The sequence below is a fragment of the Harpia harpyja genome, chromosome 20 (genome assembly GCF_026419915.1).
Source record: "Harpia harpyja isolate bHarHar1 chromosome 20, bHarHar1 primary haplotype, whole genome shotgun sequence".
NCBI lineage: Eukaryota > Metazoa > Chordata > Aves > Accipitriformes > Accipitridae > Harpia > Harpia harpyja.
Window position 1 is genome coordinate 7,401,034 of NC_068959.1, and position 128,745 is coordinate 7,529,778.

Below are 128,745 nucleotides of genomic sequence, written 5' to 3' on the forward strand. Positions count from 1 at the left end.
AAGGACAGAGAAAAGAAAGCCTCTTATCTGACTGCCAGCAGCACTGAAAGGGCCCTCTATATTACCTTGTGGTTTATAATTTCCAAAGTACTTCTGTCCAAAATTACCGGAGGACAGGATGGCTGTAGGAAACATGGAAATAACAACAGCATGGACACAGCTTGCTGTTGCTTATACAGGAATGGACCAGCATGCGCAAGGCAATTAGAGCATGGGTTTTCAGTGGGCACGTGAGCACCAGATGGGCAAATACCCTGTAAACTCTTAACATGGCTGTACCTGGCCAAAGTCTTTTTCTGCTGTGGATTTATGCATGTATGGGCTGCGTAAACAGAGCGTAGAGGCAAAGTGGCAGCAGGTGGTGGTGTTACACAGAAGAGTTGACCTTTCTGAGTGTGCTTTTAGTCTCAGGGAGACATGTGGACCTGTGTGAGGCTCAGGAGACAGTAAACTGAAGGTGGGGGAAAGTCTGTTCTCTGCCAGGGCCTTTGATGAGAGCTAATTCTGAAGGCAGGGTTAATTCCAAGGGAAAGAACATAGATGTTTGGGTGGTTTCAGGATCAAGGGATTGCCTTCAAAGCTGGTTGGGCATCTTGTGCTAACCTAGGGTAGGTGGTGTAAATAAAATAAGTGACCTGAAAATACACCAGGTCTTCACATCTCTGCTTTCTCTTCTGCTAGGCAGCCGGCATGCAGAGAGGGTCAGGCATCTGCTGTTGGTTGGCAGGTGAACAGTACTGATGTGAGCATTTGACACCAACGATAGAGAAGACAATGCCGAAGTTGTGCATGTACAGAAATGAGTGGTTTTAGGTACATAGAATAAATACGTGAGCACGCACATATGTCAAAACATATTTGTAAGGTGCTAAAGCAGACGTTTATGCAGAATGTATTTGTGTGGAAATACATCTTGAGTTCGTAAACACCAGTTTATGCTCTTCTCCATGTATGTGCACAGATGCCTTTCATGGCATAGTATGAACATGACTAAGGGGGAGTACTCCTGCTAATCAAGATGAGAAAAGATATGGAAGCACATAAAAGAGGGAGATTACACATTCTTGTAAAGCCTTCAAAGATGAATTCATGCACTGGTATACAAATATGTAGGGTAGGGGGGAAGAGATGCACCCAAACACATCAACAGGGAATTATACCTATGGAGAGATGAGCAGTCCCTCTGTCTTTTTGGATGTACGTTTAATACCTTTGTGATGATAATTAAAGCCCCGTTTGGGTGTTACGTCTTGCGATTTACTGTGGTCTTATAAATCTTTCAGCAATTTGAAATCTGCAGTGAACAAAGGTATTGCAAAGGTTTGGAATAGAAACAAAGAGAAGGAGCTACACTGCATTCGGCAGAGAGTACCCCAGGCTCTCCGGAAAGAGTGGCTGATAGGCAGGGAGAGTAGGAGGTTCCACAGGGCTTTCCAGCCCAGGAGACAAAAAGCTGCTGTGTGTGGACCCCAATTCCTCCCACCGAAGGGAGGCACCCATCTCAAGTACCTCGTCCCTCTGGCTGGCTCTTACAGTCATGGAAGGGGATCTTGGGCAGGCTGATCTCTCTCCGAAGGGGCAGACCTCTTCCAGTGGCTCCACGCCTTCCTGAAGATCTTGAAGATGGGAGGTATGAACGTGGGCTGGGAAAGCCACCTGTGAGGTAGACAGTGTAGTCGGAAGCTGTGGGTGGAGGTGGGCAGAGAGTGCAGCTGAGAGCAGACAGAAGGGGGGTGGAGGTGGTTTTGGGGGTGGAACTGGGAAGGGAAATGGAGCTGGTGAGGGATATGCTTGCGAGTGTCAGAAATGGAGCAAAAATAATTAGGTGAGACGTGTGAAATGGGTGGCTGTGGCAAGAGGCACTGGAATGGAGAATTAAAACAATGAATGTGGGACACAGTCTGGAAGGAAGAGCCAGAGGTCTGGAGGACTGGATGGAGACACAGAGAGAAGGGGAAAAAAGAGGCCACAAGGATTCAGAGAACAAAGATGAGGTCTCTCTAGGAGGATGAGCAACTGTGAGAGGCAGGTGGGCCAGGGCCAGGAATGCTCTGCTCCACTGCGGAGCATCCCTGCTGCAGAGGGTGCACACGGGTGGCTGATCGGGGAGGGACCTTGAGGAGCGATCTCTTCCCAACCAGACTGAGCCTCTGACCTGCTGGCAGTGAAAGCATTGCAATGGGTGTCTGCGGACATGCACAAACCACATCTCTTCTCTACCCTTTCCGTGACCCTGGCAGGGTGCTCTCACACATCGCTTCCAGGAGGTCAGCAGGCTGTGTCAGCAAGCAAAAAGTGGAGGGCTCAGTCTAAAGTAGAGCTGTGGCTGCAGTGTGATGGAGGCTAAGTGACCATTGTAAGACCTGGATGGTTCCTAAGTTTCAAAGACAAGACTTAAAGCTCCTTTTCGAAAAACACAGCTGGGAGGCAGACAGGCATGGGCTTGGGGGCAGGACGGGACTCCAGTGAGAAATTAAAGCAGTACGTGGTGAGCCAGGCAGATCAGTCATTGCATTGCTGCCCCCCTCCCAAAGGGCTGAGAAGGGACATCTTGAGGACAGTTAGCCTCACAAGAGACATGGCACCCCAACATGGTGCTGTTGATGTGCTACCACCTGAGCAGGCAACAGGAAAGTCTTATTGATAGTCCCACAGCTAAGGAAAGAAGGGGTGACTGGGACAATACCTGGGGTGCACCCGGCTCTGCGGATGATGGCCAGGCTGCCCTGCCACCACAAGGGCAGGGAAATGGGGAAGGAACAGCGTGGGGATGGGACTGTTGCAAAGATACATGATCTGCCTCCAGCCCAGCAGCCTCTACCACATCATACATGCCAATCCAGCCCTTGTCAGTCAGACCGCTTGCTTGTGCCGCCCTCTGAGGTTTGTTTTGCCACTCCAACACTGAACTGGTTTTCTTCTACTCTTTGGCCAGCTTGCCTGATGTCCCGTTGGTGTTTGGTGGTACAGTGGCTCTGATAGTAGTCACAGCGGTGACAGCAGTCCCGACTACTCCTGCCAAGAAAGCAGAGCTGAAGAATGTGGAGGTGGAGGTGTTGGTGGGACTGCGGGGTGGAGGGGCACCACAGACCGTCTGCAGAGAGCATGGGGTTGTCTGTGCAGTTGACAGCGAACACCATGATTTGCCTGGTGGAGATGGTGATTTCTGGCTTCCTTTCGAGGATGAGATCATTCATTGGATTCCCACCAAGAAATCAGCGCTCCCTCCCGCAAACGGTTCAACCCTGCTGAGGGCATCTGTGCTGATTATCGCTGTAGATGGGTCTCCAAGAACGCCAAGGGGCTGATGCTTCAGACAATCTAAGCCTGGCCACTTGTGGGTGGATAAGAAAGTAAATAAAAGGATTAAGAACTTGGTCAATCAATGCCTCCCTGTGCTGGAATCACTCTTGTCTTCATCAGAGTCAGGAGGAATGGCAGGCACTGGAAAGGAGCAACATGAGCAAAACTGGAAATGAGTAAAAGCCAGTGGGAGGTTTTGAATTTTTTTTTTTTTTTTTTTGCAAATGATCACCTATGTGATCATCATTTCACCACTTCCAAAGCAGCACGTGGCTTAATTCTGAGTTCTGCAAGGAAGAAAACATTTTGTTGCCAGGCTACTTCTGATCCCCTAAATAATCGACAAGAAATCCACCCATTTCTTCTGAGGCAACTCAGGATCAAACTAAAAGCACTTAGATAAGAGCTCTGAACCCCGCAGCTAATCCTGTTCTGGGGTGCCTGCATACAAATTGACTTAGGTGGGCAGCTGAGACCCTTCAATTTGTGCTCGTGTTTTTCACCCTTGCTCCTCTGCAGGTCTCTAGGGAGAGGTCACAGGCAGGCTCTCACTGGTAGGAGAAAGCCCCAAGAGATCAGTGTCTGCTCCTTCCCAGCACCGGTGGCTGAGAGGGGAAGGAGAGACTGATGGGGCCAGGAGAATGAAAGCTGATATTAGTCTGTGGGTGAGCAATGAGCTTGCCAAAGAGGTGGGGAGGAGAGCCTCCTGTTTAGCTCTGGGGGAAGGTTGACTTCACTCCAGGGAGACGGGGGTAGAGCTGGGGTGGCTACTGGCTGTGGCACGTCTCTGGTGATTTAGATCTGGAGATACGGGAGAGGTTGCTCTGGCTCCTGGAAACCCGGGCAGAGAGAGGCAGAAAATCCCTTCCAGCATTTCCTGGGAAGCCCTGTGGGCTTTGGAGAAGACAGGCTGGGAAACGGGCAGGAGAGATGGGTGTCCAACCCCACCGAGCCTGGGGCACTCAGAGAAGCTCTCCGGCCCTGTGCAGGGAGCGGTCTGGGGGCAGCTGCCTCCCCGAGCCCCGTGCAGCCGGCGCAGCGGGATGGAAGGGCGACAGGCAGAGGGTGTGCAGCAATGGGCATGGGTTTTGGTCGGCAGCAGGGTTTGAACAGATGACTCCCATACAGAGGCACCCGCAGGGTTGTAGCTCGGGTTAACAAGCTCAGCTCCTGTTCTCTGTGGGGCTGGTGGGGAGGTTCCCCGGGGGCTGCCGTGGGGCTGGCGTGGAGCCGGGAAGAGTCACGACCGCCTGGAGTCAGCTTTGCTCTGGTGTAACCGTAACTGGGATGGAAGGAGCTGTGCGAGGATGAGCTGAGGCCAGGGAAAAAGAAGAGAGGGAGCAGAACAAGGAAAGAGAAGAGGAAACTTATCAGTTAACCCTAGAAACCCTGTTTGTGTGTGCGCATGTGTGTTAAGCATGGGTCTGCCATGCGGTCTTCATTCTGTCTGCATGGAAGGGGAAGATCTTTGCTCTCCCACCTGGAAGGAAAGAGGAGACATTTACAAAGAAACAACTGCAGGGTTGCCAAGCCAGGTTCATTCACTCTTTTTGCAGATCCTTTTGCACCCTTGTAGAAGGCACCTTTTCAGCAGGGATCTTGCCTCATCCCCACCTCGTTCCCTCTGCCCCTGTGCCTGCCAGGCAGAGCCGATCCCTTGCTGGCTCCTCCCTGGTCTGCACAGAAGCCTCCCCAGACGGGGCCGGATTGGGAAGCCAGGCCTCTCCCAGCTTTGGCAGCCCAAGGCTGGCCTTTCCCCAGCAATTCAACCATTCCTCCTCTCCCGAACGGAACGTGCCCCGACACCTTTGCCTTGAACCGAATTGCATTCAAGAGCCTGGGTTTGCCCACACATGTTAAAGGTAGGGCTGGAGGCGAAAAGCAGGGAAAGCCAGCCACAGCTCCAGCGTGAAGGAAAAGGGGAGCCATCAGCAGAGCCCAGAGCTCGGCGCTTGCACCCAGCGATGAGTGTGGAAGGGGGGCTGGCTGCTGGCGCAGCTGGAGCAGCAATGCGTACCCCGGCTTCCCATCACAGCTCTTTTCCAGAAGCGTTCCTCCTCATCTAATGTTCGGCTTTTTGAGTCAGGATTGAGCATCCTCGGGGAGATAAACCATCCAGAGGAGGAGGGCTTGATCTGCCAGGGGTTCATTGCCACAGCGTTGCAGCTGCGTGGTGGTGATGGGGGTCTGGAGGCAGGGGTGGAGGGAGCGGGAGAAGGGATGGGCATAGCGGCGTGGGAGCGATGGGCCGAGCCCAGCAGCGCCGGGGGCTGCGGAGGCTGCTTGGCACTCGCCGGTGTGCTCCTCCCCAGAGGGCTTGCCCGTGTGGGCAGCAGCACGGGCAGGGGTTTGCAGGTGTGAGCTGTATGTGGAGCACTTTCATCCTTGCCAGTTTTTAGGTAGAAGCAGCCAAGGAGCGGAGTATGGTCTTCTCCTCCTCTTCTCTTTTGCTCTTTGTATACGGAGGGGGAATATTATCTTCCTGCTCCTTCCAGTCTGTGCAGTGTGCCAGGATCTCTGGGGGAAGTGAGCTTCCATGGCCGGGGGTTGAAGTTTGCCAGCACTGGCTTGAGAACATCTGTATGCGCAGGCCCTGTGTTATGGTTAACGTGCAAGGGATATGGGCATCTGCCTCTGAGGATGAGCAAACCAGAGCCCTCCAGATTTCCCCCTGATTATTGCAGCATGTTTCTTCCTGCCACAGGTAGTTCATCAGATGCCAGCTGCCAGGCTCAGGAGAAGGATGCAAACAAGGCATGTTAAGTAAAATACTCCAGCATCCAACCTGGATGAGCAAGCTGTAAAGGAAAAGGAAATTACTCCTGTGGAGCGGGATAAAGGCTCACCAAACAGACTGCATGTGGGCAGTGCTCAGAATAGGGATAGGCTCTTTGAAGGGCATGAAAATCTGCACCAGCGCTAAAACCTGGAGCTGGCTTCCAAGTGGTGGGGCAATCATCTGATGGTAGATAAGGCAAGGATTTCATTAGGGACACCGTGACCGAGAGGAAACAACAGGAATCCTACAGGATGAATCCTCCTGCTCAAGCCCAAGCAGACAGGGCATGATTGCAGATGTGGTTAGTGCAGAAGAGCAGCAGGACTGGGTCAGACCAAAGGTCTGTCTTGACTCATCTCTGAACCCAACAGCAGATGCTTCAGGAAGAGGGAGCATAGCAAACATGTGGCGATACTTGCCCTAGATATTAAGCCAGCTTCCAGCCAGTGTCCAGCTCAGGCACTTCTGAGCCAAAGCAGCTCTTCTGGGGATGTTAGTGTTGGGGAGAAAGAGCTTTCAGTTTCCAGGAGACCCCTCATTTCATGGGAGGGAAATGCACCATGTGGCTGGTCAGCACTGGATACTCATTCTAGGAGTCCTGTGTTGTTTTTACACTCCTGGCTGTGAAATGTCCTATGAGTGGCTGGTACAGCCCCAGCCACCGGGGATTGTCCCGCCGGGCATGGCTGCGGTGCTGTGGCTGCCCTGGGCAGGCCGCAGACAGTCTCCATCATGCTGCGGTCAGGCTTGGCTTTGCGCACGGGGAATTTTGGCCCTGTAGCTGACGCCAGCAAAGTCTCCAAAACCCAGGCAGTAAAGGTGATCAGCGAGGTGTTTGGACAAGAAATAACAAGAGACTTGTATAGCCTCTTGGGTCCAACTGAAGCAGTGATCAAAAGGAATATGAAATTAAGAAAAATGTAGGGAATGCACATAAAAATGTGTCCTGGGGCGAGTCGTTTCCCAAGAATCACAGAATCAGAGTTAGGAGCACAACACCAAGGCTGACAAAAGTGGGCTTAATTGGGAAATAGCCATGGTTTATGTGGTAGGCTGTGATACAGAAAGTAATGTAACTTCTCCATGGCCAATGCAGAAACTGACTAGTCCCTGACACAAATAATTACCTACCGTGCAATTACCTTGGCACCAGAGCATCTGGGAGGCAGACCTAGCCCAGCTCTTGTTAGACTTCAGCATCACTGTGTGGCAAAGTACTTGTCCATATGTGTGTGTCCTCGCTCTGTCTTAATGCTACCTGGAGGAATGTGACATCTTTGTGGTTTTACACCCCATCAGATCAGGTTAAAACTAGACAGTAGGTTCAAAAATTAGAGGGAATGGCACTGGGACAGGCAGACCGATCAGAAAAACAGAAAGCCTGGGATCGTATAAGCCATGTGTCCTTTAGACTGAAAAGCGGTCCATGCTCCAGAAAGGCTGGGGGGAGCTTGGGCACCTTTGAGTGGGGATGGGATGGGATGGGATGGGATGGGATGACCAGGCATGGGCAGGGACGTAGCCCCCAAAGGAACCAGGGCTGCATTTTGCGAGGCCACATCTTGCTGCTGCTGAGTCGCTCCCCTACGAAGGACGAAGCCCTAGGCTTTGCGCCCAGGGGAGCAGGTCCCTCCTCCCGCCCTGTGCCCCGGCAGCCCCTGCCCCAGCAGGACAGCTACAAACCCACCCTCCTTGGCCGGGAACACCCGGCTCTCCCCGCTCCATCCCGCCCCGCTCCCGGCGCCGGGCTCCGTCCCTTGCCCTGCCGCTCCCCCCGCCGGCCGCGCCGCGCCGCTGCCTCCGCGCCGGGGGCTGGAGATGGGGCTGGGGATGGAGGAGGAGGTGCCTCTCCCAATTTGGGGCGGCAGAGGGGTGTCTGCCTCCATCCTTGTCTCGCTCCAGGCCGGGGAGATGCATCCCCTGACATGTTTTTCCCTGGCGTTGTCTCTTCGCCGGAGGTAGGGCTTGGTTTTACCGAGTTTGTCTGTGTTTGAAATATATGGGCTGGTTTAAGCCAAAAAGAAAGGGCTCTGCGGGGGATATGGGTAGTTCAGGAGGTGCTCAACGAGCTGGAGCCGGGCAGAGGGATGGAGGTGGTCCTGGCACCGTCCCCGCCAGGCACTGTGGGACCCACCCTGTGCCAGACCCAGCTGGTCGTGATGGGATCCCCCATCAGCAGCAAGTCTGGGTGTGCTGGAAGAGATACCTAACGCTGGGGAACAATAACTCCATCAACCCCACCACCATGGGCTAGCTGAATATGGGTCAAAGCCTGCAGTTATATGGCTCAATCTTCCTTTGCAGAACTGATTTTAGGTAATGAGGCTCGAGCCTGTGTGAAACCAGCCTTCGCACATGTTGCAGGATGGGTTTAACCCTGTGGGTTTCCAGTGGCACCATTAGCTAAAGCAGAAGCATCTCCAGGTGCAGCTACATCTTGCAAACGGTGAGCCTTGGAGCCCAGGCTTTTTGCATCACCTGCATTTGCAATATTTAAGCCACAAACCTTAATGCAGCATTTATGGCACAGTTTGTTTCTTTTGTAAAAGTAAGGGTCAAGAAAACAGACAGGAAAGCACTAATCTCTACAGGAATCTTTATCTTTCCCCATCTTCTCTCTGTCGAATGCAGGACAATGCCCAGTGAGCTGCTCTGTGGTGCTGCCCTGAGTACTACAGCAAAATTAGCCACCTCTGCCTGCAGATGCACTGTAGCACTCGGGTCAGATTGTGCTTGTGTCAGGCTGGTTTTGGATCCAGACCTTTCTGTTATTTTTCTTTTTTTTTTTTCAAGTTTGCAGACTGTTTCCTCAGTCAGCACTAACCACAGGGAGAATTTCCACTTGGAAAGTATAGGCAAGTTTCTTTACTGCTGTGCAGGCACTGGAAGGCTTGATTTTGGCTGTAACAGGGAAAGGGCTGTTCTATTCCACCCTTGCTGACCGTCTAGGTCTGAAAGCTTAAAAAGGCCAGCTTATTCCTGAAGTCCTGATGTAACCCCATGTATGGCATTTGCCGCAAGGCAGTGAAATTCCAGCAGCTTGATACTTCAGGCTGTGACCTTTGAAGGGTTAAGGGAAGCCCAGCTGCAACCTCCTGAGCTCACTTTGATGCTCAAGTTAAAGCCAGCACAGCTGCACTTGTAATAGCACTGAGTTGGGTCCTTTGGGCTTTGCTAGACTATGGGAACATGAGTATCGTCACCTGGGATGGGACATGGCCTTAGAGATGGATCCCTTTGTCTTCCTGAGCCGTGATTGCCGGCTCTCCTGGTGGAGCCTGCTGACTTTCCTGAGCTTGCTGGGATTTAGAGCAGATTCCTGCACAAGAGAGGAAGGCGGAGGAGAGGAGGGCTGGAAAGCCTTCCCTTGCATGGGAGCGAAGCTGCCCATGTCTCTCTGGCGGCACTGGTGGGGAGGGCTGGAGCTGGAAGGAATGTGGCTGCATCTTGGCAGAGGAGCGCGAGCGGGAGTTTCTGGCTGAGAGGGAGCGACTGGAAAGCAGGTTTGCACAGGGTGGCTGATCTCTTCTGGTCCCTGCCTGTCTTCCCATCCTCTCTGCTGCCCAAATCCTCTCTCACCAGCTTTCCTGGCCCGGAGGAGGTTTGGCAGCTGACGGCTGCTGGAGCCAGCTGGATCTTGCAGGTGGGGGTCATGGGCAGCAGTGTCCCTTGCTGTGCCAGGCCTCCTAAATCGCAGTGGCAGCCTCCGAGGGGGGGGAGGCATTTGCTGTCTCTCCATTGAGAAACCCCCCTCTGGCTAAAGCAGTGTAGCTGGGTGGAATGAGCCCTGGGGTTCAAGGCAGGGGTGAAAAACGTTTGCCTGGCCCCTCTGGTCACCAGCTTTCCCACTGGGTTCAGACAGCTGGGCAAAGCACCTGCAAAGTGACCGTCTCCCATGGGACCTGCCCAGGGCTCTGCAGCCAGGAGCGACCCTGTGCAGGATCTGACCCTGCAGCCTGCGTCTGGAGCACAGCAGGTCCGGCAAGGGGCTGTTAACAGGGGGACCTCACAGCTTAACCAGAGCTCTTGCAACATGAATATTTTTAGCCTGCGCAAATGGCAGTGTTTATTTTCTACTGTTGTGCCTTTTCACCTTTCCCAGGAATTTTATTGCTTGTGAAAGCAAGGGCCTTAGAGCTGCTGAAGTGACCCTGCCTGCCTCCATCACTCCAGCTCCATCTGCCCATGCATTACCCATCCGATATCCCCCAACAAGTCCATTTACAGTGAGGTGACAGGCTGTGACTGGCAGAGGCACCTCAGCTTACCTTGGACCAGAATCTTCCCTGGGGCTGGGATGCCCGTGTTACAACTTGAACGCATGCATGAGGTTGGGGATGCGTGTGCAATCCCCCTCATTGGGATGGGATGAAACAGAGGAACATTGCAAGCTTGTTTATTGTCAGTGTTTCAAATCAGTATTTTTTATTACAGAGACTCATCAGGTTGCTCACACTGTGGCAGGAATTTAATAACATAAGGCACAGGGAACATTCAGAGGTAAAAAAAAAAAGAGTTCTCAGCCTGTGAGATTTAACCATACCTTTGCTCCTGTCAGGACCCTCTCTATAAAGCAAAATCCAAATACCTTCTCCCTTCCCTCCTGCCCATTCCTTAAACCCCAATATCCACAACAGGAAAAAAATATTACAGCCTTTCCCTCGAGCGTGTGGCAAGCATGCCTCTTTCTGAGCAGAAATGTCCCTTCCAAGCCTGACACAGCTTCCCTGGGAAAGCAGGGCTGGAATTTAAGCATGACCAAGGCAGAGGTGGGAAGTGCTCAAGGGCACTGTGATTTGGGGAGAGCCAAGAGCTTTATCTCAGCTACGGCAGACTCACAACAGCAAGGTCAGCCACGCGTACCCCGGGGGAACAGGCGGCCGCACCCGATCTCCCTTTGCAGCACAGAAAACACAACAGCAGTATGGTCATTGAGTAATGGTAAAGCACGTAGCACTTTCAAACCTTTATTTTTTGAGGGGATTTTACAGGATGGGATGCGTTTCTTTTTATTTGTTTTAATTTTTGTGCGCTTTCCTATTTGTTGGTTTGATTAGCCCTTTTTTTTGTGCCCAATGATTGTTAAATTCAAGCCCTGGGAATGAAAAAAAAAAAAAGGAACACGAAATCCTGCCACTCTATGTCTTTCTCACCCCTCTCCATACCCCTATCATGAGCTGGGTGACCACAATGTCACCCCCAGCTGCTCTGCTCGAAAAGCCCAATCCTTCTACATCCTCTGGCTCTGCCTTCCCTTTCTGGTGGTCTGTAACTGGGGGCGGTGAATCAGCTGAGAGGTCTTTGTGTCTACGCTGACGTGTCCAAGAATGTGTTGTTAGTAAGAAGTTAAGAGAAGTCGATCCGAGAGCGGATACCGAGATGGAGCGGATATTTAGGACAGGAATAGGGTCGGTCAATGGTAAAGACACGTCGGAGAGAGAAAGGGCTGGTAAGAGCGTGTAGAATCAGCCAAGTGAGTAATCTAGTGGTAATAGATCAGGCTATGAACGAGGACTGTTATTTCTCTTAGCACCGTTACTACATATGTTTAGATCTATATTAGCACCTTGTTCCCAGGGAAAAAACAAAACAAAACAAAAGCAGTTTAAAAACCAAAGGAAGTGGGAAGGTTAAAACAAGACAAAGTTGGCAGCAGAGAAGGAAGCTGGGCGTTTAGATCACAAGATCCTTGTCTATGTCCTCTGTGGAAGGAAAAGAGAGAGATGAGATTAGGAGGCGGATGCTGCCAGGGTCCCACTGCTCCTGCAATCCCCCTTCCCCGCTCTCCCCTGCTTTTCCCTCCCCAGGACAGGCTGTTAGGCACTGCTTCATCCCGAGTGGGGACTTTGGGGGTGCTTTTCGGTGTCCCCTCCACCCCCATTCCTTCCCTACTCGGTACTTACGCTCCTTAATGCCAAAGCAGCTGGCCCACTCCTCCAGGGCGATGTACTTGTCGTTGTCCAGATCGCAAGCCTCGAAGAAGCGGGTGGTGCAGTGCTCCATGGGGATGAGGGGGGCACGAAGGGGGGCCAGCTCGGTGTGGGACAGGTACCTGCCGAGGTGACCGCACGGTCAGCGCGCTGCCCGCCAGCGCCAGCCGCCCTCCCACGCGAGGGGAGATGCTCTGCCGGGTACGGGGGCCAGCGCAGAGCAAGATGCTGGCCCCAGGTCTCCGTTTGGTTTGACTGCTGTCCCAGTGCCCTCCCAGTATCCACTTCTGAGTGTCATGAAGGTCAAGGACCGGTGTCCGCTTTTGCAACCGGCTGTGCTAGTCACAAAATAGCCAGCAGCTGGGGGTCCTCGCCAGCTGCCCCCACCCCATGGGTCTGTGTGTGTGATCGCTCTTGCGCCCATCTCCAGCTCGCAGCTAAGCCAGCAGCTGCTATTTCAGCTGTTGAAGTTATCCCGGGGCCTTTGGACTAAGATATTTTAGGGAACTATCATACGACAGTAAATCTGAGAAGACAGAAACTCCACACCCTAGGGAGACGGGAGCAGCTGGGGCTGGGGGAGGCCCCTCTTTCTGCAGAAGAGCTGTTTGCGGAAGGCAAAACTGCCTCTACCCCAGCCCGGTTTGCCCCAGCCCCTGCCAGTTGTGTGTAGGGGTTGTCCCTCCATGGGGCTTTGCCTGTGCCTCTGCCATCAGCCATCCACTTGTGTCACATCTCCAGCCTGCCTTGACACCTTCTGCCACCAAATCACACTGGTCCTTGGGCAGGAAAGGGTCTTTCGCCCGGGCTCCCATCCTGCTCTGCTGACACTCACCCATCGATAGGGTGCTGGTCCAGCTGCCCGAATTGCCAGTGCACGGGGAAGATGTACATGTTGTAGTTCTTCTCGAAGTCACGGGCCAGCAGCTCCACGGTGTGGTCACCGGCCTCCAGGCGCTTCTCGTTCTCGTGGATCTTCTTCACCTGTCACAGGAGAGGCCGGGGAGACCTTGTCAGCAGGCAGATGGGGTGCAAGGGGGGACCCTGGGAGGGCCTTTACATGGGGTGCCCACAGGTCATTCTGGATGGGCTCCCCATGTGTGCTGGTCTGTTGGTGGGGTGAGCTCCCAGGCTCCCTTCCCAATCCCTCACCTTGAGCTTCTGCTTCTCAGTCAGCAGGTTGTTGTCCTCATCGCGCTCATACAGGGTGATCAGCACATTCTTGAGCCAGTCCCGCATGCGCAGGGGGAACTCAGTCAGCTCTGTGTCCAGGCAGGCGGGGATGACTGGAAGCCATACACGGTGGTCACTGCAGCGTCTGGACACGCAGCCCCAGATCCTGGACACGCAGCCCCAGTGCCCTCCCACCTCAGCCCTGAGCCTGCCTGGACCTTTGCTCTCCCTCAGCCCATGGGCAAGGGGGCTTTGCTCAGGTTAAGGGTCCCCTTGTCTAAGGGAATGGCTCCACTTACATTTGCAAGGCCCAATGTAGTCCAGGTGCAGCTTGTGTCCCTTCTTGGTTCCCTCCAAGGTGCACTTGGTGGCAAAGAAATGGCAGGAGGAGTCGTAGGTCTTGTTGTCAGTGCCGCAGACCTGCACAGGATGGGGAGATGCTGCGTGAGAGGCAGCGAAGCCCAGCCTTGCTGGGGAGTCAGCAGGGAAAGCCTCCAAATAAGATATTTAACTTGTTTCCCTGGGGTGGACAACGGCTCCTTGGTTACCACTGGCTGAGGCCAGATGGGGACCTGCCACCCTGACTCTGACTGTCTTCCCCATCATGTCTGGTGATGTCCATGTGGGGTCCCTCCCCGCTCCGGTCCACCAAGCAGCTTCTGCCCTCACCTTCTCGAAGACGCCGGCAGTGGCTGGGCAGCTGGAGGGGTCCTGGCACACACACATGGGCGAGTTGTTGTCATCCACCTCGCACACCTTGCCATGCTTGCAGTGGTGGTTCTGGCAGGGGTCTGGGAGAGGGCAGGGAGCAAAGTCACAGCCTGCCCCATCCTCACCTCCCACAAGCTGCCCGGGGCATCTCAGCACAGAGGGAAGACAGAGACTTCACCAGGGAGAGCCCAGAGCATCTCTTCTTGCACTAGGAAGATGTGAGGGTTTCCAGAAGTCCACATTAGCCCTCGGGCTAATCCTGGACTCCTTTCTGTAGCCACACAATGCAATGGCCTTTCTGTTGCAAAAAAGGGCTTACAGAGAATCCAGTGCTGGAAAGAGGCCATGCACCTCTTTTGCTCTTAAGTGTGCATCTAGGTTGGCATCATCCCTGTGCTACAGCCCTTCCCAAAGAAGTCCCTCATTGTTCGGGGTGTCTAAATCTCCCCCACCTAGGGAAAGAAAGATGTGTCTGCCTGCTGGAGGGCAAGGGAAGGGCAACTTACTCTCTGCGACAATCTCCTCTACATCCTCAGTGGGTTCCTCGAACTCTCCCACCTCCACCTGGACAGGGTTAGCCCCCACGGGCTCCTGCGAAAGAGGGCAGTGTTTCTGGTGGGGGTGCACAAAGAGCTCGGCCCCAGAGATGCTATTCCCAGAGCGGTAGGTGCTGCAAGGGATGGGTGACGAGGAGGAGCAGAGTCACCTACCTCTGTGGTGGGATCTTCGATGACCTCCGTCTCATCGGGCAGAGCCTCCTGCTGCAGGGCAAAAGGACCATGAGCTGGGGTCCATGGGGAGGATGGTCCCAAGGAGGGGTGACCCGCTGGGACAAGCAGTAGGGCCACCCTCAGGTTTCCTTTCTCCCTGCTGCCCCCCCATCCATCAGGGCTTTATTCATTATTAAAAAAAATCCCCATCAGATACATTGGATGGACAACCCTGAAAGCAGAGAGGGTCTGTTGTCTCCCGTACTTACCGGAGCTGCCAGGGCTTTGCCTGCCAGGCAGAGAAGGAAAAAAATCCAGACCCTCATCTTTCAGCAAACCCTGAATAAAAGAGAGGAAAAGGAGGGATGAGGAAGGAGGCCGCTATGTGCTCCTCGGCTCCAGGCTGAGCTCACGGCTGGCAGGCAGACACTTAGAAAAGAGCGTTCTCTTCGTTTCCTGCCTTGTCTGTTCAATCTTACAGACCCACATGCTGGCTTTTCTAGCCAAAACCTTAAACCAAATCATGTTTCCAAGACAAATTCTTTTGATTTTGCAAAATGGGATGGTGGGGGTTTTAGGTTTCTGTTGCTTTCCTGGATAGCTTTAGAAAAAATGGAGTCAAAATGGCAGCTCCCCTTGCCTTCACAGGAGTTTTTTTGGACCAAAAGAAAATTTTTTCATGTTAAAAGCCCCTGATATGAGCCCCAGATATAAGCAATGAAACTCTCTACTGTTTTATTTGTCAATCAGAGGAAAAATGAAAGTGGAGGAAGGAAAGAGAGAACAGAGAGACAGGGAGATGGGACACTTGAGAATTAAATCCTTTAGAAAACTCCTTCCCACATGGACACAGACATCTCTAGGGCTATCAGGGACCAATCCCCCACCCCAAGCAACCCCAAACGTTGGGATCTCTACTGTAGTTTTTCCTTTTCCTGCTCAGGCCCGAGGGTCCCCCAGCTGGGTCTGAGGGATCCAAGACGCTTTGGGGTTGTGTCCTGCCAGGAGCTGAGCTCCAGGAGGATGAGCCCTTTGCACCCTCCCGGTTCGGGCTGTTGCAGGGACTCTGTAGGATGAGCGAGCCAGGCAGCCCAGCTAACACCGGCCGCGATGCGAGCCAGAAGGAGAGCGCAGCTGGTGAAATCGCCCTGTCCTTGTCCCCCCCTGGTTCCTGTTTGGCAGGATTGAGCCCCTCTGTGTGAGGGCAGAGAGGAGCTCAGCTGGCCGCTTAATATGCTGGTGGCATCCCACTCCTGACAGCCGGGAATGCCTGCTCCCTTCCGCCTGCTGGGAGAGCGAAACACCCCCGGTTTGTCTTCTGCCAGCGAGGGGACTTGTCCCCCTGCCAAGGCTTCCGCTGCCTCCCTTCCGCTCGCCCTCCTCCGCTCCACCTGCGGGACTGGGGCATTGCAGCCCACTGGCTCCCTGGGGCTGGGTGGATGGATGGATGGCTTTGCTGGGACAGAAAGTGTTGGACAAGGTGTCGTCTTCTCTCTTAGCGAGCATGGATGGATATCTAATTTGCCAGTGCATCCTTTCCCTTCCTCCCCATGCACGGAAGCTCTCTGGGTATAAATCCATGCCAATGCTGTGCTGCCAGGGCACCAGCCAGGCTGGGCTGTGCTTCCTAATTTAGCAAGGTTTGACCACGCAGAGGCTGAAATCCTCCTTCCAGTCTCAGCACCTCACCCAGCCTTGGCGGGGTGTCTGTGCAAAATAGGTGTCAGGGCATGGAGGGCAGATTCCAAGGGACATTGGAGGGCTGGGAGCACGGGGTAGTGGGGATGGCTGCTGTGGTGGGACGGAGGACCTGTGGGGAGAGGGGCTGTGCGTGGGGGTAGATGAGCCCGTTTGCCCTGGCGAGGCTGCAGCTGAGCAGCTCCCTCCTCTCCTGCTCAGTACATGCCGTCCCTTCCCCTCATCTGTATTTGCTCTGGAGGCTGCTGAGAGCTCTCCCGGCATTTGCCAGGAGACATCACTGGTTCTTCACTTCTGGAGGGGTGGTTTGGGGGGGAGGTGGAAAAGTACTGTTGAATCTGGCCATGTCTTCCCTTGCTGCCATCCCCTGGCTTGTCAAGGCTCCTCCTGGGCTTCTCCCAAGGGGCTTGTTTGCTTTGGAAGATGCTCTGACGTTCAGTGATGCTTGTTGGGCAGAAACACGGCAGTGCCCAGCCTGGAGCAGAGGACAGTGGATGTACACGTGGAAGATGGCATTAAGGGAAATGCAACCCCAGACCAAGGCCATCTCAGATCATTTCCCCAAGCCCCCCCAAAACCCCTGAATTTCAAAGTCTGGGCATGCAGTAAGCTGGGGTCAGGGAATTACATGCTTGCTAGGAGCCAGCAGACAGTCAGAGCTGCCAGTGTTGTGTTTGGAGGAAGAAGGAGCACGAAAGAGTCTGAGCAAACAAGCTCTGTAGACCTGTCTCACCCTGGAGATGGGAAAACAAGTTTATTTGAAAAGCAACATCCTCCTGGAAGCAGAGCCTGTGCACAGAGGACATTGCAGCATCTGTGAGCCCCTGGCTCTTTTGCAAAGGCATGGTCTTTCCTGAATGTCTGGTGGCCAAAAGTCCTGAAATAATGGCTCAGGAGCCCTGTGCACAGAGCTGCTCTGGCAACAGACCCTAGTCCATGGTGCAAGTCTCCCTCCTTGTGGACCTACCATGGTCCTGCTGTCCAAGAGGATGCTCTTTGGAGCTGGCAGCTAGGCCATACCATGAGCTCAGCATCCATCCTGCAGCTGGAGGGGCTTGGGGGGATCCCTGCAAGGGATCCTGCGCTGGGAATGCCTGGCACAGCTCTGCAAGAGCCCCACGGAGGGCAGAGGGCAGCATGAGGGACAGAGCAATGGGGTGCAGCAGGGAGTCATTTTGGACAGAGGAAAACAGGACTGGGAAAGAGATTTTAGCAAGCAGGGGCTTACACCCTTCTGTGTCCTAATGGAATCAACAGAAGCCAGCACTTTGCAAGATGCTGGAAACCAGCACATCGTGGGCACAGAGAGGGCTGCTGAATATAAAATAAGAGAAGCCTCCATGGTCACCACCCCCTCCTCAGGCCTGCCCTCCTGACTGCTGATGATGGAGAAGACAGCCTGGCACCCACGGGCTGCAGGACCCATGGCCTGCACTGCCTTTCTAATGCTTGACCCCACTTGCACCCTAAGTGGGGAATCCAGCTCCCAGTCACTGTGTAAACAGTCTTGTGGCTCCCATAAACCCCTCACAACGGTTCACCTTTCTAACACGGCCCAGGCTATCCCTCAGTGCCAGCTGCTCATTGCATTTTGCAGACATGACCCTAACAAGAAAGCCATGGGGTATAGAGAGGTCTGAGGCTGACCCTCAGCACCTCCATAAATTCAAAGCAGGCTACTCAGGCAAACGCTTTACCACCCTCTCCCCAATCCTGTAGCACCATCATCAGTTTCTTCTGCTGGGGAAAATACCCCACAGTGATGCATAGAGGAGAGTCTGCGCCACTGGGTTCTGTTGGTCCTTCTTGTCTCCTCCTGCCCAGCCTGGGAGCCTTTGTGGGCTGGGGGAGGACAAGGACCAGGTGGGTGCCGCCTCCGGAGGAGGCTCCGTGGGTGGTGGACCGTGGCCCATGTGGCGTTGGCCCTGGCCAGGGTTGCATAAGCCCTTTGGGATGCCACGTTAGCGTGGGGAGGAGTCTGGCAACTTTGACAACTCCTCCCTGAGGCCACTGGGATAACCCCGGCTGCCTCCACCGCTAACCCAGGCGAGGGGCCCCGCTGCCAACCCCCATTGCCAGCAGTGGAGAGCAGGAGTGGGTAATCGTTGGGCAAAAACCGTCTCATGTCTCGGCTCCCCACCTGCACCCCAGCCCGGCCACGCGGGAGGCAGCCAGCCCGAGCGGCAGGGTCTCCCGCACCCATCCTCCATTTGCTCCTTGCTCTTCCAAGGCTTTGCAGAGTCTGACATGCCCCAGCACCTCAGACTGAACGTAAAGGCAGGACCGACCCAGAAACAGCTTCTGCCTACAAACCCCACCGTGGGCCATAATTTTCAAGGTGCAGATGGGTGACCAAGTGTGGCCACCACAGAGACAGAGCGTGAGGGCCGCGACCCCGCTGCCTGGCCCTGACCTCCCTATGCAAGCAAGACCCTCTAAGCTTTACTCAGCCAGCCGCTCCCAAGCTAAAATTCAATTTGAAGTCAGAGTTGTTTGCGTGAGTCCCCATAAAGCTCCCTGCTGAACAGGTCCTTGCGTGTCCGGGCCGTGCTGCTGAGGGTGCCGGCTCACCCAGAGGTGCTGCAGCTGCACTGGGTCCCAGGGGAGCAGGGCAGGAGCAGAGGACTGGGCAGAAGCCAGCCTGGCTCCCGCCACCTGCGCAGTCCCCTCGCATGCAGCGTGCAGGCTCAGAAAGCCAAGCTAGGTTTAGATAGAAGTGAAATTCCCTTTAACTCATGCACACGCTTACACACTCCAAGTAAAACACAGGAAAAAAAAATCTATCCACCACACCTGTCTATGCAGAGTCACTAAAGACAGGTCTACGCCACAATGCTGTATTAACCCATTTCCCTTGCAGGGAGTTGAGCAGCTCTGCGCTTATAAATGCTTCACATCTTACAGGGCTTACTGATATAAAGGAAAGAGCCCATATGCCACTATAGTTGTGGGCTGGCTTGAAGCTGTCATAGTTTGTCTAGGTTGCAAATTGCATCCATAATGGGAAACAATTAAATTAGTACCAAGAAAAGTGCGTGGATGAGACCTGGGCTGCAAGCAGCGGTTCACCGATGAGCCCTTTGCAGACCTCAGTCAGAAGGACAGGCGATACAGCATTTTGCTGTCCTGTCTGAACTTTTTCTTTTGTTTGGGCTGGACGCAGGCCAGTGCCAAAAGCAGCCCAGATACTTCTGTGCCAGGTGCAAGTGGTCCCTCTGGCTCCCGGGGGATACAGCGAGTTGATCTTGCACAGCTTCACAAAGGAGGGAGAGAAGAAACTGTCCGCTAAATATTCTGCAAAAATGCAAACCATCTTCAAAGCATTCCCTGGACTGGCCCTGCCACAGCCGCTCCAGTGATAACAGCCCCGACATCGCTCTGACCAGAGGACCCAGAAAGGGTTTCCATGGGAGCCGACATTCCTCTGGGGCTGAGTCATGGAAGAGCAGAGGACTGTGGAAGGAGTGGCTTGCAAAAAAGTCTGAAAAGTTTATTTCTCCTCTTCCCCCTCCCAACACCGCCCGCATCCCTGCTCCTGCCTATGTGGCAGACAATAGCTTGGCTTTAACTGCTGCGCAGAACGCAACAGCCTTTTATTTCCACTTAAAACTCGCCTGATCGACCCTAACAAACGGCTGCGATTTACTTTTGTCCTTTTGGAGGGTTGCTGCGTTTTTGGGCTGTTTCAAGTTGGTGGTAACTGAAGGCTCGGAGTACCGGCGACCTTCCCGGTGCCCCTGATTTCACTCCAACTTGAAACTGTTGCCTTTCGGTTTGGGTGGGAATTCAGCCCCCATCCTGTTAAGTTTCCTTTTCTTGGCTGGATGCGGCAGAGTGGAGCTTTCTTAGAGGAGGGACACAAAGAGCAGAGTTAGACTGCCACGCACGTCACCGTCACGGGAAGGACAGCGGCTGCCTTTAAAGGAAACGAGCCCTCGGCTCTTCTGCGTGGACCTAAAATTGTGCCTGACCGAGCCCAAGTTCTTAAAACTCTAAAAAAAAAAACCAAAAAAGAGCTTTATTCCTCCTCTCCTGCAACCTCCGTCTCTCTTAACAGTTGATCAGCTGGATCAGCAAACCAGGGCAACAGGACTTGAAATGGTTTCAAAGTCTGCTTGGAACAAAAAGCTGAGTGTCTTTTTTTTTTTTTTAGGAGAAATAAGAGCGGCTGTACTGAAAAAATAAAAACGCTGAGATGAAGTCGACAGCTCTTTTGTTCTTCCTCTAGATATTCTGGTGAGTAAAACATCACCTGCCAGCGCACCTCGGGCTGGGTGTAATCGGGACTGGTTTGTAACTAGATCTGATTTGCTCTGCAGATTGGTTTGATGTGCCCAGACTTTGGTCTCACTCATCTCGCTAAGGAAATACCCCACAACAGAAAACCCAGAGGGGAAAAAGGGAGGAGGTGAGAAAAATTAGGCCAGGTTAAACTTTTAGGGTCAGATGCCACCAAAGTGTTAAAGCCAGTAATCTGGCAGCAAAATACAGTAACAGACTCAGTTTAGGAGCGGAGATGCTGCAAAGAGGAGAAAGAGAAGTCAGGAGGGGTCTCTAAATGCATCACTCGGGGTGGGGAGCGTCCACCTTCCCACCCTAAGCGATGCACTGCCCAGCACCGGCCGCACCCCACGGACCAGGGACCCCCCCGAGTGGGGCTAACGGGACCCCCACGCCGGGAGAAATAGCACAGCAAAGGGAAACGCGAAGGTCTCGGGCCATACCTCGCAGTCCCGGCAGCAGGGCTGAGGAAACTTCAGGAGCTTCGACAGGCTGGAGGAATCTGCAGGTTTTAGAAGGAGGCAGGAGGAAGCCAAAGGGTGGGCTGGGTTTCCCGCTGCCTCTCCTCCTCCTCCTCCTCGCTATCTTTCCAAATCGGTCTCTTCCTCTCCCTCGCTCCCCAGTGGGCAGTCCCACCCGCCCGAAAGACAGGCTGAGGCACAGCCTGGGTCCAAAGGATAGACCAGAGAAATCAAGCGGGGCTGGAGATCAAGGGGGTCTCTCGCAGGGACGGATCAGCCCCCAGCGCGACCTTCCCAGCAGAGTCATTGTCGCAGCAGTTGCCTGCACTGCTGCAATGAGTTTGTCAGTTCTCTGGCTCTCTTGGACTAACAGCACGGGGGGAGCAGGGAGGAATACCATCTCTCTGCTTGGTTTGTGCAACTCCTAGCACCTTGGTCTACTGCAATTAAAACGTTAAATGCTGTCATTTCACAATGGGGTAGTTCAGTCCCTGAGCTGGTGTTTCCCGTCCTCAGGGAGATGCAGAGGAAGGCAAGAGAGTCCTTACTTCTCCATCCTCTCTCCTAACACTGCTGCCATCTGGGACTGCCTTGCGGGGAGGGCGAGGAAAGAATGATCCGGAGAATGTGGAGAGTTATGACATGTCTAAAATATGCTCCAAGTAGGCAGAGAAATGCTGGGCTGGTAGATGTGACCCTCAGCAAATTGGTCTCTCTGCTGCAGTTATCGTTCTGCAGATCTGGACTGATTGAGCAAAACTCGCCGTCGAAATTGCCGATCAGTTGAATCTGATGGTCTTTTCAGACATCACTAAATATTTTGACCTTACAGATCGTAACTCAGCTGAGGCAGCTGCCCAGCCAGAAGCAGCCAGACAGCAAAGCTGTTTGGAGTTCACTTTCCCCATCTGTTCCTCTCTATGCTCAGGGTGAAAACCCAGCTCCTCTCTCCTTGCATCTCACCATGACTGAGAGGATTTGAGGTTCATCTGCTCCCCTGGTGGAACCAGACAGCACGCCTTTGTGCACCAGCATGGTCACGGCACTGCATTGCAAAGTAAAACCAGCAGCCAAAAGGAGAGGCTTGTCAAATTGCTGGAATTTAGGCGTCCCTGAAGAGTGTCTCCATGACATGCAGGGCTGTCCTGAGCACTGCAGATAGTCCAGCTCTTTGAAGCTTGTGATCCAGCTGTGGTACCGACCCTCACCCCATCCAGGGCGATGCAAGGTTGCTCTCCAGGGGCTGCTGGAAAGATGGTGGCTCGTGTAGCCAGCAGGACTGAGAACAAGTCATTTGGGCACCAGCAGTCTGATTGCAGATGCTGGGTGAAGGACACCCAAGACCATAACAAAATGCAACATCGTGTTTTGTCTTGGCTGCCTGGGGGTTGGGTTCATTCCTCATGATTCCATGCTATCTTTGAGAGGGGCTGAGACACCGATCGGGTGCTTAACTCATCCCACTGATGTTGCTGAGGATTTAGATATCAACATAGGAACTGGCCTGCCATGACCTGCCAGGCTGTGCCAGCTCCTTGCTCTGTAGGATGCCTGTTACTTCGTGATTTGTGATTCTTTATCAGTTCGCTCCTTATCTGGCCTCGCGGCACTTCGGCCGCATGTGAAAGAAACAGATGTAAGACTAAACATCCATATGGCCAATAAGAAACAAAAAATAAAACAGAAAGTGAAAGGGGAGGGGAAAGATAAGGGAGGGGGCTGTGAGAAACCATCATCACTTCCCAGTGAGATGGTTGATCTCTGTGATCAGGCAGCTTGGGAGGCCAGTAGGAAAGAACAAGAGAAGAAAGTCTTCTTCACCCATTTCTTTACTTGGCTACACACCACTCAAAAGCCATCCCTGGGTGCTGATATGTGGATGTTGATATCACTCACAGAAACATCCATAAATACTCCACACGACCCTCTGGGTCCATGTGGAGGCCAGCTTTGTGACCGTGTCTAAGACCCCATGGGTCCTTCTAACACAGCCAACTGCCTGTGGCATCTGGAGCACCTTCTCCTCCCACCACAAGTGTCCATAGCTCCCACATGCAGCTCAGTGCCACGCGTAGGTCCAGTTTGGCTCCAGAGGTCACTCATCCCCTAAGCCAAAGTTTCATTTGCTTGATTCGCACCCCAATGAATTGAATGCTCTCGTTGAATGCTCTCTGCGCTGGATTAGTCACGGCTCACATTGAAATCGTACAGCTGCTGGTACTTCTTCTAAGGAAAAAAAAAAAAAGACATCTGGAAAAAATTTTAGGGAGGCAAAAAAAAACAGAAAAGAAACCACGTCTTTTCTAACTGACAACGTGGCAATTGCTTAGTGCTCTTCACTGTAGCCTGAAGCTAAGCCCTCTTCTAAGGGCTTAGACAAATGACAGTGCCAGAAAGATAATTATAACAGGGATTTCTTTATATACGTGGCGGCTTAAACCCTGGTTTTGAGAGAAAGCAAAAAGCAACCTGCTGCAGTGATGCAGTCACATCTGGAAATGGCCCCTGAGCTCACGGCGGTGAGCCGGGGTGGGTGGGAGTGAGGGGTCCTCACCGTCCTCCGTGCACATGGTGGGGACAGCCGGGTCCTGCATCTTGTGAGGGGCACGCTGCCAGGCCGGGGTGTGCGTTGTCAGCACTGGGATGGAGGGGGATCGCACCGAGAGGGAAACAAGAGCCTGGAGCAACTGGCTGACTCTTCAATCTCAGCAGATTTAAGAAGCGCCAGAAATGACTGAGAGCTTGCAAAGGAAGTGCTGAAAAGTCCTCTCCACACTTATAAGGCTCAGTGGGGTCATCAAAGAGGAGATTTTGGTGTCACGCTGCCAGGAGGAAAACTGGACCTCACACATGCTTAGAAGGTCGTCTTATGCCATCTGCGGCACTGGATGGGCACGAGATCGCCCAAGGGGTCTCATCAGCCCCGGGAGCCCTCGCAGCGCTGCCGGCCTCGCAGGACCACCTCGGGCTCGTCGACCACGTGCCAGCAGGGTGGTTCGGGCACAGCCAGTGCACCCCAGGGCTCCCGGCACTCGCTCCCAGCTCAAGTGACGGCACAAACTCCGATGGAAACAGCAAACAGGACAAGACCCCTCAAGGCTTGAACTCAGTTTACAGCAAAGCCAATAGGTTTGCAGGGCTGAGGTTTGAACTCCAGCTAACCCCAGTTCAAAATCCAAATTTCTTCATCCCATTTCAAGCCAGGTCAAGCAGATCTGGGCTGGCGCAGTTGAGAAAACCCCAGTGCTCTCTAAGAGGGGAACAATTCTGCTGCAAGAGGAGAGAAATGCAACTGAGCAGCTTGGTAGAAGCAATACAAGTACGGATTAATAATCCTGCTGTCTCCTATTGACAAATCTGTCAGTCTAAGGAGCCTTTCCTTCTTTCTGCTCTGGGAGGGATTCTCTAATGAGTTTTTCTGGAGAGGATGTTTCTGCATTAATTGCTGGTGGATGCTGCTGTAAAACAATGAACCCAAAGTGCATATAAATAAATTTTATTCCAGGGTGCCCTGGAACCACTGCGGGAATGTCACTTACTAAGTCTTCATGGCTGGGTGTGTGGCTGGAGGCTGAGCTCCTCACAGGCACAGGGCAGCGTGGGGAAAGGCAATGGCCGCTGGGGTGGGAGCCCGGCAGCCAGCTCAGGAAAAGGCGAGTGAGACAAGTAAGTGCAGAGCAGACAGGAATCTGCTTATCCCAGGAATGTCCAGCTCTCCTGCTATCTGGGAGTGTGTCAGCAGGTCCTGCAGGAGGGTTTCTGGTTTTTTCCATTTCAGAAGCAGATCAGAGGCAGAAAGGCTGTGCTCTCTAGACTCACACTAAGCAGATGCCTGGCCACTGGAAGCACCATCTGCACACGGCAGGATGAACCCAAATTGTCCTGGGAACTTGCCTGAGAGTGGCTTTGTCCTACATGGGGCAAGGATTTCTTCCCAGTGGGATGGGACTCTCCCCCCCAGGCTCAGCAGTAGGACTGATGCCTGGTTCAGGTGGAGCAGACTAACACGCAGCCAAGGTCTCTTCCAATGCCTGGACCGGGAAAGCCTGAGCCTCAGTGCTCTGCAGATGGACTGGGGGTGAGCTGGCTCAATGGGGCAATGCAGGCAAATGGGGTGCTGGCTCTGTCAGAAGCAGGCGGAGAAGGAGCAGTGGATGTCATTGCAGATTTTCAGCTGTAAACCAGAGTCCTCCGGGGCAGCGGGTGGAAATCCAGCTGTGCATGGCTCTGCTGTGAGTCACGACCTGGGAGCAGGCTGCGGAGCCAGGAGGCAGGGCATGCTTGCTGTGGGATGGCTTGCTCTTTCCGTGGTGTGCGTGGGCTCTCACAGCTGTTCCCTGGGGTCTCCGATGGAAGGCAGTTCCCATGCCCCATGGGAGGGATCTTTCCCCCACCTCTTTCAAACTACCCCTGCAATGATCATCTCACTCGCTTGGACACGTGTGGGGCTGCAGGCTTGGGAGAAGCTTATCTGTCCTCCCTGAAACCAAACTGAATCCAAAGAAGCAGGGGGAAAAAAAAAAAAATCCATCACCTTCCACAGCTGTGGTGCAAATAGGGAGCTCTATGTGCCACAGTTACCCCTACACTGCCCTGGATGCCTCTCGCAGGCATCAGGTCTGCACGTCGCAGCTGTACCTGCCCCCAGCTACACCCAGAGTGGGTGGTAGATATAAGCCCTCTGGCCGTAGCCCCCCACTGCATCCCTGCAGCAGAATCCTTGCAGCACTGCCTGGAGCCGTCACACCATGCACCAGCAGATGGGACAGGTCTTCAGCTGCTTTGAAGCTCCCATGAGTGGTCTGGGCACATCCAGCCTGGCTGAGCTTGGTCCCAGTCCAATATCCAAAGGACCTCATTGCTTTTCCTAAAAGGACTTGTCCCCTGCTGCAGGGGGCTGTTCTCTATTAATCCTAAACACGGGGATGTTGTGTGCCTGAAATACAGTCTGGTGTCTTAGCCTGACTTTGCTTTTGCTCGAGATCTTGTGTTGGAGATGTGCCTATGACTTGCAGAAGATGCAATAAAGCTTCCAAGGGAGAAGTGCAGCAAACACTGCTAAATCCAGGCAGTCCCACATTGCTCCTGGTGTTTACCTAAGATGCACTTTTGAGTCTTCTTGGGCCTGACAGATGCGGCTTGGCAGCTTTTGAAGGCTATGAATAGAGCTGCTTAAGGAAATAAACAGGAATCCACCTTCAAGCCCCTGGGACATGCAGAGGGAAGTTCCTGGGCTGCAGTGGCAGCTCTTTTGCATGGATAAACACAGCCTAAAAGTCTCTCCTAAAAGGCAGCCTTGATGGGAATACCCAGGTGAAGCTGTGCCAGCTCCAGGACATCCAGATGCCATCTGGAAAGCAGTGGCAATAACCATGGTTGAGGAAAAGACCCAAAAGGCAAATGCCAGGGTTCACAAGGCTTTCTGGGGCCAGCTGCCTCTGCTTTTTTGGCTCATGAGCATGAAGTCCTCTTAGAAAAGCTTGATTCTGAGATGAATTGGCTACATGCTCCACAATCGCTGATAACCACACCCCTTTCAATTTCATTTAATCAGCTCCACAACCTTACATCTTGGAGTGAAAGCAGTGGTTTTCCTGGGCCATGTCTTTGCTGGGAGCCCCTTGGTGATTTGCTGGGAGGCCATTTAGCCGGCTCCCCTGCCAGGGACGCGATGCAGTGGGCAGACTGGTGAGTGTCCAGTGGGGCTGAGCGGGAAGGGGCAGAGCTGCCGTGGATTGGGAACACGGCTGAGGCAAAGCAGGCAGCAGGGCTTGGTGTTGTCCACAGCATAATTTGCTGGCTGCAGGAGCATGGTAGCTGAGAACATGGGCTTTCAAGGATGGCTGCCTTCGCTCCAGGCTTGTGCACTGCTGGAAGTGAAGAGGAGCAGGGAAAGTTGGTCTTGGGGAGGGCAAGGCACACTGGTGACCAGGACGCTGGGCTGCTTGTTAAATTAAAGTCTGGAAAATTTAGCAGTTCCCTGTGGAGGCTGAAGAACAGGACTTTATTGTCCTCCTATTAACCATCATCGCTGGCAAAACCCTATCAAAATATCCCCCCTCCTGGCCAGCCCTGCCCCACAGCAATTCAGTCTGTGTATGGCTCGGTGCTCCCAGCACCGTCCCCATCCCCTGCCAGCTGTACAGGGCCGTCCTGCTGTTGTATAAGCCGGGAAATGCAGCTTCACACCGTGCAGAGGGATCCCAAGAGGCCACGTCCTCTCCAGCACCGCTCACGGATGAGCTATTACAGCATCCCTGGATGGGAATCGGACTGTGCTGGAGCTGCGGCTGCATCCCAGCATAGCTGGCAGGGCACAGCGCAGGTGTGCCCAGGGTGCCTGGCGTGCTCAGGCCACCCCCAGCTGAACCTGCCCATATCCACCCCGAGAATCCGCATTTTTCAATCTATCACTCTGACGCTTTCTGCTCGAGCTTAACTCACTTCAGAACAAGCCCTGGCTTGAGATTTACCAGACGAACAAGCCAGACTGCTGGATGCAGGAGGGTCCCTAAACAGGGTGTCCCTTAAAGGAGACAAAATGAGATTTATTTTGGCAACGTGCATTTGGGAGGATCTCGTACAGAGGAAGAAGCCAGTCACAGATAGGCTTAGAAGCAAGAAAAGAAGATACAGGGGAGACAGTAGGAAATGCTTTTTGATAGCAAGGCTTTGGAGCAGGATATCTTGGGAGACTGAGCCCTCCCCGTCGTGAAGCAGCCACATGAAGGGCTGTTGGGACAGGGTAGGTCAGGCTGGTAGGGGCACTACTGACAACTGTTCAAGGATTTTAGCATCTGATGACTGTGATTTATAAACACAGCCACTCCAGGCCAACACCAACAGCAAAAGCACTGACCTTCCTAACATGTCTGCTTGCTGGCTCCCTCCAAATCATCCCCAAGTGCACTTCTGAGCCCCTTTAAACTCCCCTGCCCAGCCTGGATTTTATCCTGGGGAGTCTAGGTCCATTAAAATCTTCCTACCTTGAACAATTCATAAATATGCATAAATATGCATAAATATTCTGCTCCTTGCAAGGGCCAGTCAGTGGAGGAATCATTTGCTTCATCTGTCTGGAGTTTGATGGGATTTCACTCATCAGGGGGTAAAAGAAACCCAAGAGGACACAACCCCCTTAGCTGGATGAAAATACAGCTGCCATCTGAGGGCATATGCAGAAAATACCCCGTCCGTCATTGCTTCAGTGTGATGAGTTCTGGGGATCTCAATTTAGCCCTGAAACTTGTTTACTTCCCTTCAAAAACCACCATCCAGTTTGGCCAGGGTTTGGCAGGAGCTGGTGCTGTGGGCAGGAGCGGCACTGTGGGCAGGAATAGCTGGGCTGTGGGAAGGCTCGGGGCTGATGCTGCACCACGTCTGTGGGCTTGGGGCAAGGTAGAACATGGTCAGCCCCAAAATAGCGAGGTCGTGCGGGGCCCTGAGTGAGCGCTGTGACTTTCCATCCTGTGCCTGGCCCAGAGCTGGGTCCCTCTCTTGGGACCTTCTACTAAAATTAGCAATGTTTCTCCACGCCGTATGCCCTGCATCTGTTATCAACAGCTGTTTAAGGAGATGGAGGGACCAGAACCACAGTTTAAAAAAACATCAGACTTGGAGAACTCCATTTTAAGCTTCTCTTTTATGGGAAAAACTTATGGAAAATGTTCTTCCCTGAAACAGGAGCCCTGGAGAGAGGCCCCTGGACTCTTTCCTGTGTGATGCTGAGACTGCTAATGAACATTAATCGTATCAGGTATCTGCAAAGAGTAACCAGAAAATTACAGAGGTGAGACATAAGCATTGGCGATGTCACCCCCCAGCCCCTTAATTTCAGACTTGCCCAAAGGTGCCTGCCGCATCCTCTCTCCTGCGCTAACCTGTCTGCCCACGCTACCCCGGGGAGTGAGCTCGCCCAGGATTTATTACCAGGATTAATGGAGTGGATTTTTAATGGCATGAATGTTCCAAAAAATTCTGTCGTTCACTTCGGGGAAAAGGTGGGAGCTGGGAAATTAGGGGAATACCAGCTTTCTCGATGAGTGGGATGGTGCAAGGAATTGTCTGGGCCTCTCTGGAGATACTCAGCTGCAAAACAGGAGGGAGACCACACTGTGCTTTGGGATTATGGGTGGTGACCTGTCTGGATCCAGGCAGCTCGCACCATACCTGCGCGGGGATATTCAGCTATTCCTTCTCTAATGCACACAGAGGCCAATGCAGCTGTGGACAGCAAGGGCATCCCTGCAGTGGGCAAGGGAGCTTGGCTCCCGCTGTGCCCAGGGGCTCCTTTCCTGCTCCTCTCCCCGCAGTTAACTCTGAAGAGCGAAGGTCCTTGCTGCCTGAGGTGTGCCTGGGCTGACACTGATGTCATCTTGCTCGAGGTTTGGCCCCCCATGCTGTTCTTCCTCCAAGGAATTAGAAATAGTGAGTGGTACTGAGGGAATCTGTGCTGCTTCTGGATGGAAAGGGGGTGTGTGAAAAGGTTGGACAGGAGGAGACATCTCTTTCTCCGTCCCCTCCCCAAATCCCTCTGTGTTCAAACTTTTCCAGTGGAATCAGAAAGTGCATCCCTCCCTTTGACCTTGCTGAAACTCTGTGTGGAAGAAAGGAAGGGAGGGACTAACAGGGAGCGAGATTTCCTCTCCTGGCCCCCTTTTTTTGCATCTACCGATGACCACATCTGGAGCGTGGTCCCAGGCTGATGTGTTGGGGAGTGGGCTCCAGCTGCTCGCCCCCAGGCTGGGACCAAGCTCTGCTCTGCAAACTTGGGAGGACCCATTTCAGCGTGGGACAGGGACACTTTCCCTCCCCACTCCCCCATGAGCTGTGGGGCTTAGCTGCTGCCCAGTCGGGGGCCAGAGAGACAATGCCAGGAGTGGGGAGCAATGCCTGGTTTTCATTTTTATGCACACACACACACAAACAAGTTTTCTTCTCTGGCAGCAATTGGCAGCTCCTCTGTTGGGTTTGTAAATCTGGAAATAACAGCTGGAGGTTTTTCTGTGTTACCCCACTCTAGAGATGAATTTTAAAACCCTCCCGCGTTGGGTTGCATGGGGTTGGGTCTATTGTTTTCCCTGGCAGAGCATGGTGCTGGTTCGTGCCCAGCTCCCTTTGCCTCAAAGTGGCTCTTCCAGCATCTACCCCAAGTGCAGCTCCTGCTGTTCGTTGGCGCTCTGGGCAGCTCACAGAGAAGGTTTGCTGCCTTCTTGCTAACACAGCCTCTCTGCTGAGCTGCCTGGCATGCAGCTGAGCATCCACCGCTCCACTGGCATGCTGAGACCCTTTTTGGAGGAGTTGTGGACAGACTGGCTCTGCCAGGGAGAAGGGAAGCAAGTGGATGGCAGGAGGGGTTTGGAGACACTTAGCTGAGACGATAGGTGGGGCACAGGGTCCCCACCTTTCTGGTTTTCCTTTGGACACACCAGGAATTGTAGTTCCAGCTGTCCTCAGCAGGTTCATGGTGGAGGTGGCCCTGGGTGGCCAGTGCTAGTGGCAAAGGACAGTGATCCTTACTTGGGGTTACATGTCCCTGTCTTCAGCACGTGCACCCTTGGTGAGAAGCCAACATCTCAGCACAGAGCCTTTGAAGAGTCAGAGCTGGCCTCTTGGCTTCCTATGCTCTTGCTTTGACCATACTTTGACATATTTTGACCTCGGGGCAGGGCAAGCTTGGAGGGCTGCTCCTGAAACTGGAAAGCTAAAAATCCCCCAGCAGTTGTAAAGCCAGCGGGGAGGACTCTGGATGTGCCACATCTCTGCTTTTTTGGCTTCTCCCCTGGCAAAGGACAGGCTGAATTAAGAAAGCAAATGGAGAGGAAACCGTGAAGAAATAAGAGCGGCACTGTGAGTCGAGGACGCTCTGGACTCAGTCCCGTCCCGGTTGCCCTGGAAATTGGATCGTTCCCACCGAGCCGCCTGCTTTGCTGGCTGCTCCTGGGAGGGCACAAGCATTTAGGGCTGCTCAGAGGCAGGGGAAGTGGGGAAGGGAAAAATAAAGGGAAATATAGTTACAAATACTGGTATCTGGGTCTTCTCTACCAAAGGGAGACCCTAAGCTCTTTGCCCCATGCCTCTGTGGGGATGGTATGAAGAACTAACCCCCACCAGCTCAGCTGAGACACAAAGGCAAGGCAAAAGCCAAAGGACCATAGGCTCTCTTTGTAGGTCAGCAGCGCAGCACGAGCTTGCCCTGTGGCTCGTCTGCCAAGCCCGGGAGATCCAGCCCCAGGGACACCAGGACTGCTCCCTACAATGCTGTCCCAAGCAGGCAGCACCCCAGGCACCCCCCCACTGAGCCCTGCCCGCCCTCGAGACAGCCCCGTGTCCCATGCAGACTTCTGATGCAATCGGCGGGATCACCCCGACAATAGCCGTGTGGGTTGGTTTTTTTAAAAGCTGTGCACAACAGATTAAGCCAGCGGCCCCTGTTATGATTGCTGGGCATTGTGCACCATGCTGACGCTGGCTTCTGTGGGCCAAGCTCTGCCCACGGCTGTGCAGGAGCTTTGGGGGGGGGAATTCGGTTCATCTGAAATGGGGCAGGAGGGTACTCGGGCACACTGGATTTCTGCTCCATTCAAGCGTCTCCTTTCATTCACAAGGGAATGAGCTGCGTTTGTTGTTTTAACATTTTCTCATCCATCTGTTGAAAACGAGTGAGCAGGTCTCAGATGGGCTGACAGAGACGGTGCTGCTCTGGGAATTTCATACCAATTGGGAACTGTGGGGAAGTCTGAAATGCTGCAGCATCTCTCTTCTGGCTGTGCCCTGCCCCAGTGACAGCACAGTAACCCACTGGCCTGGACTGGTGAAGAGGAAACCAGAACCCAGCTATGTAGCACCCAGCAGTCTTTCGGAAGGTGCTCAGGAACAGGCATGATGAGCAGAGGGACAATAGCAGGAAGGGCCAGGCTGAAGGCTCCTGCTTACGCAGACCAGTTTCCCTTGTCTCTTCCAGGTGACCTGGGACAGGTCCATGTAGCAGAACAGTCACAGAGCAGATCTGCTCTCCCCAGAGCAGCCAGGGACCTTGTATCCTGTCCCGTGTATCCCACAGCACCTCTGAGGGAGCTGCTCACTCATGAAAGCCAGCTCTCTACCTGCTCCCTATCGCTGCCCCAAAATGCCACCGCCTGCAGCAGCTGTGGGACTGTGAACCTCAGCTCTCCGGAGTCCAATAAATTAAACCTTAGTCCGAAAGGGGCTTGGGCTGCCTTTTGCAAACAGAGGCAGCACAAAAGCTGCCTTTCTCCCTCTCGTTTGACTTTTTGTTTTCTCTCCCTCCCCATCTGCTTTTAGCCAAATGGTTGAATAGCTTCAGTATATACTGTGGGAGGCTAAAGCCAAAGGTGGGAGCACCAGGGAAGGAGGCAGAACAGCAGTGCCCTGTGGCCGCTGCCTTCCGGAGGGGCTGGGAACTGTTTGCTGCCCTCACTCTGTAACCTAGCCTTGATCACCTTGCTGAACCCTTGGAGAAAGCAGCTCCGAAAGAAAATATTTGTGCTCTGGCTAGCACACATGTACACATTTCCTGCTCTTGAAGTCCTTAATTAAGCCTGTTTTTTGTTTGTGTTTTGTTTTTTTTTTTTTTTCCTATTTACACTGCCACAGTCTTGGAGGGGGAGTCTGTCAGGTCCCCATGTGTTTTGCTGTTTTGGAAGCTGCAATGTGGAAAGCTGCCTGTGACGGTCACACAGGGAATCTGCGTGTATTGACAGGGGAGTGGGAACCAGCAAGGGCCTTTGGTGTTGCTCTGTATGTCAGTGCAGCAAGCATCAGGACAGCTCAGCACATCACCCATTACAGAGTGGCCTCAGCCTGGCTGTGGCCTCACGACTGGGAAGATTGGGTCTTTGTAGACCATATTGAAAAGATGCAAGCCAGCACATCTAATGCAGAAAGACTGCCAAGCTTTTTTCCAGCCAGCTTGGGAGCTTGAGTCCCTCCAAGGGACCACATTATCTGTCTGTTTCATCATGCTTGGCCTCCATAGGCAGAGATGTACGATCACTTAGGGTGATGCTTGTGACTATGGACACCCAGCCCAGTGCAACTGGGACCTTCAGGTCCAGCTGCATGGCCCTAGTTCAAAAAGCAGCTGGTCGGGGCAATGTTGCAGGTGTTGATCCCAAAAGTGTGGGGGTATGATCCTGCCTGCAAGTCAAACATCAGTCATGGTGCTCATCCAGCTCCCAGCTCTGCTACTGCCATGCCTGGGTTGGGATCAGGCAGGCGAGTGAAGGTGGAAGCCTAAGGCGGGTTGTTTCTTACAGCAAACATTTAACAGCAGAATAAGACTAGAAAATCCCCATCTCTTGGTAATGAATCCCCTGTGTAACAGTCTTAACACCCAGACATGACACGCCTGTGGAATTCCTGAGATTGTTGCAAACTGAACCCTTCTTTCCCACCCTGAAATTTCACAGCAATTTACGTCTCCAAGCCATCAGGGATCACCATTTGCAGGCACCGAGGGGGATCTCCCATCCCTTGTCTGCTTTCTGCAGCCTGCGGTGCTATTTTGGAAATTCTCTCATTTACTGGGTGGTTCAACTGAGTACAACTGCTCCTTTGGCTAAAATCATCGCGTGTCTGTCATCTGGTAATTAGAAAGCACCAAAAAGCCAGTGGTGCTTAAGGCAACTCTGGGATGACCAAGGCAGCTTTTTCTTTTGTGGATAAAGGACTGGGCTTTGGAGGCTATAGACTTTTCCACTGAAATCAGATTTTGGTTTAAAAAGAAGGGGAAGGTAACACTGGGTGAAAAATGACACCCAGAAGCACAGCAGCACTACAAGAAGGGCAATGATGGGTGAGAAAAGCAAATGCCTTCTGTTGGAAAAACCACAGCGGGGCGGGGGGGGAAGATAATTTTGAGGCAGGGGAAACAAAAGAACCTTTAAAGCCCATCGGTCCGGGTTTGCCCAGTTCTTACTGGTGCTGCAGCTAGGGGCAATTCACGGACTCTCGCAGTTCAGCTGGAGCTGGGCTGAGAACCTCGTGAAGAAGCCAGAAGTGAACTCCTGCTGCTGGGAGGACATCTTCATGGATGGCAATGCACTGAACTGCACCTCACCAGCTGCTCATCCTGCAGCTGGAAGAGCTGACACATCCCTCTTACAGCAGGTCACTGGGATGTCCTGCAGAGCCAGAGTGTCTGTGGTACAGGAAAGCTCCTTTTCCAAAAAGTGCCACCCTTTCCTGTTTGCATTGCAAACTGAGCATTTCCTTGTCTGAAAACGGCCTCACAGTGTCTGGCATATTGTTTACTGTGGAAATTATTGTGACCACGTTAGCTGTGCAGGCTTGTTGGGGTCCCTCTCCACGACATCCAACCTAGGAGCCAATTTCAGGGCAACCTGATGAACGAAGATTTTGAAGATCTTGAAGTTGGGCAGCGGTGGAGCAAAGAGACTCTGCTTAGGTACTGACTGTCTTATCCTTTTAGACTCTGTGAAGGAGCTGTTTTTTCTCCCAAAGCTTTTCCATAAGCCTCTCAGACAGCCACCCTGCGGGTCTGCTGCTCTGTTCAGACTGATCATCCTTCCTTAACTTCCCTAGCCCAGCTGTAATCAGCCCAAATGCAACCCACGCACCAAAGCAAGGACTGTCACAGGGTGCCATTACTCAGATCTGGCTGCATGATCATGGGAGATGTAGCCTTTTGGGAGGCACCCTGTGCTCCCGCAGAGCCACTGCTTCAGAATTGGTGCAGAGCCTCCTGTGCTTACTGTCCTGGAGGCAGGACCAGCAGGTCATCTTCCCCAAACACCTTATCTTATCCAGAGGAAAGGAAAGCAGGCAGAACGAGAGCATTCTACAGCTTGCCTGGTCTGGCTGAAACACCCTGTTCCCCGATAAGCCTGCAAGGTTGATGGGGAAGCACATGCGATGCTGCCCCGCTGGGCTTTTGCTGGCGAAAACAAGCTGCAGCTTGGGTGTCATCCTCCAGCCCTGCTCTCATAGGAATTGTCCCAGTTCTTTGGTATTTTCACTAAATGTGCCTGGAGTGCTGGGGTTAGCAACCATCACAGTGCTTCCCTCCTCTCAGCTGGAGAAGAAACCTTAGCAGATCCCTTCCCTTCTCCTCAGGCCTGGGGGAAAGGAAGAGGGATGCAATGGGAGGGTCTGAGCACTGGGGCCACTGAAGGAAGTCTGAAGCAGGGCTGACAGGAGCCCTTGGTGCTTTCCCAACTGCTCACTCCCATCAGCATCCTCAGGTATGGCACCAGAGACAAGTGGCCTATGCAGACTTGTTATCCCTCTGTCCCCTCTGCTCTGGAACAGCAAGTGAGGAGCAGGACATCAAATGCCAGAAGCCATCAGGAATGAAAGCCCACAAACCCAGCACACGCACAGTCTCCGTTGGAAAGCAAGTGGCAGGGACACCTCAGGAAAGGGGCTGTGGGCAGCCCCTACCATGCTGCGCACACAGGGAAGTTATAGGGGCTCTAAATGACACTAATGGCCGGGTAGAGCACAGCAGCCTAGCGTAAAGATTTCTTGCTGGGAGGGACAGTTAGAGGCATTTCTTAAAGCCCAGGGCAGGGACCAGGAAGGGAAGAGTCCCCAGCCTGGACATCACTGCTCCAGTGGATGCAGACCAGCTCTGGGCAGGCTTTGTGAAGGGTCACTCCTCTCCCCTCTGGGCAGCGTGTATTCCCACCACACTCTGCAGCCAGCTCGGGCTGGCCACAGCTTGCCACTGCAGCCAATTTCCACCCAAAGCTGCAAAGTCATTTTTGCAGCAGGAAAGAGCTTAAAGCAGTGTCCAGCCCCTGCACCCCCACTGAATGGCAGAGGGGAGGCCTGGGAGGCTGCAGCCCTGCAGATGGGTGCTGAAACTTGAGGTATCTGCATGAATCTCCTAGCTGGCTGTGGGTAGAAACCTTTCCTTGTCTGGCTCAGAGATAAGCAGGCTTTAACCAAAAGAGACAGTTCAGGAGAGCAGGGAGAGGGGAGCAGAGCAGCTGGGGGATTGTGGATAGCATAAGCTGCAGCCTAGACATCAAGGACGAGCAGCCTGGTTTACAGCAAGACAGACTGGGAGTTCTCCTCTGTGGGCGCAACGCTGCCAGTCCTGCCTGCCAGTATGGCAGAGAGCAAGTGCCACAAGGACTGCTGGCTCCAAGGCCAGCCGTGCCACCACATGCCATCCAGCTCCACGCCAAACCCACAGCACGTGTCCTTCCCCAGCCCACTGCCACCAGAGCTGAGCCACCGGGCAACCAGCTGCTGGTAGATGCACTGGCCATGCCTGGGAGGAAGCTGAAAGCAATAAATAATAACTAACACTGGCAAACACCAGCTCAGACCAGCAAGGGGGGGGGGCTAGGGAAAGGGATTCACTCACCCCGGACCCCGGAGGTGTCATGCCATGCATCTGAGTGGACAGGCACAAAGCAGAAATAGGTTGTGGTTCTGGGCCTTGGTTCTGGAAACTTCCTGCCACTGGGAGATTTTAACGCAAGAAAATAATGCAGTGACGTTACACTTTTATCCTTTAGCTTCCCTTAAACTAAAAAGTAATAAAAAGTGTCTGCAACACATTCCTTGAAGTGTGTCCAGCCCCTGCAAGTGCATCTACAGCAATTAATTGTGCTTTAGATCAATGGTAAAGAAGAACTTTGAAGTACTAAACCACTCTAGGAAAGTACAAATTACAACTATGTCAAAAGTAATCTCAATGTACAAGGGTGAAAAAATTCTTAGAGTAATGTTTTCCTTCAAACTTTAGTTGGTTTTTCCTTCTGTAGAACAATTCACATGTGACTGGTAGGCATGGGAGACATCCCCCAGGTGAAACGAGACACAGCAGACTGGGACAGACACATGCAATCCTTTCACTGGGCTGAAAACTTGAATTAAATGGATGGAAGCTGGGCAAAGCAACAGTATAGCCTGTAACACTGGTCACTGGGCTGAGAAGTAAGAGACCTTGGAGAGATTCCCACTCCCTTCCCTTCCTCCATCCCTTCTGCATTTCTTATCAGCACAGGCATTCTACTGTGTATGTGGGTGCATGCAGCACCCAGGGATCCTACCCTGCCAGGGCCCCATGATGCTATTACCTATTCGGTTGAAATTTTGTAGGTGGGCAGGGAAGGGGGCAAGAGGAACACTTGCTAGGGGAAGGGACCGATCCAGGTGTCTTGAGGTGGGCCCAGGATCCGGAATGATTCCTCACATTTATATGGTCACGCAGTGCCCTAAAAAGCACTGTACTAAACCTAGGCTGAGTCCGTGTTCCCTGCTCCTGCTTGCAATTTGGTTGGCCTGCGAGCTCAATCATGTTGCTGGGGTCCAGTGACTTCTGCCTCGTGGGCCCATCTAGCTCTAAAGGACCTTGACTTACAGGGGCTGCAAGAGTCCCTTCTTCCCAGCACCTGCATCCCAAATGGAAAGTTTGTCTGTTTTGAGATGGAAAGACATCTGCCGAGACAGAGATTCCCTGAATCTAAGTGACATTCAAGCTCAGTTCTCCTGAGACATGTCCTTCAGGCAGAAATTGCAGTCAACTTCCAAAGATAGGTGCAATTTCCTGGGAGACCTGTCTTGCATGTAATGGGTAGCTTCCCATCCCTAAGAGCCATCTCTTTCACAGAAAACCACTTAAAGCAGTACAAAGACACACAAGACACATAGACATGCACTGAAAGATAGAAGCAGCACCTCGATTTACTGTGGGACTAGAAACAGCATATAACCTCCTCCCTTAGATTTCTCCACTTTTAAAGCCCAAGACGCAGTTGTCTCCTCCTGCCAGCCCTCTGCTTTCCGACATCTGGCAGGGCAGTAAAGGTCAAATGACAGAGCAAGTTGGGACATATGCAAACAGTTAAGCCATCTTTTTGCTGAAGTCATGTTTGAGTTCCTGCAAAATAAATAAATAAATAAATAAATAGATGGAAAAAATACCAAGGCACACAGGAGATAACGTTATACAAAGATGCCCTCTGCCGGTCACAAGCCAAACGAAAGCCATCCACCTCAGCTCTACGCCAACGATTTGCAACTTCCCTTCCTCCCTCCCTCCTTTTATAGATGAACGCCTAAAAATATTCCCTATGGAGGGAAATGTGCTGTAAAACTTAAATTTAGTGCTTTTTCCCATGGCAGCTGAAGTGATCTAGCAACAAACTACTAGCAAGGGCAGTCCAGCCACCCCTCTCCTTTGTTTTGGATCTTACGATCCTTGGGTAAGTCAAACAGCTTCAGTTAAATCCAATAGGAAAACAAAAGCATCAAGAAAAATGTTGAGAACACAGGGGCAGGGCAAAAAGGGACACATCCACATTATTCAAGATTGGCTTTGCTGTAATGGTTAACTTTTGCAGGCATTTGAGACACAGTCCACAAGTCCCTTCAAGATGAAAACACGTCTTGTGGTCAATACTCCCAGCTGAAAACTATTTAAGGCACTAATCAATTCAGAGCATGTTTCTCTCTCTGTTTTAAATAGCAATGTTATTGATTATAGCTATGATTTTAAATAATTTCCAAGAAGTACTGAGAGCTTGCTCAAACGATACAAATTGCAGATTTTAAATCTGTTAAGTCAGTCTGTTAAAACAATGCAGATCTATTGCACACACACATCAGTATCAGCTCCACTCTTTCTTGTAGCAGTTTAATTCCTGCTGATGTAAATCCTTGATTTAATTTACTGACAGGGAATTAAATCAGCATGAACTGGTTTCAATGCATCTGTGCTGGGCATTTGTGATGATCAAACTAGACCAGTTTAAAACAATGTCATTGGATTAGAAAGCTCCACTGATAGAAACAAGCTCTTAAGAGATGCAATGTAATCATCCTGGACACTAAAGAACAGTACATGCAGTGAGTGAGCAGCCCTCTCCTCCCAATTCATTCTTTTCCACTGAAATTGAACCCTGTCTGCAAAAACATTTCACAGTCAGGGTAGAGTTTCGTACATGTCCTCATAGTGCTGGGACTCTAGGAAAACTGACAGGCTGCAACAATCAGGTTGTCTTTGGGATAGATGTCCAGTTGGCCAGGGGCTTTGAGCACTGGGAGCTAGTCTGAAACCCAGCATTTTATGTCCATGAGGGTAGCAGGGTGCTGCTCTTTTTCCATCCTTGAGTTTAGTGGAGGATTAACAGCGATATCAACAGAGTCAGATGTTGGAGGTCCTGGTGCTAACAACCAACCCCCTGAATCACATACCCACAGGGGTCTTTGTGTCCCATCACCCTCCCTGGTATTGTTGGGGGCCACCACTCTCTCTGGTCAGCTTGTGACTCTCTTTGGGATTTGTTTTCATGCATGATACATTCTGGCAAGCTCTAGGTTCACCTGGGAACGGCACAGAGGCTGTGTTCTACCTCTCCACTACAGCCATGGTTGGGATCACATAGGCTTTCCAGAGTAGCTAAGGGGTCCCACACAGAAATGGTGCTGGCTGCACACGGTCTTGCTGCTTCTTCGATATGAGGGGTTTGCTGAAGCTGGACCTGCAGGTCCTTCCTACTTTGTGCTTCCCAGGAAGCAGCCTGTTTTACTAGGAAAGCTGGAAAAATCTCAGATCTCTCTCTTCAGCATTTCATACACCTGGTATATACCTAGCCTCCTCACACCAGGCAAGGCTACTGCGCGGACTTCTCCCCAAGGTAGGAAGCGTTCTTTCCAGTCTTCTTTAGGGTTTCCAATAGGGTGTCGACATTGTGCTCTGAGTCGATGCACACCTTCTTGTTGGGCAGGTCAATATCAAACTGGACACCTACGAGGAAAGGAAAAAGATTTTGCACAGCTAGAAGCAGCCAAATGGTGTGAGCACAGGGAAAACTCACCTTCACACATTTGATGGCTCTCAAGGCCATGAGTCAAATGTACATGTGCCTCCTGCCAGCAAACCCTGATACCACCACCAGCCAGCAAAACCAAACTGGTGTCCTGCAGCAACGGTATGAAGGAAGCCAGATCTCCTACAGATCCGCATCGGGCACCACAGTTTCTCATCTGCTTTAATCTGCTCACCCCACCTTGGATCAACACAACCACTCATGCAATAACCAGAATGAGCTGAGTTTAAACCAACCACTATAATCTCCAACCAGCTCAGCCTGTGCTGTGGTTTAGTAAGAATAGGGACTAACGAGGGAGTTAGTGTAGGGGTTAGGACAGGGTCAGGTCAGGTTTCCTCAGTGGTGGTACCAGCTAACAGCTGTAAGTAGGAAGAGGGAAAAGACATTTTCCCATGTGGATTTCCCAGTGGCTAATAAGGGTAAGCCACTCTCAGCCCAGTGAAAGGAACCGGACTTGAAGTCTCTATCCAGCCACATATTTCCACAAAACTTGTAGGTGTGTATCAGCTTTGAGAGCTCTGCCACGTCACCACGAGGCTGATATTGGCCACCATGTTGAAGAGTGATGGAGGTGCTGACAACCACACACAGAAGAAGTGGGATCACCACAGCCTGGTGACAGGGTCTGGAAGAATTTGCAAGGCCTTAACCTTGGTGACTGAAGGCTGTTCTCACTCGGTGCAGCTCGGAGCAGGATGACAGGTCCTCACCACTGGTAAGTGTGGGTTAGATCCTTCTCTCTTGGTAATCCCAGCACAAAGGAGGCATGCGTTATAATTTTCCAGGTGGTATTAAAAACGGGCTGTACAGACAACCACCAAACACTCTGCTCAGCAGCTCTTCGCTGTGACAGCTCTGCACATGGACGCTGATGACACATCTAGGGAAGCACCACAGATACCCCAGGCCTCCTTGGGAACAATGCCTGGCAGGACATCACTTCCTTCTGGCAACCTGAGCAGGGGTCTACCAGTGTGGTTCCCAGAAGGCTCAGGATGAGGCCCTGGTGATTCAGAGCCACCTGAAGCCACGGCAGCTCCTCCCTCCCGTGACATTTCTCCAAGGGTCACACAAGTCCTGCGAATGAACAATCAGCGACTCCTCACTGACTAAGCAGCAGGCTCGGAGCAGAGGTTTCCAACCAGCCACCTTCCGCTTTTACCCACAACGCTACCCTTGCAAGGCGGAGGATCCCAGGGCACTGACATCCTGCCCCGGAGCTGGCGTTGCTCTGGCGAGCTGGCTGTCACACACCCGGCACTGACTCACCTCCCAGCCTGTGCAGGACACGGGTGACCGCATTGGAGCAGCCTTCGCAGGTCATGTCCACAAAGAACTCGTGTTTCTGAAAAGAGGCAGACGAGGGGTCAGGGAGGGTGCAGCTGGCAACACACCACGAGCACTCATCCTCCACACTTGCCTTTTTCCTTGGGGAGGTGGGTTCAAATCCTCCCCAACCAGAAGGTCCATGCATGCCACTAAGGGATCCTCAGCAAAACTGACAGCTCCCGGTACTCCTCCCTATGGCATCCTTGTGCTGTCCCTCACAGCATAATCCTGAGGGGCCTTTGGAGACTGTATGGCCCCTACTCAGAGCAGGGCCACCTTCAGGGTCAGCGCAGGTTGCCATCTCTGTGGGCCTCTGCTGGACTCACTCCACTTGCCCTGGGGAGCCCAGAAAAAGCAAGTCTCCTGCCTCCAGCTACCCACTGTCCTGACTGAGTCTGCAAGGTTTTCGGTGCTTGCCCATCCTATCCTTCTTGTGTCTACAAGGCCTCTGGTCCCCAACATAATAAACTTATAAAAATATCAACAAAACTGAAATTTAAGGAACCTCAGTGCTGTTTTTTCATCCCTTCGCTCCCCTGGGGCCCCAGTGTTATCTTCGCTACTGGTGAGAGATACCGGGTCAACATAAATGTGCTTGCCTGTAACACTAATCATCACGTTCAACCTTGGGCACCAGACGGATCCTAATTTCCTTTTCTTGCACATGCTTTTTACTTTCCTTAAAAAAGAAAAGTAAAGCCGTTTTTTATTTGTTACCCACAACCCCTACTTCTTTCTGTTCAAACCCACCCTTTGCTCCCCCGCCACTGAGAGGCTAAAACCCTCACGGACACAATTCACCCTGGAAAGGAGTTTGGGAATGGCGGTTCCCAGGAGGATCTTCCAGTGTAACTAGCATTCTCTCCATTTTTATTTTACAAATGCCCTGCGTGCTCTGGGCGGGAGGGGGCCGGTGTGCGGGAAGGAGGGATCGGGAGGAGGCGGGGGGGGGGGGGGATCCTGGGGCAGGGTCGGTCCCCCTCCCCGGGGCCGACCTGTCCGCCCAAGCCCCGCTGGCTTTTGGGGAGCCCCGGGGGCTCCTCCCGCTACCGGGCAGAGCCCTCCCTTGCCCCGCCGTCTCCGCCGGCGCTGGGCCCACCCCCACCACGGCCCCCGGCCCCGCGGCCTGCCCCGATGCCCGGCTCAGCCGGGCCTAGGCGCTGTGCGGGGCCGGCCGAGGACCGCGATGGCCCGCCCGCGCCCCCCCCCCCGGGCCCGGCACCCACCGGCATGGCGGAGCGCAGCGGCGGCGGCTCCCGGCTCTCGGCGCGGAGGAAGGGGCGGGCCTCGGCTTCTCCGGGCCCAGGCCGGGCCCTGAGCGCCGGCCCCGCACAGCGCCCCCGGGGCCGCGGGGAGGGAGACCGGCGGCCCCGGGCAGCCCCGCGGCCCCGGGCAGCCCCACACCGGCCGCAGCCCCCCCGGGGAACCGGGCTCGTCCTCTCCCGTAGACGAGGGCAGCGGCGGGGCAGACGCCGCCCGGCCGCTCTCGGTAACCTCGCACCGGCAGGTTCCGGCCGTCTGTCTTTGTCTCTAACCCCTTAGCTCCACCGAAGACGGGGTTTCAGGAGGTTTTGCAAAGTCACGCGTGGGCCAGGAACGGGTGTCAGCTGCAGAGAAGCCCAGGGAGGGCAGCGAGGTCAGAGGCAGGCGCACAGAGAAGGTTTCAGCACGCCAGGGGTTTGGGACGGGTGGCTATTGTTTTCGCTGACGTGAACTGGCTTAGGCTGTGGGACGCTGGCGTTCAGACTCTCTTTGGCCTGTTCTTAACACTGACCGAGGCTTTTAGTAGCCTTTTGGGGATGGCGACTTAATTCTTAGGAGTATTTGTTGCTGAAACACAGCCCCGCTTCTCGCGGTTATGTTTCTCTTCCATTTTTTCTGATACTAAAATGCTTCCACTCCTCATGAGGAGATGTACCAGGGCTGTGGCTGGACTGATGCCGTCCGGGTTAGGTTGAAGCCCGAGATGGGAGTAAGGCTGAGGCAATCAGAAGGCATAAGGTGCCAGAAAGGGTTAAGGAGAAAGTGACAGAGAAAGTTTGTACTCGGTGAGGATCCCTAACAGCTGCCCAGCACCCTGCCCAGCACCCTGGTCCTCTGGCTAGCCTGCTTTACAGGCTGAGGATCAGCCCAGAGACAAACTGGCTGCAGAAGGAAGGTGGGAAGTGTCATAAAGATGGGGCAGGAGGCGTGAGGGTTGGCTGGGCCGCTTCAGAAAGCTGGTTCCTCTCTGTCCTTTGAGGTTTTGAGATTTACTGGCTTAGGAGAGCTCTGGTAAACTGGATTATTGAATGAGGGAGGTTTGGGGGTGGGTCTCTGCTTCAGAGTAGGTTGAGAGAAAGGATGGTGGTCCCTGAAGATGTCTGTGTGTCTGCTTCGGGGTGGATTTTTTTGTTTGTTTGTTTTTTTCCCTGGCTATTTGGCCCTTTGAAGGAGAATGGGCCTCTTTCTTCAAAACTTGAGTGGAGGAGGCTGTGGTGGGGGCTGGGAGCAGCTTGGGTGCTTTGGCAGTCTGCGGGTAACCAGGAAAGGAGATGGTGCAGTACGTCAGGGCTGATAAGAGCCGGCAGATCGGTGTGGGGGGCGATACTTCCTGACCACGTGCTGAGCTTCGGTATCTTCCTGTTAAGAAGCCTAACCTGTAGCAGGAAAAATAACGGGGGTGTTTCTGGTTATTTGCTACCACACCAATTGGAGCTGCGTCCTGGGATGTCGGCTGGCCTTGGCTAACCCTTTCCCTCGCACTGAGTTGGTGCTGAACAGGCCGAGCCCCTGCCAGGGAGATGCGAATGCCTTTCCTAGCGAGCTTCTGTTGCATGGGGGAAGTGAAGGCATTGATTTTAACGTGCTTAGGACCCTGTTGTACTGACCTTTCTATAAAAGAGGAATTACCTGTCCCCCTATTGCTCTGGGGAGAGATGCCTGGGGTCCCCATGGCAGAGTTTATTTTGGACGGCTGTTGTGCTGGGTCACTGGTCTCATGTTAAACTTTGCGAAAGTCTGCGCTACTGATTTATGAACTGGCAGATTGCAATGTGGCTTAGTCTATAAATAGCCGGGGTGTGTGGGGGGAAGGATATTAATGCTGAGCATGGCCCCATGCCAGTCCACTGACTGTATCTCTAGCTGCAAGGCATAGTGGGGGGGGTTTAGGCAGCGTTCGGGGATACAGTGGTGGGGAGGAAGTCACTTTTATAGGGTGAAATACATCTCTGACTGCTTCGTGTCATACATTTGGGATGGGATGCGACACAAACAAATGGAAAGCTGTGGCCTTCTGCGAACTGGCTGGCTCAGGGTGACTGTCTGCTTCCTTTCCCTCCTGCTCTCCTCAGGCTCCTGGACCAGCCTCTGCTGGTGAGGAAGGATGTGTGAACTCTGAGGCCTTTCTTCTCCTTTGCAGGACTACTTGGGCCTTGCAAGGTGGGTTAGAAAATGTCCTTGCTTGGCTTGTCTTTCCTCTGGGGCAGATGATCCCTCTGTCTGCTTTGCTCCGAAGTCGTGAAGGAAAAGCAGCTGCACAAGTCTCCTGGCTCTGCCGGGGGTCTCCCAGGGACGGGCAGGGGAAGCCAGCCCATGTTTCTCTAGCCTGGAGATGGTGGCTGGGCCTCTTTCTGGTGGAGACGGCCTTGGCTGCAGCCCTTTAGCGTGAAAAGCCCCCTTTATCCACCCCCACTGGCGGTTTCTCTCAGGTGAGTGGGGCAGTTGTGCCGGGACTGTGGGTCCCCTGGCCTCAGGCCGGGTGAGCACCTGTGGTGCAGACGAGGCTGCGTTCACCCTTATGGGTCTGCAGCCCTCACCCGTGGGGGACCAGGTGCCCCCGCGCCGGGGGGGTCAGCAGCAGGGCCTGAGCGCACAGCACCATAGCCCAAGGCACATGGCCCGGCCCGCCCCGCCGCCATGTTGGGCGCCGTCCCCTCCCTCCAGCAGGGGGTGGTGCTGGGCGCGAAACGCCGCCCCTCGTGGCGGGCTGCCTGTCCCTTTAAGAACGCCGGAGGCGGCCTGTCCGTCAGGGCCCGCCGCGCTCTCCCATTGGCCGCGGCGCTCAGCGCCTCACCGAGGAGGCCGTCCTGATCTATAACGGGGTTTACCAGCACCTTCTCAAGGGCGCTGCTGTGCGGCTCAACCATACTATGGCGTCAGGGCTGGCCCGCCCCGCGCGCCTAGTAGCGCGGGTAGCGTCGTCCTATTGGCTAAAGGGGAAATCCATCAGGTCTCGTCCCACCCCGACGGGGGCAGCTCCACGGCCCATTGGTTGTGCTAGGTGCCGGTCACTCTCACTGCCCCGCGGAGCCAGGCCGCTTGGTTGGTAGATTGAGCTGCCTCTCAGCTATCCGCCCGCCTCTTTTCCCTCAGTAGGCCAACTAGCATCCGAGTGAAGGCGACCGCCGTTCTCTGATTGGCTGAGCCGCCTCCTGCTGGGGTAGGCTGCGCGCCGGATATATCTAGCCGGCGGCAGAGCACGCCGTTGCGTGAGGTGCTTCTCGTCCGCCGGGCAGGCCTGTGGTGAAGCGGCGCCTCCCGCTCCCGTCCCGCTCCGCCCGTAGGTGAGGGGGAGGGTCGGCGGCCGCGGGGGGAGCGGGCGGGAATCACCGGCGGGCTCACGTCCTCCCGGGGACGGCTGCGGGCCGCACGCACCGGGCCTGGCCTGAGGCGCAACCCCCCCGCGCCCCCGGTAGGCCGCGGTCTGTTGGGGGAGGGCGGTTGCCGGTTCTTCCCCCCCCCCCCCCCGCTCCGTTCCCGGCCCCGAGGCGGCTCCCGCTGTCCCGGTCCCGCGCGCGAGGCCCGCCCGGTCCCGGCGGCGCTTTGTGGCGAGCGCCCTCCCGTCCGACCCCGTGGCCGGGCTTTCGCAGCCCCCTGTGGGGCTCTGGAGCGGGGCCCTCGGGCGGGAGGAACGTCCTGGCCCCGCGGAGCCCCCGGAGGTTTCTGAGGCGGGAGCGGGGTACAGCGCTGCGCTGCTCGGCCAGTAGTTATTTAGAAGAGAGCGTTATTTGCGGGGGGGGGGGAGGTGGGATCGGCTGTTCACGGGCCTTCATTGTGCGGGTCGAGATGTGGAGCTGCGAGCTTTGTTCTCGGCTTTACAGACTCTGGCGGTTTTTTTATCCGCTGGGGTTGGGGGCTTTTTTGGTGTTTTTTTGGTTTTGTTTTTTTGGTTTTTTAAGGGGGGCGGGGGTTAGGTATGAGGCGGCCCGAAGCCTGGCATGTAGCTGAGATAGCCCCTTTCAATAGTTAGTTGTAGGCGGAGGTTGAGGGAGTAATCCTGGGTGCTTACATAGTGAGGTCGTCAGATGTATCAGATCGTAGGTGTCTCCTTTGCTCTAACTTTATAGATGATGGGAGTCATAATTCGAGCAGAAGTAGAGCGTGTATCTTACCCTGACTTACCGCATGACCTTGGCTGAATCCGAGATTAAGCCAAGGTTTAAATACAAAGTAGTGCTCATATGAAGACTTTATGGCCTCTTGCAAGGCCCTAGATATACTTGCTGGAGGAAGACCAGAGAATAGGTTTCCATACATCTTTCAGGTACATTTTAGTCTTGATCTGGATGATCTGATGTGTTATTAATTCTCAGCGGGCTTACTTGGTGACCTTTTATGTTAAGGGTTACATGCATGTAATAAGTATTCTTTACAAAGAAAATTATGGTTTTTTTTTTTTTTCACAATTGGTTGAAAGCAGCATTTGCAGCAAGCCGCCATGTTTCCAGTGTGTGCTATTTTTGTCTAGCCTGTGCTCTCACAGCCAGGAGTGACAGCTTTAGGAAATGTGGACACTGCTATCAAGCTCTGAAGGCTAATGCTTCCAGGTGCCGTAAATCAAATGTGGGGGGGGTGTGTGTGTCCGATTTGTTTTTAGCTAACAAGACTTTTTAGATTGGTGTTGTAAAGAGAAAGGAGTGCAGAAGTTGACAGACAAAAAACTGCATTTCAAACCTTTTCTGAAATCTTCCCTTTGACCAAGTTTTCACTTTTCTTATTCCCAGTCTGTAAAGAATAGCCTAGTGATTTTTCTAAATAGATAGTTCTGTGATACTTCCATGATACTGGTGGTAGCATGTTCACATCCTGTGAAATGAACTCACCTTTTCCTGGGGTGTTTCAGTCAGTATACTTAATGTTGTGAAGTTGTGAGTCCAGCTTAAAAAAAAAAAAAAAAAAAGCTTAATGGATGGAATGTATAGCTAAATTGAAGGCTAGCTGTAAGTATTTATGTGCTTAAGGTCTTATATCCTAATAGTCACAGAGCATCTTTATGATGAAGATCTCCCAACTTTTTGATAGCAGGGACTAGTTTGCTTAAAAGGCAGTGTTAAAACATGCTAGAAAGTGTAATTGTACAAAATCTGTAGAAAAAAAAAATCAAATCAACATTGGAACCTTTGCAAATGTGTATCTTATTTTTAAATGTAAATCTTCTTTTAAAAAGAACCTTGTATGCATCAGATGATAAATAGTGGTCTCTAGTTCTTGTGTCAATTAGGCAACTACCTTTTTTTGCTAGGCTGTATTCTTTTAAGTGGGAACTTCTTGAGTTGAAGGCTAGAAAACAAAGTTAAGGTAGAAGACCTGGTGGACAAGCTTTCCTTTGTGTGGGTCAAGTGTAAACACAGGATCTTCTGTAGGGATGCTTTGCATTTGCAGTCTAAGAAACAACAAAAACATACAAGAAGACTTGTTTGTACTGTGATTATAAGACCGCTGCTCTACTGTTCATTTTGCTGCTGGCACAACAGCATCAGTAGGGTTCAACACAACTGATGATACTCTTAAGTTTGAATGTCTTAATTTTAAACATGAAATCTTTATGCACCTGATGAAATGGCAAGCTCCTTGGTTGGTTCAAAAAGCTCGTGTTTTCTTTTTTGCCTTGCAAATTACAAGGCAAACATATACAGAAGAATACTTTTTAATGAAAGTAAAATAAAGCAAAGGTGATGTTACTCTAAGTACATATTGATATTTCTGTTCATAACAGTAGTATCTGTTGAGAGAGCACTCATAAGATTAGCATAAATGGCCTGTTTGATGAGTTAGAAAACGTTTTAATTGATTATTCCAGTTTTTACTATTAGAACCTGGCCCTTTTTGTCTGAATAAGTAACGTGACGAATGAAGAATCAAAGAGGAAATCAAAGTAGAGCAGGGCTTTAGCAGGGTGGTGCTAGTTGTTATGCTGGCTGTAACCTGCTGTGCTTGAAACCAATCAAAGGTGAAAGTGATAGTTTTGTCTAGAAGACTGGATGCTTTTTTACAGGTGCCTATATAAATTCTCCAGAGTTGAAGTAATTACTAACTTCTTGCTGAAACTGCTAATAGACTAGATAATCTTCAGCTACCTCACTGAGTAATTAAAAAAAAAAAAAAATCCGAAGTCTGATCTTCAGCTACTCTAAAAGAATCCCTAAAACTTTGCAAGCAGTGAATATTATACTGGTCTAAGGTCCTAGTTTTGCTATATTAAGTCTGGACCTCCTCCAGAAAGACATAGCTGGTGGAGTACTGCTTTCAGAGCTAGAAGATTGTGAGCTGTCAGTTACGTACAAATAATCTGTTATGAACCTGATTCTTTGCTGAGGCAAATGTGAAATACTGCATTCTAAAATGCTGGTGGCCATCTTTTGTTTTCTTCTGCGTTGCCCTGTACTGTTTTCTCATTTAACTTAAAATTGCTATTAGGATGACTTTTGTTTTTAAGTGTCTAACAATGTAACAATGCCATGATGGTTCAGTCTTAAGTGCTAGGATCTGGTTGATATATGAAGGTTAAGAGTCTTCTGTGGCTAAAATGGGTAGAGGTGAAAGGGTTGACTCTCTTTACAGGTATCTGTTGCTTGGCATGCAGAACCTGGTGATTTTAATTCAAGTGGGAGTGAGCTTGAATTTCACTGTAATGTCTGTGTAGCTAGGTGTTCTAATCTGCCTTTTCTGACTGCTTATGAGTAACTTTTGCTTTTTACTTTAAGAAGCTGCAGTGGAGCCAAATGGAAAAATTGCAGACCTAAGAGAAGATGACTGGACCTGCTGCCAACTTCATCGAGTTGTTGGAGCAGCTCTTGGATGTCAAAACAAAACCTGTTCTAACGGCAAAATCATAGGGTCTAAGTAGCTACTTTATCATGAAGCAGTCTGGAGAGCAGTATAGGCATAAAGCTGACTGTTATTTTTAATTCAAAAAGCCCCGAGTAAACAAACTGTTCAGACTAGCACTATCCTACCACCCTTTAGGATGAAATTTGTGTGGTTAAAATGTAATTTTACAGAAAAACACTACTTCTAATTGTAGAGTAAATGAGGTTGGAATAGGTCCAGTTAGAAATGAGAAAGTCCTTCACCCAGGTGTAGGAGAGAGCCTGTTTAGGACAATCTGATTTAGTATTATTAAAAAAAAAAAGGAATATTTCTGTGAATTCTCAAGGCTTTTGAGTTTTGAGAGAACTCAGATTCTCCTTCTCTTTGTATTGCTAGTTTTTGTGTTGCTGAATAGAAGTGATGATTGTGTGATACAAAGTAGAAAATTGGAAGCCCGTTGATACAGCTTTAAAAAGGAAGAAGGAAAAAAAAAAAACAAACCCAAACCCACACCAAATATGCCCAGCACTCAGGGAAGGCAAAGTGTTTTGAGGGGAGAATCCAAGAAACACAACTTGCTGAGAAACTCTTGTGATATCACTTACCTTTAATACCAAATTTTTAAGATTCTTCTACATTACATTCTTTTTTTTCTTCCCTTTTAAACAGGACCTAATTTGCTGTTTGTCTTTGGACCTTTATGTTCCTAACTGCAGGAATAATGTCTAGTATCTCTTTCCTTCCCCAGGTGAACATTCCTTACTGTATAGGTATAGATGATGGTCTCAACTATCTTAACTTATGCTTTAGGTAGTCATCTTTGTATTTTGTTTCTCTGTTTTTGAGCCTAATACTCTAGAAATGATATTTCTCTGAAATGGTCACTGTTCTTTTAGATTTTGAATAATACCAGTAGAAATCTTCAGTTTGTCTCTTGCTTGGCAGAGCTGAGCAATACAAAAAGCACTGAATTTTGTCTACAGACTGGCAGACTCCATCATATCCATCAACTTGTGGATCACACTTCGGTTTGTTAGCAGAAACACAGGCTGACTTCTAGAATGACAGCTCTTCTGTAGCAATTCATGGTTTGTTTATTTGTATTCTTATAGTGTTTAAAGGGCTGCGTGTTGCTGCTGAGTAAGGCTTCCCATCTGCCACTGGCAAGCTGAGGGGTTTTTCAGTACTAGTATGGGCAGTGTTGAATGTAATTCTGAATTACTTTTTAATCTTGCAATGAAAATTTTTTTCTTGCATTTAAATTTGGATTGATTGCTTGGATACTTTGATTAGAAAATAGTTAAGCTTCTAATTTGATTTTTCTTATCCATATGTTGCTGTAATGTCTAGCTTTTCTGTAGTGTCCCTCATCAGTATGTCTCAAAGGGCTTCAGAAGGGGGTTCAGGTATTGCTCTACCTTTCTGCAGCACCAGGATAATTAAGCACAGAGAAAGCTGATTGCCAAGGATGCAGCGTTCTGGTTGCTGCATGATTGGTTTTTTTAGGATCTAGCTCCTTGTAACACCTCAAGTACCCTATGAACTTAGGCACTACCTGTCTTTGTAGGTTATGCAGTTGTCATACAGTAGACACTAGTCACTGTAGTGCATGGAGAAATGGCTGTCGTAAGCTTGAGGATCCAGATCCATGTTTTATTAGGTGTTGGTTTTGAAGATTATTAATAAAGGCTCCTCTGTCTGCATGATATGTGTAGCACTTCACACTGCTCTGATCTCGGCTGGGAAGTGCCTGCTTCTGGAAGTTCCTAGTGAATACATATATCTTACAGACTACCTTAATGTTTCCAGGAGATACTAACAAGAGTTGAACGCTGGTAACCTCACAACTTGTTCCAATTTGATCTTCAAATATTTCATTATTCGTTGGAAAAGTTATCCCATCACTAGCTTTCAGGCTCTGGCTCCCAAGTGTCATGCCTCCTGTGAAATAATGCTACCTTTAAGATAATTTCTTTTAGACGGAATACTTTCCCTCTGATTCTGTCAAAATACAAAAAAGTTGAACTGGATGCAGGCAGGCAACTGTCTGTAATGGCTTCTGTATAAAATACAGGCTGTATTGCTGTGACACTGTTCCCTGTGACATTGTCTACTTGCGCATCCAGTGGGAGGCAAGTAATGAGACCTATTTTTTTAAAGGAGATTAGTGTTTTGAGGCTTTGGTTGCTCACTTATTTGAGGTGCTTTTTCAGCACTTCATAATTTAGGCTTGGGGTCAACAACTGGGTGTGGTTTCTTTGGGTGGTTTTTTTGTTCCCCTCAAATAGTTAAGGCTGTGTTAAAATAAGAAGGGTATCTCACATCTTGGTGTATCTGGTATCTTAGTGTTTTACGCATTTCCTTGAAAAGGTTTGCATTACTCTTCCTACTTGAGGGCAAGCTGGTGTAATGATATAACTCCCCAGCTGAGATGGGCACTGGAATTTGCCTAGTGATGCAAGTTTAGCTTGTTGGTGTTTCATTGTTCACTCTGTAATGTTTCGTATCACAGTTCACACAGGTACCAGCTTCTCTCTTTTTTTTGCTTAGTCAGCAGCACTAGCAGATGCTAGTCATGTAAAATGTATGGGGAGTTGGAATTAACTGGAATTGCTTTGCTTTTGTTGTTTAACTTTTAATCTATATCATGTCTGTTGGAGGCATATTAGGAGTTTTCTTCATGATTTTATTTGTATTGGCTGTCTTTTTCTTGTCCAAAGCAGCAGTTACGCAGCAGTAGTAACTGCTGCTAGTGCTGGTTACTCCATACAGATAAATGGTTTGTGGCTTTGAACATGCTCACCTGTTGCTAAGCAACTTGGAGAAATCCCAGATGACACTTAATTACGCGATCCTATTAACTATTGACCAGACCTTTAATGTCTAGCAAAATTGCTGTTTGCCAGCTTTGTAGTGTGATGTGCTTAGATACAGACACCTCTTTTCCATGTGAGCTTCTCTGGGTCTTAAGTTTTCAAAAAGCCTTTTTATGTTAAGGAATTGATATCACAATGAGGGAGTAGAGTTGCATGAAAAGTTAGACGTTCTGGTTTAGCGGGGAAAAATAGCTTCATCTGGGTAACACATCAATCGTACTGTCAGAGTTGCTTTTGTATAGTTAGAGGTAAAGTTGTAGGAGGGAAAGAACTGAATTATATTTCATAGAAGCTGATTAGGTTGTTGGAAACAGTGTAACAGCTCTATGAAAATATCTTATTTAAACCTGTAATTAAAAGGATGGGGGGACAACATGACTGCCTTGGTACTCTGTAAACTCTACCAATTTGTAGAGATGGGCAGGAATGTAGTATTGAATGAGTCACTTTATAGCACACGAATAGCCAAAAGAAAGTGTGAACTGCTATAGGGTTGTGCCCTGTGTCTGCTCTGTAATATTCCAATTGAACAGAACTATAATGCGTTGTAGTAACTTTGGATTTTTTGAGACTGTTTCTTGTATTGAAATGCAAGGCAAATACGGAGAACAAAGGCATAAGGATAATATTAAAAACAAACCGTGGCCTGTTTAGAATATGCTTCAATGTAAATTTTAACTTGTTTTTCTGTTGGTACTGACATTTTTCTTGACAGAAGATGTTTAAAATTGCCACACACTTTAGGAAGTGAAGTTTGCTATTTTCTGACTTGCATCTTGTATTTCAATGGAGTCTGGTCCTCTGGCTTGTTACATCAGGCTAAGTGGGTTCTGCAGTCACTGGTTGTCCTGAGAGCCTGAATGTTGTTTGATGTACATTGGAGAGATTTTGTTGTGTAGGAAGTCTAGTAGTAAAAAAGATTCAGACTAAACTCCTTGTCTGATTTAAAAATAAAAACACTTTGAGTTCAGACAGCAATGGTTAGTTCACTTTCACTGTGTAGCAATTTGGTGGGAAAATACTAACCAATGCTAGCTATTAGGTATTCTTTGAGTCTATTATATTTCTGAATACTAGTATGCTAATAGGTTTTGTGGACCTAAATCTGAATTTGCCAATACAGAATTTACATAAATGGCTCTAATTTACATAACTGTACTTTAAAAATACAGTGCCTAGCATTGATTTTCTGCCAAGTAGGAGCATTGTAACAGATGGCGGAATTTTCCACCAGCCAGGTGATAACCACTGTAAAGGAGGTATTTGTTTTCCTGTAAGTCTCTTGGCTTAAGGAAAGGGCTCAGTTATGTTGCAGAATTGTTCTAGTCCATTTGTTATAATTTAAATTATTGAATTTGTTTTACATATATGGAGTAACATGAATGCATGCTTATGAATGAATCTTAAATCATGTGATTTTCAGCTTTTCCTGTCAGTTTTCACCCTTTCTTCATTACCTCAATTGACACAAAAATGTGTGGGTAAGCTTCTATCAGGAATAATGTAGTGACAGTTCAAGCATTTGATACTGTTATGCTCTGCAGTAGAAATGCAGTATAAAATATTTGCAGTTATTGTTGGGTCAAGGAATAGTGGAGTAATAAATTGCTTATGAGTAGTAGGGAGCAAATATTCTCTCTGGAGATGCTTGGCTTCTATCATTCAGGTTATGCTGGCTGCAGAACAAGAACAGATGGCAACTGGCAGTGTAGCAGCAGGTGCAGCAGGAGTAAAAACAGATTGTTGTCCTCTGATTAGGTCACGTAAAGGTTTTTCCCATTTCTTTTCAGATCCACTTAACAAGAACTGGGCATGCTGCTATTCCTCTTTCCATGTTAAGAGTTAGTTCTGATAGTTTTTTGTTTGTTTGGTTTTTTTTTTTTCACCCTTAGCAGTAGGGAAGTCTTTTTTTTTTAGTATGTAAATGACAGACATAATCAGCACAAGCCCCTTTAAATATGTCTTCAGTACAGCATTGGGACAGCTCAGAACAGCATTGAAGGTGACATGCTAGTGGATTAATATGGGTGAGGACTTTCTGTGAGGAGAAATCTGAAAGAGCTTTTGGTGAATGAGCTGTTTGAGTGCTACAGGTAACAGTTTACCATTATGTGAGGATGTCAAGCTTCGTACATTCATATTCTAGAAGCAATTGAAAATAATTCTCAAAAGAGCCCCATTCAGCACTTAACAGAATTGAGTAGAAAACCTGCCTATTGACATCTATAGGAATAAGCTTGAATTCCAGGGGAAACTAGTCTTTACAAAGAAATGAAATGCACTCCTTGCACCTTCTGCACCCTCCCCCCGCCAAAAAAAACCAGAAAAAGAAGAGTGAACAAGCAACATGTGTATACTTTTTTATATAGAGCTCGTCATACTCCAAACAGTGATCTTGGGTGATATGGTAGGACTGGCTTTCTAACTGTAAACTCACAGCACAGAGGCAAGTTTAACTGGTGTGGAGCAATTAAGTCTTGATTTGTCAGTTAAGCTGACTGGGTCTAAAAGTGCAGGTCTTGTCTGTCTGCTGTTTCTACTCTTACTGCTTTAGGGTCCTCCTACCCCTTGTAATGATAGAGCTTCACAAGTGCTTGACACGAAAAAAAGTTAAATCAGGAAATCGGCAGTGGTACCCACAATTTAGCCTTTCTTTACCTGTGGTGTTTTCTTATCGTCTGATGATATTTTGCAGGGATCTAATTTAACATGCACCAGAAGGCAAACAAGTTCATATCTTTGAGGTTTTTGTCACTTCAGACTGTGCTTGATCTTGGACATCTGTATCTGTAATACATTACACTTACAATTTGAAGGCTTCTTCAAAACCACAGATACTGGGAACTTCCTAAAATGAAAGCAGTCTGCAGAATCTGAGCACTTCCTGTGGGCCAGACCCAATGATGGAGTATCACTTTCTTTCTGCATGGTTAGCTCTTGAAAATATCCTCACTCAACTGAAAGCTTCTGAATGTATAGAAAAGCCTTTTTCAATTCTGGGTCATGTTTGGTCTTATCCTTTCTGCATGTGATCATGTAAGTACTATTTCCCTGTATGGTGGCGATACACGTGCTTCCTACTGAAAGAGCGGGTGCTCAAGTGTACGCATTCTCTGGAGCATGTCAGATCTTTCTCCCCTGTGTTTAAACTTACAAAGTGAAAGAAGTATATGTGTGTGGTTGTGTTAAAAGCAGAGCAAAACACATCAATGTATGCAAAACTATAGCAGTTTTTGTTGTCATATTAATAGCATTCTAGTTATATCTTCTGTTTTGAACCTTAAACTGCATACCTGCCAGGGTAGGAATTTGTGTACTGTATCTCCAACTAAGCTGGATGTAGTGCATGCTGACCATTGCTGAGAGTTTGGGTGTGATCACATTCTCAAATATATTATCAGTGTGTTCTGCCTGTATGGTTAAACATTGCCTTGTCTTTTGATTACACCATGTTGGGCGTTAGACCACAGTTTGAGATACAAGGAGTTTGCCAGGTTGATTTGGACTTAGCTTTATCCCAAATACCAGCTTCTATGTCGTCTTTTTTTTGTATGTTCTTCTCTTTGGGGTTTGAAGCTTCTGTTTTGCATTCCTGATACATCCAGCAGTATGGTTGTAACTTCCTTTGCAGGCCTGTATATAGTGTGCATTTGAAACTGTCACTGTAATAACACTAACCTGGTAGGTCATTTCTGTCTTTTGAAGCTATAGTCTGTTGTCAGTTCTTAGCATTTAAAGGACGACTACTCTGAAATTCAGCAAATGTAATGAAAGTGTCAGACAAGATCCTTGGATGAACTGGAACAAGGCACAGTACAAGTATATGGGACGGACAGTCTGTTTTTCTTTCCCCCTTGCTTTGTTCAGATGATAGTTGTGGGCAACTCTGTTTACCAAGGATACAGGATGCTGTTATGTATAGTGACAAGAGAAAGCTTGTCTTAACATAACTGCCTAGGCATGAACTTTGCAGACTCCATCTGGATTAGTCTATGCTAGAGGACTTAGTTTGACTTCCTTTTTTTACTTGATGCTGCCACTTCTTGGAGCTATTTATAGTTGTGCAGTCTTAAATAAAAGCAGATAAGTAAATGATGACTCCTGAATTGCTTTTTAGAGGGCCGAAGTTAGGGTATTGGTATCGATTTGCACAACACACCTGAAGTATGTGCATATTGAATTTGCATACCATGTGTTTGGGAAAGTGTTGTGTAGGGGAAGGGATGGGGGATCAGTAATGGGAGGAAAGTTCTTTTGGCTGCTACATGTGGTCTTTTAATGCCCTTTTGGTTAACATCTGCTTGACTTATTGCAGATCGCACTTTCGGTAGCACTTTACTGTCAGCACTACAGGGCCTGAATAGTTGCAGGAAAATTAGCTATCATATAGTCTGATAGATCAACAGCAAAACTGTCCGCTAAGCACCCGTTCTGCTGCCTGTTGGTATAATTGAGCATGACGCAGAAAATCTACTTTTGTTTCTGTATTAGGTAGCAAGAATATGGTCTGGTATCAGTGTTTTTCCCTACCAGTTTGAACCTATTTTGTATGAGTTTGAACAGTGTGTATGAGTATTTGAAAGCAAGGAAACACAGGAATGTGCTTTGGTTTTGGCTGATGTGGACTGGAGATGTATATATTGTGTAATCTACTTGTAAAGACTTTCTTTTTGTAACTTACAGATCCATGGAAATTAAGTAGAAGGTACCTAGATCAATTTGTCCCTGGGCCTAGGTATGGGTGGTGCTGTTCATTTGACTGGTCTTCTGGGTTTAAGGGAGAGGTGACTTGCTGAGTTTGGAAGCAAGGGAAGGGCAGCATGCATTTGTTTGTAGCAGAGTAATTTTAATATAATCTGATATTCCTCTACAGCGCATGTCACTCACAAGCAAGGAGTGCTGCGCTGCTGATAAAAATAGATTGGACTTGTTCTGACCTTTTAAAAATGCCCCTAATACACTAGCACAGGCTTTGCCTTAGAACACCTGACTTTTAATTCTGATTGTGAAGTCAAGTGAGGTAAGTAGAACTTGGATCAACTGTAAATGACTTAGCCACTTAGCAAATCCTCTTGAAGAACCATACTTGCTTGCCACCTGCTTTTTACTGAGGGTATGTAGGATGATTAAATGCTGGCATGTTATGAGGTAATCTCCCTTGCCCATGCAGCCTCTCCCACCACTGGTTTGGTACCCAGCAGTCCTCTCCTCAGCACCAAAGACTGATGACTCTGAAAACACGTTGGTTTAACTGCTTACTGTGGTAAAACAGCTAAGGGGTTTTGTTGCGTGCTTTCTACTGTGATTACGTGGCTTATGCTATCAGTGTGTGAGCAGCAATGTGAAATGCTCATGTTTTATGAAGCTTTTGATTTTTCCATAGTTTTCAGTTGACCAAAGAAATGGTGATGGAGAAGCCAAGTCCCCTGCTGGTCGGGCGGGAATTTGTGAGGCAGTACTATACTCTGCTGAACCAAGCACCTGACTATTTGCACAGGTAAAGCTCCGCTTTACTTTATTATCTATTTTTCTGTGTGAATTTCTTAATTTCTATGTTAAAATTGGTGAATAAGCTTATTAGCAGGTCTTGGCTTGCTGAACTTGGACACTTAATCTGATTTACTCAAGACAGATGCTGGGTATAGTTTGCTTTCAGTTTTGATCAGCTGGGTTAAAACATGGATAATAATGATTACAGGAGTTATATAAATATCTGTGTTCTGGTTGTTACTGAAACGCTGCTAGGCATGTATTCCAAGCAAAAAAGAAGAAAAAATATGAATCAAAATGCGTTACTTTCTACTTCTGGTTGTAATCAATATAAATGAAAGTTGGATAAATGTTATTTAGTTAAGCATTTTTGTAGTTTTGTCTTGATACACTGCCCCCTGACTAGGGGAAGAACATTGAAAATGGTGTGTGCTTGTATATTGGTATGTCTCAGTAGTCATACCAGCTAGCTCTTTCTTAAAGGAAAATCAGAGAAATTATGAATGTGTAGCAAACGACAATCTGTTATCTAAATAAATTGGTCTTGTTTGATTTGACAGGTATCCTACATTGCTAGAACTAACCTCGTTTTTGAAGATAGGCTTTGTTTTGCTATGCTTGGAGTAGCTAGACAAACAATTTCTGAAACCTTCCTTCTTCCAATCTCAGGAACACTTAGAGTATTTCTCCACTTAGGTGGACAGCTGACCTTGTCCATTTGGGTCAGAGGAAAGTTTACAATGAGCCACAGAATTCAGTTCTAGTCCTTTATCTGCTGGCAGAATGCAGTCCCATGATGTTTATGACACTTTAGCTTGTAATCCCTCAGTTATGAAAAGGAAGATTGACCTGCAGTACTTTCTTTACTGTAGATGAACAAAAAAGTACCATTGCTCCTTGCTCAAGCCTTAAACTAGAACTTGAGGGGAAGCATTCAACATCCTGGGTGTCTGGAGTACTATGTTGCTTTAGGAACCTTGTACAGAAAGGAGAGAATGGGATTGGATCATCTAGCTCCTATGAAACTGGTTTTGGCTGTTAGTGCTTGGGTATCTGATATATCTGAATGCTACAGGTTACACAGGAGAACTTTGCATTCCCTCCCGACCCCAAATTGCTAACAGAATTATGGAATTGTATGGCTGTATTCCAGTAATTCAGACAGAAAACTTGCTTGAGAGTATATTATTCGTAGTGTACTCTAATGTAGAGGCTCAGTGTTCTTGCATAACAAAGCTTAGTGTTAAAATATTTCTTTTCAACAGGTTTTATGGAAAGAACTCTTCCTATGTCCATGGTGGCTTGGATTCCAATGGAAAACCAGCTGACGCAGTCTACGGGCAATCTGTAAGTACTTAAAACTTACTGTTCTTTACTTCTTTTTTGTCACCTTTGTGGTTGAGAAGAGACACATATCCAGCTGTGATTCATTCCCCTTTGTCCAAGTGCTTTCTGTAAAAAATGGGGAGAGAAAACTGTTAACTGTAAACAGCAATAGTTAGGCAAGATATGCTTCCTTTATTAAAGTTCATAATGTAAAATTGCTTGCAAAGCAAACTTAAAGATCATACTGCCAAGCTTTCTCCCTAGAGTTAGGGAATATATTATGAAACAGTTTTATGTTTTTGCTTTCTTTGAAAGCTGCTAACTTGGCAGAAATGGCTTCTGTGGTGTAACCTGTGTACCATTCTTTCATAGGATATCCACAAGAAGGTGCTGTCATTAAACTTCAAGGATTGCCACACAAAGATTCGTCATGTGGATGCCCATGCTACTCTCAACGATGGTGTTGTAGTCCAGGTGATGGGAGAGCTCTCCAATAACATGCAGCCTGTGCGCAGATTCATGCAAACATTTGTACTTGCCCCTGAGGTATGCTGTATTGAGTGCTAGTGTTATAGTGTTTCTAATATCATGTCAGGATTAATGAGGCCTCTCTGGTTCAGTGTTGGAATGTGAAGGGTTAGACAGGGAAGGTGGCTTGCTACAAAATTCAGCAGTAGTGTTCTGCAAATTCCTTAAGAAATTACACTACTTCTGTACGGTCATACGTTGACCTTGGATATCATAATTACAGTTGTAAATATCCTAACTTTTGGCTACTAGGTATGTGTAATGCCTATTTTTTTCTTAAGCGTTTTAAAGTTATTTTATCTTTAATTTGCCCTCCTAGCAACTGGTCCTCTTGCTGAAAAGATCTAGTAGAGAGAAGAAAATGCTTACTGTCGTTTGAAGACATGGGTTCCAGACTTTCTTGTTGTATAAAGCGCTGGCTTAGCATTTGAGGTGGCTTTTGAAATAGACACCTTTTTTTGAACAAAACAGTTCACATAATTGAAAATAATAGTGAAAAAGGAGTATTGCAAGATAACTTTATTTTTCAATTTGACTTGGAGCTAAGAATTGATACTTTAGATCCCAGAAAGTTCTCACTCCTACTTTCTCAGTGTTGTGAGCTATTGGAATTAAAAGCGCTAATATGATTTTTTCCATTTTCCATGCATTGTTCCATGCATACTTGGCTTGCTAGTATGATGCATCTTCTGCCACCCCCTGAAAAACACACGTTTTGTCGAAGGAGGCAAGTTTGGATTAATCTTATATGGGAAGGATGATTTGCTCAAGCTGTTCTTGTTTTCTCGTTATTTCAGTTTTTACATTACTGCAATGGGTGTAATTGAATCAGTTCTTCCCTTCGATTTGCTTCCAGGGTTCTGTTGCAAACAAGTTTTATGTCCACAATGATATCTTCCGCTACCAAGATGAGGTTTTTGGTGACTCTGACACTGAGCCTCCAGAGGGTAAGTAGCAGGAATTTTTGGATGGTTCTACTGGTATTTGTTTCTGGGTCTATATCAACACTCCATTCTCAGATCAGAGGAAATCTTGCTGGAGAAGGCAGATCAGCATTAAGCTTCGTGTTCTAGATTTTTTCCTTGCCTGTAGTTTCCTTGCTCTCCAGCAAGGAGTTGTGACATGCAGGTAATTGTTATTTTTCTGGCATATTCTGTTTCTATTAAAAGAACTGTGAGACTTACTTTAGCAGTTGCGGTCAGATTTGTAGGCTATAAATCTGCTTCTCTGAAGTATTTGGAATATGTTTGACCTTGGTCAAAACTGAGTAACTGAAGTGATAGCAGAAGTATAAGGAAATGTCTGTTCCATGTCACATCTTGGTAGTGCTTCCTGTGTGGTCTTCGGCAGAGGCTTCACCTGCATGTTGTCGAAGATGCCTTGTGTTTGAACCAAGTACTAAAGACGTGTGTGGTGTATTTTCTCCTTTTCTAACTTTGTTTAGAATCAGAGGAGGAAGGGGAGGAACCTGAGGAAAGACAGCAGACACCTGAGGCTGTTCCTGATGATACCGGTGCTTATTATGAGCAGGCTGTCAGGTAATAATATCTTATTAGATGAAGTCAGATGTTGTGTAATACAGACTGCTTGTAGAACAGGTCAAATGAATTTATTGCTGCTCATGATTTTCCTCTTTGACGGTCAAAAGATTTCTGTTTATTGGGCAGCTGAAACCAAAGTGTTGTTAGGCTGAACGCAGAGACTCTGGATTTTCAGTAGATGTAATGCTTTTTCTGCTCTATAGTGTAACAATGTGAAACTTGCATCCCTGTGCAATGTGGCCTTATTTAGACAGATTAGCCTTATTCTTCCTCACGAATGCAATATGCCTCACTTCTGTATTGGACAAGTAGCATTACTTACTACCCAGTAATAGAATCAAATACAATACCACCTCTTTTTCTTGATTTTTGCGGTGCTGTATGATAGCAATGACATTGAGGAACACCTGGAAGAGACGGCTGCAGAGGCGGAGCCTGAGCCAGAGCCAGAGCCTGAACAGGAACCTGAACCAGAGGTGCATGAAGAAAAATCTGAGCCAGTATTAGAGGAGTCGGCTCCAGAAGAGACTGTGGAAAAGAGTCCTTCTCCAGCTCCTGCTGATCCAGCTCCTGCAGTGCAAGAGGACTCCAGGGTAATGACAGTGGATGGCTCTTTTCTGTGATGTGGTAGTTTCATCACAGTATGTTTGACTCTTCTGTTGTTTTACAGATCCTCTCTCTGGCAAGAGGAGAAATTCCTGGAATTAGAAGTGTTTAAATGCTCTATAATTCCCTGCCCAAATTACTCTTCTCATGACCAGTTGCCTCCTTCCCATTTGTTCCTATACAATAACACGTAGTCGAAATTCTAGCTAGTAGCTAGTTGGTTAAAATACCAGGAACTAAGATAGGGCTTTGTATAATTGGTAGGTATAGGAACTGTGGCAGCAGTGAGAGGTTCAGATTCTCTGTTTGTAAACAGAGCTTCTGAAATTCTGAACAGACTGAAACCAAAATGCTGAATCAGAAAAATGGGAGAAATGTGACTTTGTTTCTACCTGGGGATTTTTGTCACTCTTCAGTGTTAAGAGAGGCAAAAGTGGACAAATGGGTACGCAGGAAAGCAATACTTTGGTTAACCTTGATGTGATACTTGGTCTTAGGCTACTGCTGTGTCCTATTTCAACTCTATGTAGAATTTAGAAATAGGGTGGAAGTGTGACTGTATTGTCATTACACTAAGTCTTTTGAATGTAAATGATTTATGGGGAAACTGTTAGCAGCAGGATCCCGAATTTCAAGGACAGGTTAAAATTTATTACTCTTATCCTGTGTCTGTTAGCTGTGCTATCAGGAATATATTTCAGAAGGATAAAAGCATCTGGAATTGAGTTACAATCTTCTCTCTCTTCTGCTTTTTTGTTTTGTTTTGTTTCTTAGACATTTTCCTGGGCATCAGTAACCAGTAAGAACCTCCCTCCCAGTGGAGCTGTTCCAGTATCAGGAATACCACCTCATGTTGTTAAAGTACCGGTCTCGCAGGTAGGAATCCAGCACCTAGAGAAGTTTAAGTGCTAAACTGGCTGACAGTAAACTGAGGTGGGGAAAAAATATAGTGAAATCTACTTGCTTATAATCTGAATTCTCAGAGACTCCAAAGACTTTAAAATTCAATTTTTCCTGATAGACTTCATAAAAGTGTTATTCCTTGGCTTGAGAAGGAATTGTTTCTCACAGAAAAACGAGGGAATGTTCATGGAAGTGCTGGATGTATCTGCCATTGCACCCTCTTAAGGAAAGATGCAACTTTTCTTTTTCCACTGCCTATTCATGAATGAGGTTTTGTCATGAATGCATTTATGTAATACAGTCTATCTGCATAACTGCTGCTGCCCTTTGGGCAGACACTTTATTGTATATAACTGTGCATGGGGTGACTTTGAAATTCTAACTTAGTCAAGTGACATGTTTGCTTTTAGCATATAAGCCAACATGAGCTAACATGCATTTTAGTCACAGGTGGAAAGAACTATGATTTTTTTCCTGTATTTTCAATTTATTTTATCAACAACTTCATAGTGAGCTCTTAAAAGCAGAGCCCTGCTGTTACATCTGATTCTTTCCTGTCAAGTCCTTTTTTTAATTTCTACAGCCTCGCCCTGAGGCAAAGCCTGAATCTCAGACCCCACCTCAGAGACCGCAGAGGGATCAGCGAGTGAGGGAGCAGCGAACAAGCATCCCACCACAGAGGGGTCCTAGACCAAGTAAGAGAAGCTACAAAGAATAAAGTGTTTCCCCTATTTGATGATTTTGGGGAAGCAATATGATGATTAAAACTTTTAAAATCTAATTAATTTTGTCAGTAAGCGAATGATTCCTACTTTTATGGATATGGTTATTTTAGATGATCTTGGTCTGAATGTCTGGCAAGCTTTAGAGCTGAATTTCACTAGCATTCTATTGAGGTATCTAGGTTTCTACTCAAGTGTTTGGCTTCAGTCAGGTGATAAAAACCAAACAGTTACAAACTTGCTAGTGTAGAATGCTTACCTTTATATATGAATGGATAAATAGAGTGTGTATTCTGATTCTTTTATAAGGTGCTAATTCTGACCATGGCTTGGGTTTTTTTTTTTTTTTTGTTTGTTGCGGGGACTGGCTTTTCTCAAACAAGTCTTACTTTTCTGTTCAAGTTCGTGAGGGTGAACAAGGCGATGTGGAAACGAGACGAATTGTGAGATACCCAGACAGTCACCAGCTGTTTGTTGGGAACCTTCCCCATGATGTGGATAAAACTGAACTTAAAGACTTTTTCCAAAGTAAGTTAGTTGCTTTGCTGTACTCTCAGGGTTTGGGGGTTGCAGCCATAAGCGTGGTCAACAGAGCATTCTAATGTATGACCCAAGAACTTGGCTTTTCTCTTGCAGGCTATGGCAATGTTGTTGAACTCCGCATCAACAGTGGTGGAAAGCTCCCCAATTTTGGGTTTGTGGTGTTTGATGATCCTGAACCAGTTCAGAAGATCCTTAGCAGCAGGGTAAATAAACTGCTAGTCAGTGGTTTTTGGTCTGTTAATAACAGGCAATGTTTTTCAGATTACTCTAACAATAAAAGATTCTACTTGGTCCCTTTGGCCTTTCTTGAGCATCTTAAAGTAGGTGTGATGTCTTTCCCTCCTATTACCAAGACTTGTGCAGCATTTGTACAGATTGAGTCTTTTGTCATTGAAGTAACAACTTAGCTGAACATGGATTTATTCATTATAGAGCCTTTTTCGAATGGGAAGTTGCTGAGCTCTACACAGGAAGCAGGTAAATAGCTTTCAGGAAGGCAGGGCAGAGAGAGTCTGACCCTATGGATAAGTAGAATCTTGTTTGTCGAAGAGGTTAAAAGGAAGAAGCTATACTAGTGTTCAGGTTGAAAAGAATTTGTGCTAACAGAAGCAGGTGGTACCTGCTCGCTTGTTAGCAGTGACTGCAAATGCAAAATGTGCACCCCATGACTGTACGGTGTGGTGGTAGGCAATGAATCTGGATGCACCATAACAGCTGTGCAGTGTGCTTGCTTACAAACTAGCTTTTCACCAGACAGGGACATCCTTTCTTCTTTACTTCCTTACTGTACAGCAGTATTGCCAGTATATTTGTTCTTGATTGAAAGGTAACTTGGGTGCAGATTTTTAAACCTTGAGATTTGGTCTGAGCTTGGGATATTTCATGTGGCTAGACACCTTTAATTGTGGGAAGCCAGCAGCATTTGTGGCAATGCTTGATGAGTTAGTGCATATGAAGTCCAGCAGCCCTAGTTCTTTTGCAGGGAGCTGGTGATTCAAGATGGAATGCTGATAGAGAGTTGCTTCCTTAAGTGCTTTCCTGCTATCCTGGGCGGAGCAGTTCCAATGTGGTCTAGGGTAAAGTCTAAACCAGGTGATTTGAAACCAGTGCTAAAAGTAGATTGAGTAGATCTGGTTGACTTTGGCCTGAATTGGTGTGGGAACAAGTAGTACAGTGACAGCAGGTCCTTAAGCCATTTCTTAGCTGCAAGCAATATGTGAACACCTTCAGCAGTCACTTAAACTTGCATGTTTGAGTTTTTGCTGGAACAAACTAGAAATGTTCACTCATGAGTTCTCTTGCAGTAGGGGAGGTAGGTAGGAGCTGAGGGCCAGACTTCATGTCCAGGGAATACCAAAGGCACACTCAGCTGAGGGATTTGTGGCCTTTGTTTACTTGTTCAACTGTGCCACTCTGTGTAACTGGAGCTGGAGAAGAGAGTGAATGCTGTCTTCCAGGTTAGGCTTTGAATGTGTAATAGTTTGTGTGCTCAAAGTATCTTTTCTGCAAGCCTAAGTTACAATGGATGGGCATGGCTTTCCGAAATAAGATTTTTTTTTTTAGATTTTTTTTTTATATAGACTTAAGTCCTATAAAAGCAGTTTAACACACCTTCTACCCTGCTTTGAACAGTGCTAAATTCTGTTTGTAGTATCCATTGTGTGAATTCTTTTGCAGACAGGTCTGGTGCTTTGAGCAAACATATGTCCTGAAACAGTAGGACTTTTTTCAGGATAAGCTTTGCTATAAACAAGTTTAAAAGGCTTTGGTAGACTGTTAGCCAGTGAAGCTAAACCTGATGTCTGCTGCCTGATGTGAAATGTAGGAGTTTACACTGGAGTCGGTAATAAGGCTGTAACATGATGCTTTTTGATCTTTGTCCAGCACAGCTGATGGCTAGAGGAGGGCAATGTTCTTCATCCTTAGATCAGTTCTACTTCTATAGTCAGTTCAGTAGAAGTGAATGGCTAATCTTTCCATTTGATGAGAAAGCATTGTGCCTCTGCCAGTGATGGATTGTATTTTTCATGTTGTTTGTTATGCAACTGCAGGAATAATTTGAAACAGGTGAGTCCTTATTCCTGTAGTTCATGGATTCTTGCAGGCTTCAACTTTTTGTCTGCAATGGGGTTTGTGGGATGTTGCAGTCCTGTTCCTCTCTGTTCTTGCTTCAGTGAGGTTTCCCAATCAAGTGACCACTTGTCACTGCAATTCTGAAAAACTGAGCTCGACCTAAGTGAAAGACTTCATTGGCCTATATAGCAAGGTGGGAGAGAAGATCTGACATTCTTCATGCCATAAGAAAAATCAACTGGGACCCTGCATGGTGGCAGACTGAATTGCTACATATTAATGAAAGGAGGTTACTGTTGATAGTTCAATTCCTTTTCTAAAAGGTGTCAGAATGCTCAGTGTTAAGCCTGAGATTGCTTTTCAAGTGTCACTTTCACATCTTTTTTTGTATCTTCTCCAGTAAAGCCACAAGACTGGATGCATAGTTTGAGTATCACCATTTTCTAGTAACCAATCATAAACCACTTCAGTTTTCTTTCATGGAGAGGAGGATGTGAGACAAGGTTGCAGAAATCTGCTTGACATTGAAGAGTTACTGGTGAGTCATTAATGAAAGTACCTTTTCTGCTTTTGTTGCAGCCCATCATGTTCAGGGGAGAGGTACGCCTGAACGTCGAGGAGAAGAAAACGCGAGCTGCCAGGGAGGGTGACCGCAGAGATAACAGACCACGTGGACCTGGAGGCACTCGTGGGGGGCTGGGAGGTGGGATTCGAGGGCCTCCACGTGGAGGAATGTCCCAGAAGCCAGGATTTGGAGCTGGAAGGGGGATCGGGCAACGCCAGTGAATGCATCACGGATGTTGACATGGTGGCGCAAACCCTTTTTCCTGCAGATTTGTGAATTTCAGCCTTGGGTATCTTGGAATGTGGCCCTAGCCTGTTATAGACTGCTACGTTTGATACTATTTTGGCCCCTTTTTGTTTGTGTTATGGTTTTGTGATTTTTTTTTTTCTAGTCCTTGTCCCAGATTCCAGCTTTGTGGAACAACGTTTTAGGAAAAGTGGATTTTAAAAAGAAAAGAACTGAGTTTTCTTGTTCACCTCAAACTTACGGACTGGATTTTTTTGGTACCAGTGGTTTTTCCTAAAGGAATGTCTCTTTATTTTTTTCTTTTTCTTTGTTCTCCCCCCTTTCTACTGAATTTGGGTGCGTTTCAGTCAGTGGAATAATATTTCACGTGCATGCGTTCAAGAGCCTGTAGGAAAACATAGTACCTGGCAAGTATTTCAAGGGCAGAAAAACAAAACTATTGATTTATTCCTTGAGGGTCATAGCAACATCCTCTGGTCCGGACATATTGCCACTTGAAAAATTGACATTCACCTTTCTCTTTGTGGCGCTGTAAAAGTGGAATAATGGGTATCCGTAGAATCTTTTTTCTTTTGATACATGATCACAGAAAGGAATTCGAACTACTGTTTTACCACTTTAAAATTTTGGATTGTGGGATAGGTTTTAAATGTCTAGAACTTGACTCTTAAAACACTTTTCCTGAACTTGTGAAATTTTTTATTGAAATAGGGAGGTTTTTTTCATGTTTAGTTTGTATTTGTATAAAAAAAAGCAAAATTGTTGTGCCTTCTATTTATCTCTCATTCCAGTCTTGGCAAATTGTTTAAAAAAAAAAAATAATAAAAAAGGTCTAGATTTGCTTTATCAAGTCAAGAGTATGTTGGAGTTTTTCCAAGGGGAAGAGGTTCTTCCTTCAGTCACTAGGTTTACTAGGTAGAGGTGGTTATAGCTGAAATTTGTAATACCTTATCTTCATCAGTTTGGCTGCATTTAAATAATTGAAAACAAGTACTTTTTGGATGTAGAATTTAATACCTTTGATTCGAGGCCCCATTACAAATGTTGCAAAAGTACAACTGAAGCATAAATACCTCTGTCACATCCTTTACAGTTCAAACTACTGTATGTAATAGAGTTATTTTTGCAGTTTTGGCATTAGTTTCATCCCCTGCTTCTGCCAGCCCTGAAGTGGATGGATGGCATTTTTGTCAGAAGTGCATAAGGTGCCTGTCTGTCCTGGTGTTAAAAAAGGTGTTGAATGCTCTCTACTGCCTCTGAAAGAAGATTAAATTGAAAATAAAATAGAAAACTGGGTAATTTCAATCAAAGAGATCTTGTAAGACTGTACTACGCAAAGCAGTATTATTTCTGTAATGTGTGGTGTTAAACATCTGGATGAAAATGGCAGGTTTGATTCTACACCAGACCTTCAGAGCTATTGGTAATACAAAAGAGCTGCTTAGTAAGTTTGCTTATCTGCGTCAGGGTTCATTGTTTCTATATTTTCTTGATTTATTGATACAATCACTGTGCATATGCAGTATATCTCTCTTGACCTTTGCTTGCTTTAAAGCTAGAGCAAAACTGCCCGAAGGGCAGATAGGTATTACCTGTTCCAGAACAGTAATTTTTTGCCTTTTACTTGCCAAACTTAGTGGTTGAACCTGGTTGTACTAAATGTCAGTAGAGATTTGGTTTCTGTTTTATTTTATCTTCATCTTCAGAGTTGTTATGCTCTTTGTCCCTTCCCTCCTTATGAATCTTTCTCAGATTGACTTGCTTACAGTCTCTTCCTGAAGACTTAAGTATCTTAGCAAATTGGAAGAGAGCTGAGTGTCAGCAATAGCTGTGGTATACTCTCACAGCCAGCATACTGGCAATACAGACTGCTTCCTCTTGTGGTGGTAACCGGTATTTAAAAAAAACCCGCTTTCTGCATTTTTCATATCTGGAATGACTGTGAGGTGAAAGTATGCAATGGAAGTCTTTCACTGAGCTCTGTCCTTGTTGTTTGTGATATTTTTTTCTTATTTGTTGGGTTTCTACTGTTCTTGATGTTAAATCCAAGACTGAAGTAACAGTTTGCACTTCAGACTTATCAAAGTGCTATTAATAGAAGCTTTCATAGCTCTTAACCTGCGAATCTGCAAAAGCACACCAAAGCCTGAAACACCCTTTCTGTAGTGGGAGTTGGACAGTTCTGGCTCATTGTTGTCTGGTTTGAGAAAGAGCTGAGGAATGTCAGTACCCATTAGGTAAAGTGTATGCTTGTTTTCATATGAATCATACTCTCAATATGTTGACCCAGAAAGTGATGATGTTCTCCAAGATGACAGGCAAAATTAAGTATTTACATGAAATTTTCTTGGAATGTCTTGTAAAGAAATACTTTTCAAAGGCAAGTTATGTTGCCAGCATCTTGAACAAAATGTAGAGTTGACTCTTAATATTTGCATTTTGGTTGTTCTGTGACTAGCTAATAAGAAAGTATGCTCAAAAGACTTGCTGTAAAATATTGTCACATTGGCTTTTTTGTTTAAACCTTCTAGTAGCCTCAAGCCCTTCTAGTTTCTGCATTGCTGTGCTGTTAAAACCTCAATATCTCTTGTCTAAGGTCTTCAATGCTGTGCATGCATTAATGGTGAAGATGACTATGAAGAAGTCATGATTTGGCTTGCCTCAGCTGGTTGCAGTGAGCTAGAATAGCTACAAGGCTAACCTCTAATAACCAAGGTAGCTTAACTCTTTCCAGAAAGAAAATGCTACAGGGAAGTCTCAAATGAGTAACACTGTGTGTCTCCCTGCTAGCACCTCTGCTTTAATTGAGATAATGAGGTGTTTGCTGAAGTGCTCTTGATGTCCCAGTGCTCTGCAGGGAGTAGGAAGTGGAGAAGTTGGTCAGACCTGTCACAGGCTGCTTTTGCATCCACACAAGCCACATGGATAGTGATAGGAACAACCTTAATGATCCTTATACCTTAATGTTCTGCCCTTCTGAGAGCAGTGGGGGAGTTTCATGTATGACTAGTGTGATCTGGCCTCTTCTGGCTGATCTTAATAGTGTAACACAAGTAGAAATAAGACTATTTCATTTACAGTAGTATTTCGTACCACCAGAACTGGAAGCCATGCTGCCTTTGCTGCCTCCTCTTTGGTTAAGGGTATTGCACAATTAACTAGGCTTAGTGATCCCCTTTTCTTGTGCAGGGAGGAATTCCTTCTGGAGTACTCTAAGTACCAGCAGACTTGCACGGGGCTGTTGTGTGAAGTTGAACTGAAATTTCTGTGTGTTCAGGACTGCAGGTGTTTGTTCTGCAGTTGGGGATTCAGGCAGGGATCACTTGCTCTGCAGGGCCCTCTTTACAGGTTTTTTGTTGTTGGTTTTTTTTTTCTTTAAATTTGTTCAGAGCTGAAGCTGTAGTGTTCCTGTGTATACACTGGCCACATACAGGCAAGTGTGGAGGTGGTGAGCATGCTATTGGAAGTAGGGCTTTGCAGAGGGGATTTATTCCTGGAGTAGGAAACTGAGCCTGTGTGCTAACATGCTGTGTGGTAACAGGGAACTCTGGCTTGAATCTGAATGAGAAACATTCTTCAGCAGTGCCACATGGAAGGGATGTCCTTTAGACCTGTGAGTCCACTTTCTTTGGTGAAAAGGATGGTTCTGGGTGCAGGTATGAAAATTTGGAGTTGATCTCTGCAGCTGCTGATTCTACACATCTCAGAGGGACATATTTTTGTACAAAATGTGGCTGTTTGTTTTTTTTTTTTAATTGTTTCTCTTTCTTTATACACTGCTGCCTGGGGCTAAGAGCACATGGCACAGTAGCAGTTTCCCTAAGCTGTGCATGCTTTAGCAGGAAGTAATTATCTTGGTGATTATTTTCATTTCCCAGCTGCACCATTCTTACCCTGGCTGGTAACTTGAAAAACTGCTCTCCTAAGATCTTGATAATCTCATTTGTATGTTGTGTGGAAGATGGGGCAAGGGGTTTTGTTGATAGCTTCTGTGGTTATGAGACATGAAACAATTGAGTAAAATGCTTTCAAACTCCATCGTTCCTTAAAGACAGCATATTTCAGAGTAATGGTGTGTTCTCAGAATAGATTTGAAGGGCAGGATGTTGCCCTTCTATTTTCTGTCACAAAATGCCACTTGCCAAGCCAAGTGGGATCTGCTCTTCCACTGATGAACTTGACACAAACTTGACAAAGCACCTGCCTGGAAGGAAAAATACTTCATTGTGTCCATCTTTGAGATTCAGTGTGAGTGGCAGTCCTTTAACTGTCTGAAATGTCGTTTTGGGTGTCTGGACCAAGGTCATTTCATCTGCCAAAGAGTATTAAGGCTATGTATAAATAATGCCATGTCCTAGCTTGCAAGATGGTACATAAAATACCTTTTTTTCTTTATATGGACCCTTGCCAGACCCTGTTTCAACTTGCATGAGAATGTAAGGCATAGTTTTGCTCTATTGGAAGTACTGCTGTTCATTTGTGTATGACTTTAAAATCCAGGATATTGTAAAGACAACACAAACAGAACTTTCTGTTTGGGTGCCTATCATTGCTGTGTGAAAGACCAGAGCAACTTAAGAGGTGCTTTATAGAGACTAGAGATGTGATACATCCCTCTTGTGGAAAACTTGCTTCTGCTGCCTGGACTTGATCTTGAATTCTGGGAAGGGAAGGCTAGCTGTGTGTTAGCTAACTGTGTTAGCCTTGCAAGAGTCTGAAACAATAAAGAGCAGTTCAGGAGTCTGAATGCTATGGCTGATACTGCTGCTGCTGTAGGAATTCCTTTGTGGGGTGGAGCTCAGGAGGTCACAGATGGGAGAGATTATTCTTCAGAATAAAAGGCTTAACACTAAAACTGGTCTTTTGCCTTATTTTCATGAAATGTTACGTTAGCACAAATGCACCAGCAGTGTGGGCTGCAGCATGGAACCTCTGGCACTAAAAATCCATGGAGAGAATTTCAGAAAAATCTTTTATTTTTTTTATTGGAATCAGCATGAATGTATGATTCAATAAATATATTTTATGTACATGTAACAGCAGAAACTTTACATTCCATCTTCAAACTGCTGAAATAGAACTTCTGTTTTAAAATTTTTTACAAGCCAGAAAAATAATCTGCCACTGTTTCTGTGTGGTCATGCAATTTGTGTAAGTTACAGGTTTATTTTATCATGATGTAAAAATGCTGCTTTTAAGGAAGCAGTTGCTTTGCACTCTGACCAATGTAGCAAAATATCCTTAAATGGAGTGTAAGGCCATACCAATTTTGTGTATGTATATATTATATGTATATATAATAAATTCATATAGAAAAGACAGGGAGGTCCCTTTTTAAGGTGGGTAGGGAGAAGACATGTAAGCACTTCATGATTAAGCTAGTTTATTCTTTTTGAAGAATTTTACATCCTAAGTTTTAAGCACGGGTACACTTTCTATTCTGCATTTCTCTAGTCCCTCCTCTGTTCTTGAGGGAAGAGTAGCATGAAAATTAATAAGGATTGACTTTTTCCATTCTTTTTTTTTCAGACTTGTGTTAATGAACCAGTAGAGGTACTCAGAGAGCACTTGAGTTGCCCACTTCTCTCTTCCTTCTTACCTTATCTCCAGTAATTTATTACTCTGTGAATACTTTTCTGATTATCTCCTGTGAGATGCTGGTATTTTAGCACCCACCTTGCAAGGAAGAAAACTAAAACAGCTGAATATGAACTATTTCAATGCCTGTTTCAAAGAAGCTTATTTGAAGTTAAAGGGAGATGAGTTTTGTCCTCTTAGCAGCAGCTGCCTCTTTTTTCCTATGTGTAAAAGAATGGATTAAACTGGGGCATTTTAATGCTACTGCTTCCTTCTGAGGTCTCAGTAAGATTGAAGAATGAAAAGAAAACACTGACCTTGTTGCCAGTCCTTCCCTGATTATGAACAAGCTTGAGAAAATATCTGTATCCTGATTTTTTTTTTAACAGGCACACACAGAAAAAAATTGCAGAAGTAGTTCAAATCTGGATTTAGTATTTACAAAATTTAGTATTGATAAATGGACTCTGGATGGGTGTGTCAAGAGGGTGTAATCCTTGGTGGTCTGTCCTGCCCCTTTGCAGGAGGGTCTGTCCCACAGCTGAGGTCTTGGTCTGTGTTGGCAAAACCCCATGGTTTTACCCTGAGCTCCACTAGAGAGTGGAGGGTGACTGGTATTGTCCTCTCTGGGGGGGACAGTGACTGCTGGCAGGGGGATGGGGCAGCCGTAATGTCTTAACACTGTGGCTGCTAAACCCAGCCTAGCTCGTTTGTCAGAGCCCTTGGCTGTCCCTGGTATAAACAGCATCAAAGCGCTGTTGTATTTTGGAACAAATGAGCTTTAGTAAGACAAGCTTTGGAAACAAAGATTTTCTTCATACAAATGGCTTACAGATGGGAGATGCAGAAAATAGGACAAAACAATGCCACTACTTAATAGGCTTTTTCCAGAAGTTTTTTGGAGGTATTCTTCCTAGACACCAGGTTTTTGGGGGCTTGACCAGTGAGGTGGATAATTCGGGGAAACTGAGACAATGTTTATCAAGGACACAAGGAAAACACTCTGTCTAGGTGCTGAACTGTTCCCACTTCTGTTTGTTTTACATGTTTTCAATTAGAAAGTATTCCAGCTGTGTGTGTGTGTTGTGTATCTCCCCTCCAAAGTAAAACCAAATGTGCAATGGTTGTCCTGAAGACAAATATCTTAAGTATTTTTATTTTTCTTCTAGAGATAAATTCATTTACAAAACAATGTAAATGGGTGTGCGTTTATAGTTGGAAGGGAGAAATTCCTGGGTCTCCCCCTCCTTTTTTTATGTCACGTAAGTGTCAGTTTTTCATTACTCCTCATCTCAGTTTTAATATAATAAGCATGATATGCTGTACACTGTGGTGGAATGTGAGCAGACAACACAGTCCGTAAAATGTCACTGTCCACAACGATGTTAGCCTGCTTATGGCGGCTGTTTGATCTTGGGTGGGTGTTTACAAACAGCTGCTTGGGACAGGCTTGTGCATCTTCAGGATTCAAAGGCTGCTTCCAGAACGCTGTTCACCAATGTTGCAGGGATGGTAAACTGCGATGAAATGCACTGTGACCTTTGCATGTCAGGCCATTTTTGGGTGAAGTCCTTAGCGCGTTGCTTCATCATTACATTTCTCTATAGATCTCTTAACTCACTGAAGTTTTACTGTGTCTCAAATCATGTGTGAATGGCTTTTTAGCATAGTTGCCTTCTGTTTCAGTTCTTTTGAAACAGTCATCTCTTTGCTGCAGCTCGGTAAGTCCAATAAAGAAGGGGTGGGCTCTGCCCATGATTAGTGCTCTCTGTATGTTGTGACCAGACTTGGGAACCACAAACTTATCTTTTTGCCTATGAATTCCATTTCACAGTACGTTTGAGATGCTCCAGGCGGTGCATTTTTTCAGGATAATTAATTCCACATGCATGTGGTGAGTTAAGTCACTTGGCCTTTGTGCCTTAATGTCTGTGTCTTGTCACCTCATATGCCTTTGGAGTTGGCTTGTGTCTCCTGACCTACCGCACCAGTCACAGGGAGTGCAGCGCTGATCGTACAGTGAGATGCTCTGACATTGCAGTGAGCAGAAAGATGGAGCTCAAAGGCAGAGTTCAAGCACAATAGATCGCTCCTCCCAGCGAGGGGAAGGTAGATTACATATCTGTCTCTCAAATTCTCACATAACATCAGTGTTTGGACCTTAATGTTTATTTCCCAAAAATTCCAATTTGGTTACTCCCAAAGCTGACAGATCCCCAAATTAACCTGCTGACTTGACCTGATTTAAGGAGGGATGTATCAATCATGGTTTTGAAATGCATGTGTCTTTGAACTGTCCTGTCGAGTTTAATAACCCTACTCAGTGCTGGAGGACTGTGAAGGGGGCATCAGTCTGGGGGGTGCTGTTTTTACAGTTCTCTGCTTTGAGTGGGTAAACTTAGGGATTTGTCAGCTCGGTCCATGCTGCTTCTGAGCTTATTTTCCCTGCTTACTTCTGATCTAACCCTGGAGTTGGGAGAATGCCAGTGTTTTGGACAAACATAAGCAGGTTTGGGAAGAGGGGGACAGAAAGAAAACAGTACAAGTTCAGTGTAGGCAAAGGCAGAGCAGAGTGTTTCAAAGCCCCTTGTTCATTTGTTTCCCCAGCCTAGGCAAGCATAAAGTAAAGGAACTTGTATTCTCTTCTGCTAAGAGTTTGTTGGGTCAGAGTCTGAGCATTTCTTATAGAGCTTAGCTCTACTGCTGTGACCAATAGCACTGGCCATGGTTACTTAAACAAAATGGTAAGGAGAGGATATAACAATAGCCTAATTCATTAGTAGTGGGTTTTTTTGGTTGTGGTTTTTTTTTTTTTATTTTTCCTGATAAAAAGTAGGATTGATGGCAAGTGGAGGCATACACCTGATCAAGGACTTGCCAGGATTGCTCATTATACTCCTGCCTGTGAAGTATGTACTGGTGTCCCTCACCTTACTGTGCAGTTGTTCAGCGAGATGCATTTCCAGCACCGTTCTTAGGTTACCAAGGCTGCCCCTTCTCCACTTCCTTTCTTTATTTGCTAGTTTCTTGAGCTTTGTTTTCAGAGGTGACACTACCCATGCTGTACCATACCTCTTCCTCTATGGGACAAATCAAGCCTCACGAATTCTCTTTCCAACCCCTCAAAGAACAAGCAGGAGTATTTAAAGCCTCAACTCCCAGGAGGACAATGTGGACTGGGGTTGCAATTGTGACTGCACTTACTATAGTGAGGAGTAAGTACTACAAGCTCCTGTGCCTTACATGAGTTGTGATCTGCTCTTCCTTTCTCACCTCTGATCCCTGCCCTCACTCTACTCCTCTACTTCTAATGCTGTAGCCTCAGAGGAGCAGAGCTGACCTAGAAGCTGTGGTCATAACACAGTTGTGGCCATTTGGGGCACATCACAAGCTCTAGAGCTGGCCCTGCTCTTCAGGGGCTTGCTTGTTGGTTCTTTAGCCCATCACAAGCAACTGTGATGAGGATACTTTTTAAAACATCTAAGTGCATATCCAGGAGAGGTGGCTAAGGCACCGCCCTTGGCACTATCTGTTCAATATTGCATAGTTTTACTTCAATAAAGGTCAGTGCTTGGGGATTAGGCATCAAGAAACATGGAAGCCCAAGCCCCAGTTCTGCTATCGTTGGAAGTCACGGCCTGTTGGTGTCTGCAGGGCCATGACAGGGTAATGCTGATTTAAGCAACACTATTATCAGGCCTTCACTGTAATTGTGACTGTGAGGGTGTCTTCACTGCAAGGTTGATTCAGGCTTGAACCTGGAGCTGTAATTTAGTGCCCAAATTCCGTGGTGTGCTCAGCCTAGGCCAGCTGGCTCAGCTGGTCTGCAGCCTAAAGCTTGATTCATGTTTTTGTCAGACAAGTAACCCAACAGTGCCCCAGTATCACCACGTGCCTAAGGTGGACGTCCTCCCCCAGACCCACTGGGGAAGGTGATTTCAGCTTGCTACAGTGCTAACAATCCTGGGACCAGCTTTCCAGAAGCCTTAGCAGCAAGAGCTACTTCTGAGCTCTGTGGCCCTCAGACTTGGCAGCTCCAGGCCAGCTCTACCTGTCCCTGCTTGTGCCAAGCTTGACTCACCTGCCATAGCAATGACACACTTGCAGCTCTAAGCCAGAGCACGTAGTTAATGACAGTACCTTGTGCCCCAGCCAGCCTCAGCCAAGTTCCTTGGGTAGGTGAAGAGGGTGTCCTTGTTTGGCTTAAGCTACTTATGCAATTCAAGTGGCAAATCTACAAATAAAACCTAATTTCAAGCCAGGCTGATGGCTTATTTATGGCGGTATCATCCTATGCCCAGGAAAAGATGGATGATTTTATGCTGGAAGCACCACCATACTTGAACCTTAGGCTGGTAACAGGTAGGAGGGTTTTGTATCCCCTCTCCTTGCTGAGAACTACCGCTGTCGGGAAGCTGCTGAGGTCCCTCTCCCTTGTGCTTTTTGTGGCTGGCTTCTTACTGTTGGTAGGAGTAGTGGCAGCACTATAACCACAGCCTGCAAACCCCAGCAGTGATGCTTTGAGCCCTGATGGGATTGTTAACCCAACATAAAGCCATCCCTGCCTTCCCCCAAAGTGGCAACATCTCCTTGTGCTAAATCTGTTCCCAGTGCATGTGCTGTCTGTGTGTGTGGCCTGAGTCAAACCCTGGCTAACCCATCTCCAGCACTGCTGGGAGCCGGCCCTATCCCAGGCTGGGCTTCAGCACTCTGTCTGTAATACACCCAGGAGCAGGAATGTCACAAACATAAGACTCCCTTACAGTTTCTACTCGGAAGCCTGGCAGTAAAGTTCATGAGGACTGCAACTTACGTTAGCTAGACTTGATGGTCCTGATTACTTAATACAATCTCATCATTCCTGCTGCCAGCTTTGACACTTGCATCATACCTGTTAGCACTGTCTGCCTTGAATGCCAGGAGAAGACAGTGATGTGACATGCAAACAAACCTCTCCTGTTGCTTTTCCTTTTCTTTCCCCTTCTCTTCCAGTCTATGCCAGGATCCTAATTTGACAATTTAACCAGTAATTTCCTCTGCTAGGTGCTGAAATCATCCCTTTCTTTATAGACTGCCATGTGGTTTGTGTCCTTCACCATGTAACAGTACCAGGAGCTTTGGTCCTTTGCTGGCAGCATGATGCTGGGACAACATGATAGGGTGAGCGAGGGCAGAGATGAACCAGGAAAGCTGCAGACTCCACAAATTAAAAGGTCAGCCTTCCTGTGCATGGTATGCCTGCTGCAAGGGAGATCACAGGTTGGGATTCCTCGCCTGGCTCAGCCTGTGCTTCCCATTACCAAGCTAACTCTAGTCTCCAGTCCAGGCTGTGCACTTCACTGTTCCCTCAGTGTGGGATCGCCTGAGGGCATCACCCAAGGGCTGCTCATCCCAGCAGTTCTCCAAGGAGAATGACTCACCTAGGGCAAGCACCAGCATCTCCCCATCAGCTGCAGGCAGAGCCTGGAGTAGCTCCGAGCAGATGCCCCGTGCAAAATGTGCAACAGCTCCTTACGCATTGCCTGGTTTACAACAGCTTATTTCTTCTGGGGCCCTCTGCTACACACCACAGTAGAAGGAATATAAGAACCTGGTTTCCAATAAACAGCTGCAATATAGCTGGATCACTGAAGAACATGGAGCCCTACAGGGATAATAGCCGAAAAGTCTGCCTTCTCTCTGACTTAATGCTGCTTTGCTTTTACGCAGAGCACAGTCAAAAGAGACCTTGCTGGCCACCCTCACATTCCCCAGGAGTCCTCCTCCTGCATGCTTTGCTATGAGAGCGCTTCCCTGGTAACTCTGTTACCCTGTCTTCCTAGGACGAAGGGTTTTATTCACATATTTTGCCCTGTATTTCCCAAGACACCTATCTGTGCAGGCCCTTCAAAAGTTGCAGAGCTGAGGAACTTAGCCCCATAGAAATGAAAGTTCAGGTGGTGAAAGAAGGGAGATCAACACAGAAAAATGTCATTTACTTGAAAGGGGTAAGAGACTTGTGTAGATTCATTTGAGCAAGAGAGATGTGCAAGTGCCCTTAAGAAATAATTGTTAAGGAGATGAGGGGATGGGAAGACTTAAAGGACCTGAAGTAATTTTGAAGATGCTAAAATAAATGAATATTAGCTTCTGCTTTGGTGCTCATCCTAGCACCCCGAAGAACAATCAAGTATCTCAATTTTCTACTTAAATAGTATACTGCCTCCACACAACTGATGGAAATCTATCAAAGCAGAAGCAGCACAAGATTCCCCTTACATCTTCTTTTGAGAAGGCGGCGGGAGAGTGTCAGGTGCTTTCTAGCAGGGAAGGGCTCAGATACTTCTTTCACTGAACTGAGCTCTGTGGGATGCTCCAGCAGGGCAGGACCTGCTGCTTGCGGTTACCCAGACAGGAGACGCACAATGTCTGACTGGCAGGCAGTGATGCCAGACCTGCAGCCGCTCTGGTAAGATTGGGTTTTGAGGGAGAAGGGGTCCATATTGCATTACCCGCTGCTGTTAGTAGCGAGATTTTGGAGTGAGGAGTGGGGTATTGAAAGAGATTGTCTGTGTTTTGGCACAGGGATAAGAACTATGTTTTATTAAGGAATGGTAGTACAGTACAAAAATATGATTGTATAAAATCTATGAAAAATATGGCACCGTTTAAAATAGCCTTTTCTTCTTTCATATGTTCCTTTCTTTTTTAAAAAACCCCCATATATTGTAAATACTTCTAATCTTTTTTTTCCACCAGCACTAGGAAACCAAGAAAGGTCTTCAAATTACAGTTGAGATAAAGGACAACCAATAGTGTAATTTGAGTTCTCTTGGATTTTCCTTAAAATTAAAGATCTTCAGAAGAGGCAGAAGGAAAAAAAACCCAACCTTCCAGAAAAGTCTGGGGAAAACAAAATGTTTCTGTTCACAGGATGTGGGAATATTCAGCATTTGAAATTTTGAGGCTTTTAGGAACAAAGTCCCCCAGCTGTGACGAGCAAAGGCTTTTAGGACAGGAGAAAAGAGGGCACTACCAGACCTATGAAGCAAATGACCCTGCCTGTGTGTTTAAAGGCAAGCTGGTGCTTTGCCAAGGACAAAGTTAAGCCTTGCAGTCTGTAGCAGACCATGCGCTTGCTGGTCTGTCCTGGACCCCCTTCAGCACCTCTCAGATTTCCATGGTACTGGAATCCCAGATGGAAAGTGGCTTTAATCAGGAATTAAAGTGGGAAAAACTCATCTACCTGACCCAAAAAAAAGTTTATCCTACTTGTTTTTTCTTTTCTGCAGTTATATTTATATAAAAGGAAAAATAATTCCTGCTCCATCAAGTGATACATTTCCAGCAACATCTGGAAATAATGTTGTTTGGGATAAAGCCCTGTTTTTCCAAAGAGTCCAAGTGAATTAGGACCCTATTTTCTCTCTTTACTGCCAGACGGACTGCTGTCTATTTTATTCAGAGGTTTTGCTTCTGAGCCTTGTTCTTAACAAGAGCTAACAATTACTGACTTAAATTCCATCAGTATGCCTGGAAGCGACCCTGCAATATCAAATCCAGTACATTCTTACGAATAAATATAATTGCTGGCACTATTGAAGCAGCCTACTTTGAAGATGAGATAGGTTATCAAAGCAAGTTCTGTTGCAATACAGAGACTAAACACAGCCTAGTACAGATGGTGAAAAACGTTTGATTTTGAAAACTACGCAGACTTGCCAGGGGCTCCTAGGACAGTCGAAGGTCTTGTCTATGTGGTGAAACTGGCAGGATGTCTGTGGGACAGCTATCTCAGCGCTGTCAGACCCTTGCCAAGACCCCAGCATGGTTCATGTTGGGATGTGAGTGCTGCTCACTGTCACTGTGCAGGCAGCCCTGGGGCTGGAAAATGGCCCGAATGGAAACTGGCTGCTTAATGAAGAGAAAACAATGCTGCTTATGGTGTGAGCATCAAACATGCCTACTGGTTGGTAGAGTCAACCTGGATGCAAAGGCAGGCTGGTAAGTCTGTAATTCTTATTCCAGTCCCTAAACTCCCATGGGCTCCACTGGCCACTGAAGTGCTTCTGTATGAGCAGGAAACGCAAGCATCTTTCTGATGATTTCTAGTCCCCAATTTGCCTTCCTCTGGCCTTACTTAGTGCCAAGAAGTGACATTGGAGCTCTAGTGAAGGAGTAACTGCGAGCTTATCTGCATGTCCAAGCAGTAGGTCTGGGATGAACATGGGCTTTCTCTTCGGTCTCCAAGCCTGAGCAGAATGAAGTGAGGTGGGAACGTATTCCTTCTCCTTGCTCTGGTCTTGCCCTTGGGATGTAGGATCAAAACTCACTTGGGTGGGAGGGTGGTGCATAGGATTTGTTAATAACCTATGGGCAACTCCTTAAAGCAGCTCCAGTTAGGAAGGAAACCTGCAGCTGGCTGTGCCCTGGTGAGCCATCCCTGCTAGCCTGGGGGGACTGAGGTGTTTTGGAACCACGACCAAATTGCCAGACTCCTAAGTGCAAGGTCTGGGCATTGAGGCAGGACCTTTTTTGCCCAAACAACACTGATTTGTGGTTATTGCCCCTGCATGAGCAAGGAGCTGCAGTTCATGGGCTGCCAAGCCTCTGCCCTGCTGCCGGGCAGGGAGGGGATTTCCCCGGATTTGCTCTTTCATCTCAGACAAGGATGCGCCGTTTAAAGCAATCGCACAACCCGCAGTTGGCACAACTGGCTGTCACGCATGCAGGGAGAGTTCAATAATTCAGCAAGCAAAACCAGAGCCAGCAGCAGACTTGGGCTCCAGCCAAGGCTCGGAAAGTTGTCCTAGCATCAAATAACGCCTCTGCTCAACAGCTTGAGATCTCCCTGCTTGGGAGAGCACTGACTGCCAGGGGACGGAGAAAGCCTCAGCCCACAGGTTTTCTGCTGCTCCAATGGAGGGAAGGGGGTAAGGGGCTGATCTACTGGTTCACACTGGTATCGCATGATCTTTCCCTGTCTCAGCAGCACAAAGGGACTCAAAAAGCTAGGTGGCCTTTGCCAAAACACTAGGAAATATTGCCGTTTGCCCTGGTCCACACAGTGCCCACTGCCTTTTTTTCTTTTTTGTCCTTTTTTTTTCCTTGTTGTTCTTATCTTCGGTTTCTTTTTCTTTTCTTTTTTTTTTTCTTTCCTCCTCTTTAAATAAAGTGTATTTAGTGCTGGTGAAAGGTGCTGAGTTGGCAGCCTCGGAGATGGGTGTCCATCTACCCAGCCCAGGAGAGCCCTGGTGTTTTCTCTGGGCTCTCTCCTCTTGGCACCAACCCTGTGCTAGGAGGGCTCGCAGGTCCCCACGCTCCCCCACCCTCTCCCATAGCTGCCTCTTGCTGCACTGGTTGGGACTCCCACCTCCCATCCCAGGCTTGGGTGCTGCTCATCTGGGCCAGACTGGACCTGACAGTGCCAGAGGGTACTTTGCTGTGAGCTGTTCCAGCTGCCGTGGAGGATGCAGCTTCTGCAAGTGGGAGCCTGTCTGTTCCCAGAGCAAGCATCAGATCTGCAGCCCAGGTCAGCTGTGGTGCAGTCCTGAGCAGGAGACGGGGGAGAGGAGGGAGAGTGGAAGCACCCGTTAGGTGCCACTTGTTTCTCTGCCTTCATTTAGTGCCTAATCCAGACCCGAGACCAAGTGCTTCAGTGCAGACTGATTGTCTCTTCCTTCGTGCTCTCTTTACCCGCCTCACTAAAGTGCAAACGAACACACCTGAATCACCCCGGGTGCTGCAGCCTGGCTCGTGCCCAGGGTCCCAGAGAGGCAAGTGGGGCATGAAGCCCTTGACTTGCCCATGTCAGCCTTGAGCCAGGCTTTCAAATAACACCCTGGAGGCATTTGGTGTGTGTCCCCCCACCCCAAATGCCCATGCCAGCCTGTGCTACCGCTTGGCCAAAGGGAAACCCCTTTGCTCACCCATTCCCACCTCCCTCCCCCCGCTTCCCTATCCCCCCCCAAACTGTGCTGGCCTTGCCCAGGACTCTGCTGGGCAGCAGAGAGGGGCAAAGCAGCCTGCTCCATCTTCCCATCCATGTTAAAGCTAAATGCAGCACCAAAATAGATACAAAAATAGAATTTTGGGTCCATTGACCCAGCTTTGCTATTAATATTACTGCTATGTAATGTCTGAAAATAAAAGTCACTCTCTCTGTACACACCTTTCCCCCACCCCCCCTTACTGACAGTATTGCCATTTGCCCGGTCCTGTTGCGACAAGGCATGAATATGCCTGTTTTCTCTATATTTTAAATATAAGTTCTGCTTTAACTCATCCAACGCTTCCATCCCCCCATTGTAAACAAACATGGCAGAAAGGGGTTTGGAAAAAAAAAAAGGGCTGTTTTAAAAAATCCTTCATCATTTCTAGTGTTCTGAATAGTATTTCTGACTCCTGGGACTTGAATCCTGCCAGGTCATTTAAAAGGACAGAAGGTACCTGTGATTTCTGATGAAGGCCCTGATGTCCTTCTCGGGTTTCCCATTGGATGCTCTCTGATGGGGATGAGAGAGATAATGTATTTGCTTTCCTCTATCCAAAAGTCACAAAGTGTTTGATCAGCAAACCCGTGACTAAAAAAAGTAAATATATAAAATAAACAACAACCCGCAGCCTCTTTCTTAAGTTTCCCCGTCTATCCAGTTTCCAAAGTGCAAAACCTAGAGAAGCATAGAATGATTTTCTTGGGTTTTCTTTTCCCTTTTGTTAGGGCTTTTTTACCCCACGTGCTTGACTGGTATGGCCTTTCTATAGCAAAAGTCAGATAAAGCGTAATTGCAGTCATTTCTGCACATGGAATTATGAATCATTCCAGTGACTTGAGAATCTAAGCTGTTAATAGGCTAAAAAAAGGATTTTTTTTGTTTATCTTTTTTCTTGATTGTTTTCTTTTTGCATTATAATTAAGCATGAATATATATTAATATATTACACTGATTGGATTGCAGCTGGAGCAATCCAAACCTTCCTATGCTGTAAAACTAGCCCCACCCAGCACTCCCCAGATCAAGAGGTTTTTTTTTCTCCTCCCTGTGCCAGTTATCCTCAGTTCACATGATTAAAAGTCCCTCCCAGCCCCCCCCCCTTTTTTTAGTAGATATTGCCACATTCTTAAATTCATGCATTGCTGCATTGCTATTGCACATATATAAAGGATTGCTCACTCCCTCCCAGCTGCTCCCCTTCCCTCACTGGTTGTGCACATCCTCTCTGCGGACGATCTTGTAGATGATCCAGTAGAAAATGTTGAAGATGAGGAACGCCATGGGGAAGCCGATGCGTGAGATCTTGTCGATCTTCTTGGCTCGCTGAATGAACAGCTTTCGCATCTCCTCGGGGGAGCGGGACGGCGGGGGAACCGGGTTGGCCGTGTTGTTGTTGTTGGCGCCCTTGACGGAGATGCCATCCTTGGCTTGTAGGCAAGCTGGTCCCATCCCGTAGGCAGTGAAGTTGAACCTGCCTTCACCAGCTTCGTCCTCCTGAAACAGATTCAGCATGGGACTCTACTTAAAATGAGATATAGACAGTGCACCCTTGCTATAAGGCTCTCCACTGACAGCTTCCTGCTCTGCAAGGGGGAGATGCCTCCGTCGTGCCCTGAGCTCAGTGCCCTTGGACAAACCCTCTGCTCTTAGGAGATCAGCCTTATAGAGGGGTGCCAGCTGTGTGATGCACAGATGCAAATCAGGGGATCCAGGCACCCCGTGGTGAACAGGACTGACTTCCACCCCACTGGGGTCTTTGACGTACTTGAAGGGTTTATGGTACTGCTTTCATTTTTCAATTGCATCCCCTGTTTTGCTTCTGCCTTTCCCTCCCCCCGCTCCTATCGGCACCTTCTTTGCTTTGCCTGTGCTGTATCAGCTTGCCCAGAAGGAGTGGGCTCCATGTAACTCCCGTAGTCGAAGCCGCGGCGTGAGACTTCCTACAGAGTTACATGGATGCGCAGGCGCCGAGACCTGTCCAGAAAAAGACCTCTGCAGGCGGCGTGCAACCAGCCCTCCACTCGCCTGCCCACGGGACCCCCTGAGCCCCACAGCCCCTCCCCACAAGCCATCTTCCAGGTGAGGAACAGAAGGGCCCTTCTGTGCGTCAACAATAAGACGTGGCTGCTTGTGCTAATTCCAATTATTGAGCAAGAAAAAGAATTTGTTTTCCAGTCTAAAGGCAAATGCGATTGCTGGTTTTGTGGTGGAGGCCTTGCAGGCTTCTCAGAATGATTTAGCCCTTTTTTATCGAACACGGGAACGTAATCACAGGGAAAACCAAGTTTGGCCAAAGTAATACAACCAGTGAGCTGCAGAGGCAGGGTGAGAAACCCAAGTCTCTTGACTACAGGTCACCGAGGCTAATTGTTAGACCAATGGCACTAATTATCTGTCACAGAGGCTGATCCACGCTGTGTCCCCCAACACGGACCTGTGTCCCCCAACACTGCCCTACCGGCCCCCTCCCTCGTAACCCGCCTGCCCGAGGTGCCCTGCTGCCCCTTCCTCTCTCCTTTGCAGAGTGTCTTTTCTGGATGGCCCCGGTATCGAGCGGGTAGCTGCGTGGGATGGAGGCACTGTGCTGGGGGTCTGGGGCAGAGAAGCAGAAGGGAGAGCACGCTGGCATATCTGAGCAAAGCAAAACAACCCAAATAAAATCAAACCTTCTTTGTTTTGGGTTTTTTTGGGGGAGGGTGGCAAGCTGGTGAGTTGTATGACCTACCAGCAGGCTTATTTGTTTCAGAGTCCTGGCTGAGACAATTTTGCAGGCCTTTGGATAATTCTTCCCTGCTCTAGTTGAGTCCCCTTGGTGTATCTCCGGTCCCTGGCATCTGAAACTTGACAACCTTTAAACGTCTTTGACTGCTAACAATGCCTCTGGGCATGAGGGGGCAGTGCACTGGCTGGGGAAACTGAGGCACCAAAAATTAGGGCCCAGCTGCTCTCGGGGCTGAGCGACTCCATATGCTGAACATCTAGTAAGTTACTTTGTGAGCTGGGAGTCAAGGATCACAGAAACTCTTCTCTTGGGTCCCTTGGAGAGATTTTTTTCAGTTAAAAGGCTGATTTTCTGATGATAAGCGATGCAGGCATTCTACTTTTTAGGTGGCCAGAACCTGCACTGTGGATGAGGCACTGGCAGTGAGGGTGGATGGGGACCTGGAGGGGTATGGGCTGCAGGGGCCAATTCTGACCTTCCCACTGCCCAGTGGTCAGCAGATGCCTCCAGCCACGCTGCCGGCTCTTGCCAGCGCCTGCCGGCAGATGGCACGGGGCGACGTGGTAGCCCCGGGCTGTGCCGGGGGCTGTGCCTGCCTGGCAGCGGGCACCAGCATCCCATGGCTCTGAGGCATCTGGGAGAGTTTTGCAAAGGTCCTTCTCATCCCTAACTTGTCCCCCTTTCCTTAACTGGACTCCTTTGTGCAGCTAATAACGTGTGCGTGGGCTGCAAAGGCCTGGCCTTCTGAGATGCTCAGAGCTTATAGACCTTCTCATCACGTCTGTATTATGGAGGGTTAGGTAAAATTGCCTCTGCTTTTCTCTGACTGCACAAACACATATGCACTGACACATGTCTGGTTTAGCCTAAATTACTCAATTCCCTAAGTTACTGAATTTCTTTCTCTTCTCATTGCTGAGGGGCCACTGGCTGTTTTCTGTGGCTGATTTGTTTTGTGTGAGTGCCGTACCTAGGATAGAGCAGCTAATGGTGCCTTTTTCAAGGTGCCATATCAAAGGAGAAAGGCAAAGACATCACCAGCCACACTGGGCTCGCCCCCTTGGGCTAGGTCTCCAAATACACTCCAACTGGGTCTGATGATGGTGTCACGTTAACCAGACTGGTCCATACCTCAAAGGGACAGCAAGTCTCCCTAGCCACCACAGTCCCTACGTCTCCCCATGCCAGGACCTGTCTGCCCCAGTAAATACAGACAGCATAATGGGTTCAGAGAGAGCTGCCTAGTCGATTTTCCAGAGAGAATGCGGTAAGAGCTGGCTCAGAAATGGAAAGGGCCAATTGAAACCCGATAACAGATATTTATTGATTCCATTCTTATTTTTTAGAGAGGAAGAAAGACTCTCAATGATGAGAATAAGCTAGCACCTTGCATCTAACTCTGAGGAAAGTAAGAAAGAGATTTGTCTGGATTCACTTGTATTAATGCCAGACCATGGCACATTGTCCAGTGCATCAAGCTGTGAAGAATGGCTAGTAGATTTTGATTTGGGCAGACCTAATAAATGTGGGCATGGGCTGCTCCTCTCCCCAGCTGCCTCCACCAGCATGGACCGCTGCAACATCCCACTTGTTTTTAGCCTGGCATGTCATACCTAAACCAGGCAGAGCTACCCAGACAAGTCAGGACACTGGGACAGAGCAATTAGGTTCTTTGGCAGCTGCACTAACTCATTTGCATATTTGCAGTCAGCTCCTAGTTTTCTGATGAGCCTGCAAACCTTGTTCATTTTGCTTTTGCAAGTGTTTTTGTTTATGCTTTGTTCCAATTAAATTGCTGTGAGATTGGGCAGGGATTGTAATAGCAGCCTTGTGTTCAATGGAACATCTCTGGCAAATATCTTTTAAACTCATCTGTATATTAGTGGCTTTTTTTCTCTTATTGTTTTATCAACAGAATGATCTGCATACAACAGCACGGATCCAGAGACAGGATGTCTGAATCTAGATGAAGAGATTAAAGCACTATGAGGCACCCATGTTGGGTGGTTTTAGCTTTGGCTCTATTAAGCAGGCTGCATCTTCTGAACCAAAACTGCCTCAGCTGATTTTGAGATGGCAGGGTCTTGCTCTGGCCAGACAAAATCAGTGGGTGCTAATGGTCTCATCTGTTACTTCTTTTCCCTTGCATTTGTCCAACTTTTCATCCCTGGTCCTGACTGGGCTGGGGACAAATGAACAATTATCTCCTGTTTTGCAGATAGGACAACCGAAGCAGAGAGAGGCAAATCTACAAAGAGACGGGGATTCCTGCTCCTTAGCCCCCACTGCCTCCTGGAATGGTGGCAGTTCTCCAGGCACACACTGTGAACTGCTGTAGGACAGATTAGACCCTGGGAAAGAATTTTAATGCCTGGGAGAGTGAAGCAATGGAACAGGGGGGTCTCTGGATGAGATGGATCATGGAGGGCTCTTTAAAATAGAGGGTAGACAAATACCTGTGAGGAATATTTTAGGCAGACCCTCGTGGTCTCCTAGGGGCTCTCTTGAGATTGCCATCAGCAAAATTGTCTATGTTTTCTTTTTCTTAGAAAATTTAATCTGTTTTTAATGCTAGCTTGAAAGCAGCCTCTCAGGCCTGGTGCCAAAAATTTGATACCACCTACCTGATTCTACTAGTTAATTAAAGACAATTTTTAAGTGCCTTTGGTCCTGTGATCACGGACACCTTTATGTTTCTAATGCATCCTGTGAGGTGAAATCTTTGCTGTGGTACCTCAGCCTAAAAGCTAGTAGAGTCCAGGCTGCAGGAGATGCATGTCTATGTGATGCATGCATGCTTGGCTTGGTGTCAGTCATGGTGAGTAAGCATGGAGCAAGGCTGAGGCTGAGAATAATGCTCTTTCCTTCCGAGAGGAATTTGCAGTCAGTCTGAGAAGCAGATGCTTTTGAACACAGAGATGACAGAGACAAAAGAGGTGTCACTTACCTCCGGGCTAATGTAGGCTGTCTTGTTGGGGGATACTGTTCTCTGATAGACATCCCTCACACCTCCCTGCCTGCCCCCCCCCAGCCCTCGCTGTGTCTTCTGAAGAGGAGAACTCAGACCAGAACATTGCTGTGTGAAAATTGTTCTGTTGAGAACAACCCTTTTGGCTTAGACCACGTGGCTAGCTAACAAAAACCAGCTTGCTAGATGCCTGGGGTCAGCAGACTGTTAGAGAGACACAATTCATTGAGGTAGCCCTGCTTTTTGATGTGTGACCCTCCTTAACATCTGACCATATACTGAGGACTCCTCCAGGGGCTAGTGGCTCGGTTCAGTTGACCATGTAGTGATGTTCTGCTGGGACAGATTCCAGCTATGTCCTTCATGCTTTATGTATTACCTTATGGTGCCTCCTCTTCCTTCTGAACCTGAGCAGCTCTTTGTGCTGCCGAGACACAAAGTTGACGGCAGCGTACTCTAGAAGTGCGGAGAACACAAACAGCAGGCACACGGCCATCCAGATGTCTATGGCCTTCACGTAGGACACCTAGGAGTCAGAGAGAGAGACTGAGTTGGGGTGGCTTCTTCACTCACATGCCTTTTTTCTTGCTATTTTACATGTTACTCCCAAGGTCTTTGGAAGGAGTTGATCAAGCCATGATATGGTTGACATCTGCTCTTGGATACTGAAATCTAGCTCATTTAACATGAATGTATTATCAGGCCACTGAAAGTGCTCCTGGACTCTTAAGTAGCAATAATTCCACAGTTTTTAATTTATCCAGATCTTGATTGTGATGGTTTATATGCAAGGAAAATAGTAATCCAATCTGATCATACCAGAAGGCCTTCATAACAGGGAAATTCAGTACTATTATAAAAGTATGATGGTCAAGTGAGTCAAAAGCCAGAATGTAGAGTGCATACCCATGTGTGGTTGTTGCAGGGGTTTGCAAGGTACAGAACTCCTGGCTACTGAGATCTGTGGTGGATCCTGGGGTGAGCGCTGAATCTTAGGGTAAGTTTTACTGCTAGTCATAGCAACTCTGAAAATTTTTGCAGAAGGGGACTGGAATTTGTTCTGCTTGCTCTTAAACTGGAATAGGGCAATGGCAGCAGAATGCCTCTTGTGTTGAGCAGGAGGATCTACGTGGTGACTTACTTATGTGCTGTCCCCAGAAAGTTCACATTTTGCCCCTCTGCAAAGATAAGCGTTATCCCTACCTTGGGCAGTGATGCTCGGGAACCAGAGCTCTGTGTGGTCATAGTGAGCACTGTGGTGATCCCCAGGCCAACACGAGCAGGTGCAGCATCCATATTGATCCAGAAGGAGATCCAGGACAGAATGACAATAAGGAGGCTGGGGATGTACATCTGGATCAAGTAATAGCCCATCTGCCGCTCCAGATGGAAACGAGCTTCTATACAGGTGAACTTGCCTGAGGAAGATGGGAGATACATGGAAGATTACTGGTAAGGCACGGTGAGCCTCCTGTTTTCAGCTATTGTCTGGGGACTTTCCTTGCATTGCCTAGAACCAGAGCCTTGTTAGAGAAGGAAAATAACAGCTGTTGCCCAGTTCTGAAATATGAATGTGCAACCAGAAAGCTCTTGGCAGTATGTCCTTTGTCACTTAAATTTCACCTGCTCCCTTGCATCAGCGATAAAAAGATGTCAGGAGAGGAGGTCCAGACCAAACACCCTTGAACTGATGCAGGTGTTACTGCGGACAAGAGGGTTCCACACATTTGTGTCTATTGGCTTTTTATTGCCTATATATGTGTATATTTACTGGTAACATATCTATGTATATTTATATATATGTTGTCCCTAGCTGTGTAGGACAAGGCTTGTATCACCAGAGTGCCATCACACATAGCAAGAGACTCTGGCAAATGCACAGTCCTGAATTCCTCTCTAATGAACCCAGCAGCTAAGGGTAAACAGCACTGACCTGTGTTGTAGTGCTTTGTGCAGTATCTCAAGTCTTTTTCTTCTTTGAGGATAAACTGAGGCAATGTCAGCCCGTCAGCAACTTGCACAGCTCCTTTTTCTTGCCACTCAAATATGAGATCATTCATTGTGTAGCCGACTGTTGAGAAGAGGGGAGAAATACCGTGTGAAACATATGAAATACTGATCTGGAAAGGGACAGATTTGTAGAAGAGAGCTATGCTTGGAAGCAGGGACTTATCCTGGCCTTCCTTGGCAATGCTGTAATGAATGGGATTTGGGTTGAGGGAGAACTGCTTATGCATAAGGTAAAAGCTAGGGTAATGACCTGCACAGGAGCTGTGATGTGCAATGAATTGTCTGTAATAAATCACAATTTTTCTTGAATTTGGCTTGTCGAGCTGTTTGCTATTTTTTCAAACTCGACCTCTTTCTCTGAATGGAGTTGTTCATCCCCTTTCCCTCCTTTGGGACAAGCAACAGGTACAAGGGGCAAATGTTCATCCAGAGAGAAAAAAATCCCATTTGCAACTGAAAGCATTTTCATCTTTCTCCTCCAAAGTGAAAGGCCAATGTAAATACAAGCAAGCCAGGGCTTCCCTTGTGGGATCCCTTAAGGTTTGGCTTCACTAGGAAATGTCATGTGTACTGAATGAATAGAAAATCCTGAGCAAGTGGTTCTTGAGCAAGTCTCCAGTGAAGGCTGAACTGGGAAGAGGTTGCAGCTGGGGAGGGAGATGGCAGGGGAGAGGGGAAACACATTGTCTCCTCTCCAAAATGGAGATGTGCGCAGAACTCACAGCTTTCTAACTGCATGATGCACGTCTGTACGTCCATGGGGAAGTTCTTCAGGTCCATGGGGCAGGCCAGAGTCAGCGTGATCCTGAGGAGACAAGACAGCACAGGGGAATGCCAAACATTTGTGGTACTGATGAGGGGGTGAACCCTCTCGGACATCAGTGTTGCAAACAGGCTGATACCTTGCCCGAGACACACTGGTGTGCTGGGGGGAATGACCGATCATTCACCTCTTCCCTGCCTGTGTTTTCACGCGTGGTGTTGGAAAGCATCAGAAACACCGAGCATTTGGATCTGTGATATAATTCCCAGCAGAGTTGCCTGCTGCAGATGGCATTTCATTGCAATGTTGTTTTGGACTGTGCAGAACAAAGAGCTCCCACACCAAACAGTTTTGCTGCTTCAGTCTTCATTTCTTGCCTCAGGTTCACAGCAGTCTGGATTAGCAGCAAGCCCAAACCCATTCTCTGGACCCCCCCAGATGCATTCCTAGAGACTGGGACTGTTTGAAAATCTTTGAACAGGACATTTCTGTGTCAGAAAAAAAAATGAAGTTTGATCAAGATTACTCATTGCTGTGGGGGAAAAAAGAGACTTTGTTGGGATTTTCTGCAGGGAAAATGCTCAGTGGTAAGTCAGTATGAACCTCTGCACCTTCCTGAAGTCCTGATGTGACCCCTGAGATCTCTACTTTTGTCTCTCAAGCTCCATTTTCCCCTAGGTGCAGGCTGCATTTTCTGTGGTATATTGCTGTGCTGCCCTATACCATGATCTATGCTCAAAATGTTTGTTTGGTTCAACAAGCTGATATTAAATGATTTGATTCAGATAGCTAGACTTGTGTTATTTGGTTTGATAATGCTGAAAATGCTGTTCCCTGAAGTGTTTACATTTTTCAGTTTTTTTCTTTGATGTAGAAATAGCAGAATTTCCTGGGGGATAGGAATTGAATTTTTCTATCATCAGACTTAGAAGAAACTTAGCAAGAAGGAAAGATACTTTAACTTAAATCCTTATGTTAGAAGAAATTTTCTGCTTGAGTTTAGAGGCATGTTGTGACAGAAGGTGTGACAGTAGAAAGAATCAACCTGTTCAAGGTTCCTCTTTATGAAAGCAACTGCTTTTTCTGTATTTAAACAAACACCTTACTAGAAGAGGGTCACCACTAGCCTTTGCCCACTTTGTTTTTCTCATCACATCTCTGGCAGGGAACTCCATCTCTGATCAATCAGAGAGATAAGCCTTCAATTACATCTTCAGAGAAGCCCTTGAGAAGAATTTGCTGTAAATATCTGCCAGCTATGAAACAGGGGTGACTGTGGCTACAACTAACTAGGTTATGAGATGCTGAGCACATGCTGGACAAGTGTGTGCTGAGAAGGGATCAGAGAGGGAAATCCTCAAGGATGATTTTGGGTGAACCCAGTGCTGAGCATCCTGAGTCTTGGGTCCATGGGACAAAGTCCACCTTCTTGTAAATGCCTTGACTAGAGTTTGACTATTGCAAATAGTAGTAGCAAAGTGCCAGTTAGGAAATGGCAGAGTACTTTAGACGGAAACTTTTTTTAAAAGGGAAAGATTATTCCTCCTTTTGGAAACTCTTTGCGTTTGCCTTATGCTCTTCCACCATGAATGTCCCTTTTTTTTTTTGTTTATTTTCACAGAAAATCATACTTTAAAAGGAACCTATATTTTCATTTGGAGATGAGGAAGATAGGAAAGTTCTTTTTTTAAAACAAGAACTGAACTGTTTTCAAGTTTTTGCCTTGAAAACGGTGATCAGCTCAGCCACATTGCTCCATGTCCCCTGCTGAGTCGTTGCTCTGTTTTGCAGAGCGACCCCAGGGCGGGGGTGACCCAGTATTCCCCCTCTGTGCTCCTGCAAACCCACCTGGAACAAGACTCTGTGACATGCTCACTGCCAAGTTGCTGGTGGCAGTTTTACTACCTGCCTGTGTTTAGAAATTAAGAAATGTGAGGTTTCCACATTCAGCCAACAGGCATGGCAATTCTTTTACTGTGTTGGCCAGCAGAGAGCTGGTCTTTGGGCTGGAACTACCTTGATGTTTGATGGAGGCTGTCTACATTGCAGCATTAAGCTGTTTATTTTCCATTTTACAGCTCTGTGCTGCTTTTTCTTCCCCATGACTGCCACCAGGAGCTGCAGAGTGAGATGGATTGTATGTACCTTAGGCACATTTACATTATACATGAGGTGAAAAAGTCTTTAAGATAGAGTTAAACTTTCCCTCTTTAAGCTCATGAAGTTTGATCTTAGTTTCATTGGTTTAAAATAAAGAGTGGATGGGGTTGAAAGTGAAGTGAAGGTGGGAACTGGATTAATTTCCTGTGGGAAATTCAGTGCAATTAGTTCAGCTTCACTGATGGATTCTTTGATCTAGCGATAAAGGGGTAAATGGGAAGAGTAATGCTGAGACAAAGCCATGGAGCTCTACTTAGTAGTTTTCCTAATTTTTTTGTCAGGAAATGCTGCTGCTTTCAAAGCAGAGTTTTCATGGACATCTGCTAGTTTTCAAGTAGTACAGCTGGTTTTAGGCTTGTGCTAGTATAATATCTCACGTAATTTTACATTAGGGATGTTACGGAATCTACTAGTGAGGAACAGAAGTCCTTGGGCTGAGAAAGGTAGAGAGGAGCTATTGGTCAGGGAAATAAGGGTGTGTTTCAATTTTCAATGATTTTTGTGTGAAGGAATCTGCCCCAGAAAGAGGATGAAGTGCTGACACAGGGTGCCCACAGAGGTCATGGGATCTCCATCCATGGAGTATTTCAATTTGGCCAGACAAAGCCACAGCTGACCCGATCTGTTGTTGTTAATCACCAGGACAAGGTTGCATGGGAGACCTCCAGACGTCTCTTCCCACCACATTGCTATGACACTGCTAATTTTATGATCTCCCCCTTTAAAAAAAAACCCTCAATTTCTTTTATCCAACAGCATGCTCAAAGTCTTCACTTTCTCATTTTAGGCTTGAACCGTGAGAGTTTAGCTCTGCCCTCCCCCACATTGGTGGAGCTCTTCCCATTGAGTCACCTCACCTGATGCTGTAGAGGACATTGCCATTTCTGGAGATCCTCAGAAGCTTGTTGTCTGTGGTAATCTCATGGAAATGGGCCCCTTTCTCATTAGCGAAGAACAAGTCAGGCTTCCAGATGGAGTCCAGCATAGAGGGGTCCAGGTCCAGGGAGTCATCAGGGTATTCGTTGTACGCCAGCCGTGGGTCATTCCATTGCTGTCGCAGGAAGATGTTCACCCTGTAATCCTGCCCGGTGTAAGTAGGGAGCAAAGAAATGCAGTTAGTGCTCAAAGCAGGCTGAAAGTGCTGAGAACGGGGGAGCATGTACTAAAATCATTCTCAAAACCAAACCATGTCTAGGGCTACATTCCCAAGCTATGGCAAGCCTTTTTGGGATTATTTCTCAAGGAGCTGTTGTTAATTTTCAGCTTTGTAGGTCATAGCTATCTCATAGCACGAGAAGCTGCCCATCCTTGCATCCTTCCATCACAGCAATTGTCAGCTGCGTGTGAAGTGTCAAGACCTCTAGTCTGAACCCCGGTGCTGGAGAAGCGATGTTCAGTTGCGGAGGTCATAAGGGCTGGTGTCAGCAAGATGACTGTTGCAGAGGATTAAGGGGGAAAGGAGACCGAAGCCAACTTGCTTTCAGTGTTGAACCATCCCATATTGTGACTATCTATGGTTCCTCCAGACTTGTGAAAAGAAAAGGCACAGTGAGACAGGCAGTCCATGGAAGGGATATTCCCCGTGTGTCCACTAATGTAAGGATAAGTCAGGTGAACTGATGGAAGCAGCTGCCCTTGGTGAGCGTATGTGAACATGAGAGGGATGTGCATGAAGTCTGCTTTCCTAATCTTAAGTGAGTGTTCTGGGTTCCCCTCTCTAATGTCAAAATGCCGTAAGTGCTACAGACTTTATAAGATGGCCATCTTCTTTAATTGAAGCTAGTCCCCCAGCACTACACAAAATGATATCTGCCTCGTAACCGTGGGTCTTACAGCTCCCTTGAGTTCCCCAGGCCAAGGCTGGCTGCTGAGGTCGAGCTCAGACACTCTCCTGGACAATTAAAGGCAGTTTCTGGTCTCCCTGTCTGACCAATAGCTTCCCCAGGTGATCTACGTGCCCCTTTTCTGCTGACTTTCACATAAGAAAGTGAGCCAACAAATTGAAATGGGGAGAGGATGTGGCAGCTATCAGGAGAGGGATAAAAGCTCCTTGTCCATAAATTAATTGACATTTTCTAAGTATAGAGGCAGACTGCGTCTGAAGAGCAGCATATAATAAACCAATTTCACTGCCCTGGCCCAAACTAATAGTTGCTATCATGATTAAGGGTTTCTTTGGTGCCTTTCTAATACTAATGTACTTTGAAGACTATTATTAAGAGACAGTTAACAGAGGGTGTCTGACGTGCTTGCTGGTATCTAATACCTGCTGCAGGCTCTAGGACTTTTCTTTCAGGAAGACCATTTGGCACCTCTGAGGGGATCTCCCGGACTCCGCCATCAGGTCTGTTCTTTCCATCTGGAGAACATAAAGCTCTAGAGTTGAAGGGTGCATGTGGAGGAGAGTCTCTCTGATGTTGCTGCCTCAAGTTCTTGCTTGACCACGAACCTACAGCCTCTTGTCCGGGAGGACATGACTCTTGTGAAGTCCAGTCACACTGGAGGCTTTGGACAGGATTGTGTCTTGGGTGCTTTGTGGTTTTGGATGGGGCAGTTCATAGCCAAGCCCACGGTCTAGAATCTGCTTGAAGCCACTTAGTGCCATCTGCATCCTCAGACCACAGAAGCTGCTAATGACATTAATGATAGTGACAACAGCAAATGGACCAAGGACTTGATGCTAAAAGGAACAGACTTCTGAACATGAAAAAGAGTTGCAACACTCTCTCCTTCTGCTGATACTCCGAATGTCACCTTCACAAGACCTAGTGGGTCCCTCTGACTTAATTATTCACCTCTGTCGACCCTGTGTAATGTGTCTTGAGAAAATGTGAATAGCTGTGGACAGCTAGGAACCAGGGTCTTAGCTCAGGACTAGCCAATCACGCAAACCTGAAAAAGGAGAGCAGCCCTGAATCTCCGCTTCCCATGGCACGCACAAGCTCCCCGAACAACTTGTATACTTTCAGTTCTCCCTTTTCTGCGTGTAAAGATCTGCAGCCGTTGCAGTCAGGGGAAATCAATGTCACTGACCTAATAGGTAGAAAGCAAAAGGTTGTTTTGCTTATTCAGCTACAAATAAGCTGGATGCTAGCAGGTCAGCTCCAGTTGGGGGCTTATGTCATGTACAACACAAATTAAACTCATGTTTGGAAGAAACTTCAGTGGTAGCTGCCCAGAAGTGTTCTCAGCCTGATGGAGTGTTGGAAGGGGGGGGAAATGGAGCCAATCTCCCTACAACAGCCTGTGTTGCTGCGGATAAGCTTTGTTGCTGGAGTAAATTCACTACTTCAGCTGCAAAACTTGCCAAAAGGAAAGGGTGAGAAGAGAGGTGTAGCGTGGTTTACATTGCCACCACAGCAGGCATAAGAGGCCATAGACAGAATGACTGCCATAGTCTTCATCACCATGATGAGGGATCGTAATCATGTGCTTATGGGCCAAATGAAAATTAACTTCTCACAGTAGATGGCTGTGAGAAGGCCCCTCCTAACTCATCTCCAGAGACCAAGTGCCCTGTACTCATGTCCTATGTGGTAACAGTCCAGGGGCATGCCGTGAATGTGTGGTGTGAGAGACTGCACTGCCTGTGTCCAAGGGATGTTCGGCAACGTGCTGAGTAACTCTGGTGCGTGCTACTCTTTGTGCTCCTCCTTTGGAGGCAAGTGTTTGCAGTGGATATTTTTTGTTTTGGAATATAGACAACTGAAAATTTATGTTGTGATATAAAAAAGGTAAGGGCAAAGAAATAGATTACATGCACTGAATGCAATTCTCTGGCTTTGCCATTTTATGGCATTAGTATTTTACCTATGTGTGTGTGTTTGTTTGTGTTTATGAAGATCTTCCTTCTCAGTGGGTTTATTCCACAGTCCTGGCCTGGCCACTGAGAAGGGTTGTTTTCTCCCAGATGCCTTTCCCCTCATGACGGACAGCTACATTGCACTGTAGTATTGAAGGTGCTGAGCAGCCTTTTAGATTTCTTGTGTCCAGGCTTATTTGAACATAAATATAAAAACAAGCACTGTGACTGCAAACTGGACGTAACACCGCCTGAGGAGCTAGCACAAGGCATGGAGAGCAAATGGGGTATATCTGTGGCTGTGACATAGACTAAGATAAGGGTTACGGTATTCTGTACCAGCTAAAAGATCCTATGTGTTGAAAGCTTTGCACCTAGGCATTGCAGTCAAGCTGAGAGATGATGAGTCAAACAACACTCATTCATTGGCTACTTGGAGATATGCAGTGTTTCACCTGGATGCCGTTGTATGAGATCTTAATTAGCATCATCAAGAAGCCCAAAGTTATTCCTAAACGATGGGCAGAATGGACCAATTTCTGATATGAACTTTCAAGCAAAAAAAAAAAAAAGGTTTTACTGGGGCTGCAAACTCAGCAAAAAAAAATCTCTTTCTCCATATCCTTCTTATCACTTGAGTTCTTCATTTGTGTGCCAATCACATCCAGGCATTGATTATCTTGTGCAGCCTGCTCCTCTGGCTGGCCTGGGAGTAGAGAGCGGCAACTCTGTGTTGTGAAGGCATTCAGGAGCTTTGCAATTTGGCACAAAGGCATTTTACTCGCAAGGGTGAAATGACACAGGGCAGGAAGAAAATAACTGAAGCGATCAAAGTAGTTCAATTTGATAATGCTGAAATGAAATTCTGCTTAGTGACCTCACAAGGAGCCAAGGAAACGGAAGATCATTCAAGACCTTTCCTTCCCAAGATACCGCAGTCTTGGCACCTGATGACAATGGCAGGCTGGAGGTAGTGCTGTGAACAAGGGATGGAGACTGTCAGAAAACTCAGTCGGTTTCAGACCCTCACTCAGGCGTTCTGTCAGACCAGCCTCTGCACTGAACAGTTTTGGTGAGAGACTTCACTTTGATAAATTTACATTTTGCTGATGGAACAAACAGGGTAGAGACTGATGTCCCTCAGGAGGTGATTCTGTTATGCCACCTGGACAGCAGAGCACAAGGGGCTTTATTAGCATTGAGTTCATTCTCTAGGAAGGGAATGAACAAACATTTTTAAGGCTACTTGCCCTGCAAAGGAGCAATACAACAGACTAATTGCAAAAAAATAAACACACCTGGAGCAGACCTTGGAAGGGTTAATAAGGGACCTCGTTACCCTGCCACAGCTGTAGCCAAGTAACCAATTTGAATCCTGGTGTGAAAACCACAGCTGGGCTAAGGGGAGGAGGTGCTGTGAGTAGTAGTGGTGATGGAGGTGCTACTGAGGAGGAGGTGGTCTGTTGCTTGAGGAAGGTAGGTGTGTGGTGAGGGGTAGGAGCGGTACCCTCGTGCTTAATAGGTGTTAGTTTTTTGTGCTGGAACTTAAAGCAGAAAGTTTTTCTGGGTTTCCCCTCCAAAAAGAGGGGGAATTATATCTCCTGGGCTAAGGATGGAGCTGCTGGGGGGTGGGCTGTAGCTAAATTTCAAGTTTAGTAGCGAGGTCTTGTTCTTCAGCTTGTGGGGGATTTTTTGTGTCCTTGTATTTGAGTTGCATAGTCTCATTTCATGGTTTTTTGTTTTGTTTTTTTTTTCTTCTCCATTCAGTGCAAAGACAAATTCCAACCACATAGATAGCCAAAACACTGCAGGTATGATGTTGAAACTGCAGCAGACTGTGAGATGTTGTGAAAACCTTTTCATTTTGTGTTGTGTGACTTGTTATATGCTTATCATCTCTGTGGGACTGATGGTTGGTTTTAAGAATGACTGACTGCAGAAAATTGAGCTCAAAGCCTAGCCTTTGCTACAGGCTTTGTGCATTGATACTTATGTCTTTCGCAGACCTTGGGGTGAGTGGGCCCAGTATTAAATGTGTGACCCATACACTTCATCAGTCATATTTGCTATCTGCTGCACTGTGGCTTGTGAGGCTGGAGTGAATTGCTTAGTCTGTTTTGAGGATGGTTTGTTATCTCACTGGAAATATCATCTACAGATATCTCTGAACAAGTATTTAACATTTGGACAGTTGCAGCCTCCAGCTTCTCCTGTCCTTAGGAGATGCTGGGAGACCAATTGTGGCTGTGTTGCAGCTGGCTGGAAGGTCGCATTTGGTTTGCTCATTTCAGATGGGATAACTATGGCATGAAAGCAGCAAAAAGAAATTTTCATATATATGCTGTGTCTAGGGGAGCCTGTGCTGGCTGTTTTGTGGCTTTCTTTCTCTTGTGCCCTCTTGTTTCCTGTGTGTGGGTCCTTTTTAAAACGTGAGACTGGGAGGGGTCATCTTGAGCATTGAATCCAGCTCCTAGCACCTCTAGGCAATAATATATATATAAAAAAATTCCTCCTTCTCCATGTGCCTTTGCTGTATATAAAATGCTCCCAACTGCCTAAGCCAGTGAGAGCGCCATAAAACGGCAGCTTCCACTAGAACAGAGATCAAGGGCATTGCTTAATTCCAAGTTTGTTGTTATAGCAGGAGATTTGTTAGATAAAATGCTCAGATAATCCTACCAGTTGTCTTATGCTACAATGAAAAGCCAAAGTTGGTGCAGTTTATTCACTTAAAACCAAGACCCTGTTCCCTAGGTGCTTGACTTCTGTTTCATTTTGAATGAAGAATTTGTAGCTTTGCTATAGGTTTCCTTCTCTGGTATGGCTGGGGGGAAGGTGTTTATGCTTTTGAAGAGCAAAAAGGGATTTAACAGCTTGTGGTTGGGGGTTGTTTGGTGTTTTTAATAAAAATAAGCAGATAAAGTGGATGCATTTTGCATTCGTCCTCTGGAATCCCTTGCTGTTGGATGCACTATTGCAGTAATGCTTTTAGACAGAAGGAGGCTGTCTGCATTTGTCTGGCTGTTGTAGTTCGTAGTATCTTGCTCCTTGAAGCACTTGTTGGGTTCACAGGGTTGTGTTCCCAATCACAGGTTCCCTTGCCAGGCCTAACGGTTGAGGTTTAAACCGTAATGCTGTTCTTCCTCTTTGGCCAGTGAAGCAGCTGGGGGAGTGTTACCATCATCAGTCCCAAGGGCTGATGATAGAATACTGCTTTCTTTATGGTAAAACACTGAATTGCCTCTCTGCCACCCACACTTTCCCACTGCCCCAGATATTTGATCATTGGTTTGAATTCAAAGTAGACAGGTCTGTCTCAAATTCCCTTCATGACAGGACCCTCTGCCCTTATCAGAAACTGTGGTGGGGAGCTGATGCTGCCTGTTTGACCTGCTGCATCCTCAAACAGCGAGGAGAGACTGGCTTCTCTGCAGAGTAAATCCCAAGTTAGCAAATCCCAAAGACTGCTCTGACTTGCTGGGCTCTTGGTTTTAGATGCTTCAGTACCTGTGTTGCTTGTGTTCTCATCAGTGTTTACAAGCAGAATTGCTGTCCCCAAAGAAGCGCATTATATTAGGTTGTGTGCAATGCTGCGTCAGCCTGACATCTGGACTAGCTTGTCAGAGCCGGCTTGGGTATTTCTAGACAAAGCAGTGTGCCCAGGGGGTGTTCTTGGGTTCCCATGGGAATTTTTTCTATGGAAGGTAGACTATGAAATGAGTGGCATCTGGAGAGGATAGCAAGTCCCTGCAGCATGTCTTGGAGGTGAACTGCATCTCTCTCTCATGCTAGTCTATGCTAATTTTATGGACCATCCTGTTTATTGGGATCCTGTGGTGTCCTTGTATGACTGCTCCAATGCATCTTGCAACGTAGGACAGAAATACTGAAAAACATGTCACTGTAATGTCCTCTGTATGCTGCACAGGGATCCCTTGTGGGTCTGCCCCTCTCCCTTGCAGTCTGTGGATCACCTCTGCTAGATTGTGTAGGAACAGAGTATTTATTGCCTGTAATGCCAAAGGAGGTGTCCAACAAAGTAGTACGTTAGGAACAGATGTGTATTTTGGTTCTAGTTCTTTCTTTTTTGCTTGATATACAAATGAATCCATGAATACAATTATCACCTATGAACTCTGACAAATTCTGCAATCCAACTATGACATGTGTTTCTTTGTGCTTGGACAGAGTAACAGCTTTTTTTCTACTACTGGAACTGAACTGCCCCCAACCCCAAACATTTCCAGAAGAATGGTGTAGTGTCATGCACACCACTGTCAGAGGAGATCAACAGCTATATATCTGGGGTTATAAGTCTCTTCTGACAAGTAACTTATTCAAATCAGGGAGCGTGATCTATATGTAAAGCCTATAACATCCTGCCTCAATGCACAAAACACCTGGAGCTGGAGTCTTGCATTCTTTATTCAACATCTTTCTAGAAAGAGAATTACCACAGCTTAATTAAACTCCATATTTCTGGATTAGCTTTAATTAGCACAGAGGTAAGGCACTGTACTTCCAGAGTTTTCTTTTGTTGTTCACTGATTATGTCACAACAAATCTTTAACGGTTTTCAAATAGCGCAATTATCCTCTGCTCCTAGTGTCTTGCCAATTAGATACAGCCTTTAGCCATGTTCACTAATTTTGTCTGAAGTGAGCCTTAACTTGCAAATATTGGTTTTCATTTTTTTTTTTGTTAAAAATCATTGGCTATCAGAAATATGTCTCCAAGAAAATAATAATCTAGTGATTCTCTTAATTTTTGGGGATCCAAAATCTGGTGCAGACTGAATTTGAGTTCAGCTGATTGCCCTTCACTTAAAGCATTGATTCAAACTGCTGGATTTATATGCACTTAAAGTATTTGCAACTGTCTCTGAGCTTGGAGCCTTAGGCAAGTCTTCAGAAAAGACTATTTGTTTCCCTTTCTGATGCTTATGCTTTGCCTGTACAGTGTTTTCACAGAGAAGCAGATGGAGACTGTGTGATCTTCAGCTACATGCAGTATGAGTCTTGTGTGTTGACCATTAATTTACTCAAACCTTAGGTAAACTTGGGAACACGGAGACAGTATTTTCCTCTGGTCACACTAAAGAGGAGGGTTATGCTGCATTTGCTGGGAGTGCAATGAGGCTGAGCCAGTAGCTAAGCAGCTGTGCTGTGATTTTTACTTACCATAGTTGTTTCTGCAATCGAACCAAAGCTGTTGATGAAAATGTTGCAGCTGACATTCACTGGTGGGCCTGCATGACAAATACAGATTGGAACAGCAGTTCACTGTGTGCTTATAAGACAAAGTATTTCCACTCTGTAGTGTTAAAACCTATTGTGGGAACAGGGTGAGTATGGGAATATGGTCTGGATGAACCAGCTTAGTCTAGTCTTGGTTCTGATGCCAGTTTGACATCAGACAGTGCTCTTGCTTTGCCTCTGTTCCCCTGTTTGGGATAGTGTTTATATATCTCTTCTGTGAACTGTTTTGATGAAAAGGAACAGATTACAGCCAGGCAGGACAGCTTTCTAGATATCTCGACACTGCTGTATGGGTGGCAAGCTCACCCTGAACATGATGGCAATGCATCTCAGAAAAGAGTTGAGAGACTACTGACAGGCCCTCTTGTTTAGAGCTCTAAACTTTTAAAATACTCATTTAAAGCATCTAAATGTTTCTGAACTAGGACCATATGCTCCCTATGGAGCCAGTGCAGCAGAGTGCTGTAGGGATCAGGCTAGGCGAAGGAACAAGTACCCCATGTGATAATGGTGGTGTCTGCTAAACTCACAGCTGGATAGGAGACTTCAGGGTTCTGCCAGCAGAAGTTCTCTGGCTGTCCTCACAGACTTCGGGCCATGCATCTCCTTGGCTTTATTTGCTTTCAGACCAAAGCTTTGCTTTGCCTGTTTGTATTAGAAAAGTTAAGGGGCCACCAAAGGAGAGGAGTGAGGATTAAGGGATGAAAACATTGTCGTTAGAGGGCATGGGGGTCTGCCTGTCTCTGTGGTACTGGTACCCAAAGGTACCAGTATGACTGGAAGTGGACCACAATATTGCCTGGCAAATCTGAGGTGGAAATGTTGTATTTGCACTGAGGGAGATGCCAAGAGCTGCAGTTCAGCCCAACGCGAAAAGCTGGAAAACACTTTGGAACCAGAGCCATATCTGGTGCCTGGCAAACCAGTGCCTTGCCCATATATAATAAGAGGATTTCTGTAGAGCCTTTACAAGGGGAGGGGAGAAGCAAAAGGGGCCCCTGCTCTAGGGGCTCCCAAAGGACCTGCTACTGGTGCTGCCTGGTGTGTGGTGGGGAAAGGCAGCCTGGGCAGAGAGCAGAGGACACTGCCCCAGGAACCAAGGTCCCCCTTGAACACTGAGGGGATTAATCTCATATCATCCTTGTGACTGATGCTTCTGGGAAGATGAGATCTGTGGAAGTGGTGAGTGTGGATTTTTAGATTATTCCCCCATCTTTTATGGAGATAAGGATGGTGTCTCCATTTCAAACACTGCCTGATGGCTCAGCCTCACTGGGGGAGCGATGCTTGCCAGTTAAGGCCACATCTGCAGTCTGGCAGTTGCTGCAAGGTGAAATACTGGGGGGGAGTAAAGGCTTTAAGGAGAGGCTTGTGCCCCTAATCAGTACAAACTTCCTCCTGTGTGGAAATTAATGGAATCTCCTGATTACTGAGTAACATTTGGAGCTTGGTTTGCCCCTCTTCATTTCTCTTTCCTCCTCTCCTACTTTGGCCTCTTCTGAAACTTTGTGCCTGTTCTCTGTGGGAGTAGGGTTGCAGCCACCTAATGGTAATACTCTCTATGGCTGGGATTTTCTTGGTATGAGTCCCAGGCAATCTGAGCAGGCTTCTGTCTAACCAGCTCCCAGACAGCCATTTGCCAGCTCAGCAGCAGCTCGCACACTGTTCGCTCTGGGCAGCTCTTCCTCCAGACTGTTAAGCATAGGCATGGGCTAAAATATCAGATACAAAATGGTGTCTTTTTTTGCCCCCTTCACCAACCCCTCTTATCCAAAAGGCTTGTGAAGTTTATCCAGCAGCTGAAAGCACACAGTTGATCAGGCTTTACAGCTTGTTTTAACCCTTCTGTAGTGCTCCTGTTGAGCTCAGGAGTAATAGTTTTCATCTCTGGATCCACCTCATGAACCATATAGAAGGTCCATGTGCATGTCATGTCCCGTCTCAAAGGGCACAGCATAAGAAAAAATACTGAGCTGACCTCCTGGATGACTGCATGTGCTCATGACTGATGTGCATGGAAGATTTTGGCCCTCTTCTTCCTGATCCTGTGCTGATGTGAAGCTGAGTGTGGGATGAGCTTGGCCCAGTGCACCTGAAGCAGATTCTCTCCTTGGGGCAGCCCAGCTCTTGTTGAGGCACTGTGCTCTTCCCACTGCGTCCAAGGGGAGCTGTGAGCACTCTGCAGGGTTTTGGTTTTTTGTTTTTTTGTTTTTTTTTTTAAGCTTGTGTGAGGCTCTAGAAACTTCCCTGCCTGCCACTGAAATGTGCCACCTCTGCAGTGGGATGCAGTTGTGAAGGAATAGTTTTCCAGGAGCTGGGTTAAGGGTACAGCCTAGGTGAGAAGCCCCTTGTCCCACACCGGCTGGATTCAACTCTGTCCCTGCCTGAGTTACTGGTTTCATCCTCCAACTTGAACCAAAGCCCAAATGCTTCTTCCTTGTTCTCAGAATGTGAATCCACAGCTAAGTTCAGATTTTACAGCATTTATGGAAAAGCTGCAATCTTCTCTTTGTTAATCTTCCCCTCCCCAAAAATCAATCTGATACGGATCTTTGGTATTATTTTCATTTAGATCTAAGCCATTAAAATGCCCTTATGAGTTACTGCAGTTAATTTAAATGACATGCTTTGAGAGCTACAACCCCAAGCTCTGTAAAACACCTCCTATGCCTCCCATATAAATTGGAGCCTGATTTATGTGTGGGATGCTAAGCCAGCAAAACTGCCCTGTGGGGAAGGTGTAGTTCATTGAAATAAAACTGAAATTAAATTATCTCAAATAAAAATGCAATACAGCTGCCTTCAGCAGGAAGATAATGTATACATTTCATTAAATATTAAAGTTTAATTTCTTTTGTGTGTGTGCATAATTTAGTGGTAGGCAGGTTTACAGGCTGTTTTTTTAACTCTTTGTGATTTGGATAAAAACAGCAGTGTTCTCTGTTGCCTAGTTGATTACCAAGACATAAGCTTCCCATGTACACTTGGGTTTAAGAGCCCAGTATAGAGCTTAGTGTTTGAAGCTGGATGGCAGGTGCTGTCACCAAGATTAATGGGTCCTGGGAGTCCTATGATAGCATTGCCAGTGACTCTCTGGGGGGAGGAGGAGGAATTGGTAGTAGGAAACAAAAGAAATGAATGAAATGAGCATTGAAGAGGGCTGAACAGTGGCTGAGAGGGGGCAGGTCCCACTTTATCTCTGGGTGTGATTCAAGGGCAAATAGCTCTGGGAAAGTGAGCTCAGTTAAAAAGAAAACAAACAAAAAAAACCCACAAAAAACCCAATCAAACCCAAACCCCACCCTTGTTAGAAGAGGTGTTTTGAGGAGCAAAGAAAGAGGTTCTGTTGCCTCTCCCAGGGCCTGCGCCAATGCTGCTTGGCTGCCAGTGAGTATTGGGTGAACTGGGGAAATCAGGTGTGAACTGGAGCTGTGTTGGGCCCTAGCTTAAAAGCCCCTTTACTATGGGGGACAGTGGTGGGTCAGAGCTGCCCCTGGCATCTTGCTGAATTCCTCTGGAGCTGATGGGAGAGACTCCTCTTGGCTTCAGTGGGTGTAAGGGGGGAGCATTGCCCACTATTAGAAGGTGCTGTGGGCAGTGACTTAAGGGGAAAGGAAAGTTGAGGTTTTTCTCCTAATCTGCAAGATGTTCAGCTCCCTGCCAGTCACTGCTTGGTTTGGCAGGATCCCCGATCCCTATATTGAAGTTTTTCCTGCATGTAAAGTTGTTACAAGGTTGTTCCCTTTCTGAGTGGAAGTCAGATGCCTTTCCAGACATCTACAAGGGATCAATGCGCCAAATCTCTCGTTATCATACGTATTTCATATGAACCTAAAGATTGTTCATATGCCATATACAGTTAGGGAGGCATTCATGAGGATTGCATGCAGTTTTCAGTCCCCAAATGAAATAAAGCCACAAAGCAGGGTTTTTGCATACCTTTAAAATTTGGCCTGATCCTGGCATCGTATCCTGAAGTTCGCCCCATCAACTTATCCAAGAAATCGGAAGGAGACATGGGTTTGGGGGCAGATCGTGCTGCTGCTTCAGCTTCTTTGGAGGCCGCCAGGCTGTGTGAGTAGAAAGAAAGAGAGTGTTTCAGTGTACATCCCATGCTGCTGGGGAGGGTTTGGGGTCCAGAAACAGAGCAGTCAGCATCTCGTTCCTGCTGTGAGGCAGGATGGGTACCCATGTGAATTCCTAATGAGGCTGGTCTCTGCTAATTTGTTTGCCCAGCCCAAACATCTCTGACTACAGAATCCCGGCTGCCACCAAAGTAGAAGAGAGATGATGAGTGGAGAAAATCCTTTTGTGAGTTTAGGTATAGCTCCTTGGCATGCCACTAAATTACAAATGTGAACTCTGGCACTGAGCTCCACAGGTAAAATACACTCTGAGATTAGCCTTGGGCAGCAATTACAGCTTAATTACATGGCAAATAGCAAGGAGCATATTTGGTACTCTGACAGTCTAATTTTCCAGAAGGCAGGTAGGATCAGAGCGATCTGGAATTCAAGGCTTAAATGAGCGTCATGTGATTGTATAGCTCCTGCAGAGCCTTGGGGACTGTAGGAGATAGATGTATTTTTTGCTTCCAGCTTGCTGGTCAGTCCAGCATTTGCTATTGGTACCTGCAATGCAGGGGTCTGAGTTCAATACAGCAACACAGCCTGTGGACAGGGAGGTGTGTGGAGTGTGATCCTGAAATGATACTCCTGTTGGGTTGAGGATGAAAGGAAATGAAGGCTTTTGGGAACCTGTATGGCCTCTGGGGCAGAAAGAGTGAAATTACCAATTTATCTGTAGAAGATGAAAATCTAAGGCTGGCAATGTGCCTTCTGACCCTATGGGAGTCTACAAGATCTGCAGGGTGATGATTTGGGCTTACGAAGTCTCTGTTGTTGCCATCTACGCAGCAACAAGTGACCCCTGGTACTAGGTGCTCATTCTCAACTTTGCAGGAAGGTTTGATTTCCAAGACAGGAATAGACACTATTTGGTTCCTTCCCTATGGTTATATGGCTTCTGCTTGAACACAGACCTGTTGCCAGGCTGAAAGTACGGTGTAAAATTGCCTAGACTGGCAAAAACCCCACAAACCCCATAGGTGACATACAATGTGCTTAGGGCAAGAGCTGTCTCTGCCTGTGGGTTCAGATGCCTGATGCTGGTTAACGCCTACAGCCAGTATTGCAATGCAAATGTATAATAAGCCAAAGCAAGCTGCTCAGGAGGAAGTGAGGCTCATTGCTTCACCCTTTGCAAAACTCCTGAATTTTTTAAAGTACCAAGGCTCTGTGGGAACTGTGAGAAGCCACTGTGGCAGAGCAGCTGAGAGGCTTAAGCGTGTTCACAACAGGCACAAGATATTTAGCTACATGTGTCCTCTCAAATGACACCATGGAGTCCTCTTTCAGCATGAGGACCTCACCTTGGGAAGTTTAGCATTTCTTGTATCGCGAAACTTTGCAGTAGTCAAACCTGCTGTCGTTCAGAAAAGTAGTGCTAAGTACTGACACAAGATCTATCAGGAAGAATTTAGGGATGGTTACTATGCATGGCATTAATGTGACCCTGCCCTCAAAGACCTGTTCATACAATGCAAGTTTGAGCTGAGACTCCAAAACCACAAATGTTATTTTGTCAAGAGCATTTTGAACCACCAGGTTCCCTGGGACTTTAAAAATGGGTGGGATTCAAAAGCGCTTGGGTACCATAATTTCAAAACCAGGAGTCTGTAGTAACCTGTATTGCCTTGACTTTCTTCTCTAGTGTTAGGAGAGAAGGCTTGCCAAGCCTTGGTTTTCAATCCTGCAAACTCACAACTGCAGTCTGGCTTCTTTTGCAGGCTGCAACTGTATTAGCATTCTCTGATTACTAGATTTTTGACTGTTAAAAATTGTTTACTTTCTGAAGTAAAGAGGGGAGATAAATTCTGGATCACTTCCAGTGAGAGTCTAAAACTAGGATTTTGTTCACCCTCTATATATTCACAATCCACTCCCACACTGGACCTTATCTGAACTAGCTGATGCACACCCATGCTTGGAGGTGATCTGACAAGGTGTGGATCTAGATTTTACTATAGCCACGTGCCATTTCTTGCCTTGTCTCCATCTCTGCTCCAAGAAACTATGCAAAGCCAAACCAGTCTGTTTCAGGGGTAGATGGGGTTGTGGAAAGGGTGATGTTTTTTAATTTATTTTTCTTTTTTGGTAGAAGGAATACAACAGGGTGCAATTGATTTGCAAACTCAGAAGAAAAAAGCTGGGAGTGGGAGGACAATCAATACTGGGCTCGACTACTGCATTCCAATAGAGTGTCTGCATGGCAATGAGTTGAGAGAAGATTTCAATTAAGCAGCAAATGACTTTGGTAACCAAAGACTTCTGCCACTTCAGCAGCAAGATGCCAGATAGTGCAATACACTGATTTCTTCTCATTAACTGTAGACTGGAGGAAGTATATGGAAGTGGAGAAGTGGGGGGCAGGGGGGGATGAGGCAATACAAATCTAATAAGCTTTAAGTGCAAAAAGATAATTAGAGACTGCAATTCCCCTGGCATTCGTTTAAAAAAAATGAGGTGAAAAAGCACAGAAGTTGGTGCTCAGCTTTCCTGTAAATTCAGGGTGAAAGCCTGCGCTGAATATGTTCACTCCACTTCCAAATGAATGAGTCTCCTGGTATTTCTTGGGTGCCATTTTCTGATTCTTTCTGCATCAAAGTTGCAAGTAAATTAATTTCAAGGGCTCAGTTCCTACATGGAAGTATATGTTTAGATAAACGAATCCCACAAGCATCTGGGAGAGGACTGCCCTGTCACAGCCCCACTGCTTTCTGCAGCTTCATGCCCATCCCTATGAGCAGTTTCTGTGAGCACCTTTGGGGATGTGCTGAAACTGTCAAATGTGGTTTCATGCCTCCTGGTGTGTATTTTAGAAGCTCTGTTTGGCTGCTGTGTGGTGTTACCCAGGTGACCTAGGAATGATGAGTTCTGAGTTTCTTCCAGTTTCTATTTGGTTACTAAATGTTTTCCTAAAATGAGCTGGTAACAACTCCCCCCCCCCCCCCCCCCCCCCCGATTTAAGAAGAAAAGGCAAGAAAGCAGGGGATGAGGGAAGAGCAAAGCCCTTCCAGCAGCAGGCTCTATGGGCAGCAGGCAGATGTGTCTACTCCCTGATCTCCTCAGAAGTAGTAGTAGAAAACACCACTGGGAGCTACAGAGGCTGATCCCCCCCATGCACACACTTTGGAGGGATGGATTGCATCTAACACAACCTTGAAATGTTCACTCAGGTTGTGACAACTGGGCTTTGTTATGGCAGTTTAGCTCCAACAGCACCCGAAAAAGCTATTGGCTTCTGCTATCTTCCAGGTCTGTCTTGACCAGTTCCGTATGTGCTGCCTTAGGAGCTTTCTGGGATTTTCTCCATGCCTTAATTCTTACAGAAGCATCCTTGAAAGTCCCATGGGACTGTTCATCTCCTGGCCCAGCAGAGATGGGGAGAACAAAATTGCCAAGTGATTTGAAAATTATTGATGATAGAAGAGAATTGGAAACTTGGGGTGGGTTGTTGTGTTGTTCAGAGAGAAAATTTATTCTCTGAATAAACAAAAGGAGGCAAAACAGGTAACAAACACTGAGAATTTAGTTTGCATTGGTGCAAGAATGTTGTCTGAGCCGAGAGCATCTTGGTGCATTTTAATAGCAGACAGACAGCGGCTTATCTTATTTATGCTGGTGTAATCCCTAGTGGATCTGGCTGAGAAAGTGCCATGAGGCAATCATCACGGCAACAACAATGGAAAGGATCTCTTCAAAGGTTGATGAACTAGCATAATATTTTGTGATATTAATGCTGGCATGTAAGCAGACACCACCAAGCCCCTAGGAAGTCCAGCCCACGAGCAGGTATGTGAAGGTGAAAGCTGGCAGAGATGAACAGCCCAGCTACTCAGAATTGCATTCCTTAAAATGGAGCGGTTGGGCTTTGCAGGACACCTATTACTGGTTTCTCCCAGCCTATACAGGCACTGTTTGCTCTGTCTGCATTATTTTGTTTCAGCTAAACAGATGATATATTCTTTTAAAAAGTTATTTGGTTTAGAAAGGAGCTCTTCTGCAGTCTGGACATATCAGTTTGCTTGGTTCCCAGTTCCCCAGTTGGCTGTTTCCTCGTCCTCTCCCCATTTGTATGGCCCTTGTGCAATAATTTCATGGGGTTTTTTTTTTTTTTGGCTGTGCCAATGGTTGTCCATCTAATTAAGTCCAACATCACAAACTGCCCTGTTCTGGTTGAACGCAGATACTGAGAAATATCAATTTTTTTCTTTGCGAAGAGGAGAGATGAAGGAATTTAATTAGCACGGGGCCTCTATTCCCCTGTCAAATAATTTAATTGTTAATCATTAATTCTGAGGGTAAAAAATAATGTCTGGCAGCAGAAACACAAACTGTTGCAAAACAAGTGTTTGCAGAGGAAATATCTCCCCGCAAAGTGTGGAAGGCTCAGGTCCCTGTGGTGGTGCAACATCAGTGGCTCAAGAGAACAGCACTGGGTTTATTCCTCTGGTTGGGCTCTCTGCAGATTGGGGAAATAGAAGATAGCTGATCACTTACCCTGGTTCAGTGCTGCTCAGTAAAGGTTTCTGAAGTGGTTTGTTTATTTTGAAATGCAATGCAAGCCAGAAATCTTGGCAGGGATGTGTTGAGAGTAGTGTTCAGGTGAGCCAGCTCACACATTTGTCCTTCAAATGTGATGTTTTCTGTAAGTAGGCATCCCAGGGGAGAGGAATATCCATCAGGTCTTTGAGGCAGGCTGAGGTGACCAGTATAACTGTTTCTCCCACTACCTTCAAAACGAGGCTAGGGCAGCACGGGGTCTTGGGGACACAGGAGAATTGATGAGCTTAGTTTTATTGACTCCAACAGGCTCTGAGCGGCATAATTGCAAAGAGAACATCAGACGGTTGGGCACAGAAAGGCATCGTGCTGTCGACGATTAACTAGCATTACCCATGGTAACTCTCCCCTGGCTGTTCCCAAACTCTCTCCCTGTCCCTGAGACGGTGCCTCTTGGGCACAGAGGCCCCTGAGCAGAGACTGGAGCTCAGCAGAGCCCAGCCTGTGTTCAGCCTCAGCTGATGCTGGGGCTGCCTGTCTCCATCTTGTCCTCAGCAGCTGGAGAGAGGGAGGAAGGACAGAGGAGAGATTTTTCCTGGTGAAAAGGAAAATGGGCAGCCCTAAACTCTGCACCCAGACTGTTATTTCTGACTGCACGTCAACATGTTATCTGGAGGGAAATGCTGCCAGACGCTGGCCTGGGAAGGCTTGGCAGAGACTGCAAGCAGACTTTTTTTTTTAATGATTAGATTTACTATCAAAATGAATAGCACAATCAATATTGATATGCAATTCAATTAAAAAGGATGAAACTCGTTGTCTGCATGTTTTTCTCTGTCACGTTGTCTGAATTCCTGGCCTATAGTGGTAGAGATGGACAGGATAAAAGAGTGGAGGTGCATGGGGAGAAGAGAGCCCTGATGCTATGGTTTTGGCCTGCCATGGTGCAGAGTAGCAGGAGCTCTGAGCATTACAGATGTGCTGGTTGCACAGTACTGATTGCAATCCATGTGGTCATGCTCAACTGCTAGTAATTACAGTCCCTGCAGTATGGATGTGGGGTGTGCTACAGGGGTGAATTTGCAAAGCTAATTCTCAGAGGTGGGGAGGAAATTTGGACTTGGTTGTTTTCTGAATTCAGCTAAGAGCTTGTGCAACAGAGGTGTAAAGCAGACCTGGATGTTGGGACAGGATAGGAAAATAGCCGGGTATGGTGAGACTGGTGAAATATGGAGTTTGAAAACCTGCGAGAAGGAGATTTCACTCTGACAAAGAAATGGGCTATAAGCTATTATTTATCCCTATTCATGGCAGGAGGAGGGGGATGGGAAAAAAAAAAGTAGGCTTGTTAAATGTTGCCGTGTCTGTCTTGGATGGTTGTGCTCTGCTGTGAGCTGTTTAAACCAATTTTAGCTTTTGCACCAGAAGTAACTGCATTGCAGTAGTCACAGGATGTAATCAGTTAAAGTTTTAACCCAAAGGATTCCAAAACACTCTCAAAGGCCCTGCACAACACCTTACCACTGGTCCCTGTGGCTGTACAGGATGAGAGGAGCTGGGAGGCACTTTTCCATGGGCCTCAGGGAATTAACCCCCTGTGATCATTCCCATCCAGGGAAAGCTGCAACAACTTTACTGGAGTGAGAAAAATCTCGTCTTCAGACTGCAGCATTCTGGTGTCTCTGCGTTCCGCTGCCATGTTCCTGCAGCCCATGGCTCCTCCGCCATATGGCAAAGCACCCTGTCCAGAACTATAAAACATCCCAATTACACTGATTAACTCTATGGAAAGACACCAGCACTTGGAACAATTGCTGACGCTGCCTGGACAGAGCAATAAGAAAATAATAAATGACTAGACAATCAGCTGGGGGGTGGGTAGGGAGAAATCTGCATGTTGCATATAGTTGAGATGGGAAGAGCACAGGGAGACCAACAAATTGCATGGGAGTAGTGCTCAGTTGCATGCGAGGTCCCTGCTTTTACAAGGACTGTTGTTCAAACTCTCATATGTTGGGTGGTCACTCTTGCTTATTGCATGTTAAATGAAAAGTGTGTTTTAAAGTCAGTTTTGAGCCACAGGCATTCTCTCTAGTGACATTCTCAACAAATTCCTCTTCCAGAAGCATCTACTGCTCTTGGAGCACAAGTAGGGACTTTCTGGAGATGTATGATCCTAAGCCACTGAGACAGGTTTGAAAACAATTCAAACAGAAAAGCACAAGTCAATGCTCAGGTTTTAATCACTTGTGAACTAAATCCAGCAAACACCAGCATTGACTCTTACATGTGCATATACTGAAGGATTTTAAAAAAAAAAGTTATAATTGCATTTTTCATTGAAAAAACAAAGGAAAAAAAATCCCTGCAAAGACAAAAGCATGTGTCTAGCTTCACACACACTGAATATTCCCTTTAAAGTCAGGGGGGCTAGTCAGATATTTAAAGTTTATGCATAAACAGCCTTCCTGAATGCAGTAAATAAAGGGGGAAAATGTCTTTACAAGACAAGGCTTCATATTCTAGGTAACAATATTCTCTTCACTGATGTGCTCTTGATTTAGCGTTTGGACGGAGAGCTGGGGTGGGAACCTCAATTGACGTCAGAAGGTTTTAGATCACAGACCAGACAAGTGTCAGAGAATTACAAGAAATCGTGGATGCTCTTCTATCTATAGCTCTGCAGTCACACTATCAGTCGTGTTTTCATCAGTTCAAATAACTTACTACGGCAGCTTTTTAAAAACTAGTTTTAGTTTAAGGATTTATGCTGCTCGTTAAGGTTGGATAAGAATATTGTAACTGCTTTTTTCTTTTTTGATAAATCAGAGGTAGTATGAATAGAATTCTTTTAAAAGAGATATAACGTGCAGTGCAGAGTGGTGGTGGGGTTTATCTTCCAAAACTTTTTGCTTTGAAATGTCTCCTGAGCTAACATGCATAACCTCCCTATAAAATTGTGGGTCCCACAGTAAAACTGGGGCTCTCCAATGTGTGTGTTTTGTACTGTGTAAAATGAGTTGCATGATAAGAGAGCTCATTTTGATATTTTCTGATAGAATTAGTTGTCATTGCAACGCAAATACCCTGCTTGGGGATGAATGTTCCTTCTGTGCTGTCTGTGATTCCTGGTGTAATTTATCAGTTTATTCATGAGCTATAATGAAATGTAACTTCTGGAATGAATGGCTAAGCTCTGGGTCCCCTGCCCAGAAGGGCTCTTCTCGCCACTGCGGCTGCCCTCTGACTCTGGTTTCTTCATTTCCCTGACAGGAAAAAAAAAAAAGCCAACATCTTTTCAACCCTGGCAGTGCTGCAGGGCCTGTGTTGGTGCAGGAGAGCAGGTTATGTTTGATGAGGCTTGGTCTTTGTCAGCCACGCTGCTGGGAGATGATTTCTAAGCCCATAGCTCTGTGTCAGGGTGTGATGGATGGGGCTGGAAGCTGGAGGATGCTTGCGATTCTCAGGCACACAGGGTGGCAGGAGAGGTGGGATGCATGCATTTTGGTTTGTAAATCAGATCTTGGGAGTTCTGGTGCAGGAAAAAAAAGAATCTGCGTGTGTGGATATGCCAGGAACTGTTGCCCTGCTCAGCAGTGCTTCCAGAAGGTAAAAGCAGTGGGAGTGAACAAAGAGACAAGATTGTAAAGACACCCCACAAAAAGTCACTTTTTTTTGTCCACAGCCTGTCTTTGCAGTTCTTACAAGACAAGAAAAGGCTGCCTCAACCAGGAATTCAGAGCATCTTGCTTCCCTACTCCCAATTGTGGTAATACACATGGTGTGCAGATCCTGCTGTGGTGTGGGACTTGACCCATCTTGCACAGGGGCTCTTGGCACTAGCAGGGACATCTGGAGCTAAGGATTTTTTTAAAGGGTGCTGATAACAGCTGACCCTTCTATGCTTTCAGGTTTTATACCTCCTCCATAAGAGAGGGGAGGAGGGGCCTGTGCTTTGTACAAAGCATCTTTTTACTTGCATCATCTGAAATAAGAAAAAAAAAAATTCAAAGGAAATCGGGTAAAGGTGAGAAGTCATGAATTTTGTTGGATTTTCTGCACGATTCCTGGCTCAGCTGCATTTTGCTGGTGAACTAGATGCACACAATAGTGGTCCGATCCACCATTGATCCCACTTCTGTTGCTATTTATTGATTTGTGTGTTTACTCCAGCCCTGCTGGGGCTGGGAGACAGGATCTGCATTCTGGGCAAGTGGTCCTAGGGGCAGGCATTGCTGGCAGGGCAGGCGTGGGGAGGGTAGCTGCTGTCAGCAGCTTTCGTCTGAAGGCAATGTGTGTGATGATTGATTGCACTGCAAGCCCAGCTGTTCCATGCATGCGACACTCCTTGTCTTGGCCACCTCTTGGTAGTTTTTTCCCTCTTCACCTGCCCTGCAATGAGGCACTGATAAAAACAAGAGTTCCCTGGCTGTTTGCTACAGCATTTGGGTTTTTGTCTTTTTTTCCCTCTCTTTCCTGGCGGGCTGTGAGCCACAGTGGAAGGGTGAAGAGGGAGAAATCAAAAGGAAAGCAGGTGCAAAAGTACATTCTTTTGTTTCCCCCTCCCTCTCAAAATCCAAATTTCGTGGCGTTTGGTAAATTAAGATTTCTCCTGCTTTTCTCAGCTGGCACTTAGATTCAACGGAGATGTATTTACAGGATGCCAACTGTGTCTATGTACCAGCCAGATGTGGTACAGTCCCCAAATCAGCAGCTTACCATGGTGCATTATATGGATGAAATAATTGTCTGCATAATGGGGAGTGCTCAGCGCGTGTAAATGACGGGTGCATCTGTCTCTATCTATTTCTGTTCTCTGCAGGCCCTCTCTGTGATCTGGCCTTACTGAGGGGACAAAAGCTGTATTTCTGTTTGTTTTTAATTTTTTCAGTTTCTGTGCGTCAGTCTCTTGAAGTATCAGGAGAGATTTAGGAGTAGCACCAGTGGGATCAAAGCATGCAGACCTCCAGGACCAGATCAGCTAGGGCATATCAGCAGTTTCCCAAGAGGTTAAGGGGACTACATCATTTTGCACCAACCGATCATCTTGGCTAAGAAATACCAATGCAAACCACCTCCCCTCGAGGGAAATGGTTTCTGTTGTCTGGCTTTGGAAGTGCAAATGTAAATTGTTTGGATACTTTGGGGGAAGGGTGAGACAAAGAAATGGTGAATTTTGTGTTGTTCTATTTTATTTTTGCCTCTAAGGGGAACTGACCTGCTGAATTAGCAATATTTTTTTTGCAATGCAAAAGTGGCTCTTTTCTGGGCTGTGCAAGTAGGTCTAGAAGTCAGGAGCCAGACAGCCCGGTGTTGAGTTGTCTGGTCATGGCTGCTAGTGATCCTTCTGGTGCCTTGCGCTGGAGCAGCAGGAAGAATTCCTGCTTCTCTCGCTCCTTCCTTTTTGCTTCATTTATCCCAAATTTGGGGTTTTTGTGGTTTTGTTTGTTTGTTTTTGTTTTTCCCCACACCGAAATTACCAAAAGCGCTTGGAATGAGGCTTTTTGTCAATCAAAAAATCGAATCAAGCCATGGAGAGAAGGGTATGCTGGAATGACATTTTTAGCATGTGAAAGAATATGATGAGCCATTTCTCTTAGGTGTGAGGTGCACAAGTGTAACCATACTTCATAAGAATAGAAATCATTGTGCTCTTGCTGATAGATAAAGGTCAAATGAAAGTATGCAAGGTAATGACAGCACAAGGGTAATTTACTGGAAATAACGAAACCCTGATTTAATGTGCCACAACACCAAGAGCCGATACAGGCAAATAAAACAGATAGAAGTCAAAATGCATTATCAGCCTATCTGTTGTCTTAATACTAGTCACTCTGGGATTCTCAAAAAAGCTCCAGGTTATAGAAAATGAGCAAGTGAAACTCAGTAGTTTTAAATGATTTGACATATTTAAATGTTGTGGATTTGATTTGGATGTTGTGATTTTTAAAGCATGATTTATTTTTAAAAACCTTGTCTTTCATCAATACCTAAATAGCAATTATATCCATTAGGTGGTCTGACATCTTGTTCTCAATACTGAAATTTGGTGAGCCCTTTTAACGTGCATGCTCAGATGAAATGAGAACAGACTTCTCTGCTGGCTTTCTATCACAGATGAATGATCAGTGGTTAGAGCTGGGATAATAAAGTAATTTAATTTTGGACATTGATTAACATCTTAATTCAGATGCTGGGATCCTTTTCTATCCAGGTCAGCTCATGAGGATTTGGTGAGATGAATTTCATAAGCCAACAAGGAAAGTGTTTGCCCAAGACTGGGGAAACTCCAGCGTGCTGTTGCATACAAGTGCTTTCCTTTTTGACTTGAATCACTTGGTCAGCAGCAGAATGAACTTTTTAGCCTTTAGTCTGTGCTATTAAATCAGAGACACTTAAAACAGAGTCAGAGGGTCCTTTGGTGCTGACTTGCTTCATACATAAGGGTCTCCAACACCTCCTTCATGGGAGAAGAGGAATAAGGGGAGACAAAATTCCCATGCCTAAATTCTTGTTCTTGAAGGAAGTATCTGTAGACAATTCATATGACGTAATGCCATTACATGTAAGGGCAGGATCCTACCATTCCCTCCACATATTGATCTCTTTCCAGAAGCAGCTCCCTTTAGGGATTTGAACAGTAAATCTGTGTTCTGCCAGTGGGACTTACTGCAGTATAGGTTAATGTTCAATGGGAGTCAAGGTGGGCAGCCAGTCTATATAACCCAAAATCTGCACAGCAGCAGTGCCTCAGAGATGAAGGATATTTTATTAGTGCATGTGAGAAACAGCAATATTTTTTGTAATGTTTTTGTTAAGCAAGGTGACTGTCTATGGTTTTCCTGCTCCTTCCCCCACCCATAATGGGGGGAAATGGTTTTTGCCCAGGCATTTGTAGACCCTTTCTTTTGTTCTGCTCTATCCAAAGAGCAGGTCTGGAGTCATTCAAGGCAGCTCTTTAGAGAGGAAGGTTAAGATTAGACTGTGTTAGAAAATGTTTTACGTTGATTTGTCTTCATTGCCTAGAATGCGAGTGAATTGTTATGGGTGGTTGGAAGTGTGTATCAAAGTCCCTGCAGAAGGCAGGGTCCCAAACGTTTTGGGCTTCTACAGGGATGACACCAAATTACTCTTTCTTTGTGGAATGATTTGTAAGGGTTACTAGGTAGAATTGTCTACCTCATTGCGTTGTCAAACCTTGAATATGTAACACTTTTATCAGGGTCTCTAATGGGACTATTACAGGTTGCAAACCAAAGAAGTTAAAGAGTGTCCTTAAAGCCATCTTGTCCAAGCCTTTGCAAAATCATTTTTATTTTGTGGAGGAGCTGACAGACTCAGCTGAGGCACAACAGGTCATAAGGCACAACTTCTAGTAGATTTTAGCTAGTGTGAGGAAAATACTCTTTAACTACTGAGAATATCTGCTACATTGCTTAGCTTGTGGCTCTGGAAGCCTCTGGTTAGCACTTCATTCACAGGTACCTCTGTAATGTTATCTAGCACTGCAGAGCTATAGCAGAAGGTTTGGAGATAACATGCACATTACTCTCCTTTTCCTTCCCCTGCCTTTTATTTTCTTGTATTTTCAAGAGCCCGAAATCAGCAGCAATCCAATCACCTACTATACTTGTCAAGACTGTTTTAGGAAAAAGTGTCTGTCTTTCCACAAAGTTAAGAGGCATCATATTCACAATGGCATCTTCTTATTGTTTTAAAAACTGGAATTGAAGAGCTCTGTTACTGACAGGAGGGAATATAAAAATGCCAGTTAGAGCAATCCAAAAGGGTCTGAGGCTGGCAGAAACTTTTAGCCTGTGAATCACTTGGAGCAGTAGCCTTGAATCACTCCTCCTAGCTGACAGATTGCTGTTCAGAAGGGGCCAACTCAGATCTTGATTCAGTGAAGGTCATGCTGCTGATTCCTGATATACAGAAATGCAATTAGGACAAGGATCGGGCCCAAACGATTTCAAAGCCTCACAGGACAGTGTCCAGTTGGGTAAGGTGTCAGTTCTAGGCTCTCTCTTATCTCCTAACTTGTATAAGGGGCATTCCTACCACTAGGCTTATGCAGTGGTGTTTCTGGACCACTACAGCTATTAAAAAGTGATGGTACAACAGAGTCCAGGCAAGATCATCACAGGGTAGGGGTAGCTTTTTGTTCTGCATGAAGGAATTCACAGCTGAACCAGGGAATGAACATGCAGTGTATGTAGTTAGACTTTGGGAGAATGTTTGTATATGTCTCCACAGATATAAGCAGGACATCTGGAAGTCCCTGTGTAAATATTGTCCAATCTATTTTTATTTTCAAGAAATAGCATTTTGCCTTACATAGATATGTGTAAGGAAAGGTTGGTCAAGCAGCCTGTCTGTCGGGAGACTCTTTGTCCCCCACCCCAACCCAGTTTCCATCCCTGCCTCTATCCAGGTTCTCAGTAAATGTCTTAGTCACAGCTAAGTGACTGCAGTCCGAGAAGGCAGGTAGCAAAATGGGAAATGCTATTCCATAAAGAAAAGCATGTCAGAATAAGCTGCTTATTGCAAATTCCTTCTAAAACACCCCAACTGTAACAGAAACAAATATCATATTGGCAATACCATAATGTTTGCATTCACACACCAGCTGTTACTCTTTCCCACAGGGTCTTGTTTTTTAAAAGGCTGATGCAGGACATTTTTAAGCAACAGATCTAGTCTTATTTCCTATATTGGCTGTATCTAATTTTCCTTTAGGACTTGGAATTTTTCTTTATTTTTTTGTGGTGTATGGGCTAACATATAATGGATTCTCTTTCCAGAATATTTTTGACAAGCTGACAGTTAAGTGTGGTACACCCTGTAATTTGAAGCAATGCATACTTCTATCATGGATTATTGGATTATCAGCTTGTGGGTTTTTAAACAGTATGTATGACTGAGTGCAGGAGTAATTGGCACACTAAATTTATGAATGACTGTTAATGAATAAACTTCTCTCTCTGAAACTGAAATAGCAAAGCTATTCCTGGACCAGAAAGGCTGGTAGATTTTTGGCCTGTAGCAAATTGAACACATAACACAATGCGGGAGAAAAAAAGAAAAACATTGCTTAGAGTCAATTCTGAGCAGGAATTACTGAATTTTCTTCTTGTTTGGAAAATGATTGCAGTATATAAAACAATTTGGTTTCAACATCTCCCTGTAATTGAATTAAAGAATTTTCAGATTTTCTGAAATTGTTAATTTCAGGAAAACTAGACTTCCAGAAATACCTTTTGTATGCAGTATGACATAATCATATGTAGCACATATGTATATATATGCATATGTATATAATTTATAACAGTATAAACATTTACATTAGAACCTGAAGGGACTGGTTTACTAATGTTTTGAATGCCCAGGACTTCAATTGATGTGCTGAGAATCTGTAAGTGCTCACATGTGTCGTGTGATGCATAAGTGTGCATAATAGAACAGGATCAGCAAGACAAGTATGTATCATTCTCACTTGTTCAGGCAGTTCAGAGGAGAGCTGGACAGATGCTTTAGTGCCAGGGCCATAGGAAACACAAGCCTGGAAATGCGCTTTTTTTTTTTTACTTTTCCTTTTGCCTTCTAGCTTATTTATGGACAATATTCCAGAGCATTTATGTATTGTTTAATCTTGTTTATTTTATCTCTATGCTTCAACACTCTAACTAAAGAGTTTATTGCACATACATATGCTTCCTGTTGTCCACCCCACTGTATTGTGCAGTGCTGCTATACACTTGTGACTAAATAAGATGAGAAAGGATGGTTCTGAAGTACTGAGTGTTGTGCGTTGCTTTTCAGATATTGGTGATTTTAGTGATTTCTAGAACTTCTTTCCTGGTTTGCCTAACAGATAAACATTAAATGCTTTGAGTTCATATTACAATCTTGCTGTCTGATTTTCTGTAGAATTACAGAAAAAATGGGAATATCCCAATTTTTATGCCTGGAAAGCTGTTAGTGTTCAAAAAGGAGAGATACCTCTAGCTAGAAAAGTCTGGCCAGTATCAGCAGGTCTGCTACTGTGATTCATAAAATAATAAGTATTACACCAGTGATGTATATGTAAATAATGTCTGTTCTTTCACATTAAACTTCAAGAAGAGACTTTGGTAAAATAGAGAAATGCAGAAGTAAGAGCCATGCAACTGAAATGAAGTCTAAGATTGACGAGCAAGTTCAGGACATGAAAGAAGGTTTTTTTTCAATTGCTTGTATCTGGCATGTATCACTTGCTAGAGCAGCCTGCATTATTCATGCAAATACAGAAGAGCTTCTACCTTCCAATATTATTTTTTTTATCCACTTAATAAAAGCACTGCAAGGAGAGATGGACCAGAAACAGTTCTTTAAGACTAAAACTGTTTCTTCTCCTACCTTAGCCTTAATGAGAAACTGAACACATCTAAAACAGAGATGAAATACAGCTAGGTGATAACGGATATAATTGCAAAAAGCTCCCTGCATCCCCTTTGGCTTTCACTTAGATTCTGCAAGGGGAGGGATGGATGTTGAAAACAACATGAAAGAAAAAAGTTGGGAAGGAAGGAGGTTATTTCTTTGCTTTCAGTGACTTTAGACATAGCAAGCTGAGGAGATAGGGTGAGCCCTCCTTGAAAAGGAGTCCCACGATTTCTCAAGATAACATAGCTAAGCAGTGAAAGCATCCCACGGAACTCACCTTAACCTGCAATCTGAGGATGGGGAGGGGGCGAGGTAGGAATATTTACCCGGGCAAATTCAAGTGCAGCATTCCCAGCCGCCACTAGTTGTCACTTTGCAACCAGCCGGGGTCGGTGTTTTCAGCACTGCGGTTAGCGAGATTGCGGTGCTAATTAAACGGAGTAACTCCCAAAGCCGCGGAAAGTCCCGAGCCCGGGGCTGTGCGATAGCCAGTCTCGGAGAACCGAGAGGAGGCGAAAAGGCAGCTCGAGAAAGGCGGAACGCCGCTGTCCTCAGGCTGAGGCTGTGCCTAGGGGCTGTGCCCCGAGCTTGGGGTGGGCACGGCGGTCCAGCCCGGCAGTGCCCGGTGCGCACACGCTCCTCCCGTAAAGCCGAGCCTTACCTGAAGAAAACGATTGTCTCCCACACGTAGACTCCGAGCGCGTTGACGTTGCACATTTTTCCAGCTCTCGCTGTGTGTGGTTTTTTTTTTTTTTTGTACTCCGTGAGGGGTGGGCCGGTGGGGTTGGCCAATAAAGTAACCCGGCACTTGGGGAGAATGGGTAGGGGAAGCGAGCCACCCCTCCCGAGGCAGGCTGGGCGGGGGGAAGGCCGGGAGGGCTCCGGTCAGCACCCTGGACAGCGTCTGGCGGGCGGCTCCGGTCAGCACCCTGGACAGCGTCTGGCGGGCGGCTCCGGTCAGCACCCTGGACAGCGGCGGTGCGCGGCGCTCCGCGGCCGCCTGCGGAGCGGCCGGCGGCTCCGCTCCGGCGCTGCCTTGGCTCGTCCCTCCTCTCCGCCTGTGCCCCCGCCACCGCCACTGCAGTGGTGCTCGGGGCCGGAGGACCAGGCTTCCCGCACCGAAATCTCCCTTCAGCGGGATCTCGCTCCGGACATCAGGCTGGCGAGAGGGGGAGACGCAGGGGGTGTAGGTTTGCCATCAGGGTGGTGGGGGTAAGATGGGAGGGGGAGGGGGGGACGACTCTCAACAACCCGGGGCTTTAATCTCCGCTGCTAGCCAGGGTGTCTTCCTAATTACATCCACAGGAATTTGTCAGCGTGGAGCCGTGCTGCAGTCCCGGTTGTGTCGCTTTCCTGCCCGCCGTTTGGCTGCTGTTGATCCCTGCTTCCTGGGCTATTTTCCTCCCGGATAAGTTATTGCTGCTGTAGGGAAGGTGTCCCATTGCTCAGGGCTAGAGCGGAGGGGAACGAAGGGGAAGTTTCTTGGGAAGCACTCCCATTGTGCTCAGAAAGAAAGTGGCTCAGTGTCCTCCTAATGCATCTCATTTCCCCTCTGCCCTCTCTCCCCTGCTAGGACTCGCCAGATCTTGGGAGTTTCTTGCTGCATTAATTTACTAAACTAAAAAAAAAAAAAGAAAAAAAAGAAAGAAAAAAAGAAAAGGAGGGGGAGGTGGAGAAGAGGGAAGGTAGAGGGGAGGGGGTAACTCAGCCTCTCCACCATCCCAAGGCCCTCCTCTTAGCTGTGCTCATTGGTCTCGAGGCTGAAAAAACTACTCTAGGACGTGGTTGGATAAACGCATGTTGTTCAGCAGAAGCTGTTAACCTTTAAAGCGCTGATACGTTTTGGTTTATTTCATTTTTTTTAACCTGAATTGCTGTCTTTTTAAGAAGTCTCTGAAATCGTCTCCCTTGACAGGGCAAGCGTAACGTGCCTTAAGTCTCCATCTCGTGGAAGATCTGCTTGGCTAACAGTTGCTATGTGTTGCTGTTGGCTTTTAAGGAACATCTCTGTTTTGGGGTTTTTAGTGTGTTTTGGTGTTTTTTTTCTCATTGTTTTATTTGATTATTTTTTTTCCCTTTTGCATTTGGTTTTGCAAAGAGGTTTGGCAAACACCAGAGCCATCAAGGCCAGGGCAGGTAAGGAGCATTTGGCAGTTTCTTATTGCAGCTCCAGCTGTGCTCGCAGGGTGCCGAGTGTGGTGGTCGGGGTGGGGAGGAATGGGCTCCTTAGTCACTTTGTCAGTGTGTCACTCTGCTCGGCTTCTCAACTTCTGAAAATTGAAATTAAAACTTAGCTGTCCTAAATAATCTAGGATTTCTTTCTTCTCTCTTGTCCTGGTGTAATGGGATTTTTCTTTTTAAGTTCTGTTTTGTTTACTTGTCCTGTGCTTTGCAAACCCCCCCTCCCCCATGGCAAAGAAAGAGTCACTTTTAACCCCTTTTTAGCTGCTTTTAATCTATTCAAAGACTCATCCCATCCCACGTTGGAAGGGTGGAGGTGAAATGGACTGCTTGCTCCACCACTACTGTAGCCCCCCAGGCTAGGAAATAACCAAGTTTTTCTTCTCACTTTGGGTTGTATCTCAAATACCTTACTACCATACTAAAATTCACCTGATGTTTTTGATGTCCTGTTTTCATTTGTTTTAAAGCATTATGTTTACTTAGTTGAGCAGACAGAAATATCCTTTGGGTTATCATTTAAAAAAAAAAAAAAAAAAGGAAGACAGACCTGCTTGGCTTCTAGCCATTGATACAGAAGGAGTTTAATCTGATTTACCCCAGCTACTGTGTCTCAATGTCTAGCTAGATTAACAACAGGCTCTGATTTCAACTTGTAGAGATTCCTGGGGACACGATTCCATGCAGCGTTTCCTGCCTGCTGCTTGCTGGCTCCTTGCTGTACTTTCTCTCCTGATATTTATCCCCACATGGATGAGTGTCTGTCACTGTGCTTTTCCAGTCCCCACTGTGCTGCCAGACCAGAGGAGGAGCTCCAAACTGGGAGTGTTAACAGGACCCGCACAGCAGGAGAGAAATGATGTTTGCCTGCATTTTTACTGGGAAGCAGGACAAAGAGCAGGAGGCAGAATCATCTCTTGGTGTCTGTGGGTTAAATCTAGAGGCTAGTCAGACTTCTGGTTCCCTTAGAAATAGGCTCTGTAAGAGGTATGACTGTCTCATGTGAAACAACCCCTTGGTTGTAACTTTGATCTTCTTTATACCAAAGGAATCTGGACTTGTCTCCTTTTGTCCTCGTTTGCTCTCCTTGCACTACCTTGGGTTAGGGAAGCAGGGTGGCTGTGCATAAGATCAAGAAAGCACATAAATCTGGGTGCATATAACACAAAGAAGCTTCACAGCTATTCCTGTTGAAGGGTCTCAAAACTGCTTTTCCCAGGGAAAGAACTTATCTGCTTTGCTGTCATCTATCCTGGTGGTGATGGTGACTGAGTGATTTGTGTGGGCTCAGGGACTCTTCTGCTGGTATTCAAACATTTCTTCTTACTGGAAAGAAATAGGAGCATTATTTGCTTTGGCATTTGGGGAAACAGAGGCAAAACCAGATTGCAACAGATGTTTGGAGCAGGTCTAGGCATCAAGATGATTTAGACCAGGGAGTAAAATCAAAAGAAATGTGAATTTAAGGGATGTGAGTTTTGGATGTCTTATCAGTGTTTTGCTATGAAAAGGAATGTATTCTATGTATTCTGGATAAAACTTTCCTTGTTCCCCCCCCCTTTTTTTTTCTTTTTTGGGGGGGGGGGCTGGAGGTATTTGACTCTAGACTGTATACTATTGTATCTCCTCCTGGTGCCAAGGCAGTTGGTACTTGCTTGCCTTGGTACAGTGCCCTGCATGTGCTACTTGCATGTGTCAGACCTTGGTCAGGGTGACTCCAGATCCTTGGAGTTCCCAGCCTCTAATTTAACCCAGATGATTCAAGAAACAGCCAACCAATCCCCACTAAAACCCATCTAGAGGGATATCTGTGGTGAAGTTACCCACATTGGTTCTGTACAATGCCTGGTTTTTAGTTTCCTCTTGCTTTCCAGGAAGCTAAGGGTAGATAAACCAGAAATCAGGTCTAGAGATCTAATAATGGCTGGAAGTCAATTTTATCACCATTACTGTAAGTAACCCTTGTCATCAGGTACTGGTTGGCAGGACTCCTCTCCCTGGATCTGTCCTGGCTTGCTCTTAGATTGGGTTTTAGCTCTGCTTGGTTTTGCTGCAGTGCTTTGTGATTTTTTTGGGGGAGGGTTTACTTGCCAGGTCTCTTATTTTTCAAACAGAGTCCAAATGCTTTTGAAAGGCATTTGTATTTCTCTGGTAGCACTTGTACAAATGACAGAGTTGAAGATAACTTATCGTGATGTCAAATGAGGCTCTTAAAATTATAATTACCTGCTGTGTGTTCACCTTGTTTTTATTAGTTTGTTTCAAAGTGGATGAGTCTTGCAAAACTCACTCTAGGTGAAGTTGTCTGGGAAGCTTCTGTGTCGTCTTCTTTCTGGGCTGTGAGTGATAGATTCTGTTCACCATAAGACACCACAAAGATGGTTATTGCAGGGTAACTGCTGGAGCAGTATAAGATGTCTTATAATTTAAGAGGTCAGTATTTACATCTAAACTTTCAGGAGCAGGTCAATATTTTAAAAGTTGCAGCTGACAGTGAAACATCACTGGCACAACAACCAACAGGTGGGACTGAATTGTGTGCAGTTCCTTTCCAGCAAGGCAAGCCTAGAAGTTGCTGGGGCTGCAGGATTTGGGCTGAGGATGCTTGTTCTATGACAGAGAGCTAGATCTTGACTCTGTCTTATCATAATAATCTCATTACTGTCTTCACTGCAGGTGAATTTGACTTTTATCCTTCCTTATGGTGATTCAAACAGTGATGGCTGAGGACTCTGTAATGACTCGGTCCAGCCAGTGCAGCTGGTGTTTTTTCTGTTTCTTGCCACTTGTTCTTTAGTGTTTTAGATAGATGGATAACTGGTTTTCTTTTTTTTTTTTTCTCCTCCCACCCCAGGCATCACTGGCTTTTGATGTGTTCTATATGAGATATTACTGTAATGAAGAATGGGTCATTAGGTGGCTGTGGAGTGAGATGAAGACAGGGATATGACAAAGAATTTGTGAAATAACACTTTTGCCTTGGGGTGTCTGGGCACGAGGACTAACAAAGTTAGAAGTGAGTCTTGTCAAGGCAGTGAGGATTTTGACCTTGAAGGGTATCTGTAACCTATGACTGTTCAAGGAGCTGCTGTTATGTGTTGCTGGGTGGACAATTGTACCCCCAGCGCTGAAATGTGGAACTGCCACAACATGCCCTGAAAGCCAAAGACACGTAGACTGAACAAAGGGATGAGTTGAAGTCATGGTTAATTGTACAAGGCAATTATGCAAGATATCATCTCCTGGCCTATCTTCTCTGCCAAAAGCTCAGTCACCATGTCTGAGGCTTTCCAAATTGTATTCTTCATAGAGTGGCAGGTAATAAATAGCAAAGAATAACTTTAGTGATGTTTGTTTATTAATTACTAGTCAAAGGCTGGATGTGATCCAGAACAGAGTTACTGAAATGCACCTATAACCATAAGTCTCTGTTTCAATATGTCTTCTCTTGACTCCTTGTACAGTAGGAGCAGATCAGGCCTTTTGGTAGGAAGGATGAAATCAGACTTCTCAGAGAATGTAACAGGAGCCATGGGAAACAAAGTGCTTTTAAAAAAGCATAATGTTTTTAATTTCTCTTTAGCACCCAACTAAAATTTGGGAACACTTGCAGAAAAGGGTGTGTTTGAGGAGTAAAATGTGCTCAGATGATGTCTGTCAGTAGGTACAAGACTTCTGTGGCTGAAAAAAAAAAATCTACTTTCTAACTAAGCCCTTTTCTTTCTCATTCTTTTCTTAGCTATGAGGGTCAGGGAATATCTGTTCCTTCAGTTTCCTTCATGTGGTTCTTCCCTGATCCTTTCTCTTTGAAGAATGCGAGTGAATTTCTTCTCTTCTCTGTGAAGAAAATGAATCTTTCAATGTTCCTGGTAGTCTGTAAGTTCATTTTCTTTTTGATAGTTGATAGAATAGCTTAAAGACAAGGGGAACCCAGAAGGCCTTGGAAATTGCTCTGTGATGAGATGAACATGCACTCCGAGCTGAGAATTAACCTAAAGCCTCATTCACAACTGCAAGTTGATTTCATTCTTGATCTGTTTTTCATCTCTGGATTTTATAGCAAGTAGAGTAGTTTTTAGTTTCTTTTTCTTGCCTTTTTCAAAATTAAATTTTGTTAATAAATTCATATATGGGGGTGAACTCCTTCAAGTTGAATGTGCACATACACTGCCTTCCTTCCCCAAATAAATTACAGGATCTTCAGTGAAGCAGCAGCTAGCATAGCAGTAAAGTACGCATAGTGTATCTTGGGAATACTAAATCCATTACTGTCAGTTTGTTCTTTGGAGAATGGCTAATGAGGAAACAGGGCCCCAAGAACTTGGATTGTACCTCCCAAGACAGAGATTCAAACTGCTATAGCAGCACTATTTGCCTTTTGACACTGAACAAATGAAAAATAAAATTTAAATTCAAGTTAAGTTCAGGGAATTTTACAAAGGATTCTATAAAGTAAATTCCTATTCAGTTAATTTCCATGTGTAGTAAGCTATTTCTGTGCAAAATGGTTCAACTAAATACAATTTTCTTAGAAACTTGAGAACCTGGAACACTTTTTTTTTTTAAATAATTGCTGGTAAAATAGCATCATAAAATGTTCCTGCAATGTTTTGTAAAGTTAAGTGTTTGGTCAAGTTTTTTACTGAAAAGATTAACAGATGAAAGATATTTCATTGGAACTAATGTAAAGGTTGTTCTTATCCATATTTCCAAAAATATGTTTAAAATTGAACTCTGAAAAGTTTAGTAAATTCTGTTTTGAAATGCAGTGGATCTTTGGAAAACAACCACTGGAGAGTTTTGCATAGGAAATTCAGCAGAACTTGCAGATAAAGGTTAGAAGGCCTTTAGGGGTGGAGCTGAGGGATTTGTGGTGTAGGTGATTGACATTTTTGGCTGAAATTCAGACCAAATATCACTGTTGACAGTCTTTTGCCCCATTCGTTTAAAAAATGATAGGTCTAACCATAGAAATAGAACTTGTCTTAGAAAAAGTAACAAAGCTGAATTTGGTTAACATGCTGGAGCTTATTGGTTAAATACTCCATCATGCATGGTATATCCTTATAAAATTATCTCCTGGTTTCACAAGGACCCTTTCTTAGGAGCTGCACCCAGGGTGAAGAATGCCGAGAGGCACAAAACTCTGAGGTACCTTACTGGCAATCTGAGCTCTTGATGGGATGACCTAAAGCTGAAGATACAGAGCAGATGAAAAACAGTTTGCAGGAACCAGGGTCAGACAACTGTCAACTACTTTTTTACTTTTTTTTTTTTAAGCTGGAGGAAAACTTACCTTGATACTTTGAGCCAGGGAAGGTTTTTACAGCCATCCACATCCACCCACCCACGTATCATGCCACACAAGGTGTGTTGTTGCTATATACAATACTTGTGTTTTCATAAATGTGTAATAGTGTCCTGGTTTCAGCTGGGATAGAGTTAACTGTCTTCCTAGTAGCTGATACAGTGCTATGTTTTGAGTTCAGTATGCGAAGAATGTTGATAACACTGATGTTTTCAGTTGTTGCTCAGTAGTGTTTAGACTAAAGTCAAGGATTTTTCAGCTTCTCATGCCCAG

General features: G+C 46.8%; 4 protein-coding genes across 7 annotated transcripts; 1 reads left to right on the plus strand and 3 right to left on the minus strand.

Annotated features, from left to right (window-relative positions):
* Positions 1-10,462: 10,462 nt before the first annotated feature.
* Positions 10,463-21,220, minus strand: SPARC (secreted protein acidic and cysteine rich). Its single transcript, XM_052771953.1, has 10 exons — positions 21,029-21,220; positions 14,876-14,945; positions 14,607-14,657; positions 14,403-14,487; positions 13,855-13,976; positions 13,485-13,605; positions 13,165-13,298; positions 12,848-12,996; positions 11,986-12,134; positions 10,463-11,784 (listed from the first exon to the last, which is right to left on the minus strand). The coding sequence occupies exons 2-10, from the start codon at positions 14,930-14,932 to the stop codon at positions 11,756-11,758; spliced, it is 897 nt and encodes a 298-aa protein (XP_052627913.1). The 5' UTR covers positions 14,933-14,945; positions 21,029-21,220; the 3' UTR covers positions 10,463-11,755.
* A 16,479-nt stretch (positions 21,221-37,699) lies between these two features.
* ATOX1 (antioxidant 1 copper chaperone) lies at positions 37,700-42,607 on the minus strand. 2 transcript variants are annotated; one of them, XM_052771981.1, is made up of 4 exons: positions 42,435-42,607; positions 41,149-41,224; positions 39,637-39,794; positions 37,700-37,925 (listed from the first exon to the last, which is right to left on the minus strand). In XM_052771981.1, the coding sequence occupies exons 1-3, from the start codon at positions 42,438-42,440 to the stop codon at positions 39,661-39,663; spliced, it is 216 nt and encodes a 71-aa protein (XP_052627941.1). In that variant the 5' UTR covers positions 42,441-42,607; the 3' UTR covers positions 37,700-37,925; positions 39,637-39,660. The 2 variants fall into 2 exon arrangements, with proteins under 2 accessions (XP_052627941.1, XP_052627940.1); XM_052771980.1 differs by having other exon boundaries at positions 39,650-39,794; positions 42,435-42,567.
* A 3,016-nt stretch (positions 42,608-45,623) lies between these two features.
* Positions 45,624-71,555, plus strand: G3BP1 (G3BP stress granule assembly factor 1). 2 transcript variants are annotated; one of them, XM_052816326.1, is made up of 12 exons: positions 45,624-45,755; positions 57,541-57,654; positions 58,913-58,994; positions 59,346-59,519; positions 60,358-60,448; positions 60,946-61,039; positions 61,431-61,635; positions 62,423-62,524; positions 63,135-63,246; positions 63,676-63,801; positions 63,889-64,019; positions 66,469-71,555. In XM_052816326.1, exons 2-12 carry the CDS (start codon positions 57,560-57,562, stop codon positions 66,673-66,675), a joined length of 1,419 nt encoding a protein of 472 aa, XP_052672286.1. In that variant the 5' UTR covers positions 45,624-45,755; positions 57,541-57,559; the 3' UTR covers positions 66,676-71,555. The 2 variants fall into 2 exon arrangements, with proteins under 2 accessions (XP_052672286.1, XP_052672287.1); XM_052816327.1 differs by having other exon boundaries at positions 63,910-64,019.
* Positions 71,556-83,356: 11,801 nt separating this feature from the next.
* GLRA1 (glycine receptor alpha 1) lies at positions 83,357-122,981 on the minus strand. Of its 2 annotated transcripts, none has more exons than XM_052772132.1 (9): positions 121,645-122,981; positions 105,874-106,004; positions 101,857-101,924; positions 93,732-93,955; positions 90,674-90,756; positions 89,875-90,012; positions 89,145-89,359; positions 88,321-88,467; positions 83,357-83,745 (listed from the first exon to the last, which is right to left on the minus strand). In XM_052772132.1, exons 1-9 carry the CDS (start codon positions 121,698-121,700, stop codon positions 83,455-83,457), a joined length of 1,353 nt encoding a protein of 450 aa, XP_052628092.1. In that variant the 5' UTR covers positions 121,701-122,981; the 3' UTR covers positions 83,357-83,454. The 2 variants fall into 2 exon arrangements, with proteins under 2 accessions (XP_052628092.1, XP_052628091.1); XM_052772131.1 differs by having other exon boundaries at positions 83,357-83,769.
* Positions 122,982-128,745: the final 5,764 nt, after the last annotated feature.

Coding starts and splice junctions, on each gene's coding strand:
- SPARC (XM_052771953.1), bottom strand. CDS start 14,932: ATGAGGGTCTGGATTTTTTTCCTTCTCTGCCTGGCAGGCAAAGCCCTG. Junction 14,488..14,606: donor TCGAAGATCCCACCACAGAG/GTAGGTGACTCT, acceptor CCTCTTTCGCAG/GAGCCCGTGGGGGCTAACCC. Junction 12,135..12,847: donor GACCAGCACCCTATCGATGG/GTGAGTGTCAGC, acceptor TCACCTCGGCAG/GTACCTGTCCCACACCGAGC.
- ATOX1 (XM_052771981.1), bottom strand. Junction 39,795..41,148: donor TGTCCTGCACAGGCTGGGAG/GTGAGTCAGTGC, acceptor CTTTCCTCGTAG/GTGTCCAGTTTGATATTGAC.
- G3BP1 (XM_052816326.1), top strand. CDS start 57,560: ATGGTGATGGAGAAGCCAAGTCCCCTGCTGGTCGGGCGGGAATTTGTG. Junction 61,636..62,422: donor CAGTGCAAGAGGACTCCAGG/GTAATGACAGTG, acceptor TTTGTTTCTTAG/ACATTTTCCTGGGCATCAGT. Junction 63,802..63,888: donor ACTTAAAGACTTTTTCCAAA/GTAAGTTAGTTG, acceptor GTATGACCCAAG/AACTTGGCTTTTCTCTTGCA.
- GLRA1 (XM_052772131.1), bottom strand. CDS start 121,700: ATGTGCAACGTCAACGCGCTCGGAGTCTACGTGTGGGAGACAATCGTT. Junction 90,013..90,673: donor CATCATGCAGTTAGAAAGCT/GTGAGTTCTGCG, acceptor TCTTCTCAACAG/TCGGCTACACAATGAATGAT. Junction 83,770..88,320: donor GGAAGAGGAGGCACCATAAG/GTAATACATAAA, acceptor CATTTTAAGTAG/AGTCCCATGCTGAATCTGTT.